The 144,179-nt window shown below is 35.0% G+C and overlaps 2 protein-coding genes across 2 annotated transcripts; both read right to left on the reverse strand.

Moving 5' to 3' along the window:
• Positions 1-2,032: 2,032 nt before the first annotated feature.
• LOC126970048 (homeobox protein Hox-D1-like) lies at positions 2,033-75,885 on the reverse strand. Its single transcript, XM_050815758.1, has 2 exons — positions 74,974-75,885; positions 2,033-5,298 (listed from the first exon to the last, which is right to left on the reverse strand). The coding sequence occupies exons 1-2, from the start codon at positions 75,542-75,544 to the stop codon at positions 4,907-4,909; spliced, it is 963 nt and encodes a 320-aa protein (XP_050671715.1). The 5' UTR covers positions 75,545-75,885; the 3' UTR covers positions 2,033-4,906.
• Positions 75,886-120,733: 44,848 nt separating this feature from the next.
• LOC126971184 (uncharacterized) lies at positions 120,734-132,629 on the reverse strand. Its single transcript, XM_050817387.1, has 4 exons — positions 132,475-132,629; positions 130,597-131,097; positions 128,053-128,175; positions 120,734-121,843 (listed from the first exon to the last, which is right to left on the reverse strand). The coding sequence occupies exons 1-4, from the start codon at positions 132,487-132,489 to the stop codon at positions 121,670-121,672; spliced, it is 813 nt and encodes a 270-aa protein (XP_050673344.1). The 5' UTR covers positions 132,490-132,629; the 3' UTR covers positions 120,734-121,669.
• Between the last annotated feature and the right edge of the window lie 11,550 nt (positions 132,630-144,179).

Below are 144,179 nucleotides of genomic sequence, written 5' to 3' on the forward strand. Positions count from 1 at the left end.
TCTTTGGTAACCTAATGTAGTATATTGCATTCATTTGTCATTTGTTTTTGTGAATTGGCAGCAAATCTTAAACTCTTGTCATACGTAAAAATGAACCTAACGCGAGAAAATTTTCGGTCAATGATTTATTATGACTGTCGTTGTGGGCTTAGGTACTCAACAACAAAGTTATGATAGGGTGTGATTAGCATTTCTTAATAAAGCCCATCTCGTTTATCATTTTCTAAACATTTTCAGTGTTACCTAGGTATACTTCGAAATCTTTAGTTCATACACCACTGAGATTCTTTAACACAAATTATTTGCCCCAAACTAGACATAGCCTGTCCTTTGGGTGCAAGACAACGATATATTATTTAATACGATTAACAATATACTTACTTTGATGTGTCATAAAAATCAAATGGTCAAATAATTTTCCGCCAATTGTTTTTTTATTACTGAGAAGGTTGCAACGTTTCAAAAAATACATATAACATTCGAAATTCAAATAGTTTCGATTAGCTAGAAGTGCTAAACTTTTAGTGTGCCCCATGTACCAGATACCAGTGGGAGGCTCCTTTGCACAGAATGCCGGCTACATTATGGGTACCACAACGGCCCCTATTTCTGCCGTGAAGCAATAATGTGTAAACATAATTAATTGCGTTTAGCAAGCGTAATAGTAGTACCGCTCAGAATTTTTGGGTTTTTCAAAAATCCTGAGCGACACCGCATTGTTATGGGCATGTCGTATCAATTACCATCAGCTGAACATCTTGCTCATCTAGTCCCTTATTTTCATAAAAAATAATTATACTGATTTCGAAGATCAGATGTCAGAACTGTCGAACTGTCAGATTTCTTGTAGTTGTAAGCTCAAGTTTGCAGGTTTACCACTAAAACCCGACTTGTCGTATCACCGCTCTTCGTCAACACTGCCCTTTTTAGCATCGCCTAGTATCGGAATACAGGGTCTCGAAGATATCTATATATCTATATCTGTATCTGTCAGATTCATCATGTCTACTTCTTGTAGTTGTAGGCTCAAGTTTGCAGGTTTACCACTAAAAACCTCACTTGTCGTATCACCGCTCTTCGACAACACTGCCTTTAAAGCATCGCCTAGGATCGGAATACAGGGTCTCGAAGATATCTATCTGTCAGATTCATCATGTCTACTTCTTGTAGTTGTAGGCTCAAGTTTGCAGGTTTACCACTAAAAACCTCACTTGTCGTATCACCGCTCTTCGACATCACTGCCCTTAAAGCATCGCGTAGTATCGGAATACTGGGTCTCAAAATCTCGATCGATTATGAACTCCGCGGTCATTTGTTGGCATCTCTGGTATGACACACCCCAGTTTCAGTTCGAACGTGCAACGTAAAGCTGCTTAAAATGTCGGGGATCCAGTGCTCTATTAACGGCTAGATCACGTGGCGTTGTGTAGAAACGTCGCTTCATTGTGTGTCTTCTACCGCATCTATCACGGGGATTATTCCGAAGAGCTGCCCGACTTGATTCCTTTCCACCTTCACCCGACACGCCACAAATTAGGATATCATCCCCACCATCTGAATGTATGGCATTCCTCTACAGTGCGGTTTTTAAGGAACTTTCTTTTACGTACAACCGAGCTGTGGGATGAGCTTCCTTGTACGGTGTTTCCGGGATGATACGACATGGGTACCTCCTTAAACGTCGGCCACGCTCCTTTGATTCCTCTGGTGTTGCAGGAGAGTAAAAGCGGCGGTGATCACTTAACATCTTTACCAGTGGGAGACTCCTTTGCACAGGATGACGTCTAGATTATAGGTACCACAACGGAGCCTATTTCTGCCATGAAGCGGTAATGTGTAAGCATTACAGTGTTTCAGGTGAAAGGCGCCGCAGCCGTAGCTAGTGAAATTACTGGGCAAATGAGACTTATCATCATATGTATCAAGGTGACGAGCGCAGCTGTAGTGCCGCTCAGAATTTTTTCTTTTCTCTTCCATATAAAGAGGTAGAGGTAGAAACCTGTAAGATAGTTGTTGCCAATGAAACAGCAAGTGAAAATAGACAAATTAATTTATTGATAAATCTCATAACTAGTTAGCAATACAAAATTTACACACAATCTTATACAGCGATGCTTTATATACAACTAAACTTATTAGAACTGTACATTACATACGACAAAGCATACAATATACGCTTAATAAATAAATCAGCTTTGGTTTTTATAATTAAAGACAATTTTCTAACTCGAAAAGCATAAAATGATAAAGTTTCATGTATTTAAATTTTTAGATGTCAGGATTTCTTACAGATTGACATCGTGTTCAGATGAGCTATTCTTAATTTAAAAAAGTACTAATATATAAAATGAAATACATAGGCAGATTATATAATACTGTCTTCAAAAAACTGAAGCGTATTTTAAAATAACAAGTTGAATCATTGAAGTAGTAACACTATGTGGAAGCAATTTTTTTAAAACTGGTAGAAGTCAGAGATAATGGATGTATTTGAAGCGACATGGGCCACAGTTAAGATGCCTATTATATTATCTTATGATTGAGTTACTGTTAGCTCAACACATATCATTCGCAGTCAGATAGCAGAACGGCAAAACTGTGCTTACAGATTGTCTTTAGTAAAAACTGTAGGCAAAAAGTACGTCTTTTTGTGCCAAATTGAGTGTCCTATAAAACTATTTTGTATAACAAATTATTGTACTCATAGACTTTGAATTACATAGACGACGTGACAGCCCGATAATTCAAGACCAATTGTCAGTGTGTCCGTTACCTAGTTGCTTAATATTCAAAATACTAAATAGCCACTGGACAGGCTGTCCCATACGTTTGACAGCAAATTTTTTGTGCCTATTTGAAGCGCCACTCGCAAGCGTCCAGAGAACTAATTTTGACGTATAATACAAATGGCTGCGAAGGAACGTACAATACTCTGAAGTATATTTGCATTTTGAATTAATTTCGTTCGTTTTGCGTGTCATTTATACTTCCATAATCAACGTAATAAAGTACACATTTTTTTTGTAAATAGTTTAACGATGTTAGTCCCACCATTTAACGATGTTTGCTGAGGCTGTCATCACTAGTTTTAGTACCGCAGACTCTCGCTACATGGCCAACAGCGCCAAAATGGCGAATATCAAACAGGCACAAAAGCACTTTAACAGCCGCCAGTCCAGTGGTATATAGTAGAGGTCAGTGTTAGTAGCTAATGCCAAAACTGGCCGACTGTTTACGACTTGTCAAACAAAATCGGTAATAGTAACAATAGATTCACTTATCTTTTCTATCTTGCTGTATTTCTGTTAGATATGTTCTTCTCTCTCGCACGCTTTATTAGCTAGCATATTTATAAGTCTACGCGGTCTTCATGTACCAGTGAGAGGCTCCTTTGCACCGCCTATTTCTGCGGTGAAGCAGTCATGTGTAAACATTACTGTGTTTCGGTCTGAAGGGCGCCGTAGCTAGTGAAATTACTGGGCAAATGAGACTTGTACGAATGCACTTGTAGTGCCGCTCAGAATTTTTGGGTTTTTCAAGAATCCTCAGCGGCACTCCATTGTAATATATAGGGCGTATCAATTACCATCAGCTGAACGTCCTGCTCGTCTCGTTCCTTATATTCATTAAAAAAATCCAGTGTACTGATGTTTCTTTTTAGTGAACTATACTAATGAACGGATTTTAATGGGATAACTTCATGGAGTGCTGTTTAGTCCAACTTGAGAGATAGGATAGTTTTTATTTCGTTTTAGGACTCATAATTATTTTTATTTCCAATATTTGTATTGTATGGACATGATTTAATATGAGAGAATTTATTGACGCACGGTTTGAAAGTAGATATTGCTGTGAAACAATTTCATTATAACAACAGGGAGCATATTTTACGAAATAGATCTTGATTTTATGAAATATTATTGACAAATTCATAAAAAAAAAAACAGTGTTTTATTTATTATGTACAGAACAACGTCAGTCGGGTCAGCTAGTTATATTAAACAATACAAATATATTTATCTGATATTATTTATTTCAACAAGGTACCCATTTTATGTGCTGGCAACACAAAGAATGTTAAAATGTTTCATAGATCAGTGTTTTACGTACCTACGATTGGCCAAAATATCTACTAATACATAGATATGTAGTTGCGAAAAACTTTAAACCCATAATATGATTTTTAAATCTTTTCTTTTAAGACCTATTATCTCCATATGTAGTTTTCATTATAATAGAAACTGACTTCTTAGTGAAAAAGAAAATATAACCCTAAAGTAAAGCTCTCTGCAAGAAAAAAATTAAAAGATTAGGATGAACGCAAAATGTATATTCGCCCGCGAAAAACAATTCACAAACCTAATAAAGAAGCACTTATTTTTTAATTCATTTTTAATAATTAAATGAATCTACATTTATTTGAGCTCGAATTAAATATATTCAAATACTTACACTTAAGTATTTGTAACTCTTGTATTATCAAAACGATTCTGCCTTAAATTATTTAATAATGCTTTGTAACTTCTATTATTCATTCAATTAACTTACAACAAATACCATTTGCCAAAATTGTACATATTTTTAATCGTTCTTATTTCGTTTACTATATTATTTATATCTATGTACATAGAAAGGTTACTTAACTGAAAAAAAAAACATTTGAGTAGTAATTACCGTTTAAATTTGAGTCGAAAGCGAATCGAATTATAGTACTCGAACAATTGCCTCAGTGAAGAGCGCTCATAAATTTTGGATGCAAAAATTAATTGTATGACTCGCAATGTTTCTATTATATTAAAAATAAATAGATTAAATAAATAAAAGTACAAATAAAAAAATAGAAAATGTAAAATTTTGGCACTCAGTACAGCACAATCAAAACTTAATGATAAACGTTCTTTAGACTCTAGCTGGACTCTCTGCTGTTCTCGTTGGAGCCCATGGCGGAGGGGTGGGAGGAGGAGGTCGCGGCCTCCGGGGCCACTATCAGCCCCTCCTTGATCCTCTTCTTCTGCTTCATTCTTCTGTTTTGAAACCATATTTTAACCTGGGTCTCGTTAAGTTGCAGCGCGGACGCTATTTCGATCCTTCTGGCCCGCGTGAGGTACTTGTTAAAGTGAAACTCTTTCTCTAACTCAGTCAGTTGTTTATTGGTGAAGTTGGTGCGTCCAGTGTTGTTCAGGTTGAGGAGTGGGTTAGCCAGCATCTGACTACCCGTTGGGGTCCGCATCCCATCCTGCGGACTTCCAAGGACTCCCTGACTGACAAAGTCCGCTGGAGGTATCATCAGCTTCGGTACTGGAAATAATGAAAGAATAATGTTAATTTTACAAATAAATAATTTACAATTTTACAATAATATGGGCCATCCCTACTACTTTGTTACGCTCTTACGCCGGAGCTAATGAACCGATTTTGATGAAATTTGGTACGGAGATAGACTACAGCTTGAGAAAGGAATCCCAGAAAAACTGAAATTCACGTCGATGAGCTACACCTAAGTAGGCTTACTTTGGCAAAGCAATCTTCCTCGAAGAAAGATTCACATAATATGTTGAGAACGAGAGCGAAAACGGAAACCGGAACTGGTATAGGACATCAGATAATCTTCAAACCAAACCTGCTTCTTATTTTTAAAAACCCTATATGTACGCGGGCGAAGTCGTGGGCATCAGCTAGTATCTATCCATATAATAATATAAACTTCTGTGTTTAGTTGGGAACCACATAATATAGAATAAAAAAATATGATCGAATCTGAAACTTATCTATACACTAAAATGTTATTATATTTTTTTTGGAGAAAGATTCCAAAGCCGCCCACATTCTATTGGAACACCAGAGGAAGCACAGGAGTGGTGCCAGCCTTTAATAAAATAAACAAATAGTGACAAGAACCTCCTTTTAAGCATGTAAGAATGCTTGTGCCAGGAGGCTCCGCTCTTTCTTAGCCTTAAAATCCTCAAGGGAAGGTGTACCTACGCGCTTTTGTTAAAGGTAATGTCGTATCGACCCGGAACCACCGTATTAGGAAGCTTCATTGAAAACCGCGCTGTGAAGGAACGCCACACATCTAGATGGTGGGGATGATATTCTGATTTTTGGCGTGTCATGCGACGGCGGAATACGACGGCAGGAATCAGGTCAAACAGTTCTTCGGAACACTCCCCGTGATAGATGCGGTAGGAGACACACAGTAAAGCGACGTCTCTAACGCAACGCCAGATGATCGAGCCGTTCACAGACCACTGGTTCTTTTCTATAAAGAAAATAAGGGACGAGACGAGCAAGAAGTTCAGCTGATGGTAATTGATACGACCTGCCCATTACAATGCAGTGCCGCCCAGGATTCTTGAAAAATCCCAAAAATTCTGAGCGGCACCACAACTGCGCTCTTCACCTTGAGACATAAAATGTTAAGCCTCATTTGCCCAGTAATTTTACTAGTTACGGCGCCCTCCAGACCGAAACACAGTAGTAACATTACTGCTTCACGGCAGAAATAGGCGCCATTTTGGTACCCATAATTTAGCCGGCCTCCTGTGCAAAGGAGCCTCCCAATAGCTATCCCCGACAATTCGAGTAGCTCTGCATTGCACGCGGATTATATATTAATTGTTAAATTTAACCCCCTTATTCATAATAGTCTGCTAACTTAAAGCATTGCTAATTCTCACCCTGTCTTCTTCTATTGACCTAAGTCAGAATGAGAAAAAAACACTCCTTAGCGACTGTATAAAGTTAGCGGACCATTATGAATAAAGGGGTTAATGGCTATAATATGTGCCAGCTTACAAATAAATTATAATAGTTTTATGTTGTATGTTCATCATAATCTAATTATTGTACAAGGCTCATTCATATCAGTGACAATAACCATTCTAATTTCTTATGACGGATATTAGCGTTTAAATGAATTAAATGTTTGGTGAGCAGTAAGGTTAAGACCTCTAGAAAGTGGCTCGACCTCTAATCAAGTTGCTATCAACTGCCAAACAAAATGACATCAACCATGTCCGACGAAATAAAAACACTCATTTGAGTTTGAGATGGAGATCTATTATTATTATTATCTGTAGCAATGGGACGCTTTTGTTTTTACTCAATAAATGAATATTATCAAACGAAGTGGTAACTGGCAACAATACTATTTTTACCAATAATAATGTATTTTGTTGTGATTATTTTTACTACATTTTTTCTCTTAACATTTAATTGATTACTGTAGTTATATTTTGTAGGGTCATTTAATTATTAATTTAATGTAGCAGTAATTATTGATTGTGTTTGATTATAATATTATAAATCGAAACCACTGAAATATTTGCATGTCTATCAAGACGAAACATGTGCCTACTCTTTTTGTAACAACTTTACTTGTGAAAGTTTCTGGCAAATACAGAACTTTAACTATGCACACTATGCCGGTTAGTTTGGTAGGCGGTACCATTTTCTGCCGTGGCCGAAGCTAGTAAAATTACTGAACTGGAAACTTAAACTTTTCCAAATAATAATTCTGAAGTTTTCCGTATGTAGCCTTACAAATAAACGCGGGAAACGTTATGCGTCCGAATAAACCAATCATAATAATAAAACCAATAAGCAAAATGTCTCTTTGTAAACATGATGCATATTCTTGGTTTATTTTCATGTATAATTTATATTATATTTTTAAGTATTTCCGTACGTACGGCAATACTTAAAAATAATAATAAATTTATTACCAAAATTAAGATACATACAAAGTAATTAAAGTTAACAAGATATAATTAATCTTAATTGTGAATAGTTGAGTACATTGTAGTCTATTTGTACTGAGTGCTGGCTCTGCACTAAGCAAGGTGCTTGGAACACAGAAGCCGGGAAACACAGTTACTAAAAAATATTAGTTACTTCTATTTGATTCGCGTAGTAGAAAAATAATAGTAAATTAGTAAAATTAAAATGAAATAAATACTAATACAAATGTATTTATTAAAGATACAATGTAACATTACAGATTAAATCTAAAGCGTTACAAAGATATTATACTAAAGAAAAAAACCAATGAAAATTATAAACTAGTTATCTTATTTTATAGAGCTTACAGGCATAATACTCTCAAATCTTTTCTTAAATTCTTTGACGAAAAATCCCATCGAGCTGGCCAATAGATCACCGGTGGTGCTACCTCAAGTACAGAGTTTAGAAGACAGATGACTCGTATTACATAAAATCTTCTTGACAAACAATAATGCGTGTGTGTGTGTGTGTGTGTGTGTGTATATGTCAGTGATTGTGTGTGAGAGTTTCAAACCGTTTTATAAAGTTGTCTGAATGATGTTTTCAGTTTCTTGACTTCTACAAAGAGAACTATAAAACGATACGATTCTCGATCAAGAAGTTTATTTTTAAAGTCGCTAGTGTTTCAAAGTGTCGAGCGCAATTGTGTTACCGCACACAATTCTAGGTTCAATCAATAATCATAAGTGTTTGGTAATACATAATATATACAGTACTATCAGGCCCTATTCTCTCGCGTAAAAAATAAAGAATTATTGAATCGATTCTACGTAATTTCACCCGGGTGAAATGATATTCTTATGAGAAATTTCAATGGGATTGTATATCAGTTGAAATTTATATTTTGTATTACATTGTACTAGGAATGTATTTAAAAAAAACTATTTAAACTTTAACGGCCTTACAAATAAAATTGGCATTAAGTTATACCTGAGAATAAACCAATAATATGCTAAATGTATACAAATAGACATTTTGCTTACGTTCGCTTTACTCGGAGGTATAACGTTTCCAGCGTTAATTTGCAAGACTGCTTGACATTGGGAAAACTTAAGAATTATCATTGTATTGATAGTGTTGTCAGCGATATAGTTAACTTTACCAGTGGGAGGCTCCTTTGCACAGGATGCCAGCTAGATTATGGGTACCACAACGGCGCCTATTTCTGCCGTGAAGCAGTCATTTGTAAGCATTACTGTGTTTTGGTCTGGAGGGCGCCGTAGCTAGTGAAATTACTAATTACTGGGCAAATGAGACTTAACATCTTATGTTTCAAGGTGAAGAGCGCGGTTGTAGTGCCACTCAGAATTTTTAGGGTTATTTTCATTAAAAAAAATAACATTATCTATACAAATTCTCGGTTTATTCTAAGTTATAACTTTATGTCAAATTTATTTATAAGGCCGTACGGGTTAATAGTTTTACTACGTACTTTCATGTAGTAATTAGTTTTTGGTATATTAATTGGAGATGCGACGTGTCTTTATAATTCATTATTACACTATCTGTAACTATAGAAATCATGTAAATTTTGTTTTGATTGTCATAAATTATCATCCAAAAAATACCGTAAGGAGATGTTCTTATAATTTATTTATGAATGACCAGCAAATGATATGAAATATTGCAGCCTAGCGAAAGACTCGAAGAAAATAGCGATTCATTCAATCGTATCAAACGTGCAGTCATAGATTGACAGATGACGGCTTTAATCTTGTAAAAAGACGGCATCCACTACGTTTTACAACTATTTCAACCTTAATCACTGCATATTTCATACTAAACTAAATTACAGTTTTTACTTAGGCAGTCGCGCCTCTTATTACGTAGTATTTACATCCTCTTTGAAATTCTGCGTGAAATTTTCATTCTAAGTAATTTTTTGTTAGTGTATGAGACATACTTTTTTACTGGCAACAATGAGTTCGGGATAGGAAGTCAGCCCGCGACAATACCTAGTCACGAACAAACAAAACCACAAGTCAATGAACCAGACAAAAACCTGTCCAAACATATTTGCACACCCCGAGGTATCCTGCCATTTAATGCACAAAGAATGTTCGTGGGAGCTCCGGGCACCTCGCTCGCTTATGACAGGTGTCAATTTTTTCTAATACGAGTGAAGGAAAGGAATGATACGAGAGATATTTCAATATTGGCGTTTATGCGGCGCCCCGCGGCGAAGTGAGGCCGGTCCCGCTCACACGTCGTGAGCGCTTGACGGTTATTATTGTAGAAAAGTAAACACAAATTTTACTAACGTGTCGGCCATGTCAGACTAATGTGAAGCTTGCATTGACTTTTGACCAAACGTTATGATTTGTTACATAAATACATCGTTCACTTGTACAGGTGGAGTTAATGTGTTGTGTAATCAGCTATTAAAATACTTATTAAAAATGTTAGAAGCCATATTGAACTTACTACTTTTGGCGCGTTTGGTAAAGTGCGCGCGCACACCGTCACGCAAATTCGACACCCTGACCGCTGACGTTACACATGACATAATATTAACAAAATGAAAATTATTTTTTTTTCCAAAGAAATTCTATTTTAAGACCTTTGAAAAATAGCTCCACGAAAGGAAAACATTGTTAGATTAATAGTTTAACAATTATCGCACTTGCAATGTTAATGTATGTGCTACAAAAAATTGTTAATTAATTAATGGATAACTTATTGAAAAATTGCGATAAAAATTTTTTGACCACGGGTTATTGTTTATTGATCTGTCCTGTAGGCACCTGTTTTTAAATTTTTAATTTTCGTATTTAATAAGTTTAAATAATATTTATTCATTAAAGTTCCGAAGGGGGCGTGGCTTGAGCAAGCCGGAGTACTCGTTTTCGGGCATATTTTCAACCCTTTGGAAAATTATAAATATTGGCCCTACAATTCCGGGAGTAAAAACTTTATGAACATAACTAACTAAAATAACATTAGGAAGTTTCCTCCTCTTTTGGAATCTTTTTTCAAAATTGAAAAACCTTTATTAGTTTTTTTAGTAAATTGTTAATAACTTTTGTAAATTTTGCAAGCGGAAATTCATTTTTTTTTTGAAAACCATCTAGATGCCATTCCGAATCGAATGACACCTCCATCAGAATTTTCGGAGACTGCTGAACAAAGTTGACCCGTTTTGTCGTTAACTTACTTAAATTCACTGTTAAGAATTTATTCCTTAAGTGACTCAAAATTGTGTGTCATTCTATACTTTCTATGTTAATATAGCACTAAGGTCAATACAAAGTATGGAAGATTAATTACCTAACCAAGACAGAGAGTCCAATAAACTTTCAACCCTTCCGGAGTCCGGTAATGTGACAGCAATATGTCCGGCCTAATCCGGATAATAGCGGATCCGTTGTATTGAACTAATTGTCCGGCCGTGACTGGCTGTTCATGACATGTGTTCTTCTTAATTAAATGACGACAAATACTGCATCAGGTGTCATACAATATTAAATTTACAATATTAATTAATATTGCAGTCGTTAAGGCGAAGGGTAAACACAAAACACAAAAACAAGGTGTTTTTAGACAAGTTTTGTGGTGAAAATATAGCATTTGGAGCTATGAACACTACTTTATCCTACTAGTAATCAATAATGAGGATTATAAGCAATTAAACTGTTTGCGCCTGTTAAAACGTTACATTTTCGACGCAAGAATTTTGAAAATATTGGCTATGTTACCTAGGAGCTAGCGCTCAAGGTCGCCGGCATTTAGTGTCGCCTTAACACGAGTGTTTCCGCCCTAATAAATGAATATACGTTCATATTAGTTTTATACATAAAGCTTATATCATTTATACGTCTAGATAGACTATGACAGCTGTGAAAACGACGAAAAAACTAAGTTTAGAACTAACCTCTATTTAGACAAATTCACGCACTCAAACACAGTGTCATACAAATCGCGAGTGTAAGACGTAGCTTGTCACACATACTTATCTAATATTCCTGGCCTGTTTTTATCGGTTGTCTAACAGCAAGAGAGTCTATTTACTGGACGTTTTAATTATCTATGACATATAGTTTGATTGCACGTGGAAGAAAGTTTTTTCAACACTGCAGCATGCAGGACCAAATGAATTATTAATGTAGTTATAACCATATTACTAGAGTTATCATGCCTAGAATTTATTTCATAAAAAGTGAGTACAACTGTATTAGATATGTCAGGCAGCCGATTATTCAGTTAGTAGATGCTTTTATTAATTATTATTTTCCTTAGATTAAGGATTGGTCTCCGCTGCGCTCCAACTAAATTCCGCACCACCTAAGAACAATAGCATTTTTATTACGACAACTATTAGGTGCCTGTGTGCGTGGCATCGTGACACTCAATGACATCTTTCTTTCTTCTTTTTTTCTTTTATTTGTAACGTACGCTTCGTATTATTTTACATTGAAATTAATAAAATACAAAATACTTAATGATGATATGTGTCCCAGTGTCCTTCTTATTTCTTGTAGTATTATTTTTACATAGTTTTACAACGCAACCTAGTTTACAACCAACAATTTTAGTTTCAATTATTATTAGCAAATTTTAACAGAACATGTGGCACGTTAACGCCACACATTGTTCGAAACTGGCTCGAGTACACCCACTTGGGCGATGTATTAGTCACCGCACTTTGCGACTATGCCTGCGGAATCTAGTTGGAGCGCAGCGGAGACCAATCCTTAATCTAAGGACTTTATTTTATATATAAATTAAAATGTGCCTATGACATTATATTTGTATGATTAGCGTCAATTTTAATTTGGTTTGAGATGTATAATATCTGTTTTAGTCATAGAAATCTTAATAGTGCCTTATTATTAAGATTACTATGGTTTTAGTATAGCGAATACTTCATAATATTAAACTTTTAATTGACAATTGTAAAAGAATTTGAAAACTAAACTAAAAGGCATAAAAGGCATTTATTTTCTCAAAATTGATTCCTTTAGAATTCATTTTGATGTCATTTCTAATATACTAGATACTACTACCGCTTCGGAAACAAATGGCGCTCTGAGAGAGAAGAAGCGGTGCAAGAAACACTCCCGGCATTCTTTTTTACGCTCTTTTCAATAAAAATATACAATATTGTACTTTCATTGCTATTGCTATAAAATAATCATAATCTAGTCCCAGGCTGTCCGATCACTTAGATATTATATATACCTATCTGTGGAGTAATAGGATTTAAGACAGAGGCATTTTTTTTATAAAACATTTAAATTTATTTATATATAATGCCTGAACAGAAGCTGGGACTTTATTATAAAAAACATTTACCCTTAAGCATTATGTATCTTATGAAGCCTACTAGAATTAGTTTCAAGCAATCCCTTATTTCTAGTGTTATAATAATGAAAATCACTATTAAGAGCAAAAAGGTGACGATTTTTGTGAATGTATAAATATTTATTTCTTTAAATTTTTCTTTGAGAGACTGTCTATAACCAAGCTGGTATATAGCCGAACAGCTCTCTTTTGCAGAGTAAACACTATGTTAATGTCAGCAGCATGACCCCACAGTAAAATATAACTAAGTTTGTATTCCAGTTTTATTAGTTTGCATGGCTTATGGGTTAGGATAGGAGCACCTATTGATTACAAGTCAATGAAAATATGTTACTTTATCCTGCAAATAAAGATGATTTGACTTGATTTGATTGCTTGTACATTATTGCTTCACGGCAGAAAAAGGCACAACAATGGCACCCATCTAGTACCTATCATGTGCAGAGAAGCCTCTCATAGGATTAGTAGGTATTAATCGGGACTCTTGAGCTAACTGTAGTGTTTGTATATAATCTATTATTATTTTTTTAATTTCGTTGTAAATATTAATTTGTTACCTTACTTAAATATTATTTCTACAATCTAGGCATAGCCTGTACTATGGGTGCAGGACAACGATATATTTAACATAATATAATTAGTTAAACATACATAAATACTTATAAACTTCTATGACTCAGAAACAAACATCCATATTCATCATATAAATGTTTGCACCTACCCGGATTCGAACCCGGGACCTCTGAATAACTATAATACTGTAAATAATTATAAATAATATACTTCAGCTAAATCCTCTTGCAACTCATCATCATCATCAGCTGGAAGTCGTCCACTGCTGGCCAAAAGCCTCCCCCAAAGATTTCCACGACGATCGGTCCTCTCATCCAACGTATTCCGGTGATCTTGACCAGATCGTCGGTCCATCGGTGGGAGGCCTACCAACACTACTTCTTCCGGTACGTGATCGCCATTCGAGAATTTTACTGCCCCAACGGCCGTCTGTCAGTCGAACTATGTGCCCTGCCCACTGCCACTTCAGTTTCGCAATCATTTGGGCTATGTCAGTGACTTTGGTTCTCCTACGGATCTCCTCACTTCTGATTCGATCTCGTAGGGAAACTCCGAGCCCTCTCCATTGCCTTCTGAGCGACCATGAGCTTTCTCATTCATTGTAAATTCTAATTTTATAAAAATAGTTTAATGATTTGTAATTTAACTTAGTTTAATCAATGTTATTTAACTAAATTATGCGATATAATAATATTTTCATTGATTGTATTTAATACCTAACCTCTTTATTACAACAATGTTCTTTTTACAAATGGAAAACAGCACTAGGAGGAATTTAAGGCTTTCTGATTTGTTACGCAAACTAAATATAACTTCCTTTAAATATTTGTAGAGTTACAAGATATCTTGTCTTGAATTTTTAATCGCCAAGAGCGTAAACGATGCAAGAGCTTTCATAAATCGTAAGTATTATGGTGTTCACCAATCATCAAACTTAACGTCATAAAGTATGTTTTAATATTGTTAGAAATATTAGAATAACAAAAATAATAACATTAGATGTTAGTTTGAAGTTCTGTGATGAACAATACCTTCTTGTTCCGACAAATACAATCCAAGTAATAAGAGATAATATTTTAGTAACCCGACACTTGTACACAGCGGTCGAAGCGGCCACGAGAACCCGTTACCAGATCAAACAACGCCGGCTGTCCGTTTGTTTGTCTGTTTGCGCAATATCACAAACAGTGCCTCTATCCTCTATATCCAAGAGCGTAATATATATATATATAGATTGTAAAATGAGGGCGACGTGTATATATGATTTATATATATAAGATAGGTACCGAAGATTAAAAATATTTTTTGCGTGTCCATTCACATAAGTGTATGCATATTGTTGTTATAATAACAATAAAAGTTTAAAGCTCAACCGCAACTCAAATGTTACTTTTTAGGTCCAATAATTAATGGTGTATATCAAATACATTGTACCAATTACTAACACTTCGCACATGTTGAGTTTTAAGGACAAAAACTCAAGACACTTATAAGTAATTACTACAACTTCATCATTATTCACAAGGATTTTAAATATAATTTACAGTGATGCAAATCATTATACAAATATATCAACTTACTTAAGTAAGGCAAAAAGTATAAAATATTAAGATTTACTGAGTAGACGGGATGCAATACACACACAAATAATGTTTGAATATTTGAAGTATTTAAAGGAATAGTAGCTTTAATTTCACAACCAAAACAGGGTTTGCCATGACAGGATGCTTCTGCCGTCATAAGTAGCGCCTGTTGCTCATGAGCATATTTTAGTAACATTAAAACTGGTAGCCCCATAAATGGTTAATCTCGTAAAAAGGTGTCTAGTACGTATTAGTCTTCACAGTTAATATGGGGACAAAAAAGGCACAATCAATTGGATCGGGTTACATTTTTATAATCAACATTCTAAAATACGACTAATCAAGTTGTCAATCCTACTATATCGAGATTTGGGGCAATACATTGCCAAGCCTTTATTATTATTTATTACTTTATTTACATTAGTTCTTTACACTATCTATCACTTGTTATTCACAAAAATCACCCTTACTGAACTTTATTGGAATAAGCTTAAAAATATGGTGATTTAAAAGTTCCTATTAACTCTAAATCATTCGGATGTTCCTATTTCCTTGATAATTTTTAAGTCATATATATATAGTTTTAGAGACCGCTAAAGATAAGAGATATTGTTAGTTTAGATTATCTGTGGTATCAGACCATTATTTAATGAACGACAACAGCGAGAAAAATTATAGCGCTGCTTGAGGATAAGTTAGTAAACCTTATGTATCCCAGAGGCTAAATGTGAATCGTTTGAGTATCCAGAGGACTTGTCAACGATATTAAGGGAATGGTTCAGTCAGTAGAAGGCTTGGGTCTGGAAGAAAACCATGCACACAACCTCTCCTTGGTGAACCAGGCATTGAGAAATTGTTAATCTTCTTATGTCGACCTCAAAAAGACTCTAGAGGAAGTGAGAGGAGTGCAAACCAGCTTATGGTGTCAGGAGGAGGCTCGCTACCAATATATGCAGTCGCCCTTGACCTTAAATTTCTCCACGAGCACAGAGTTGCTATACCTAGCTTCGTTCGAAATTGTGCAACGCGGGCTCTAGAGGACTGGGGTAGAGATTTACTCTCGGATGAACCTAGAATATCACTATATGGTGATTGATATTCTGGCTTCATCTGACGACGACTTCGACCAACGTCGGCGAGTACTGCGAAGACAAAGCAAATATTTCACAGAAGTTTGCTTTGAAGTAATAACCCCTTATGGTGATGGCTCAGTTATGTTTTGGGCAGCGATTCATGAGGAGTTACTCTTCATAGAACACGGAACTTCCAATACCGGTACATATCAGAAATCCTAATTCCTTACGTACAATTCGCATTAACGGTTCCTGGAGAAAATTTGATTTTTATGAACGATATAGCTCACGCTCACCGTTCTGGCAATATAGAAGCGTATATTCAGGAGGTAGACATTCGACGTTGGGATTGGCCCGCTCGAAGTCTCGACCTCAAACCCATAGCACATTTGGGATGTTCTAAAACGATGAGTAAAATCGGTGCAGCCCGCTCTGAAAAACATCAGGGAGCTAAGGAATGTAATTGCTGCGCAGTGGGAGTAGCGCGTATTCCACAAGAAACAATTAAGAATAGCATAGATATTCATTCGTCATTTTAGCAAGTTAAAAAAAGCTTTAGTTTTATTGCCTGCCTTTTTTATTTAATGAACAGCTACGCACTAGCTGTCTAGACTCTGGGATCAATTTTAAATAATTTCATCGAAATTTAATGAAGAAATTGACAGAAACTACTTTTTGCTTATATTATGATGATACAAGCTACTTAGAATTATGAAGTAATCTGAAGATGCCAGTGAAACAGGTTATTTCTAGGTACTGGCATCATGTTGACGTCTGGCATTCTAGTAACGTACGTTTTGCATGAAATTTCTGATCTCGCACAGCCAATTTGTGGAATCAATTACCGGCTGCTGTTGTCCCGAACCGATTGACTTAAAGACATTCGAAAATAGGCCTTAAAGGCCGACGACGCATCTCTTGAACCCTGGTGTTGCGACGTCCATGGGCGGTTGCTTCACCATGACCCATACGTTATTAGGTTTATACGTTAGCTTTTGCCCGATTTTTGTTATATATTGGTCATAATCAATATATTGGACACTGGTAGTATTAATGATTGTCTTGCTTCTAAGTATAAAGCTCCACAAGATTTTTCCAGTATTTAAACAACCTTCATCTTTGCTGAACCTGTATGGACCACTTCCTTCTATTGTTTTTATCGTGGATGTCACTCTGTCACATATTTTTCCCATTTGTCTTTTTTGCTCCTAGTTAAATGACCCGTCCATTTCCATTTTAAAGTTTTTTTTGCGCGATATCCCGCGATATTAGCCCTTTATTTTAATATTAGGTTTATTATTTTTAATGCGATATTATCAGGTTCTAGTACTATTGTTCTTAAGGTCATGCTTTTTTCAGATTTTATTGAAATCCCAGGTCCCATATTTTCTTTAAAGTGCAATATCTTTGTAATGCTATACAAGTTCTGTCATTAACTTTTGCTAGCTTTTTCTCTTAAAATTCTACCACCATCTTTGAAACCAGATTGTAGTGTCAGTTAATACTAAATTAAGTAAATATATTTAAAAAACTGAACTATTAAAATGATGAATCTAAACCATGAAAATAAGGTTGACGTATCCAACGATATGTGATATTTTATATTTATTTAGTTTTTTTCTATTGCGTATCTGTGGATGGAATAGAATAAGATTAAAATCGCTATACAAAAATAATAGTTGATGAAAGTGTGAAAATTTGAAGTTGTATGTATTTTAAAATAAAAAATAAAATATGAAAATAAAAACATTGTCAAAAAACAAAAATTACGGGTGGGTACCATGTATCATGAAAAATAGATGTTGGTCGATGCTCAGACCTACCCAATATACACACAAATTTAAAAAAAAAATAGGTTATCCGTTTCGGAGGAGTTTGGTAACAAACACAGGGACACGAGAATTTTATATATAAGATGAATGCATGAAATTGCGCTACCTCAGGGCTGCACAACCTGATCTAACACCCTAAATATTGACATAAGTTGCCGAACGCAAGCTGGATCCAAATGAAGTTGACGGTGAGTTTGTTCAGTAATGGGAGAAGGTCACCGCGCCGCGCTACGACACCAGTAATCCATTACGTTAATGTTTGTACAGACGCGGCGCAACTTGCGCTGCGCATGAGTCCGTGGTGCGCTGTGCGGCCAACCTCCGCTCCCGCCCCCCTCACATCTCTGCCACAGCTCAGAAACACGCAGTATGATAGTAATCTAAGTATTTAAGAACAATTTCTTATAGCTATTATCGGACCGTTTACCTACGCCGTATACTTAAGCTAATGCGTAACTTCCAAAATAGAACAATTACAATTTAAAAAGAGTGGTTTTTTTGTATATTTATGTTATGGGTTCTGCTTTGTTCAGGCAGATATCTTTATTTTATTAAAAGTATACTTAAGATAAAAAAATTGCATAATCTAAGTAGATTAGATTAGTAGTAACAATTTCATATAGGTATTATCGGACCGCTTAAGCTAATGTGTAACTTCCAAAATGAAACAATTACGATTTAAAAAGAGTATTGTTTTTGTTATGGGTTTAACTTTTTTCAATCATACCATTGATAACATCAATATATATATTAAATTAAAAGTGCACTTAAGATAAAAAAATTGTGTATTCTAAGTAGTTACACTGCAATAAAAAGTAATTGAATAGAAGACAATTGATTTTTTTTACATTAAAATAATTTAACTATTTATTTTGAAAACTGTTATTAAATTACGCAATAAAAGCAAAATTAGGCCTATCATCTTAATAAACTACATTGATGAAATTATAGTTTTTAACTCTACTAACGCATATAACTTGAACATGAACGTCTTTTAAGATAAAACGTAATGATATTATGAAGCCGTACGTTAAAACGGGGTAAAATATTTATAAGTAGAAGGGCCTGCGATGGCTTGTATAAGGTTTAGCAAATTTAATAACCTGAGAACCATCATGAATATAGTAAAGAAACACTATTCTAATATTTAGTATGAGGCCAATTTTATAAGCCTATAAAACTATTTGTAGAGAAAACTATCAGTTTATAGCTAACTGTATGTCTCTGAGCTGTGTCTCTAGTACCCACGTTACTGTGGATAACACGCTGCCACACGTTCAGTCAATATGTGTAATAGCAAGGTTATACTTCAAAATCTCATATTTGAAATCAACAGAGGAGCGCGAGGGTCACTTGATGGAAGGAGCACATGATGCTGCTCAAAATACGATTAAAAATTTTCCTAATTTCATGTTCGTTTCAAATGTAAACTATATAAAGAAAAGGTTATTCTACAGTTTTAGGATTACTACTCGTGGTCTGGCCTAGATGATGATAGATAAACTTACCATAGAAACGATTTACTGGACTCCTGTTTAAATGGTTAATCGACAAAAAATGTGCATGCTAGTTTTAAATTATCCGAATAGAAGACACTATAATAAATTTAAGATCTATAATATATACTGTATTCGATAGTGTTTAAATTCTCTTTGGCATTCGACGCTATAAATAAATTACAATATCTAAAAAAAAAACAATAAATTTCAATATGTGGTGACAAAACAACCGACACCTTAAAAGTTGTTTATTTTTAAAATTGATTCATTGAGAATTATTTTCGATGTCTCTAAAATTACTACCGCTGCTTCAAAAACAAATGGCGGTTATTTGTCGCTCTTTTTATAATAATCACGTTACATAAATTATAATTGCTTATGACAGACAGACAGACAATAGACCTAAGACTAGCCTAGGCCTTACGTTAAAGTAATAGAGTATTAAAATTTATTATTTCTTTGTATTTTATGAAGCCTACAGTGATTATTATATTTTAGGGAACATCAATTCCTTGTGTCTGATGTTGTAAATTTTATCTACTTAGTGTAATTTGATAAAATTTCGCTCCTACTATTTCATATTTTGTTTTGAATCCCAAGTTGATACCTACATTTGTGTATTTACAACGAGTTCTCCGAGTTAAATAACTTTAAAGCATCTACGACAATTTTTTTCGTATACGATCTTTGGAATTTAAAAGCTGGTACTGAACTAGCTAGAATACCCTATGACGGCCACCTACCTAGATACCTATTAATATTGAAAATGTGAGTGTAAATTTGTTTGTTACGCTTTTACGCCGGAGCTATAGAACCGATTTTGATGAAATTTGGTACAGCGATAGATATTTCACCTTCGCACGACACGCTACAAGTTACGATATCATCCCCACCATCTGGATGTGTGGCGGTCCTCCACAGTGCGATTTTCAAGGAGCTTTCTTCCTCGTACCACGAAGCTATGGGCTGAGCTTCGGAGCGGAATGAGCTTCCTTGTGCGGTGTTTCCGGGACGATACGACATGGGTACCTTCAAGAAAAGCGCGTACACCTTCCTTAAAGGCCGGCAACGCTCTTGTGTTTCCTCTGGTGTTGCAGGAGAGTGTGGGCGGCGGTGATCACTTAACACCACGTGACCCGTACGCTCGTTTGTCCTCCTATTCCATAAAAAAAAAGGCTAGAGCTTAGAAAAGGACATAGGCTACATTTTATCTCGGAAAAATCCATGGGTCTGTTTCTAAAAGTAGTTTTAGTTTGCCATAGCAATCTTCCTCGAAATAAGATTCTATAATATGTTGGGAACGGGAGCGAAAACAGGAACCGGAACTGCAATTGGTCTTGAGATAATTTTCAAATCCAAACTTGTTTATTATTTTTAAAAACCCTTTATCTACGTGGACGAAGTCGCGGGCATCAGCTAGTAGTAAATAAAGCCATCTGTCGATATTTACAGTCAATTATTTTACTATTTACCGTGTATTTTATAACATTATACAATTTTAATATCCACTACTTTGAATAGTTAATATAACAGTTGAATTATAAACATACCTAATTAATTGATCGTAATTTTATGTATGATTTCAAAAGCATTAGCATTAACTGCAATAAAATTAATAATGCCTTGCCAATTAACATGGAACAATGTAAAGATTTGACGACCCCTATAGCCCAGTGGTTAGTGACCCTGCCTAATGAGCTAGAGGTCCCGGGTTCGAATCCCGGTAGGTGCAATCATTTATATGATGAATATGGATGTTTGTTTCCGACTCATGGATGTTATATATATATTTATGTATGTTTTAGTAAGTATATTATATTAAATATATCGTTGTCTTGTACCCATAGTACAGGCTATGCCTAGTTTGGGACAAGATAATTCTGAAAAAAAATTACATAGATCATTTGACTAGATATTAAATATATTGCACCTGTAGGACCAACTGCATAGGATAACCTTTCTGTTTGATAATGTTAACAAGGATTCCTCAAATACATCTGTTACACTTATGGCGCTGAAGAATTATATGGATACTAAAACTAAAATATTTGGTTTAGCTGATGAATCGGTAAATAGTGATTGATTTTATCATGCATCTTGACTGTTGCCTCTCAATATATTCTTGATTATGTTATGTATGTACATAGGCACCTTTCCCATGCTTGTGCAAAAACTGGAATCAATTGGGAGAAGAGGCAACTTGCTAATTTTAAAAATTATTTATGTAATAGGAAGCAAACGGTTAAACTGGGCTAGTGGTCAAGTCAGGATGTCAACGTATCATGTGGTGTTCCACAAGGAAGCGTGTTAGGCCCTACTTTATTTTTAATTTATATCAATGATCTCTGTAATTAACAAATTAACAACGCCAAAATCTTCTCGTATGCCGATGATACGGCGATTGTCTTCGCAGGAGACACCTGGCAAGAAACAAAATGCGCCGCTGAACAAGGGATGGCACAAATTGCCAATTGGTTGAAATACAATCTACTCACAATTAATACAGCTAAAACATACTACATTTGCCATACCATCTACAAAAACAGTCAACCCACAAATGATTTTGAAATTAAAATGCACAATTGTGAAGACATTAACTGTAATTGTCCCAAGATTAGCAAAGTGCATGTCACGAAATACCTGGGTGTTATGGTCGACCATTTGATTTCCTGGTTTCCTCATATTGAATATGTTAGCGCCAGGATTAGAAAATTTATCTGGATATTTAAGTCTCTTAGGTACATAGCTCCCAAGTATTCACGAAAAAAATAAAGGGCCCTCAGAAATACTTACTGCATGACATATATACCTATAGCTCTAGCTCAGTCTGTTAATGTATATTGTATCGCAGTATGGGGTGGTACTATTAAATCAAGAGAAGTGGAAAGAGCCCAAAGAGCACTTTTAAAGGTTATGCACTTTAAGCGACAACGTTTTTCTACAGAACGCTTGTATCAGCTTTGTAACCTATTAACTGTCAGAAAGTTATATATATAATGTGTTCTAAAATTGCATAAAACAATAACATACGATCCTAATATTGAACACAAACGAAGGAAAGACAAAGTTGCCTTTGTTACACCATTTAGAACAGAGTTCTATAGCATGTAGTATTAATGTCGTGCGGCATTTCTTTATAATAAAATAAACAAACAGTTACATATATATAATAGAAACGCCCATGAATGTAAAATTGACCGCCTGGATACTACCACTAAATTATGATGATATTGAGTTGCTCTTACGACACATACGCTAAAACACACATACACACACACACACACGCACATTTAAAATATTATTGTTCTCTAAGTATGTTATTTTAAGGCTAAGAAAGAGCAGAGCCTCCTGGCACAAGCATTCTTTATATGCTTAAAAGGAGGTTCTTGCCTCTATTTATTATGGAGAATTTGTTAAAACCAATAAAGATTTTTTTTATTTTATTATTAGGCACTTAAGTGAATTTGCTAGACACTGTCATAACAATAATGTTAACACTAGGAACAGATATAAACTTATAATGCCTATTACTGGGCTAAGTCGAGTTAGTAAGTCTATTTTTGTATATTTGTATATTTTTTACTTTTACAACAAGATCCCAGAAAATGTTCAAAAGAATTGTTAAAAAACGTTTATGTCGTAAAGGTTATTATAACATAGATGACTTTCTTAATAATACCACAGATTGGGAATATAGCCCACAGGCTATTAAATAATAAATTTTATTGTACGATTTTACATTGTATCCATACATTTTGTAAAAAAAAAGAAGCCCGCTGAGTTTGTTGCGCCCGTTCTTCTCAGGACTGAGCCATGGTTTTTGCAATGGTTGGTAGTTTTTGACTTTCAATAAGTGATATGTATAAAAATGTAAAATAAATAAATATTATATCCTATTTTGAATAAACATATTTGAATTTAAGAGAGTGATAGTGAGTTTCTTACCACTTCATCTCATTAAAGCTCAACCGTTACCGCAGACGTGGTAATGGTAAAATGTATGAATTTTGACATTTCTATTTTGTGACATGAATAAAGCATTCATATAGCAAGTTTTTGTTGATAAAATTAATTAATTAGGTTAGGCACCTATATACAACAATGTAGCAATCAAGTCGAGATGTAGGTACTGTGCCTTTAACGGTTTTACATTGTCAAACCTTTCAACTTTGCAAACCCTTTATTTATTTACCATGCGGGTGGCACGGCTACCAATATAATGACCACAATTGGATAATATTGGATGTAATTCAATCAACTCAATTGTTAAACATGCCCATGTACACAGACGTCAACGCCCTGTGCAGGAAAAAAAATGAAATTGCTATTTGACAGCTAACTGACAGCTAGGGGAGCGGGAACGGACGCGATTGGCTGGGAATTGTACAATGGAGCAGATGCGTTCCATTTTTTACGAGGACGCCATGTTTGCTCAAATTCTTTACCGAAAAAATTGTAAGGAAAATGCCTGGCTTCACGATTAGCATCATACATTTGGAATAATTATGATAATAACTTTGAAATACCATAGTAACTAAATGACCCTCGGGTTGCTGCCGTTTCTTGTATTTTTTATGTAACTTTTTAAATAAATATCAGCTACATCTATTAAGTGCGTCTTCTTATGTCACATGCATGACAGACTAGGATAGGCGAAAGGTTCATCACAATAAAATTAGAGTAGTGAAGTCAATTAAATATTTTTAAAAGAGTCAGAGACGTAGAGAGAATTATTTCGAAAAATCCCTGTTGTTACGAGTATAATGAAATTGTTTCACTGCAGAACTGTTAAACCGTGCATCTATATATTCTCTCATAGAAAATATGTCCATAGAAAACAAATATAGGAAATAAACATAATTATGGGTCCCAAATCGAAACAAAAACTATCCTATCTCTCTAGTTGGAATCTGCACTCCATGAAGTAATCCCCATTAAAATCCGTTCATTAGTCATCAACAAACATCAGGACACAGGATATATATATATATATATATATATATATATATATATACTAGCTGACCCGACAGACGTTGTTCTGTAGATAATAAAAAAATACTGTTTTATAGGAATTTGCCAATAATATTTCAAAACATCAAGAATTATTTCGTAAAAAATGCTCCCTGTTGTTATAATTAAATTGTTATAAATATTGAAACTAAAAATAATAATGGGTCTCAAATCGAAATAAAAACTATCCTATCTCTCAAGTTTGACTAAACTGTACTCCATGTTTAAATGTATCTATGTATGTTTATATGTACGTCTATATGAATTAATGTATGTTTAAGTAAGTATATTGTATTAAATATATCATTGTCTTGTAACCCATAACACAGGCTATATTATATTTAACTTGGGGCAAGATAATTTGTGTAAAAAGTGTGTCAATATTATTATTATTATATTATGAATTAAAATCCGTTTATTAGTTTAGGAGAATATCGCAGACAAAACGTGTCGCGTAATTTATATACTTATATTAATATTTGTAAGATAATTTGTCTTTACAAACAAAGATGCCGCAGCGAAATTATAAATTAACTCTTACTTTGTATTGTTTATCACCTTTACTGATGTCGGTTATCTTCCCGAACTTCTAAAATCTATTGTGAATTTACTATTATTATATATCTCCGAGATGAAGCAAACCAAATGCTGTTTTAATAGACACTCAAATATTTACCATCTTTACAAATATATGATCAGAAATTAAGACTTCTCACAGAGGGACCGAAATTAATATAAAATTTGTCCAGAGATATCGGTGATATGGCAAGGATTACCGGATTACAGCGACTAAATATTGCCAGCTCTTTGTTTACTCTGTGACATTGTGGGTGATACAAAACTAATACTGGCTGATATTGAAAATGCTATTAAAATGTTATCTTATACATAAGTTTTTGTCTATCATATCTCATGTTTCAATGACCAATTAAATCTAGAAACTATACTTTCTAGTGGGAGGCTTTATTGCACAGGATGCCGGCTAGATTATGGGTACCACAACGGCGCCTATTTCTGCCTTGAAGCAGTAATTTGTAATAATTATTGTGTTTCGGTCCGAAGGGCGATGTAACTAGTGAAATTACTGGGCAAATAAGACTTAACATTTTATGTCTCAAGGTGACGAGCGCAATTGTAACGCCTTGTAGAAATTTTGGGGTTTTTCAAGAATCCTGAGCGGCATTGCATTGTAATAGGCAGGGCGCATCAAATACCATAACTTGAACGTCCTGTTCGCCTCGTCCCTTATTTTCATAATAAAATATAACTTTTTAATATCGTTTTATCAAACCTAGTTAATAGATGTCAATGACGGATAGACACGCAGATTTCATGTCCTTCTATCGTAAAGGGTGTTCCAGTTTCCAGTGCAACATAGGACCGTGGTAGGACCATGTCAGGCAATATTCTTTGTATGGAAAAGTATAAGATTAAGGTCCCATTAGGTCCTTACGTATCAACCATAACCAACACCATCGCACGCCATGAAAAGAGCGTCAACAATCGTCGTGTAGCTGGTGAAACTTCTTTGTGAGAATACGAGTTAGATGTATTTTTTTGTGCCTGATACGATGTTATGGTGTGGCGCGGTATGTTGGGCAGATTACTTAAGGCTTAGATAATTTATATGTCTAGGTAGAGTCTCTTCCTGTTAGACAACCGATAAAAACAGGCCAGGAATATTAGTTTAGTGTGAATGACAAGCTACGTCTTACACTTGCGATTAGTATGAAGATAATCAGAATAGAAGTTAATTCCAATTAATATTCTTTTCGATGTTTTCACAGCTGTCATAGTCTAATATAACGCTTTTGTATATCTACCCACATTTAATGAAAACGAAAAAAAATATGGAGCGATCGTTCTGCAAGGTAACAATATCTTTTGTATTGTTAATTTTGCTCTTAAAATTATCAATTTAAAACACACTCTAATTTCACTTTGAGAACATTTGAGAACTTCGAGAATTGAGCGTATACTTGTGTATCTTAAGGGTTTCACAGTACAGTGTTTTGTTCATAACAATAAGGGACTAATTGATACGCCCTGCCCATTTCATTGCAGTGCCGCTCAGGATTATTGAAAAACCCAAAAATTCAGATCGGCACTACAATTGCGCACGTGACCTTGAGACATAAGATGTTAAGTCTCATTTGCCCATTAATTTCACTAGCTACGGCGCCCTACATACCGAAACCCAATAATGTTTACACATAACTGCTTCACGGCAGAAAAAGGCGCCGTTGTGGTACCCATAATCTAGCCGGCATCCGGTGCAAAGGTGGGAGGTGTCGGTGTAGTGATCCCGGAGATGTAGTATATCCAAGATCAATCATCAAATCAAATCAAATCAAAATAACTTTCTTCATGTAGGTCACGGATTGACACTTATTAATGTCAAACAAATATTATTCTTATTGAAGTCGCGGTGACTTCGTAAAGGGTTGAGGTAATGAGAAGAAGTAGCAAGAAACTCATTGCCACTCTTTTATAATATACATGGTTTGCCGTTTCATATAGAATGCCAGATATGAAACCTTGCATGGGAAGTAGTATGGAATTTTTACTAATTATATTCATTTTTGTTAAAAAAATATAACCTTACTGAAATTTTATTAATCATGGGGAATTTTTAATAACAAGCGCTACCAATTCCCGCCCAGTTTTACCCTAATAATGAAGAAACTCGCTTGGTTTGGGGGTAGCGTGAAAAAATATATTAATAATTGTACAGCGTGCATTATCCTGTGACGGCTTGACGGATCACCCGGCAGGGATGTGTGTATTTACTGAGGGTATCCCGGTGGCTAATATTAAGCTCTCGCTAACGTCCCAACACTTCTCGTCTGACGATGCCAATTATAGGACTGTTGTAAATATAATATTACTGGACTTTTCTGTCCGATTTCACTCACAACTGTTTTTCACAAGTCCTGTTTCGTAATGAAAGAAAGCAATGAATTTTGTATACTTTTAATTATTGCTTTATGATGATCACACTCAGATCACAGTTGAGACTTCAGATGCGCAATACCTCTTGATCACGGCGATGACAATTATTAGGAGAACCCAGAGAATATAATGGTAACTAGGTGTGCGACTCGGCGAATCATAGATTACATAGATAACAGAAATAAATAAATAAATAACGCATTTATCACGGGGAGTGTTCCGAAGAGCTATTTCACCTGATTCCTGTCGCCGAAATTGCACCTACACACGACACGCCACAAATAAGGATATCATCCCCACCATCTGAATGTGTGGCGGTCCTCCACAATGCGGTTTTCAAGGCGCTTTCTTCCACGTAATACAAAGCTGTGGAATGAGCTTCCTTGTACGGCGTGGGTACCTTCAAACAAAGCGCGTACACCTTCCTTAAGGGCCGGAAACGCTCCTGTGATTCCTCTAGTGTTGCAAGAGAATGTGGGCGGTGGTGATCACTTAACACCAGTTGACCCGTACGCTCTTTTTCGAAAAAACAGATAAATTAGGAGGCGCGTTTACAAGCCCAATCATTGTCCAGTCACTAGCTAGGTATTGCCTAGCACCATCCAAATAAAAAAAAATCTTGCACATTAGTGGTTCACACCAGAAAAAGGCACTGTTAATCCACAGATTATGTAACCTCGTACAATTAAGATAATAACAATTTATTGTGCTTTTATATAGTAGTCACTGCTTACTTTAAAGCTTCAATGAACGGTAAAGGCAACAGCCTTCTACAGCTTCAAGGCGTGATCATTCACTATGTTTGGCTTTGTGTAATCTGTAATTGGGCATCCAATCTCAAACGACATTAGACTGGATTAGAGTCACAGGGAGTGTTCGAGACAGTCAGCGGCGCCCGGGGGAGGCTCCCCTTCGTCAGTTGCTCTAATATTTGTTCTGCAAATTTGCGTAGGGACTCGACCGCGACGACGCAATTTTAGACTTCAACGCGTTTTTTAATCTTTGTTTTAATGAAAATAAGGGACGAGACGAGCAATGCGTTCAGCTGATGGTAATTGATACCCCCTTTCCATTACAATGCAGTGCCACTCAGGATTCTTGAAAAACCCGAAAATTCTGAGCGGCACTACAATTGCACCTTGAGACATTAGATGTTAAGTCTCATTTGCCCTGTAATTTCACTAGCTACGGCGCCGTTGTGACCGACAGCCGGCATCCTGTGCAAAGGAAGCCTCCCATTGGTAAAAATAATTGTTTAATTGTTGTAAATTTAGTTAACTCCAACTAGCCATAATTTAGAACATAATTTATTTCTCTTTAATTTCTAATTAATATTGTAACACTTTTTCTATGTACTCTAGCATTGTATACCTAAAAGTTTTACATAGTAAGATATGGATAGCGTCTGATCTGATTATAATTTTATTAGTCTTATAAATGATATTTCTTTATCTACCTACTCTGAAAGTAGTAGTTGTGTGCTTTTCCTGATATTAAAAAAAAACATTTAATGTGAGCACGTATTACTGCAATAAACATCACGAAAGTAGAAGTGGAAGCAGTGAGTGAAACAAATACAAAATAAAGTGAAAGAAATTCAACAATCAATCGTCTCTGACGGACAGGATGAAGTTATTTCTAGCGAGGGAGTGCCGGAGAGCGGACATTGGACCGATTGGGAATTGAGAGATGAAAATGCTATGTTTTGTGTTTCTTATACAGTAGTAGTTGTAGGTATTGCTGATTAAATAAACATTCAATATATTTTTAGCGTATGGGATGTGAATATAATAGTATTGAAATAATTTGGGTACAGTACCTTACTCAGAAAAACACCAACACTTTTTCAGTATTTATAATACACCATTTTAAGAAGGCGTACATATTATACAAAGAACTTATGCAAACACTGATACTATACAATACAACAATACCTTAGAAATAAATTAAGAATATTAATTTTTCCGCAGGGCATTTGCTGCTCTTAATATACCAGCTGTTTTAGAGCCAAATGGTATTACCCGCCGCGATGGCAAGCGTCCTGATGGTATGACGCTGGTGGCTTGGGCACGGGGAAGGGCGCTGGTGTGGGACGCTACTTGCGTTGACACTCTGGCTCCTTCTCATGTCCAAGTTACGTCAGTTAGTGCTGGGGCTGTCTGAATTTTCTGTGTTTTAGTGTAATGCCTGATTGTTTTGTGTTTTAATAGGTATATAAATATGAAATAAAATATTTAAATATTTGTTTGTTGCAGTATATTATACAAATGATAAAATACATATACAAAAATAATGTGTATTAGCCATATCACTCCCCCGCAGGGACCGGGTTAAGGATGTAGTGAGCCACGTAGCGCATCTTCTCTGAGGAATACGTGGCTACATTTGGCAATCTTTGAAAATGAATATTTTCTTATTACCATGATGCTGCGTTGGAACGGGGCGTATCTTCTTGGAGAAATTTGTTAAACGAGCTGACAAATCGGTTATATCCGGAGTATAAGATGAAGTATCGTGACCAAAAAATTCACCTGGAAGGCGAAGTGCTAGTTTTGTTGCTAGTTTTTGGTTCACCAAAAACTAGCGGCTGAGGAAGATTGCAAGTCCTCTTTCACAGCACTTCTTATGCCGAGAAGAACGAGAGGTAGCGTTTTTACCCAGTTTGCGTCAGCGTGACACGTAATTGCTGCCTTCAACTGTTTGTGGAAGCTCTCAACTAAGCCGTTGCACTGTGGCTGATATGCCGTTGTCTTGCGATGATCGAAACCAATCGACTTTGCGAGCTACTGAAATAAGCCCGATTGGAACTGTGCACCGCGGTCAGTTACGACGTCAGTTGGACAACCAAAACAAAATACCGACGAGACGAGCAGGACGTACAGCTGATGGTAATTGATACGCCCTGCACATTACAATCCAGTGCCGCTCCGGATTCTTGAAATATCTATAAATTCTGAGCAACACTACAACTGCGCTCGTCACCTTATGTCTCACATAAGATGTTAAGTCTCATTTGCCCAGTAATTTCACTAGCTACGGCGTCCTTCAGACTGAAACACAGTAATGCTAACACATTACTGCTTCACGGCAGAAATAGGCACCGTTGTGGTACCCATAATGGCGGCATCCTGTGGAAAGGAGCCTTCAACTGGTAGAATTGATAACTCGAAGTTAGGAAAATGACTTACCTATTATTTTTATTAAATTCCATTCTAATTATTTATTAAATGATTATTAAATTATAAAAGAAAATAATAATACAGAAGTCTTGCTTTTAAGCTAGTTACGACTACGACAGTTACTTGACCATAACTATGTTATGGTAGATGACTTAAATATCCGCATAGCATAAAAATATTCGGCTGAGTATCGTTAATTTGCTCCTAAGAATTGAAGAGTTCCGATACTTTGTCATGGATTCCGTAATCAGAACCTAACCAAACTATCTTTGAAATATATCCTTTCCAATAAAAAAGAATCATCGAAATCGGTTGGCGCGATGTTGAGATATTCGTAAATTTATCATCCACTTTGCTATACGTTTGAATAGCAAAATTTAAGACTTTTATGGTTTTCTCATGGATGTCATTGTCAGATCTGGACCAAATTACAATGGGACCACACGGGAAGCACCAGCTTTCAAATAAAAAAAAAGAATTATCAAAATCGGTTCACCCAGTCGAAAGTTTTGAGGTAACAAACATAAAAAAAAACCATATCGACGAATTAAGAACCTCCTCCTTTTTTGAAGTGGGTTAATAAAATGACATGATTAATATACTCGATACAGATTTTACGAACTAATTTGTTTTGTAAGTATCCATGGGTATATTACAGCTATTGTAAACTACCAATGGATATAAAATAGTGGCCATTGAGTTTTATGTATGTTCTTCTCACGAGCTGAACTTTTTTCAGAACGGTATGGTAAAGGTAGATTCAGTAACTTTAATCGATATTTATTATGATGAGTGTTCAAAAGCACTTAGTTTGAATAAAGTTTATTTAACTTTCAATATTTTAATGTACCATCTTAATTTTAAACGAAATAACATTATATATATTTAAAAGAATATACAAATAAATATTATTTCTAGAACATATCATTAAAATTACCACTCCTCTTTCCGAAGTCTTTCTTAAGACGTAAGTAAGCATAAGGGTGGTAATATCAGTACATAAGATTACTCTGGGGCACGGACTAGTAAAAAAAGAAGGACTCCGCGCATCACGGCGCGGAGTAAGTAATAAGCAAGTGAAGCACCTTTATGCTAGTGTGTGTGCGGTTACGGGGTATACCAGTTACACAATTTTTTCTCCCTTAAATAATCATATATCCACAAATACTTTTATGTTATTGTTTTTATACTTTTTCACAACGCACGACGGCATTTTTAAAATATTTTATTGCGACGCAAACTGATCTGTCACAGACGATGACAATTCTCATAATCGCCGACAATCGGCCTGTAGAATGTAAGTGTGTGCGTGGGGCTATGTATTTACACGTTAATCGGCTTGTTTTGGTGCTACACTGTTATGTAAGGTGACACGTCCTTTTTATTTTACTAGTCCGTGCTCACGGGAGATGTTTTGTTCTGGCTCAGAAAATTTATTTCGATACAAAGTAATTTTCGAACTTCTAGTACTTTTGTATATTCTTATACGTACGAGTTTAATTCGAATCATATAGATTAGTTTAGAATCACCCAGTGAAAGGACAATGCCGATCCTTGTATGAAAATTGGGCTATACTTGCGTTTTAACCAAATAATCGGTTAAGACGCAAAACATTAGAAATATTCTTAAGATTATGTAAAAAAATATCAGTGAGATATAAGCAGGGAATTTCTAGTAATCAGACTTTTTCAAATTCAATTTGCAACAAACTTGTTGTCAGTTTTAGCGTAGGATTGCTGGACTCAACGTTAAACTAAGCAAGAAAACATTCATCACAAAACCTATATTATTCAGCTATTATTCACAAAAATAAGTGAATCCAGAAAATCACTGGGTTTTCCGATTTTTCCAGATGTGAAATTCTACTTTAATAATTGAATACTTTTCTTTTCCAACGGTCTTGCCAAAGTGAATTTAAACACTACGTACGATTGATGACAATGTCAAAACATACAGATGTAGACAAAACCTGTCATCATGACTATTCAACCAGTGTTTCTACTTACGATTTTGGTTTTACCCTAGTTTCAACGGTGGCGATGGGTAACTTTAGAATCGTGTTAATAATTATTAGTGATATGAGTCAACGGTTTAATGGGAATTATAATATTATATGAATGTTAAATGAATAGCTTTTAAGCCACCTAGGAATTATTAACGATCTAGATGGTATGTTTTATATTTTGTTTAATATTAGCTACACGTTAAAATATCAAACAACACAATACATGTATAAATAATCTGTTGCGTGTGTAGTAGTAGTAAAGTACCTACTCTGTGGTGTTGCTCGCTGCTGTTTGCCGCAGTTAAAATGTTCCACGAAGTATACATTGCTTTTTAATAAACAGCTACGAAAATAAGTTGAAGAAACACGAAGTGCAGATCTAATTGTCATACCAAAGCTACCATTTATAAAGGTATCGATAACTATCCGTATTATACGTTTCTATGAATACTGATATTATTTTTTATAATTGTGCAGTTTTTTTAATATTGGGCAAACGGTACATATTCATATGATTTACTCAAATAATATTCAACCAGTTATATGCTAAAAGTTAGGTTTGTTTCGGTTTTCATTCGATTTACTTCCTATAATATGTAATTATCCTTGCTTTTCCCATTAAAAAGGGAGTTCATAACATACTGGTATCATTCGGTGAGTGTTTTACTGACAATGACGTTTCCGCCAGTTCCGCTTGTTTCGAAAAGATAAATTACTTTCTATTCATATAACTTTTAAACCCCTGTTCGCATCTGACTAAAATAAATATACGCGAAATTATAATTTAAAAGAATATTTTATATGCATATCTGGTTCAGACGCATGATAGTGAGCAATATAGCCCATTTTCCGGCATTATCCTTTAGTAGTTAAATTTCACAGTTTTGTCAACTTTTTAAAAGCCTTTTTACGTGAATTTATTTATGTATTTAACTAATTGATTAAATAAAAAAAATGAATTACAAAATTGGCCAGCTAACTCTTTTTCAGGCAGTATTTTTTGATTTTCGGTTCAGTCGATCGGCTAGTGCCTACATCTTAATAATAAATATCGTAATATTTTCACTCTAACATTTTATATATTTTAGTAAATGGATCAATGTCATTTATTTATAGGGCTTACTTAAATAATTCCCTAATGTGTGTTGTTTCATTTTAAAAATAGCATCTATGATATTGTTTTCTATTAGTCTGGTGATCAAGCCATTAATCTTGGTGTATATCTAATCACAGAGCAACACGGATGTGACGTCGCCGATATCTTGATCTTTATCGTAAATCTGAACTTTTACCACTCGAAATGTTCACATTATCTGTTAGCTGATACGATTATATTATTACTAGCTGACCCGGCAAACGTTGTTTTGCCATATAAAGTATAATTCACGCGATAGTTTTATAAATAATAGCCTATGTGTTATTCTAGCTTGTAAGTTATATTATTGTAAAGTTTCATCAAAATCCATTCAGTAGTTTTTGCGTTAAAGAAGTACAAACATACATCCAGACATACAAACGTTCACATTTATAATATTAATATGATATACCACCATATTAGTCACCGTGTATTGTTCAAATTCACAGAACATTGAAGGCTATAAAACAAAAAGAAAACAACACGGTTATTGTTGCATAAAAGTATTTAATGTAAGGCTATGATTAAAGTATAAGATTTCTTTATATCTAGAAAAGATAACTCTTTTTATTATATTCTACGACTATTTGTGGAGTCTTGCCAATTTTTGCCAACATAAACGGCTTTACAAATTAAAATATATTTCGATTCAAATAATTTCATATAAAATAAAGAGTTATGTCTCGTTATAACTTGGGAATATAGTCTAGGAGATAAATGATTTTAGCTGACACACTATTGTTTGCAAATAGCAATGTTTAGTAAAATTCCCTAGCAGCTTAGACTCAGTGTTAATAAGTCAGCCAGTCAGCATACATAGTCTACCCTGGCTGGAAGCATAATTAGTAGACATAAACTTAAAACAAGTCATTTAAGTTATTTAATTTCTCAAAATTGATTTTTTGAGAATTATTTGTAATGTCAATTACATAACTAACACCCCTTTGGAACCAAATTGCTGTATGAGCTTTAAGAGACAGCGTAATAATCTCTCCCTAACTGTGGCTAAAGACAGTCAAAAACTAGTCCTTAATTGTATCATCGTTACAGTTAACTTATAAGATTAATTAGATTTTAAGAGAATTTAGAGACATCTATAGGCCGAGACATAGGCCGGGATTTTATAATAGTGCTTACCTTAGATAATTTATGCGTCAAGAATCTATATAGTCTCTTCATTCCCGACTCGTGGTCACACCACTTTGTTACACCAGTGTGACTATGAGTAATTTTTTTTCCTCGTCGTCACACCAAGGGTTTTACTACACCCTGTTGGTAATTGATATAAGTGATGTGTCAATTTCTATTCTCATGATCTCGACATTCTCGATTCTTTAGATACGAATGACTATGCACGGAAAATGTTTTTTTCCTCGTCTTCACACCACTGGTTTTACTGCATCTTAATTAACGTAGTATTTCCGTAAGACGGCTTAAAGATATATAATTATTAATAAGTTTCGTTTGCGTATTAATAATCTAATTATCATTTTAAATTTTCTTTATTTCCTTTGGCTTTTTTCAATGCCAATGTCCACGTCCTCTTTTAGTTAATCTTATATCTTTAAACGAGCAATTCCTGTATATATATATATATCTATATTATCTGAATCTCGGAAACGGCTCCAACGATTTTCATAAAATTAAGTATGCAGGGGATTTCGGGGGTGATAAATCGATCTAGCTAGGTTTCAATTTTTAAAAAAATGGTTTTATCCATGTTTGAATGAGAAACAGCTACAATAACATTAGAATACAAAGGTAAATTTCGCCACTATATACAAGACTATTATAGCTCAGATGGGACATTGGGTGATCCGGAAAGCAGAAGACCCCGGTTCGAATCCAGATGTGATATTAGTTTTTTTTTTGTTCAAGTTTTGTACATTTTTAAAAATCCGAGCAAGGCTCGGTCGTCCGGATATTAGTTTATTAACTATCACACAATTTGTTTAATGACGAGTGCCTGCGATGAAACTTTCGTTTATGCATAGTGCTACCTCTCGCAACTAGATACCGCAGTACTTTTAGCCAAGAAATTAATAAAATGCAAAATACTTACTGATTGTAATATGTGATCCCAGTGTCTTTCTTATTTCTTGTAGTATTATTTTACAAAGTTTTACTACGCAACCCGGCATTTTAGTTTAAATTCTTAGCAAAGTTTAACAGAATATGTAGCACGTCAACGTCTCACATTGTTCGAGACTGGCTCGAGCATTCCTACTTGGGAGACTAGAGAGAGCACAGCGGAGACCAATTCATAATCTAAGCTCTTAAAATTAAGAGTCAACTAACAATAGGTACTTACCATTCACTACATAAAAATTAAGTCAAAGATTTGAGTGCCTCGTTTGGCAGAGTAAAAGATTTTTCAACGTACATGAAGAAATACGGGCTCAAACATGAAAGTTTCATTGTAAGCGCTTCTCACTAAACAATATAATTAACAAAAATTGTGTGATAGTTAATAAACTATTAACTGTCTTAAAAGAGGACGTGGACATTGGCATTGAAAAAAGCCCAAGGAAATAGAGAAAATTTAAAATGATAATTAGATTATTAATACCCAAACGAAACTTATTCATAATTATATATCTTTAGGCCATTTTACGGAAATACTACGTTAATTAAGGTGCGGTAAAACCCGTGGTGTGAAGACGAGGAAAAAAACATTTTCCGTGCATAGTCATTCGTTATCTAAACAATCGAGAATGTCGAGATCATGAGAATAGAAATTGACACATCACTTATATGAATTACCAACAGGGTGTAGTAAAACCCTTGGTGTGACGACGAGGAAAAAAAATACTCATAGTCACACTGGTGTGACCATGAGTCGGAAATGTCTTGCTGTTAGACAACCGAGAAAACAGGCCAGGATAATACTTTACAACAAGCAACGTCTTATACATTGCGATTGACCAGTGGGTGGCTCCTTTGCACCGGATGCTGGATAGATTATGGGTAACACAACGGCGCCTAATTTTGCCCTGAAGCAGTAATGTGTAAGCATTTCTGTGTTACGGTCTGAAGGGCGCCGTAGCTAGTGAAATTACTGGGAAAATGAGACTTAACATCTTATTTCTCAAGGTGACGAGCGCGTGTAGTGCCGCTCAGAATTTTTGGGTAATTCAATAATCTTGAGCGGCACTGCATTGTCATGGGTAATGCGTATCATAAAAAAAAGATTTGTATGACACTTTGTGTTAGTATGTGTGAATTGCCCAAAATAGAGATTAAATCTAAACTCAATTTTTTTCGATGTTTTCACAGCAGTAATAGTCGATCTAGACATATAAATAAAGTGAGGTATTAACTCCCCTATATATTGTTATACACTATGGTGTTTATATATACATTTGCCTATAAGAATACTGCATCACTATCACTGGTATTGTAAAATATTAACAATTATAAAATTCATTGTTTTAATTAGTTAGAAGCATTAGGTAAATCTTTGATTAAGGATTTGTCTCCGCCTTGCTCCAACTATATACCGTTCTACCGAAGAAAAATAACTTTTTTATTACGGCAAATATTAGATGCTTGTGTGCGTGGCATCTTGACACTCAAAGGCATCTTTCAAATATTTGCAACATACGCTTCGTGTTATTTTACATTGAAATTAATAAAATTCAAAATACTTACTGATGATATGTGATCCCAGTGTCTTTCTTATTTCTTGTAGTATTATTTTTTCAATATTTTACTACGCAACCCGGAATTTTAATATCAATTATTAGCAAAGTTTAATAGTATATGTGGCACGTTAACGTTACATATTGTTCGAGTCTGGCTCGAACAGTGAGTATTATTTGCCGCACATAACGACTACGCCTGCGGTATATAGTTGGAGCGCAGCGGAGCCCAATCCTTAATTTAAGAGGTAAGTATTATGAAAACACCGTTGTACATTTACAAAAAGAATTTATCGCTATAAATCATTATCAGATTTATCAAATCCAAATATATATTATTTAACGACTGTAATCTTTTAATATTTTGTAGATAGATTGAATCAGTACACAAAGCCCGATACCGTAGTTAAGCTTGATGTATGTGAATTTTATATAAATAATTAATAATATCCGTGAATAAATCCATCTTTAATTTTATATTGGCAAAAAATTCATATTGAATGTTGCAGTGAAAAAAGTGAAAGAATGCCGATATACGTACCTACATTTTTAACCAGATGCTAGTAGAATCTTTGCATTACTTACTTTGAAAATAACGAATTTCCATGCCCATATATAATCCCTAAGGTGTAAAATTTACAATAAACTCTCACCATTTACGCAACCGTTCTGAAAAATTTGCAGCCTTAGTGATTTAAGTACTGCATTAAGTAATTTTGATTTGATTTAAAGATATAATTCATAAGTGAGTAAGTAACTTATTCTGCTTCCTAAGTGACAGAAGCTATCACATGTATGTAAGTATTTATTTACTTTAGGAGGAGAAAAATCAGTAACAGTTGTACATAGATACCGTTGTCACGCCTTAGAAATGTTCAAAGATTATCTCTCTGATAGAACCAAGTGCGAAGAAATCGACTCATTTGTGATTGGCGAAGCATCTCCCACTTTTGGCGTTCCCCAAGGTTCTATCTTAGGTCCCACTCTGTTCCTGTTATATATTAATTCCCTCTGCAATCTTTCTCTTCCTAACTGCTCAATCGTCACACATACAGATGATACAGCCCTACTAGACCATGGACGTGACAGGCCTACTACTTTTGCCTTAACGGAACCAACTCAACCAGAAATGTACTGGCTTTCTAATAATCTCCTGATCCTAGACCTTACAAAGACTACTTACTTAACCTTTACAATAACATCTCCAGAGCAACCATCACCAGAAATTATTTAATAAATCAAACAAGTATTATTTTCAATCGATAATGTTGACTACTTCACGAACTTTTATCTAATTTCACTGAGCGAAATCGAAGCGGCACCTTTTTCTATGGTCAACATTAACGTACAATAAATAATAATACGTTGTTTACTGTATTGTATGTAAGTACTATTTCAATACTATCCTAAAGCTAAGGAAAATCCTAAAGTTAACGACTCATAATTTCATTTCCAACATTATTCTAATGTTTGGAAAAAAGTACTATGAAGAACATATCTAAACATGCCACATAGAACTATCCATTCAAAGATGTCCAGAATGGATTATTTTTAAACAATGTTAAACAGAATAATTTTTTATTGAAATATATTTATTTACATCACATTTCTATTTTTCCCTTCTTCGAGCCAGTTAGTTCCGCCAATCTCTATAATCTCATCGGTCCGCATTTTATGCGGTCTGCCCACATTTCTCTTTCATGCAGGTCCCTTCCATGTTGTGGACTGAATGGTCCATCCAGCGTCTGTTACTCGGGAAATGTGTCCGGCCCATTGCGACTATAGTTTTAATGATTGACTTAAGGCATCAGTTAGTTTTGTTTGGAATATTAAAATTGCATCTTAATTACATTTTCAATAAAATAGTGATTTTAAAAATCTGAAGGTTGCAATACAATCCAGTATTATAAGCGGATATACATATCGTATCTATAAGCAGTCAAGGACTAACATTTGGTTGTGTTTGCTTCTATCAGATAAAACATTAAGTAGTGTAGATATTGATATAAACATCGTTCAAGTCATCACTATTTGTACTATCTTTGAATTCCAAGCCTGTTGTCAGATCTGACTATAGCTTTCAATACAATAAATCCAGCAAAATAATTATTTAAAATATTAATCAAATCAAATCAAAATCACTTTATTATCATGTAGGTCACGGAAATGACACAAATTAATGTCAAAAAAAAAGACATTAAAGGGTTGAGCTAATGAGAAGAAGTAGCAAGAAACACATTATTATATAGTAGCTAAACCGACAGACGTTCTGTTCTTAATAAAAAAAATACTGTTTTTTATGATTAAAAAAAAATTATAACATCAAGAATTATTTAGTAAAATATGCTTCCTGTTGTTATAATGACATTGTTTCACAGCAGAACTGTCAAACCGTGCTTCAATAAATTCTCTCATAGAAAATATGTCCATTCAGAACAAATAATGAAAAAAAAACAATGACGTTCTTTCTATACATAAGAATGTCATTGGAAACAAAAATAATTATGGATCCCAAGTCAAACTAAAAACAATAGCATCTAACAGGTTGGACTAAATTGCACTCCATGAAGTAATCGACGAGGAGAAAAAATATTTTGGATTTGCTAATGTTTCTCATTCTTCTCACAGTTTTGTATATATTAAAACAATATTTAATTGTGATAACTAAAGAATATTCTTCAGAAACAGTTTTAAGAGAGGCACATTTGAACTTTAAACAACACAGGCTATCGATGTTAATTGTTAACAAGAAAGTAAAAATTGATTTATTAATTTAACTATAGGGTATAAAATTATTGATAATATTAACCTTCAGTACTTCATGTAAACTTGTACTATCACAAAATTGACGTAGTGTATCTGACACTGAAATGTTGACATTCTCAAAAAGTTATCTAAACTTATGGTGCCATGTATTAATATAGGATGTAACTATTCATAATTACATCATTACTTATTTTAACGAACTGTAGATCACCAAGCATAAAAGTACCATGGTACCTGGTAAAAGGACCAATGGCCATATCAACACAATACAATTAATAGAACCTAGTGTTCTGTAACTCAGCGGTCTTCTTGAAATTTATACGTACGGGTGGAGTGCGTGGGTGGGTGTGTACATCTATATATATATATATAACAAAGTCGTGTTAGTTACACAGTTTATAACTCAAGAACGGCTAGACCAATTTTTCTGTTGTTAGATTTTTTGGATTTCTCTTAGTCTGGAATAGGACAATAAGTAATAAAATATCAAGAAAAATCACGAAAAAATATTATTATAAAAAAAAATTATTATTGATACATTTTGTATGGATTGACATTTTGATGACATCTCGAGAATAGAAAGAATTCAATGAAGTTTTTTGTTAGTTTCGAAACAAACAGTTTCCAGTTTCTATTAGCTTATTGTGCCGATATTATCATTAACAATGTCACGACCAAGACGATCAAATTATTCCCGACAAAGACGTAATGCAACTAGGATTCGAAACATTGCGAATGAAAGGACTGAAGAAGAACAATAAATTGCAGGTGAAAAGAACCGCGTTAGTATGGATCGACTTCGTGCTATGAATCACAAGAGCAATGCGAGGCAGCCCGTAAAACAGATCGGCTGGCAATACGAAATCGTCCAGTAAAACCTCAGAGATCAACAACAAGATAATTTTCGACGCACAAGAAGAAATTTATAAAGTACTGATTTGAATCGAGGATCATTTCGATACGATTGCAGTACTTATTATTGTTTGAGAGTGGGAAACTACCGAATCACGACATTTTCTAGCAAACACTCAAAAATACAATGCTTGTTTCTAAATGACAGGGGCAGACATTATCTAAGAACGAGGACATTCAAGGTATTTATTTATTCATATACTTACACACAATACAGTAGAAGAATAACATAATTACTATACTTATTCCTATGTATTATGTATGTTAATTCTAAAAAAAGTGTTTATAAATCAGTAATACGGACTTGGCTTTAGATATTGTAGATACAGATTCACCATGGATTGGATCATTGCAACCTCTCGAAGATGCACAGCATAAATTTTAACAATTATACTTCATGGGAAACATGGAGCAATAACTTGATCGATGTCAAGAGATCAATGTAGCAATGATAATAGCAATTCTTCAAGATCTGCAGCAACTACTTCATGAACATTTTGCATGTCGAGTTAGCCCGCAAATCTTTCCTTTCCGATCCGTCTCGTATTCGCCCTGACCATTCAAATCTTAAACCCAATCCTTGAAAGTTTGTGGTCTGAATCTAGAATCTATTTCCCATGTTCAATTAATTATAAGTGGCATGCTCATGGGATGGCAGACCATCTGCGTTATTTGCTTTTGCGCATGATAATAAAACGGTAATTGTCGTCTATCACAAGGTGCTTCACTGAAGAGTGCAACCCAACCACCAAAATACACAGCCAATAAAGAATCATTAACGAACCTGATTTTTTTTATTTCCTTATATTTATTATCCTATTAAAATATTTAAATTATTAAATCCAAAATCTGCTCATTTATTGCCTCTAAGGCGGAACAATGTTCGCAGGGTCAGCTAGTAATATATAAAAAAAGATTAACGATGCGGAGGGCGCGAATCAGCTAATTTAACTCAGCCAGCCAGTCGCGGCGGCCGCGGCGTACGGACACTCAATAGTTTTCTCTTCCTAAGATTGCTTAGCGACCGTGTAAGTCATGTGTATTTGTGTGTGCTAGGATTCGGCCGCTCTAGTATGAAGTTGAATATGTTCTGAAGCCCTATTACCAAAATCAAAATACGAAGTTCCGCTTGACGGATCGTACATTTTCCTATTACGAAAGTGTTTCGGATCAGAAGATCGATACAAAGTTCGCGATTAGACATTTTGTCTTTCTTTACCTTATTCCAAATTCACTTGTCAAGTACTTTTTTGTTGTTTGACATTAATATGATCGTTAATACAACTTCAGTTTTAATGGTTATGTCTATGGTTCCGAAACGAAATCCGTCCGCACTATTCGCATCCGAAAAACATTGTAGTAGGATTTAATTCGAAGTTCGTCGTTCTTTCGTTTCGGACCGAAACTTCGGCTTTCGATATTGGTAATAGACCTCCTGTTACTATTGTGACATCGATAAATAAAGTCGAAAATCCTTTATAATAATAGTTGCAATTGTTTATCATAAATTTGTCTCAGATTTGGATTTCAGCAAAGCATTTCGAGTGATAACGTTAGATAACACTTTTATAAATTATTTTTGTAAAACACAAAATCTGTGAGTTTATGTGAGTTATTGATAGATAAGACGTGTAACGTACAAGATATTGTGATAAAATAATGTCTTGCAAAAAATGCAGGTTCTTATTTGTCTGGAGAACTAAAACATTTGTGTCACACTTCGGCAACCATAAGCCTCTTGTAACTCATATTTATACTGACAACCAATAGACATTAAATAAATAAATATCAATAGATATAAGTTGTAATAGTATATTACGCAGCTAGAGAAAAAAGTAGGTCATTCTCACCCACGGAATATTGACAGTGACAATCGCGGGTGGCAATGTCCTACTTATCTCACGTGGTGCGTATACGATTTTATTCCCACCTGGATGAAAAACTCGCTTTTAGTCCCTGGTACGAGGGACAGAAGTCCTCTTGCCGGGAGAGAATCGGCCACTTTTGTCAGACAAGACAGCTTTACATCAAGGTGTGAGAAAAAACAAATTAACTTTCTATTTATATAACAATAAAAATGATTGATTTATATAAACGTTACAAATTAACTATATTATGCGGCATGGTAGTATTTTCATTGGTTTTATTTAATACCTTATTTAATGTAATATTGTTCTACAAATGTAATATAGCATCAGGAATATTTTTTTTATTTACAGATTTTGTTTTGTTACGTCAAAGAAGTATAACTTCTTGCGTGCGTACCTACATAAGAGAACATACACTTTTATTACGCGGAAAGTTAATACATAATAGTGTTATGTTGTGAGTTTGTAGCAGTGAGCATTATACTGTTCGACTTTAGTGATGGTTGGGTGGGGTATGAGCTATGAAGGAGTGATTGAGCCATACTTCTGTGAAAACGGTGTCAAAACATCGGCACAAAAGTCAAGATACCATTCTTGAGAAGTTGTTGAAGTGAAGCCCCTTAATAACACGATGTTGAATAACCAAGAATGGTCCTTCCAGCAAGACTCGGCGCCGGGTCATAAAGCTCTTAACCTACGAAGTCTTGGTTGGAAACGAACGTATCGGACTTCATCAGAGCTGAAGACTGGCCGTCGTCTAGTCTCGATCTTAATCCGCTGGATTATGATTTATAGTCTTAGAGAGTACCGCTTGCTCTAAACGCCATAATAATTTGGAGTCCCTCAAACAATCCGTACGACAGTGAAGAATTTTCCCATGGAAAGAGTGCGTGCTTCTATCGAAAACTGGCCTCAACGTTTAAAGGACTGTATTGCAGCCAATGGAGACCGCTTCGAATAAACTTTTTATATTTTAAATTGTTTTATATTTATATTATATTAAACTAACACACTGTAAAAGTAATTAATGTTATTTGCAATAGATTATTTTTCTTTGTATCAGTATTTATGGAAAGACTAGGTATATGAACTCGTAGTTTAGTTGAAATATTGTGACAGTCACTGAATTTCAACGCATGACAATGAAATGTGAAATATTGTGATCTTGTTGAAACATGTCAAGTATACAGCCAGTTCGTGAAATGTGTACAGTAGCTGTTCACTCTGTCATCAATAATGATAATCTGTGGTAATTTTATGATAAGCTATCAGCATTCCGCGTCCCTGACTGCCTCATCCCGCACCCCGCCTGGCGCCTTGACGCTATCGTGCTGCTCATAGTCAACTAGTGTGTCCTATTTAGCCTCAAATTGTGACTGCAGTGTAGAGTTTGTGAAGTTAGGCCTTTTAGAGTTAGGGCGTGCATTATTGCAGAACTTCAACAGAAACCCCGGCAATGTTCTAAAAAAGCGGTTTAGTGCGAGTCGGACTCGCCCATGAAAGGTTCCGTAACAGAAAATTATTTAAATGGAAAAGGCAAAAAATCTTTTCTCAAAATTATACAGTGCAAATGAGCTCTCATCATCAAAACTACTTTCTAGATCTCGTTCAAACCAATTCTCGGTGGAAGTTTGCATAATAATGTTACATCATATATTTTTTTTAGTTTTATCATTTTCTTATTTTAGAAATTACAGGGGGGGGGGGCACATTTGATCACTTTGGAGGTGTCTATTCTAATCTGAATAGTTTGCGCGACAAAATAAATTTGATACCCCAATATCATTTTTAAAGATCTATCCATCGATACAAGTAGGGTTTGATGAAAAATAAAAGTTTTGAGTTGCAGTTCTAAGTAACCCCAAAAATTTTTTTTTAAAACAAACTACAATAAATTGTGATTTAAATAATATAGTTTACAATATATACCTATAAATACATAATTATCTGTATTGTAGTTTACTAAGAGCACTTTTACAATTGTAACAATATTCTATTATCAGAATATAGATTGAACATAAAAAAAATAAAATATATATACTTAAAACATTTAAAATAATTTCAAAATGTGTTATAAATTGAACCAATTCAAACTATACATTCGATCTTTTGACTCAGTACTTGAATTCTGCCAAAATTTGACTCAGCCTAGCGAAGCTCTGAAAAAAGATTCACTCGATTGTGGTATACGTGCAGTCATTGACAGATTGTACAAAACGTAGATAGCCGTAATTCACTACGTTTTATTTATTTATTTGGGCAACTAACAAATTACACTCTTTACATGCTTAAACTTAAAATATAGTAATAATATGGATAAGAGTTAATTCATTTATAAGCTACCACATCATTCATAATTTTTACTACGTTTATAAGACAGTAATTTTAACATTTTAAAAACTAAAATCTATAAATAATGTAAAATATAATTTAAAGCAACTGTTCGCCTTCAAACTTAGCCGGATTATACTTCGTCGCAAATCAACATACTGTAATTATCACTATTTCAAACTTATGACTAATCACTGCATACACTTCATACTAAAAGATAATTGACTTTGACTAGACGTATAGTCTAGATTTTTATTATTCTTTATTTTTATTTATGAATATAGTCGTTCATATTATCAGATGGCAACGTTTCGACTGAATGAAACGAAGATTTACATCACCAAAGCTCATTACTTATTCATTATCATCTCAAAACGAACTCAAATTGCACTTCAGTCATGTCAGCCAATTATATTTATCTAAAAAGCATATCCGTGAGAATGTTAGCATTAGAGAGACTGTGCTCTAGATCTGAGTCTAGATAATCTAATGTTCATGCGATATTATTTATAAAAGTATTAATTTAACTTAATTAATTTAGTTTTTGCTTCAAAATTATTTGTGGCTTAAAGTAGAGATTGTTTAAATGAAAAGATTTATTACTACTTGATGTATATTTAAAGTATGAGTTGAACAGAGGTTAATTAAGAGGTTGATTAATAATTTTACTCTAATTTCTTATCACGTCATCGTATATTCGTTTGTAATGGGGACAATAGTTATACCTATACATTAAGCAAGCTTAAATGTTATAGTGGGAGGCTACTTTGTAAAGGACGCGTTTGAATATATATAAATTACTATTCCTGGCCTGTTTTTATCGGTTGTCTAACAGCAAGAGACTCTATCTCAATAGACTCTACCATATATATGCAAAAGCTTCGATAATTTGTACGTCTAGATAGACAGTGACAGCTGTGAAAATATTGACACTAATACAAAGTGTCATATAAATCGGGAGTATTAGACTTGGCTTATCACGCACACTAAACTAAGAAACCTGGCCTGCTTTCATCTATTGTCTAGCAGCAAGAGGCTCTATCTAAAAGTATAAATTATATAAGGATATATTTTCTTTTCTTCTTTTTTGATGAATATAAGTGTAATTGATACGCTATGCCCATTATAATGCAGTGCCACTCAGGATTCTTGAAAAATCCAAAAATTCTGAGCGGCACTACAATTGCGCTCGTCACCTTGAGACATAAGATTAAGTCTCATTTGTCTAGTTATTTAACTAGCAACGGCACCCTTCAGACCGTAACTCAATAATGCTTACACATTACTGATTCATGGCAGAAAAAGGCTCCGTTGTGGTACCCATAATCTGGCCAGCATTCCGTGCAAAGGAACCTTCCATTGGTAAATGCCCTTATTCACCCAAATGTTTTAATAAAACAATTGTTAGAAAAGTAACAGCGCCATTGTTAAACTACAGGAAGGACATCTAACTCGTCTATCTCTGCTTCACATAAAATAAATAAATTTAAAATTGAAGCCACTCTTTGATGTTGATGTATAAGAATAGGGCAACATTATGAAGATTCGATAGCGAGTAATCGTCATCATAAAATTTGTAATCCGGTGCATCTTTATCTCTCGGAGTGAGATGTAAACTCTAATTGATTTATTGAGTGTTGACAGCGTACCTGGCCGAGTGGCCAGCATCCGGACTTACTCCAAATATAATAAATTACAATACCAACACGAGATAGTGCCGGCGATGATCGATCGCGGGGCCCTAATCGATGAGACAGCTGCGCAACATGGCCGCCCAAATGTCAAACTTGATGGCTTCATTGTGTTGGTAGCATTGTTAATTATATATTATGTTTGACACCGAAAGTGCCGTTACTTACTCTATGTTCTGCTTTGGTTTATTATTGGTTAGGTATAAACTGCTACTATTAACTACTGTGAAAAAATTAAAAAATGCTGTGTCCGACGCTCCGGTTAGTCGTAGGAAGTAATCAAAATATATTATTGCATAACTTATATATTTAATTCATGATTTATAAAATTTTGTTCTATTTACCATTAAAACATATTGATACCATATATTTTCATAAAATTTTGTTATAATACCTTTCCATTCAGCATATAAAATCCTTTATATTTTGGCGGTTTGTACAACCATAGAGTAGGGATGGATAATTCGGTATTGTAAAACACTGTTCTGAATAATAAAGTAAGTCGATTATATTTTGAACTTGAAATGGCAGTTCGAAAATAGCTAGGGTTATTGAGATGTATTGCAATAGGCTGCAAGAAAAATAATTGGACAGTTTACAGCGAGCGCTATACGTTGCCTTGATTGCAAAGAAAGATAAAATTCTGTTAAAAACGTTGATGGCACAAGAGGCCAATCACCATCTCATTAATTTAGTTTTTAATCGGCTATACGAGAGTTGTTTGCTATTCCAGCGGATACTCCATATTGTGCCTGTCACTCCCCAATAGAAGGTCGCCTTCGATGAAGGCTTAGAAGGCAAGTGCCCAAAGCCAACCTCAGGTGGTGTTTAGTGGGTAGGCACGTAAAACCTAAGTTTTACGTGAGTCCCACATAACCAACGCAGACTTAGGCTGTAGCCCTTTCCCTTTGCCTGGGCGCAAAAAAAAAAGAAAGTTCATTGTTAGGTAAGCAAATCACTCGGAATTCTCCAATGATGGTCTCATCCTGGAGAAACCCGAAAGATGCGAAGTGTATTGCCTATAGTCCCACAATTCTTGCGCATACGATACGACGATCATGTGCAGAGGTAGTTCGGAAAGATTTTTCTTCTCGTAGAAATGTTTAGTTTTGGTCAGTGAGTAGTTAGAAATCCTAATTTCTATATTTTTCTTCCATCTAAATTCTGCAATAATTGGTAGGTTAATTGTGCTTTTTAGTTACAACTGTACTTTGTTATCTTAGCATAACATTTTAAAGATGATTCTTTCTGACAAATTTTTAAATGTTAATTGCCTACACATAATCTGCCCTTCAGTAATTTTACTACTTTATACTTAAATTAAAGTATTTGTTACGGCTCATTAAACTTTTACTGTTAACCATTAAACATTTTTATTCATTGTTATGAATAAATTAGGAAGTATTATTAACTACTAAAGAACTATCGCTAAAGAACAAAATCCACTAGCTGATCCGACAGACGTTGTTCTGTACATAATAAATAAAATACTGTTATTGATGTGAAACATCTATAGCCCTACGTAAAAACGATTTCTCGCGTGCCGACGCATGCCGTGGCGACGCGTCGCCTTGTCACAGTAATACCGTCCTCAGAGGCAACATCGAATATAACTATTACCGAAGTCACTGATTAAACGAATTAAGTAGTCACGATTTGAAATTAATTCGTAAATTTTTGTATTTAATGAAAATATGTTTATTCAATAAATAGTTATTGTTATCTGGAAAAAAATCGTAATATTTTATTTTATCATTATGACATATTTAGTTCCTATCACAATATGTTCTTTTCTGCATATTACTTTTACAAAATAATGTCGATGTTTCACATCTGCCAGGCGTCCCGTGACGGCTCACATATTTTTTTATGAATTTGTCAATAATATATAACATCAAGAATTATTTCGTTATATATGTTGTTATAATGAAATTGTTTCACAGCAACTGTCAATAAATTCTCTCACAGAAATGATGTACATACAAAACAAATAGTGGGAATAAAAATAATTATGGGTCCCAAACCGTTATAAAAACTATCCTATGTCTCAAGTTTGACTAAACTGCACTACATGAAGGAATCTCCATTGAAATCCGTTCATTAGTTAAGGAGTTCACTGGAAACAAACATCATGACACTGGATTTATATATATTAATTAATTTAATAAATTTAAGAGGATAGCATAAGCACTAATATAACTTAATTGAACAAATTATAAATTTGCAACTTTAGTAATAGGTGTAACGTTTTTGCATATTTTCCTATAAGATTTAGTAATGATACAGTTTTAGTGCATTAGAAAAAAATAATATCTTTAGTTAGTTAGTATATAATCCGTATTAAAGAGTTATTGTCTCTTTAATGCACTGTATAAAGATAGCAAGAAAATCCTCGTGATAACATATTGAGAATCCACCGGAAAGAACTTGTATACATTTACGTATGTATTAATGTTGTATTGTTATATTTAAGATTATATTTATGACAATAAGGGACGAGACGAGCAGGACGGATACGCCCTACGCTTTACAATGCTGCTCTGGATTTTTTAAAACTCCAAAAATTCTGAGTGGAACTACATTTGCTCTCGTCACCATGAGACATAAGATGTTAAGTAAGATTTGCTCAGTAATTTCACTAGCTACGGCGCCATTTAGATCGAAACACAAAAATGCCTACATTAATGTTTTGCGGCAGAAATAGGCGCGCTTTGTGATACCCACAGTCTAGCCGGCATCCTGTGCAAAGGAGTCTCCCACTGGAGTCTCCCACAGAATGAATGCAGCTAGATATAAAGCGATAAACTCAAACTCTAAGTAATCTTGAACAGCGAATATCTGCTTACATGGCATTATCAGTGATACACAAATAGAAACAGGCATGTATTCGCAAATATATCTAAGCCCCATAAAATATCTGATTTAGGGCCTCTCCAGTCTCGAGCCGACCGATACGCGCCGATACGACGTGTCAATAACATAAATTTACAAGTTATCAATGTCACCTTCAATTGTGCAACATGTGTTTACAATACTTTACAAATGTTAGAAAATATTATCTACCGTATCGACAATAGAGACTGCTGCGTCCATAACGATTCCCGGACAAGATTTAGATTCAAATATCAGTGTTCAAAATACACCATTTAAAATCCAATCTAAATACGTTACATACAGTGTATGTTTCAAGTAGAATTAAATAGGCAAAACCGAATAGTTTTCAGAATTCAATAGCGAAATAATAGTTTTGGATACATGCGACGTATAACAGTGGGTAGTCAAAATCAGTCCTCAAATGGTTTGGAGAATGAAATGACATGTCACTAACGAAGTTATATTTGGGATTTAACTATGAAGTTGCCTTTTGTCTACATTGTACTAAATAAAACCTCCTTAATGTAAGATTTCAGAGTGCAACTTTTACACATAACAACAAAAATACTTAACCCGACGCTTGCGGCGTATAGCAGTCGCCAGTTACATCAGTTCTCAAATGGTTTTTGGATAATGAAATGACATATCACAAACTAAGGAATATTAGGGATTTAACTATGAAAGCCGTTTGGCTGCATTGTATTCAATAAAACCTCCATGGTGTAAGCAATTTTCAGATAATCACTAGAACATTCTAGTTTTGAAACACGTATAACATTGTATTACATTCATAAGTGTCATTCGTTCGCTAAATAAAGTACTATAGATTTGATTTGAATATCCTGTCACCAATATTATAATACATATTTTTTTATGTAAGCGGACAAACGAGCATTCAGGCCATCTGATAGTATGTGATCACTAACATCCCATATTCTCTTGTAACACCAGAAGAACCACAAGAGCGATGCCGGCCTTATAAAGCGAATTAATAACGTGGTGCCTTCATAGATGGGGTTAGTAGTTCGAGGCTTGGTAAGCGATACTTAGATTTCTTAACTTATGAAATTGTATCAAATGTATGTATAACATTCGAAATATAAATCTAGATCAATAAAAATAGAGATAAGATAGCGAGTGATTTGAAGTGGCAACCCTGCCTGATACGAACCTTGTCCACTTTACTATAATCACCGATGATATCTCGTCGTGCTATGTATACTTACTCTGTGACGCAAATTGATAATATTACCAAATTATCTTTAATTGCGACGAAATTCTTATAAAATACCTTTATACAGCAACTATTTTCAGTGAGACTATTCTAGGATATATGCTCTATTGTAATTTTTATACTTTATTATACTACTTTCTACTATAGTGATGTATCTCTTTGTTTCCTTAATAAATAAATAAACCCACTTTATTTTCTGTATAGTAATCAGATACACAAATTGGTTATTACATTTTGCATTTGTATATTGTTACGGGCGACATGTATAATCAAGTTTTTAATACAATTCATAATCAATTAAATTATTATATTTACAAATATTTAAATAAATAAAATTTAATCTAATCTTAGCTAAACAAATCTTATAACATTATTTACGATACTAAAACTACATAAAATTAAAACTATCATTACGTGGAAGCGCACCAAGAATGCTGGCAGCATTACCGCGTTGGATAGCAAGGCTGATCCGTTGACCGAAATAGCTGCCAGCGCTTGGGTTTCCAGTAGCCTTATTGAGGCGCGAAGATAATATTTCGAACATTCTCCGTGCCTCTGGGCCCCTCGGGCCAAGTGTCTCTACACCAAACGGCACAAAGATGTATGACTCACTGAGACCAACATATTTGCGACGCTTGCTGTCTTCGGCAGTCGCCCCAGCACCAACTGACGTAACTTGGACATGAGAAGGAGCCAGAGTGTCGACGCAAGTAACGTCCCACACCAGCGCCCTTCCCCGTGCCCAAGCCACCAGCGTCATTCCATCAGGACGCTTGCCATCGCGGCTTGCCATTTGGCTCTAAAACAGCTGGTATATTAAGAGCTACCATAATTCATAATACTTTTACGCTACGTACTAAATATTAGGTATGTGTTATTTGTACTTTTTCTTGGTATTCTATACAGTAAGTACAACAATATTGCAGTTATGTTTATAAAAGACGAGAAAATATTATTTTATCATTCCTGGATTACAATATTGTACTATAAATGAATAATATATTGTGATCTAGCCAAATGCGCTTTGTAAGTTTTTTTATTGTCTTCAATTCAAAAGACCGTCCTTATTTTACTTACTGTCCTTTTCTTAGTTTATAGTTAAGGAGAAAACACTTTATTATTGAGAAACGAAATAAAAAAATCATGTTAATAATGCAAACTCATTTCTGCTCTTTAGTTATTGCAATTTTTCCCCACAAAAAAACGTATAAAAAAAAATATTTAAATCGCATTGAAGCTTTGAAAAAATGTTTTAGATGTAGAAATAATAACTTATATTTCGTTTCGGCCACAATTTAAGAGAAATAAGCATTAAAGATAATGAATTTGTACACTTTTTATTTAAAGCAGATAATTTTATTTGACCAGCCTAGCGAAACTCTCTAAGAAAAAAGCGATTCACTCGATTTTTACCATGCCAATAGCTAACTGTAGAAAAATGTCTTCTTAGATAAGTTACTAGCAATTACATTATATAAAACAAAATTCACAAGTTGTACAAACACAATATACTTGATTCTTCAAGAAGAAAGTTCACTTCGGCTCCCGATAAATTGACAAAGTGGTTAGCAATATAAAAGGGGTCGCTAAAGTTTTGGCAGGGATGTCATGCTTCTCAAAGTAAACAACATTCTCAAACCCATATTAAGTGATAATTCAATAGATTATAATATAGCTTAAATACTTAGATATATTATACGTCTAGATACAGCCTCTAGATGCTGGACAACCCATGAAATCAGGCCAGGTTTAGTGTGCGTAGCAAGCTTATGTTAATGCGCGTGCATTGCTCAAAATAGAGGTTGACTGTCAACAGCTTAAAGCTGTCACAGTCTATCTAGACGTATAAATGATCTAAACTTAAATAGGTTGGTTTGTTGACTTTTTCTGTATTGAATTTTTATGCTTAAAAGCCAGTCTATTTAATTATTAGTGGTGTAACCATGAGATGGCTCTTCATTGAGAGGCTTTTAGGGCAGGATACCATCCGCTGTTGCTGCTAGCAGAAGACCGCAGCACTATGATGGTATTAATATTGTCTGTATTGCCCTATACCTATACAATAAAATTCAACTTTATGAACATAACTAATAGTCGCACCGTATCTATATCAGTTGATAGTCTAATCTTTATAACCGCGTATGCTGCAGAACTTAGTCTATTAGCCTTACAATGGAGGCCCCATTGTAAACTGGAATCTCAAAATTAAAATAGCAGTTTAAGAAGGTGTTAAGTTTCACTACCCCAGGTATTAGTTATAGCACCTTTCAAACCAAAACATAAATAGTAAGTAGTAACTTAAACAAACATACATTATCGTAGAAACTGTTATCCCCTAAACGAAAACATGTGAAGTATTTTAACACATAATGATCACCTTAAGAACGCGAGTGTTTCTCCTTTCTTTTATAGAAGAGGACGGGTTAAGTGTTACCTGATGATAAGTGATCACCATCGCCCACATTCTCTTGCAACACCAGAGAAATCACAGGAGCGTTGTCGGCCTTTTGAAAAGGTATTCGCGATTTTTTTGAAGGTATTCGTGTTGTCTCGTCCTGGAAACACCGCACAAAGAAGCTCATTCCACATCTTGATGTGGAAGAAAGTTCCTTGAAAACCGCATTGTGGAGGAACGCCACACATCCAGATGGTGAGGATGATATTGCAATTTGTGGCGTTTCGTGCGTAGGGATCTGGCGGCAGGAATCAGGTGAAACAGCTTATTTTATGTTACTTACTTCGGTTATGTTGTTTAATTAATTATGCATTTGATTTTAGGCATGTTACTTAGTTGATAAGACTGCATTGTCCCTAATGTTGTACAAAACTCCGGCGTTCCATAAGCCGATGAAACCTTACTATTAGATTACATTTATTCACTAAACATAATAGAACAATGACAGCTGATAGCCCGCTAATTGCTATGAGACTTTTTATACGCGTTGGTTCCGTACATTATTCATGTTACTTTAAGTGAGAGATTTATATAATACTAACTCATCCGGCAGACGTTGTTCTGTACATAATAAATAAAATACTTTTTTTATGAATTTGTGAATAGTATTTCATAACATCGAGAATTATTTCGTAAAATATGCTCCCTGTTGTTATAATGAAATTGTTTTACAGCAGAACTGTCAAACCTTGCGTCAATATATTCTCTCGTAGGAAATATGTCCATTTAAAACAAATATTGGAAATAAAAAAATATGGGTCCCAAATCGAAATAAAAACTATCCTATCTCTCAAGTAGGACTAAACTGTACTCCATGACGAAATCCCCATTAAAATCTGTTGATTATTTTAGGAGTTCATTGGAAACAAACATCAGGACACTGAAATTATATCTATTAATTAATACTATTACAAAACGAAATCTATTTACAAGTTTTTACAAATAATTACATATTATTATTGTGTAAAGTCGATCGAAATTACAAATTTCAAGTTTTCAATTAATTACCGTCTCATTTCAAATGGTTTTTGTCTTAAATATTTCGAAGTAAATTTCATTATGAAAAATTGTATTCTCTAGATAATAAGAAAGCTGTTCTGTCTATGCTTACGTTTTGACTTACAAATAAGCTTGGTATAAAGTTATACATGAGAATAAACCAAGAATATGCAAAATGTTGACTATATCGCTGACAACACTGTCAATACAAGTTTTCAGAATATCAGACAGTCTTGCACATAAACGGGGAAAACGTTATACGTCCGAATAAACCAATCATAAGCAATATGTAAACAATTTAAACCAACAACTCAGTTTTAACAAACCGAGTATATTTATAAGGCCGTTTATGTCTAGTTACTATTATAAATATGGATGTATAGTTTGGTGCTCTTAAAGAAACGAGGAACGTACATCTTCTATATCATATATATTTAAATAAATGGTCTTTGTTTGGAGCTCTTTCACGCCTAAACCACTGATCGTATCGACATGAAACTACCACCATTCGATGCGAAATTTATCCCAGATGGTTAATGACATGTAAGAAAAATTAAATTGTTTCCTTTTAAAATTCGCCCATCGCGGCGGGTATGGCTAGTATTATATGTATAATTATGTAATCGCATCTTAAAAATTATCGTGTAAACACAACACTATAATTACAATCTACTAAATGTCGATACCAACTAGATAGGTCGTTCAGATTGGTAGGTACTCTACAGCTGTTGAATACCTAGTGTTGTTTATACGAAATATTTAATATTATTCACATCGGGATATCGATATCGGTATATATCTCCTAACTCTTATCGTTCAATGCGCCAAAATATTTTATTAGAATGCTTTGTAACATCAAGTTTTTTTTATGAAAAAATCGTGAATTGAGAATCTATTATATTTAGATGTTTGGATATTCACTGGCATTGTAAACTGGTAATTTAATCTAGAAATTATAAATAGCGATATATATTGTAATAATAACAGCTAATTATTTTTCATCACTTAACTTACGTGACTACTAATAATTAATATATTCTACACAATAAACCAACAAAATTTGTTAAGTTCTCAGTCTTAGTTATGTTTGTTTATCTATAAATTAAATGTCAGTGCTTGTAGCAGTGACATGGGACGGGTCGTCCCCTTCCCTAAAATATGGTCGAGGGTAGCGATGGCTGGCCTATTGGTCATGCTCGTGAACGGCCGCTTCTTGCGGTGGCAAAATGATCCTGTCACCAGAAACTACTTCAGATTCTTAAAAGTTATTATATTTTTTTTAAATCTTAAATATAAAATAAAATCAAAATTTATTTATTTACGGTGTGTGTGCGTGATACAGCTACTATACTCAATAACTTTTGTTTTGTATTCATTTACATTTACTTTTTTGGCTTACTCGTGTAAGACATTGACTATTTGACGAGTAATTTTGTTGCACCACTTTACATAATATATTGTAGTCGAAATGGTGTAAAACGATGAAAATGTAAATGTTGATTTACAAGAGTGGCAATAAGTTTCTTGCCACTTCTTGGCAGATTGGCGGTAGATTCAATTAGAAAAATATTTTTTTAACATTCATAAGTGTCATACCATTACCTACATGAATAAAGTTATCTGATATAAGTCAATTGAAAGCATTTTGTTCAATATTGTATCTCACGAAATATACGAAGACTAAACAGCAATTTCCATGATAATTTCAGCCTGCGGAACCCTTATAGATTATTATTAATGAGTTATTCATACAAAGCCGGTCCCTCCCACGCCGTCCGCGCGTCTGAATGTCCGTTTATCAGAGCCACAAGAAACAATGGCACTATCAACAAGAATGCGGCCCTATCTCATCATTAAGTGCCCGAAATTTTTAGATGTTAAGTAAGCTGGGATATGACGACGTTTGATGAAAACTTTCTAACGATATACAGGGCATCCCACGGCTATTTTGTATTTTTATTATTAAAATAAGGGACGAGACGAGCAGGACGTTCAACTGTTGGAAATTGATAGGCCTTGCCCATTACAGTGCAAACTACTGTGTTTCGGCCTGAAGGGCCCGTAGCTAGTAAAATTACTGGGCAAATGAGACTTAACGTCTCATGTCTCAAGGTGACAAGCGCAATTGTGGGGCCGCTCAAAATTTTTGGGTTTTACAAGAATCCTGAGCGGCACGTCATTGTAATGGGCAGGGCGTATTAATTACCATCAGCTGAACGTTCTGCTCGTTTCGTCCCTTATTTTCATAAAAAAATGCGTGAATCCATAAAGTCGTGGTCAGCAATATTAATTTTCTTTTATTTTTGGTGAGACTTCAAGAAATATTTTACTATACTTAGCATCACAAACAAATAAACATATTTTTATTGATGACACACACTACCTTAAACTCATAATAACTCTCAAAAATTGTGTGAATCAAAACTTAGACCACGCTTTGAATACAAGGCCACGCAGCGACAAAGTGTTCAGGGAAATATTGCCTAAATATGGCATATGATGGAGTGTCGTTTTTCAGGTAAGTGCTAAATTGCATAGCTAACTTGACAGTTTTAATCATTTTGCAAAATAATTACATTTCAATTGCTGAAACAAGTTAAAAATGAAACAGTAGAATATGTCACAGAATAAATCTATTTAGGACAATTAATAACCCCTGGAAATAGCATGACGAAAGAAATAGACAGACACATTTGTAATACATGGATAAGGTACTGGTCTTTGAGTGAAATCATGAAAAACCCTTAAATATCTATAGGAATAAAAAGAAAAGTCTATAACACGCGTATACTTCCATGTCTAACATATGGATGTCAAACTTAGGCTCTAACAGACCATCTCTCGGAAAAAGTAAAAGTGTGCCAAAACTCCATAGAAAGGAGCGTAATTGGAGTTAGAAGACGAGGCAAAGTTAAGTTTGAAAACATTAAGAGCCGGACAAAATTAAAAAACGCACACAAAATCTGTCAAAAGCAAAAGTGGACTAGACGCATTCTGAGGGAAAAGAAAGAGAAATGGACAAAAACCTTTACAGAATGGTATCCAAGAGACGGGAAACGAAGGAAAGGTAGACAGATTAGAAGGTGGGAGGACGATTTTAAAAGGATAGCAGGACCGGACTGGATGAGAGTAGCCAGAGACCGAATAAGGTGGAAGTCTTTAGAAGAGGCCTTTGTCGAGAGACAAATTACTAGTTCAGCTAATCTAAGTTTTATTTATAAGAAAAATTAAGTCACTAGTAATAATAAAGGCTATCTGATCTGCTAAAACAATATCTTTATGCGTCGTGTTCATAGACTTTGAACAAGAAATTAGGTGTTAATTTGAATGAATGTTATCTGTATAAGTTAATGTATACGTATATACAATGCCATTCGGACATTTTTGACGACATTTTAATAGGCAATTGGGAGTCTAGCAGTTTATTCTACGTCATTGTAATCTCAAAAAAAATGTATACTAATCTCTCGCCAGCAGAGTAGAGTAGGTGTTATGGATAGCGTGATAGTAGTGTGGTACGAGCGAAAAGCAACACTGGCAGCGGTCACCACACCGATGTAGAACGAGGGGTATGTATGGCTTAAGAGATGCTGGATTTTTTAACATGTTGTTTATTCAACCTTCCGTGAATAAGCATGGGCTTACCACATAGGCAAAACATTTAATCTACATGTTACATGTTTCTACCTTTCTTTACATTCCATTTGGGTGCCCTTGAAATTATTTGACTAAAAACAAACCTAGATATAGCGAACAGCTTTGGAACGCAACATTCATCCGATAATAACGTATTGTTAATGTAACACAATTGAGAAATATTTTTATAGACAATTTATTATGTTTTTAAATTGATAACCCTCACTTCTGGGATTAATACACAAATAAATTTTTAAAACAAAATTTTATGAACGATGCGGGCTCGAACCCACGACCTATCGCGCTCCGTGCGAGTGCTCTCCCAACTGACAAATTGTTTAAATTTGCAAGAGCGACATCTGAAGTCAATTTCCCAATACGCAAATATTGGGTTTGAGGAGCAGGTTATCAACTGTAAAGTAGATCCTGTAGATGAAGCCACAACCTGAGGGGTGAACAAAGCATACAAGATTTTATGACGATACGACACTCGAACGGTTGGCTCAGTTGGGAGAGCACTCGGACGGAGTGCGAGAGGTCGAGGTTTCGAGTCCCGCATCGTTCATAAAATTTTGTTTTCAAATTTTATTTATGTTTTTATAGAGATTTATAGTAATATCTATACGCCTACGCTAAAACGAGGCAGACGAAAGCAGTTTGAGAGTAATTAGTAAGTAGTAAAGTATTATCAAGATGAGAAGAAATAATTTGTACTGGATAACATGAAGAGAACATAATTAAATAAGTTCATAAGTTGCTTTTCCTAGAGTTTATCGTATTCGGTCATAAACATTCAGTTTTTGTGTAGGTATTTGTGATCGTCCGTCTTTTTAAACAATTAGTTATTTTTTAAGTGATAACTCTCACTTCTGAGATTAATTACACAAATTAAATTTGAATACAAAATTTATGAAAGATGTGGGAAGAGCGTTTGCACGGAACGCGAGAGACCGTGGGTTCAAGTTCCACATTGTTCATAAATTTTGTTTTCAAATATAATTTGTGTCTTTTTTTATATCTTTCCCTCGATTATGATTAATTTGTAAACGAACATGCTTTGAAACTTTATGTTACCTTCACTATATTCTTAATGAGTAATCTGATATTAATCGTTTTACAATCATGGTTCCACAAAAATTAAGTGGCAATAAAAATACTTATCTCTTATAGTATAAGTTGCCGTGCAGAGATCGCGTGAGCTGGCGCAAGATCTACTGATACGCGTCCCTCCGTCCCTCTTACCTCCTCGTCCCTTCGTTCCTCTGTCCCTTCGCGGACCGAGTTGCCGCGACCCTTACTCCTAATCGGTTTAGTGAGACCAGTAAAGGTGTGATGTGGTAGAACCGAGGAGCGGTAGCGGGAAATTAGTAACTACATACAATTCGAAGACGAATGATATTCCTTTAATTATATTTGTTCAATTTATAATAAAAGGAGTTATATTTTTATATTATCATTAAGGTATTATTTTTTTTAATTTCAATTCATATTTTAGTCTTTCAAGTTTTTAGAAAATTAATTTAGCTAAGTGGATTTTAACCCATAGAATTTAATAATGAATCTCTTTAACCAATGGGAGGCTCCTTTGCATAGGAAGCCGGCAAGATTATGGGTACCACAACGGCGCCTATTTTTGCCGTGAATCGTATACATGTGTACACATTACTGTGTTTCGGTCTGAAGGGCGCCGTAGCTAGTGAAATTACTGGGCAAATGAGACGTAACATCTTATGTCTCTAGGTGATGAGCGCAATTGTGGTGCCGCTCAGAATTTTTGGTTTTTCAAGAATCCTGAGTGGCATTGCAGTGTAATGGGTAGGGCGTATCAATTACTATCAGCTGAACGTCCTGCTAGTCTCGTCCCTTATTTTCATAAAAAAAATCTAGTAGTATTCGTACATGTGCCACTTATTACTTAGTTTAGGGTTTATAATCGCTTCCGCTTGTGACTCAGCCCCGTATCACTCGACAGGCTAATGCAGGTGACTTGCAAGGGTTGACTACTAGTTGTGAACACCACTTAATAACCGCGGGACTCCGGCCAATTGAGCTTTTACTTAAAAGCTTCGAGCTATTATGTAAATATGCATTCATAAAATTACATTTGTATACCTTATCGTGTAATGACTGGAGGATTTAGAATTCAGATGTAGCAGCAGGTATTTAGCTGTACTTATGCCTTGGGAATAACTATTATATTTATACCTAGTCCGTTCATACCAAAGTTACAAGTACCTATATGCGGTCGCAACTGGCTTTACAGTTTATCTAACTGCGGTCATTTAAACTTGTAATATAAATAATAATAATATTGACACTCTAGTATGGTTGCAAGACAAAGATATATATAATACAATATACTCACTTAAACATACATAAATACAAATAAACATCCATGACTCGAAAACAAACTATCATATTCATCGAGGGATTCGAACCCGGGACCTCTAGCTCAGTAGGCAGAGTCGCTAACCACTGGGCTATAGGGGTCGACTATATGATCTACCATATTGACAAGAGGCTAGTTTACATTGATTGTACCACATAATACACTTGTGTAATGTTTTTACTTTCATTAAGATCGGAGGCAGTTCTTGAGCTACAAAAGAATATAAAGGGTAGAGAAAAATATAGTAGAATTTCAGTATTGAAACCATTATTTATTGACAAAAAAACTACAAAATATCCATATATTTTGAGTTTTTTTAAGTGTTAATTCCGCTAAGATTCGTCTTTAACCAATTCGACACTTGTTTCACATTTACACGAGGCATCCTCAGGAGATTTTAACTTGCGAAATTCTAGAATGAGTAGTTTGAGTCTCGCTAAAAATCAGTGAAATTAGAATACTCATAACATTTGGATAATTATGGATTTCTGCAAAAAAAAACGCTTATTCAATGAATGCATAAAAAAAATAACAGAGCGTGCTATGCATCAGATCTTGTAGATGGAGCCACAACCTGAGAGTTGAACAAGACATACCAAGATTTAAGAACGTGAAGATCCATGCGCCACTCGAACGGTGGGCTCAGTTGGAAGAGCGCTCGGATGGATCATAAATTCTGGTTACATATTTAATTTGTATAATTAATCCCAGAAGTGAGATATCACCATAAAAAAAAAAACAAATTGTTATGAATTAAGAAATAAGCGATGGACGAATTGAGTCAATGGTATCAAAAGTCGCGTGATAAGATCGACGTGTATCTGCCAGTTGCAGTCTCGGCTTCCTGTGTGGTCTGATCACATCTCAGGGTCTGTTTGTGTCAACTCACGACAACTCGCGTACCGCCGCCTTATCAATATGCAATAGGCGAATGATCGCGATATAATCATGAATCGTAAAGAATTAGCAATACCAAAACCATGACTTCATATTCAACCACAGTGCAGCTTTCTTACAACCGCATCTATATATATAAAAATGAATTGCTGTTCGTTAGTCTCGCTAAAACTCGAGAAGGGCTGGACCGATTTGGCAAATTTTGGTCTTGAATTATTTGTGGAAGTCCAGAGAAGGTTTAAAAGGTGAATAAATAGAAAAATGCTGCAAATTAAATAAAAACAACAAATTTGTTTTTCCGTTGATGTGTCCGTACATAATTTCTATGAGAGAATTTATTGACGCACGGTATGACAGTTCTGCTGTGAAACAATTTCATTACGACAGCAGGGTGCATATTTTACGAAGTAATTTTTGATGTTATGACATATTATTGACAAATTCATATAAAAACATTATTTTATTTATTATATACAGAACAACGTCTGTCGGGTCAGCTAGTATAAAATATATATTCGAAATGTAATTAACGCAGGCCGTGATCACTCAATTTGATGTCAGAAAAGTAGAAACGGAAATTGATTTAAAATTATTTAAAATTTTAAAATAATTAAGAATTTCCGACACGCCAATGAATACATGTAGGTACACTCAATTAAAAAAAAAATAGCGCAGTAGAAACGGACATTTGAATTTGTCTGCCTTTATTTAAGAGCTTTGACAGATGAAGACATTTCACAACGAAGGTTTTTTTTTTATTTTAACTCTTCAAATGACAACTATTTTATACAAAGTCTGCTCTCCTGTAAAATTGCGATCTTGCAGAAGTCCGTGTCTACTTTGCTGTCACCGAATTGAGACCTCAAAAATAACTGTTATCAAATGTTAATTATTCAAGTGTTAATTATTAAAATTTTAATTATTTAAATGTCAATTATTGAAATATTAATTATTCAAATGGCATCCTCAGGACACATTGAATCTCCGATCTCTGGAACGAAAGTTCTCTCTCACACTCTCGATGCCTAGTGTATGAAACACGTGTCGAAGAACAACATTTTGATAGTAATTTTAATGTTATTTTGTTGTTGGCATTAAGGGCAGCAATAACATACTAACAAGTTCGCCACGATTATAATATCATTTGTGAATAGCAGTGCTACCAACAGTTCTTTAAGGGAAAAAAATACGGGTGGCACTCCGGGAGTGCCAGCAGAAGTGAAAACTTGAACATAAACGTTGTGCATTTATGAATATTTTGGAATGATTAGGTAATAATTTGAGTAATTTGAAATTACTGAACTATTATTAGTAGGAGTATAAATCTTTCATCTATAATTTCACCGATAGTCTTACGAATTTTCGATCAGGCCACGTGTCCTGACGCCAGCTTAAGATTTTATACCCATCCCAAGTAAAGTGCTCAACGCCGCTAAAATAATTTTTCACTTCAAAAATATATTAAAAATAACAGCAGCACTTATTACTCCAGTTCCGGAAAGAATTATATTTTAAATACCCTTTTTAACCCACATATTGCCCTTCTTCAATAAATGCTGTTAATTAATCTCTACGTTTAATTTTGTCGTCGGCTGACAGTTGTTGATATATAAATGTTGATACAATCATTCATAATATTGTAAGATCCGAAATTCTATTAAAATATATTTTTCGAAAGGAATACACCAAGGTAGATTCGTGTGCAACGTTTCTTAAAGTTTGACTACTGAACAAAATTTGAAGTTATAATTAAGTTAACTCGAAATGTGAGAAAATTTGAGTGTATGAAATGGATGGATAAAGAAGATACGCTAATAAAGTATTATGATAAACTTGTATCAAATAATATCTTTCTTGTTTCTTATAAAAATATTTAATAATAAAATGGTTGATAAAACATATGTCTATATATATATATATATACTAGCTGCCCCGACAGACGTTGTTCTGTAGATAGTAAAAAAACAACTGTTTTATATTTCAAAACATCAAAAATTATTTCGTAAATATGCTCCCTGTTGTTAGAATGAAATTGTTTCACAGCGGAACTGTCAAACCGTGCGTCACTAAATTCTCTCATAGAAAATATGTCCATACAAAACAAATATTGAAAATAAAAATATTTATGGGTCCCAAATCGAAATAAAAACTACCCTATCTCTCAAGTTGGACCAAACTGCACTCCATGAAGTAATATATATATATATGACAGATGTTTTTGCTAGAGACATATCAAATTACAATATCTTCAGATTAAATTTGTAACCAAAATTTATGAACATTGCGGGATTTGAACCCGTGCCTCTCGGGTTGCGTAGCTCCGGCGCTCTTGTCAACTGTATCAAATGTACCAAATTTAATTTGTATAATTAATTCCAGAAGTGAGGGATATACAATTAAACAATTATTTTTATATATTTATATGTCAATAAAAATAATAGATCCTTACGTAATAAACAAATAATTGCTATTGTGGTATCGCTTGATTGTGACAGAGTTTAAACCACAGCAAATAATGGTCAAGTAAACTCATCGTGATATAGCAGTAATTGAGCCGCCTAGCTGCGGAGATAGACAACTATTTATACCAATTATGTTAACAGTGTCTGAATATACAGTAAAGTAACGACCCTGTTTACTTTTACAAATAATTCTCATAAATATAATAATTACTTTACAAAACTTACCAGTAACTGATATTAAGTAAAATTATTTACAAAAATATTCAATAATTGTAAAAGATGAAAGACATAATTATTAATATTCAAATTCAAATATTTTTATTAAAAATTGGATATGACATCACTTATTGAAAGTCAAAAACTACCACCCATTCCAAAAAGAATGCCTCAGACCTGAGAAGAATGGGCGCAACACATTCAGCGGGCCTCTTTTTTTTTCATGAAAAAATATGAATTAAAAAAAAATCCTTATCATAATTGTCACAATTTTTATTTATAGAAACATTGACTATTAAGCATCTAAAATATTTTTTAACCGTCTTCCAGTTTTACTTTTGATAAGCAAAAATTACTAATACTTATAGTTTTTGATATTAAAATGATAAGAAGCACGCTTATTATCATTATTATATCATGTATTAACTGCGGGATTTTAAAAATTAACAATTATTCATCCTTGGTTTTCAGTAAATATTTATATATTTTATTATAATTAAAATTGAATATATATGAATCATTGGCTCTCGGTCTACTCTATATTAGACCACCGAAATGTGTTTGTGTTCTGTCTGTGTGCTAATATTTGACTTCCAACTAATCCGGTTTGAAGGTCTTTCAATACGGATCCAAAACTAAAACGTTTTGTATGTCTGCTTTGTTTGGCAAACACTTCCTAGCGCAACGTGATTCCTGTACTATGTACATATCAACATAATATGGGCATTTATGTTTTATGATGAAAAGTATATAGCCTCGGTGGTTGGTGATTAAATTAATCGTTCAAATTAATATAAAATTACTAAGAAACATATTCAGTAACCACATTATATTTTAAGAAACTTCGGAAGTCAACACTGTTTGTTATAAGGATAAAATATAAACAATAAAAAAATATGGCGCGCAACCGAAAATTTTTGACGACATTACAAATTGTAGAAAATGTAATATAGGTACTAACATAGTTTTTTAAGCCTGTTACTAACAAAATATGGGCCTCTGTTGCCCCAATAAAGAAATTTATTATAATTGCCATAAAATTTCTCTCTTACGTCGATAAAGAAGTTCCCCTTCAAAAAGTAACGATAAAAATAGACTTGTAAGAAGCACTATTAAATTTTCATCACATTATTTATTTAATTTACTGAATTTACCATAATATGTTCAGCAATATTAGAGTCCGGTAGAAGAACTCATTAGTCACTTCATTAAAACAAAAAATAATATGTGTGCAATTCACTCGTGATAGAATTAAACGTTAAAAATTTTTGTCTTCAAGGTAATGAGAATTTTCCGGAAGATGATAATTGTAGGTTTTAGTAATGATCATAGTGACACAAAGTTTGATAATTATTTTAAATATAATTATATATATTACATAGATATTTTATTCAGACACAGATTCTAAGTTTTTGATAAATGATACAAGAGGCTTATGGTTAACTAAAATATGAAATAAATACTTTGGTCTTAATATGGTCCATATAATATCTTTCAAATACTGTGTCAATTACTGTTTTTGATCTTGTTGTTGATCAATCGACAGAATCACTATCTATGCGTATAAATTATCTAAGATAGTTGTTGATTGTAATAAAACGTGAACTTGACTTTTGCATTGGGCTGTTTTAGCTTAAGCCTTATATAATTTCGGCTGTCAAATGACTTTAAAAAGAAATCAAACATTATGCTAAGCTTACACTCAGCATAGTTTTACGTAAGTAAAGTCTGAGCAGTGTCTAAATTTGCTCTATAGATATCAGCCTTAGTGTATTAAATGTTAGGTGCTATATAATAATAATAATAATATTGACACACTGTTACACAAATTATCTTGCCCCAAACTAGGCATAGCCTGTACTATGGGTACGAGACAACGATATATTTAATACAATATACTTACTTAAACATACATAAATACATATAAACATCCATCACTCGGAAACAAACATCCATATTCATCACATAAATTATTGCACTGCATTCGAACCCGGGACCTCTAGCTTAGTAGTCAGGATCACTAACCATTCGGCTATATGGGACGTCATTTATACATATTGAACTTGTAGTCATATAAAGCGGTTTGTGTGTATTTAAATATATTGAAAAAAAAAAATTATATTGTATAATTCTCGTACAGTTGCAACAATAACCTTTATGACGAGACTTCAATTCCGTTGGTAATTAATTATCAACAATATATAAAGTTCATATGTGACGTTGTCAGATACTTTTACTGACATAATATAAAATGAAGGTCTCACTGAAAATAAATGAAATAAAGTTAACATCGTATTCCGTTGCCATTCCTGTCACTTATTATAAAAAGCATTTTAATGTTATGTTAGTATGACGAAGGTTACTTGTGCTAACCATACTCGTCCATACTAGTATAAGTACTGTGCTTGAGTTGTATATACATTACTAGCTGACTCGACAGGCGTTGTTCTGTATATAACCAGCTGTCCCACAACTCAGCCACAAGTCCTTCGAACGAGATTTGAATTATCGAATCGAATTGAGATATTAAATGGATGAGAACCATATTCACACCTGTATATGTATGTAAGTAATATAAATAAAATGAAAGAGGTTTCATTTGTGATTTCAATAAGTACCTACTAGGTGCTTAGATATATTGTCTGTACGGGGATGAGGTCGCGGGTATCATCTGCTAGTTGGAAATAAAAATAATTATGGGTCCAAGATTGAAACATTGAACAGATTTTAATGGGGATTAACTTCATGGAGTGCAGTTTGATCCAACTTGAGAGATAGGATAAGTCTGAATTCGATTTGGGACCCATAATTATTTTTATTCCCCATATTTGTTTTGTATTGACATATTTTCTAACCCACGGTTTGACAGTTCTGCTGTGAAACAATTTCATTATAACAACAGGGAGCATATTTTACGAAATAATTCTTGATATTATGAAATATTATTGACAAATTCATAAAAATACAGTATTTTATTTACTATGTACAGAACAACGTCTGTCAGGACAGCTAGTTTGGATATGTTTCAATAACTAAAACTTAACTTCACCATTTACGTTTTATCGCAACTTTTAGGTATTCAGTTAAGATTTATTTATATTCATTTTTATAGTTACAACAAGATTTACTGATATTATATTACAGCTTATCATTTACATTTTTTTATGAAAATAAGGGACGAGACGAGCAGGACGTTCAGCAGATGTTAATTGATACGCCCTGCCCATTACAATGCAGTGCCGCTCAAGATTATTGACAAAACCCAAAAATTCTGAGCGGCACCACAACTGCGCTCGTCACCTTGAGACATACTATGTCAAGTCTCCTTTGCCCAGTAATTTCACTAGCTACGACGCCCTTCAGATCGGAACACAGTAATGCTTACATATTACTGCTTCACGGCAGAAATAGGCGCCGTTGTGGTACCCTTAATCAGCCGGCATCCTGTGCAAAGGAGCCTCCAACTGGTAAATGCCTTTGTATCATGTTTAGATATACTTTATTTAAGATCTGTCAAGTAGTTCTTGAATTATAGAAGAACATGCCCATAGGTATACAGAAAGAAAGATAATTAAAACAACAAAATATAACAGAATTTCTTTGCGATTTATATTATAGCACACAGTGTTAGACCGATGATACACCACCAACCTTACATTGTATTTATTGAACTAATATAATGATACTTATACATGTATTGATACAAATATTCAAACTATCTAAGTAAAGATTTTTTATAATTATATTTTCAAAAGAAATCAGAGATTTACTACCTAATATACGATGAAAATGTTAATTAAATTATATTATGAAAAACATACAAATATAAATAGAACAGTTATTGCACTTAGATTAGGAATTGGTTTCCGCTGCGCTCCAACTAGACACCGTTGTCGTAGTCGCAAAGTGCGACAACTAATACTACGCACAAGTGGGCGTACTTAGCCAGCCTCGGACAATGTGTGACGTTGACGTGCCACATGTTCTGTTAAAATACCGGGTTGCGTAGTAAAACTTTGTTAAAATATTACTACAAGAAATAAGAAAGACACTGGGATCAGATATCATCAGTAAGTATTTTGTATTTTATTAATTTCAATGTAAAATAACGCGAATGGTATGTTACAAAATTTGAAAGAATCCATTGAGTGTCAAGATGCCACGCACACAAGCATCTAATAGTTGCCGTAATAAAAAAGCTATTGTTAGCAGACACCAATCCTTAATTTAAGTTATCACAGTATTTTTTTTAATTGAAATACATAGGCCGGGGTCAGGCGGCCGTAAGTGGTAGAGGCTCTAATTCACACGCAATAAAATATTGTTTTGTCACTTGTGAGGTTCGCGTGATATAAGTACCTTTAGAACAGTACGTACTTTGGGATTAGCCGTGTAATGCCCCACTACCACACGCGTGGACCGCTGTCTTACTTTTGTGTTTTAATTAATACTGCTGGTATTTTGTTGATATGGAAATATATATCCTGTTATATTTTTAACAATTTGTTAATACATCGTTTTTTTGTTTCGAAAATAAGGGACGAGACGAGCAGGAGGTTCAGCTGATGGTAATTGATACGCCCTACCAATTACAATTCAGTGCCACTCAGGATTTTGGAAAACTTGAGACTTAAGATGTTAAGTCTCATTTGCATAGTAATTTCACTAGCTACAGCGCCCTTCAGACCGAAACAATAATGCTTACAGATTACTGCTTCACGGTAGAATTAGGCGCCGTTGTAGTACCCATAATCTAGCCGAGATCCTGTGCAAAGGAGCCTCCCACTGGGAAATTGTTAATAGTAATAATAAGTGGAATTGGTTTTATTCTAATCTCAATTACAAAACAGACATCTCGTTCTCGTGTCATTATATTTTTATTTTGTTAATTTTATTATGTAGTTATACGGGTGTCATGTGTCATTAATAAATACATACTTTACTTTATTTTAATTATTAATAGAGAGCAATAACCTTCATTAGAAAATATGTAAATAGGTACAACACTATGTCTGCGTGTAATGTTGCACCATGAGTAACTAATTTTAATAGTCTTCTTCTTCATCGTGACACTCTTGGCAGAGCAGTCGTGGTCATCACGAAGTGACATGTTTAGGGGCAGATGTGATTCGCCCCACGAACATTCGCCACTTTTTTCTGCTGGCCGACAGCCTGGTACACTCGTTTAATGGACCGCCTAAACTTAATTTTGTCGGTCCATCGCATGGGCGACCTTCCTCGTCCTCTGGCATCCTATACTTTGTCCAGCACAAGGCGCTCAATGCACTCACTCTCGCGCCGGAGACGTGTCCGAAGATTTTAAGAATGGTACCTACTCTGTACTAACACCGGAAGGCGTTGTTTTATGGCAAGCTCTTGGAGATTGGAGACTTTTATAGTAGGTAATAGAACAAACACAGTTTTCGTAGAAACTAAACAGTTTACTTCCGGACATCAGCTTTCATGAACAATAATAATAAATTTAAAACAATGTTGATACAATATTTATCAAGTATCATAGTTAAGAGATGTCGTACAAATGCAGGTTTCCGCGCTCTTATTAATAGACTTATGAATTCATTCAATAAAAACTTTGTCTCTGTAGATATTGATATAGATTTTAATATAATTAATTTAGCACAATTTAAAAATGTAATAAGCAAGAGAATTACTGCAATACATGATCTAAAATGAAGCTCATAAATTCTGTAACATGTTCTTTTTCAGTAATATTTAGTTAATTAAACTATACTTGTCACATTAGAAACTTTAAGTCTTTGTGAGAAATTTCTAAGGAACAATTGTTTTAGTATTATATCTTATAAGCCACTTATTTGTACCTAGATTTTAGATAATTGTTCTGTTTTTTTCTCCAAATAAATAAAATAAAAATGAAAAAGTAAAAACATTGAAAACGGTATTATATATTTGAAGTGAAAACTTCTATAGTTGCCTTGGGCACTTTTTGGTAGGGAAAAATCTTATGGATTCGCGTCGCGATAAATAAATAAGTAAAAAAATTAAAATAAATATATTGTGTAGACACTTTCTGGATGGGTGAAATATCGTGTGTTCACGCGAAAATTAAAATATTAAATAAATTAAAAATTCTAGCTCTAACTTAAATATTTATCTTAGAAACATGTAAATCTATTAAAAACATTCTGATTTATATTTAACAAAAGAAATATTAGAAATTTAAATAAATTTAAACTGCCTTATACAATCATGTCACTAGTCACGAATTTTTAACTATAATATTGTGATAAATTATTAAAATATATATAATATTATAGAAATAAACAGAAGTAGGTACTTGTAATATCTGTGAAACTTACATCTTAATATTATTTTGTTTATTATAGAAAATGTTGCTGTGCCCTTGTCTACCTTTATAATTAATGTCCCACCACAAATGATAACCAAAATAAAGAAATTGTGTATTCAAGGTTTATAGGCCGTGTTCTTATGTATGTGTATTATACACATTAACATTTACCCATGGGTCAGGCTCCGTCGGCTTTGGTATAGATTATGTGCGACTCTAATGTGGACTCAGCTAAGGTTTGGCTCTACTAGAGCTCTGGTTCTCATAAAGGAGACCACTCACATTTCAAACTAACTTGGGCCCAAAATCAAATATGCCTGATCTCATCTAAATCTGGTAATTTGACTTTAGAATTTAGATTTTGGTCCAAACTGATTAGTTACATTTTTAACAGTGAAGCATGTTCAACGTGTAAGTTTTCGCAACCACCAATATAATTTGGTGTTTTTTTTTTAAATAAATACTTTAAAAAATATATTTTAATGGTAAAATTGTGTTATCGAGGATATAGATAGGTATTGTAGTCAAAGTGCCGTTAACGCTAGCAAGGTTTTGCATTAACTTTTACAAAGTGGGTGGTAGAGTCTGACTTCAATAAATAATGTAAATTCAACGATGAATAAAAATAATTAAATTTCATTTGAACAACTTCTTGAAATGTTTTATTACTGTGTTAAAAACTACAGTAAAAGACACAAACATTTACAAATTCAAAACACATTTTATTTGACTTGCCTTGTATGAAAGCTGTCTTTTCCCAAAATCAAACTCTATCTACAATTTTTTGTATACCTTGTTACATTTTTATATTTCGGAATTCACGTTATCGACTAAGAATACCGTATTTTTCTAAATTAATTTGATAATAACAACGCATTTAATGTGCTAATTAATGCATCTTCGAGGTAAATTTTCACGTCGAATCGAATGAGCTGTCGCTAATAAAGGCATTAATGGTATTTATTTTCTCAAAATTGATTCCTTTAGAATTCTTTTTGATGTTATCTCTAATATACTATATACTACTACCGCTTCGGAAACAAATGGCACTCTGGGAGAGAATAATTAAGAAACTTTCTCAGCATTCTGTTTTTGACCTCTTTTTAATGAATATACAATATTATACAGTCATTGCTATTGCTATAAAATAATCATAATCTAGTCCCAGGCTGTCGGATTACTTAGATATTCAGCTGTGGAGTAGTAGGATTTACGACAGAGCCATTTTTTAATAAAACATTTAAATTTATTTGTATATAATGACTGAACAGTGGCTGGGACTTTATTATAAAAGTGTATACATTTACCTTTAGAGCTCTAATGTATATTATTTATATTTTGAGGACCTTGCTCTAGAATTAAAACGTTTTTGAACTTGTTGACTATCCTTATTGACTTTAAATTCAAATTTAAAATATAATCACTTTGAACCACCGGGCTCAATTAATTGCTATAATGCTAAATTTAGTATGGCGTCACAATCGCGAGCTGAGAAGAAGCCATATGAAATTTGGTAAACAAATTATCTTCTAATTACTGTTTTATTTATTTATTTATATATGATTACTAACAGCTTACAAATTGTAATGAGTATATAAAAATAAAACAGAATAGATACGCCAGTTAAAAGGAATAATAGTGCAATAGTATGTGACAAATTTTGTAGTTTAAAAGAAAAACGAAAAATAGGAATATACATATAATATACAATATACATAAAAAATAAGAAAAACTTATAGGACAAAATTAAATACAATGAAAAGAAGAAATCGGATTCATATTGAGGAACTGAAATTGTGAGTAGGTAGGTGTGGTGTGAGTGAATGTTTGTTCGAATATAATGTATAAATTGCGGTGAAACGATCAATTTAATTTTAAAATTATCCTGAATACACTAACATTACAATATGAATTATTAACAATAGAAATCAAGGTGAATTATTAAGGCGCGGTCAATGGTAATACCTCAATATCCACAAGAATTTCTTTTGGTTTTAATGGTTTCTTAGAGAGTCGATTAAAACATATGAAAATATTCCGACGCAAACAAATACAGCGCACAAAGAAGGACTTAAAGAAAATTTTTGAACCGAATAGAATATTTATATATAATTTGAAATTTCAAAAAAAAAAATTTGTAAGTTGCTTCCCAAAAATAAAGTTTGGAGTCAAAAATCTCCGAATTTTAAGCTACAACAACATTGTTTTTTCAAAGAATTTAATAGAATTAGTACTTTTCTAAAACTTTAACCGAACAATTTTTCAATTTAATATGTAAATTTTAAATAAACAAAAGAAAATCAGTAAAATAAATGCCCATTTGCAGCTTAGCCACATGAACAACACAAGTATTGTAGCGGGTTGCTTGTAGCGTTTACCTAGTCAATCCACGCCTTAAGGCGAAGGGTATACAGAAAACACGCAAACATGGTGTTTTTAGACAAGTTTTGTAGTGAAAATATAGCATTTGGAGCTATGAACACTACTTTATCCTGTTACACATACCCTTAAGTCTTACTTGTAGGTTGCTAATGTTTATTGTTGGTTAAAGTTAGCACTCCAGAGCTATTATGAACTACCAGTTTTCTTTGCAGTTAAACAAGTTTTTTCTCGGTATCATGCATTTGTTTAGTATACTACTATCATAAAAGTTGTTCTTATAGATTTTACTTTTTCAGTAAGTACATTTATTCAGATTAGTAATCAATAATAAGGATTGTAAGCAATTAAGCAGTTTGCGCCTGTTAAAATGTTACATTTTCGACCCAAGAATTTTGAAAATATTGGCTTTGTTACATAGGAGCCGTGAACCCATATCGCTCAAGGTCGCCGGCATTTAGTGTCGCCTTAAAAGCAATCTCTCTATGCATGAATGCTTTTGGAAACAACATTATCCTTATAAAAGTTATATCAGGGTGAAGCGCTGGTGATTCCGATGAGTAGGGTGAAACAGACCTACTAATGACACGTGTCGATGCAAGTTCGATGCTTGACTGACAGTAACCGTGACTGACAGAAACTATAACATAATAAACTTCAAGAGAGAATCTGAAAACCATGGTTCTAACATTCGTCGAAATTGAAATGTCTGGCTTTTAAAAAATTTATATATTGATAGGGTTTTTGATAAAAACCTTACCAGATTTCTTTTTTTCAAAATAATCTTATCTACCTTTTAGACTTTCTTATTTAGCAATCAAATTTTGGAGTGCTTGCTTTATTATCAAACTAGCTAATACCCCGCGACTTCGTCCGCTTACACATAGGACTGAGTACGTAGTAGCGATATTTCAATTTATTTCATAAATAAAAGAGCACTTATAACATATACTGTCGTAATACTTTTTGTAAATATTGATGTCTTCCGCAAAGTCGTAGTTCATTATTTTCTTCTATCAATTCTTTTCGCAGCGCACGCGATGTAAATAATATTTTAGGTTACCTTGGGTTACATTATTGGAGTTTTAGTAAAGATCCCTATTTTTTTAAATAAAATTTAGTATATGTCTACTGGGGACATTGTAGGTTCCCAACAGTGAAGGAATTTTTCAAATCGGTTCAGTGTTATCGGAGCATATTCAAACAAACAAACAAACAATCAAACTTTCCTCTGTATAATATTAATATGGATTAGGACAATACAATTCGTTATTGTAGAAATAAATCTGTCGGATAGAGACAATAAGTATTTTATTAAACACTGCGGTTTTTGTTTTAATGTTAAAAATGAAATAGTGAATATGTGGTTCACATGTTAGTAACTATCTGTATTTAAAAATCATTGGAAATACCTACTTTATTAGTATTGAAATTTGATATTTTTAAGCTTAAATTGGCATCAACGTGAATATGCTGAGGATACCTGATTATTTTTAGTTACCTAGTTTTAATTATAATATGTTTGAAGTCGGTAATTTCATAATACTTCTACCGGCGCCCTCGGGAAAAATGAGTAGAGTGAATTTTCCAACCATTAATCAAGAAAAAGCTAAATGTCATTAAATTATTAAAATTTTTGTGTCTTATTAATAAACGCAATGAAAAGTTACTCCAAGTTTAAAATTACTTCTCCCTGTCATGTAATTCTGTAGTGACTAAGGTAAGATAAAGACAAACGTTTTAAATTTGGAATAACTTTACTTCGCGTTTATTTATAACAGAGAATAGGTATTAATAAGGTTAATTTAAGTGTAAATATAGATGAATTTTGTAGATGAGATTGTGATTGGAATTGGTAACTGTGCCGAGTCAAGTGCCAAGTACGTAAACCGCAAGTTTTTAAGTATGGTACGTAGGTAGGGAGGTGTTATGAAATTGGCCGCAATTATGTAAACAAAGTAAGCACTCACCGGAAGGTTTAGGCACATTCCTTTTAACTTGCATCCATTTGTAGGTGGGCACGGCAGTGTGCGAGTGGTGGGGTTGGTGGTGCGTCAGCTGGTGTCCCTGAAGGTCCTCGCGCGGGAATCCTTCCCGCAAAACCCCGAATTCCTCTTTAGGAGTGTACACCTCAAAGTCCCCGCACGCCAGCGGTGAGCCGTGGCTGTACTGCAGCGAGGAGTCGTCGACGAAGTGCATGTTGTATTTGCTCTCGAGGTAGTGGTTGTCTATCTTGTGCTCGTGGAGGTGCAGCTCCTCTGGCCGAGGCTGATGAGGGATATGCGAAGTGGGAGGTGCCAGAGGATAGCCGTGCTGCAGCTCCCCGTAGTCCAGGTTGGTATAACATAGCCCCGTATCTGTGCTGATGACGGGCGCAGGCTCCTGAGGCGGCGGGCCCGCCACGGGTTCATAGTAATGTCCAGGTTCATAATACCCCTCGTGGTACCCTTCGTAGGGTGCCTGGTACCCGTTTTGCTGGTAATATTCCGCGTTGTACCCATTTTGTTGGTTATTGTACATCCCGATGTCCATAGTCATCATGTTTGCTATCGATATCGACTTACATCACACACATCACTACCGCTCGACACCTTGCCGAGAATTCGTCAACGAAATATTCTGTCCGAGTTAGTGAGGCAGCAGGCACTATCGATCGACCGTCCGCGCGTCAGGTGTGCCGACCACTGAACACGTTACCGCACAAACCGTCTATTTTTCTTGACTCGAAAACTCGAATCTTTCGTCTTCTTCACACAAACGCGAACACCTTGTAAGAGACAGAGATGGGGTTATCAATGACTAGTGATGTAACTGATAAGCGGATAAGAAGTGTGATTTAAATGGAAATGAGAATTGTACACTTGCAGCGTGTTTTAACGGCATTACTGTGTGAAAACGAAGTTGCGACGGCGACCTAGAGTGAGCACCTCGGAGAAGTTGGAGCAATTCGAGGGCGGGGCCACGTCGAAGGTGGAGTTAGAGGGGGGGGAGTGACCAATCGCCCGGCACATCTGGCGGGTCCGTGTCGGATTGGCCGGAGCGAGATAGCGGTCGCGAATCTGGGAGGCTGGGTACTGGCGTATTTTATTTACTGTATAGTTGAGGTGAATGGTCCGTCTGTCAGCTGAGTTGAAATACTTTAATTTATTTGTGACGGGTATCGATGGCGGGAGAACGAGACGTTGCAGTCCAGCTCGCCAGCTCCTGATAGATCTGTTTCACTTCTCTCATATCTGAACTCAAATCTTGGAAAATGTCACTTTATTTAAGCAGCAATTTTGTAATTCTCGCTAAGCCCTTAAGCCCCCATACCATGGAAGAATATACCTCATCACCGGAAAAATCTTTCATTTCGCTAGCTAAATTATGTTGAACTGGCTTTTAACTGCGTGCGCTAGCAATAGCCTAACTCTAGGCAGCCTTTTTTATTTTTTAATGTACTCACTTTGCAAATAATACACAACAAATTGCTGTGGTTAATAAATTTTTAGAAGCTACCAACTACTTAAAGAACTTTCATCCCTACATAGGTCCAAATTTTAAAAACGCTAGAACAAATATTTATTTATTTCTTATCAAGTTCCTAAATACAAATTTTAATGTTGTTATCTTCGATATGGACAAACTTACGTTCATATTTATAATATTAGTAGGGGAAGTAGGGTTTAACGCGTTAATTTCGCCAATTTAAGTGATATTCTCATATTTTAATGTAGCTTCGATGACCGCTATGTTCGTCAGGGCTTCCAAAAGAAAAGAATATTTATGTCAAATCTATATTCCTGCTTAGACCTGTATGAGTTAACTGCTAGTATTTACTAAGTAGGTAGACATGTCGTCCCATGTTTCTAGAAATTCAACAGGTCTCCACGTTGTTAAGTTCCGAAAGAAAACTGTTCCGTCACACATGACTATTCAGACGTATTTTGGCATACTGTGGTTAATATGGGCCTCTAACGTTACTAATCAGGCAGTTCTTTTTTTTTAAGACAGTAATGGACGAGACGAGCAGGACGTTCAGTTGGTGGTAATTGATACGCTTTGCCCATTAGGCACAATGCAGTGCCGCTCAGGATTCTTGAAGTTCCCAAAAATTCCAACAGCACAACAACTGCGCTCGTCACCTTGAGACATAAGATGTTAAGTCTCATTTGCCCAGTAATTTCACTAGCTGCAGCGACCTTCCGACCGAAACATAGTAATGCTTACACATAACTGCCTCACGGCAGAAATAGGCGCCGTTGTGGTACCCATAATCTAGCCGGCATCGTGTGCAAAGGAGCCTCCCACTGGTGAATGACATTTTTAGGATCATATGAAGAACGCCGTCACCAGCGGAAAGAGCAGTTTGTATGTGTATCATTTGAAAAGTATCCTAAAAAATAACAAAAATTGCCCAAAGTAACTATTCAACGTGGACGAAGACGCAGTTAAAAGCTAGTTGTATATAATACAAAGAGTACTTATATCTCTCTACATATTCAGAAGTTACTTAGTTTTCATTTCTATCGGCAGTCCCCAAAGACCCCTTTGCTTTTTTAAGCTATTGCAGAGCTTATATCGCGGGCCTTGAGCGTGGGGACCGAATCCAGAAATTCCGTAACGAAAATAACCTAACACTTACTTACTACATGTATATAGATATTTCGGCACACTTTTACAGTTGCCGTGGAACAGCGGGTTATCACATATGCTCGTTGTGCAGAAGGTCCCAGGTTCGAGACTTTTTATCACGCATTTTTAATTTTTATTATTATGACAAGCATTTTTATTTAGTTTCACCTGTCCCGTTGTCTACCTGTAATCAAATCTTGCAAGTTAAATTTTACTCAGTTCCCGTTTTCTTTTTTTTTTAAATACTGCATAAATAAAATAAATAAATAATTATAACTGCATAAGTTGATGAAAATGCAATGCAATAGCTTTACCGCGGCAGTCCCCGAGTGCCACACGTCTTTTTTTATTTGAAATAGAACTATATATTGTCTAGGTCCCTTGCAACTCACAAATAAATCATTGTATTTGCTGGATGCAATTATTAATTGTGACAGTAGGTAATCAAAATAAATAATAGGCATTAACAGTACTAGGTTGGACTTTTTCTTTGTCTTATTATAAAATATCTACTAGCTGACCCAGCAAACGTTGTATTGCCGATATTAAAATCGCGATACAAAAGTAACTGTTGATCGTAGACGGGTGAAAATTTGAAGTTGTGTGTAATGCTGACTCATAATCCAACAAATTTAAAAAAAAAATGACAAAAAACTTAAAAAATAAATATCGTGTGGACCACCCTTAACATTAAGGGGTATGAAAAATAGATGTTGGCCGATTCTCAGACCTACTCAATATGCTCACAAAATTTCATGAGAATCGGTCAAGCCGTTTCGGAGGAGTACGGGAACGAACATTGTGACACGAGAATTTTAAATATAAGATTATGTTGTGATAAATATTTATAATGTATAATAATATGTTACTCAGCACCGCGACGTCAAGCGACAAACGGGAGCGACTGGAAACCTGTGTTGTTCACACAACTGCTATTTAACAATATCTTAGTAAACATGTTTATTTATTTATTCTTTGTAAAATATGTTCTAGGTTAGTTTTAGTTATAATTTGTCTAAACAATTTGTTATGTTTTTAAAAACAAAATTTTATGAACGATGCGGGACTCGAACCCACGACCTCCGGCGTTCCGTGCCGGTGCTCTAACCAACTGAGCCAATCGTTCGAGTGACACATCGCTACAAAATCTTATACTTTATTCAACTCTCAGGCTGTGGCTTCATCTACAGGATCTACTTTACAGTTGATAACCTGCTCAACCCCAATATTTGCATATTAGGAAATTGACTTGAGATGTCGCTCTTGTAAACATTACAAATTGTTTAGATTCCCCGCATCGTTCGTAAAATTTTGTTTTTCAAATTTTATTTATATATTTGATTTTTATAATTTAAATACTACTCGTATATTGGATGCAGCACCTTACAAACTAATTTGTTATGTATATTACAGCCATTGTAAAATACTCTATTTGATTAAAAAAAGTGGCCGTTGAGTATCTTGTACGTTCTTCTCACGAGCTCATGTTTTTACGAAGTATGGTAAAAGTTAGGATATCATCCCCACCATCTGGATGTGTGGCGGTCCTCCACAGTGCGCTTTTCAAGGTGCTTTCTTCCTCGTACTACAAAGCTGTGGAATGAGCTTCCTTGTGCGGTGTTTCCGGGACGATACGACATTGGTACTTTCAAAAAAAGCGCGTACACCTTCCTTAAAGGCCGGCAACGCTCTTGTGATTCCTCTGGTGTTGCAGGAGAGTGTGGGCGGCGGTGATCACTTAACACCAGGTGACCCGTACGCTCGTTTGCCCTCCTATTCCATAAAAAAAAAACAGTAATTTAAAAGAAATATTTTTAGGGACGATTCAAAAGCGCTTAGTTTAAGTCTGAATAAATAAAGTTTATTTGCAGCAAATAATGTAAGCTCAATGTCAAATATAGTGCTAAGAAATTATGTATTACATTAGGTACCTATTTATTTTGACAGTGGGTTGTCTCTGATTATGTTGAATGAAGGAACTACACTAAATCTATTATTAGCAATGAAACGTTTGCCATTACTCCTTTTATTTTGTTATTGGTACGTTGATAGACTACCATTGGGAGGCTTCTTTACACAGGATGCCGGCTAAATTATGAGTAAAACAACGGCGCCTTTTTCTGCCGTGAAGCAGTAATGTTTAAGGACATTGTATGATTTCGCTTGTCACATACGGCGTCATCCGTTTACAAGCGCTAGCTGATATTATGAAATATGCCTTTGGCAAAATGTGAATCGCCTTGTCATTATACTATTTATAATATGCCTCAACATTTTATGGACAACTTAAACGCCGTTTACAATCTGCCGCGGCAAATTGAAGTATTTAGTTCTATTTCTTACCACGCGCGTCGCTGCTGATCAAAACAATAAAATGGCGTCGAGTAGTGATTATGAGAGACAAACAAATATTGAAAGCAGTGTAATATTCTACAAGTGAAAAGGACTTTCCAGAAAAATACAAAGTAATTTTAAAGATATTTATCGTAGTGAATTAAGAAAATTTAACGATTCAGAAACGGGAGCTGTGAAAAAGCCAAAGTGGACAAATGACAAAGTTTTTAGGTACTCGTAGGACTCCGTACCAGTGGGGGGCTCCTTTGCACACAGTGCCGGCTAAATTATGGGTACCAAAACGTCGCCGTGAAGCATTAATGTGTAAACATTATTGTGTTTTATAACTATATTTAAAATACTATGATTACATAGTAGGTACTTATAATTAACTTAAAGTCCAAATTAAAAAATATAATAAATAATTAAGTTCTATAGAACTTAAATATTTATTAACGCTGTTCAAAAATGGGTTAATATAAATATATTAACCCATTTTTGAACAGCGCTTACAACTAGTCTAGCGAAATTCTCTAAGACAAAAGCGATTCACTCGATTGTATCAAACGTGCAGTCATTGATAGATGACGGCTATAATCTTGTAGAAAACAGAGATAGCCGAAATCCACTACGTTTTAAGCAACTGTTTGCTTTCAAACTTATCCAGATTATACTTCGTCGCCAAACGCAATACTGTAATTACTACTATTTCAAACTTATGTCAAATTGATTGCACGTTTTATACTAGAATAAATTTTAATTTGTTCCTTAGGCAGTTCCGCCTTTTATTACGTCGAATTTTACATCCTCTTTGCTTACGACGGCGTACCGATGTCTACCAAAAAAGTCTTGATAACCTACGCTACTATTCAATTATACCATATTCCATCTCGCTTACACTTGAATATAAGAAAATAGCTCCATTACATTCGTACTAAACAATGGAAGGGATCACCATTCCTATTGGATAAGGACTGGCAATTTTTTTCACAAAAAGTAAATATGGTGTCTCAATTTAAACGTTGGTGTTTCTAGAGAACATAGCTATATGTACTTACTTACTAATAGTTGTTTTACTTTAGATTCGCAGTAAATTTTCGATATTTTTTCACCTTCAGTTCCTAAGTACAATTCTTGAGTGAGCATAATACCATTATTGTGAGATCATACATTAATCAACAAAGTCTTAGACAAAGACTTAGCATCTGAAACAAACTTTTTCGTTAATCCTTTTTGAAAAGAGTCGGCCTCTTATAAAATTATAAACAAAATAAAAGCATGATGAAATAGTGTTCTAAATTCAAATTTTTTAAAATGTCAGGCCTAAATTTTTTCACAACTTTGAATTAATTCCCGCCGATAGATATTTTGTTTATGTTTTCATTATATCGGAACAGATTTTATTCTGAATGTTATTTAGTATTTATATATTTTTTTTCAAATTAAAGATTGATTTGTTGGGCATTTATACGCCGTCATTTAACCCAAGAGTTTCGTTTTGTGGCCATGCTTGAAGTCGGAGTTAACAACATGAATTTGCAGATGCCGTTAAGTTCAACCAGTCTATTGTATATATATACAATATCTAATCCGAAGATTGCTGCAACGTTTAATCATTTATACGTCTAGATAGACCGCGACAGCTCTAAAAACGTCAAAAGAAATTGAGGTTGATTGTTAGCCTCTATTTTCAGCAATGCACCAACACAAAGTGATTTACAAATCGCGAGTGTAAGATGTAGCTTGTCACGAACACTAAAGTATTAAACCTGTCCTGTTTTCACCAGTTGGCTGTCAGTAAGATGGGCTCTATCTTGACGTGTAAATTATCTAAGATGGCAACGATATCAGCTCATAGGGAACAGGCTGAAATTCGTCCTGGTCGGATACCAACAGAAATACAAGTTTATTGGAAACATTGCCAGATAGGAGCCAAAAACGACTGTATGACAACTCGTGGAGACACTGCGATCGTAACACAAAATGACTGTCAGCAGCACTGAAAGTGCTTTTGTGCCTGTTTGATATTCGACATTTTGGCGCTGTTGGCCATGTAGCGAGAGTCTGCAGTACTAAAACTTGTGATGACAACCTCAGCTGATCAAACATCGATAGATGGTGGATAACTATTTACAAAAAAAATGTGTAGGTACTTTAATAAGTTGATTCCTGAAGTATAAATAACACGGAAAACGATCGAAATTCAGTTCAAAATGCAATAATACTTAAGAGTACTAAACGCTTTTCCCGCAGCCATTTGAATTGTACGGCAAAATTAGTTCTCTGGACGCTCGCGAGTGGCGCTTCAAATAGGCACAAAAATTTGCTGTATGTACAGTGCTCCCAAATTAATAATGCGCATACAGATCTCCGCTAATGGGTGTATTCCCGGAAACACCCGAATCATTCAATCGTAAGAGCCCTAAACAATGCACTTGCATTTTGCACCTTGTGCGAAAGAAATAGGAGTCAATATATCAATATAGTTTGGGCCGAAATTCGCTTAGGCGGGCGACCTGACCTCGTATTGATACGGGGCAACATGACTGGCTGACAGCAAGGTGCTAAACTTTTTAATTTTTTTTATGGAATAGGAGGACAAACAAGCGTACGGGTCACCTGGTGTTAAGTGATCACCGCCGCCCACATTCTCTTGCAACACCTGAGGAATCACAAGAGCGTTGCCGGCCTTTAAGGAAGGTGTACGCGCTTTTTTGAAGGTACCCATGTCGTATCGTCCCGGAAACACCGCACAAGGAAGCTCATTCCACAGCTTTGTAGTACGTGGAAGAAAGCTCCTTGAAAACCGCACTGTGGAGGACCGCCACACATCCAGATGTTGGGGATGATATCCTAATTTGTGGCGTGTCGTGCGAAGGTGGAATTCGGTGGCAGGAATCATGTTAAACAGCTCTTCGGAACACTCCCCGTGATAAATGCGGTAGAAGACACACAATGAAGCGACGTCTCTACGCAACGCCAAAAAATATGATTGCTCCCAACATAATCAAATGGGGAATGATTTTATCTTCATGCAAGACAGTGCTCGAGCACACACTACAAGTTCGGTTATGAACGTTTTCCACAAACAAAACATCGTGGTCTTTAACTGGCCTCCACAGACCTGAGAGATGAATCCACAGTTGAACAAATTCCCCAAAATTTGAACTAGGAGCTTCTTGCTAATATAAAAAGGTCTTCACCTTTTTCTTCATCTTTCTCGGACGTTGAGCATGATTCCACATACCACGATATGCCAAGGAGGTGCAGACCCTTAGTAAACTCTTCATCGTCGAATTGACTACTGAATATCAACAGATTTTTTTCCTTTAATTTCATAGTCTTTCAAATTCAAATATTTTTATTCAAAATAGGATTTAAAATCACTTATTGAACGTCAAAAACTACCACCCATTCAAAAGAGACTGCCTCAGACTTGGGAAGAATGGGCGCAAGAAACTCAGCGGGCTTTTTTTTTAATATAAAATATGGATTACAATGTGATATCGTACAATAAACATTTATAATTAAAGAGCCTGAGGGTGTTCGCTTTATTCCCAGTCCGTGGTGTCATTAAGATAATTGTTTATGCTATAATAACCTTTCCCACACAAACGTTTTTTAACAATTCTTTTAAATTTCGTAGCACATTTGTTTTGTAGGTACATTTTCTAGGATCATATTGTAGAAGCATATACATCGCCCAACAAAAGTCTTACTAACTCGACCCAACCGAGTAGTAGGCATAACAAGTTTATGTTTGTTCCTCGTGTTAACATTATGAATGTCACAGTTTCTAGAAAATTCCTCAATGTGCCTATGAACATACAGAACATAATCAAAAATGTAATGAGAAGCAACAGTCAAAATGTTTATTTCTTTAATTTTGCTTATAACCCTTTCTCTCTCTCTATTCAGTTATTAATTTCAACCCTTTTTTTTCAATAATAATAAATCGTTTTTTAGTCCTGCTGAATCTTATTTTACTATGATTGTTATTTTCCAAAAATAGATCTAAGTCTAAGACAATGTTGTATAGTGTAGTTTTACCCCCTTATTCATAATGGTCCGCTAACTTTGAACAGCCGCTTAGGAGTGTTTTTTCTCATTCTGACTTAGGTCAATAGAAGAAGACAGAGTGAGAATTAGCAATGCTTTAAGTTAGCAGACTATTATGAATAAGGGTGTTAATCTTTATTTAGGGAAAAAACATCTCGTTCATGAGAGAAGTGAGCATTCACCCTGAGCCACCGTTCACGAATATGACACATGGGCCATCCATTCATGTACACTAGTTGGATGTTTTCATTGAATTATAATCAGGCAGTCATTCCAGGTTTTTGTATTATTTTTCGCCGTACAAGCCTCCATTCATCATTGTCAATTATATGTGTAATTTAATTGAGTTATACGAAGTAGCAAATTATCACTTTGAGTTATCGAGAAAATAACGTTTTAATGTCATATTTTAAGACCACAAAGTTGCAGATGTGGAGATAAATTTAGTAATAAAATACAGTTGCAACTCCTTTGATTACAATGCTCCTGTGATTCCTCTCAGAGAGATGATCACTTATGTACCATCAGGCAATTAGTAAGTTTTCTTGTCCTCCAAATACCACATAAGAAAATAAGCTTTTTAGGTATACTATAGTTTGTGATATCGCCTCATGTAAACCTTATTTTAAAGATTTTTTCGCTTTCTTTTGTATCTTTTTTTGTTTTTTATGAAAATAAGGATCGAGACGTTCAGCTGATGGTAACTGATACGCCCTGCCCATTACAATGCAGTGCCGCTCAGGATTCTTGAAAAACCCAAAAAATCTGAGCGGCACTACAACTACGCTCGTCACCTTGAGATATAAGATGTAAAGTTTCATTTGCCCAGGAATTTCACTACCTACGGTGCCCTTCAAACCGAAACACAGTAATGCTTACATATTACTGCTTCACGGCAGAAATAGGCGCCGTTTTGGTATATGTAATCAATTTCGTTTTGTAGGTATAATTTTTTACACTGTACTGTTTATATATAGTGCAATATAGACTATGCAGTAAAATTCTTTTAAATATAAAAGAAGGAGAATCCGTAGGACAACCAAAGTCACCAACATAGCCCAAATGATTGCGAAACTGAAGTGGCAGTGGCCACGTACCGGTAGACGCAGTATTGGTAGGCTCCCCACAATTTATTTTTTGAGAAATAAATGCCTTTTAAGATCGCCGGAATAGGTTGGATCGTCGTGGAGATCTTTGGGGGAGGCCTTTGTCCTCCAAGGGGCGTCTTCCAGCGGATGTGATGATGATGATGATATTAGAGGGTAACACCAGCCAGAGGTTACGAGATGCGTTGCCGGCCTTTAAGGTGGGAGTCTGTTATAAGCTTCAAGGTCCCTTAGGGACTACGCGCACTTATTCAGCTCTTTTCAGCTTTTGTCCATAGAAAACAACAATTTTGTATGGAGACGTGTACGCGTCGATTCAGCATTCCGCGTCCATTCTGCTTTCGCGGCAAACCACCATAAAATGAGGATTAATGTGTTTTTATTATGCGAATGCCATAGAGAGCGTTCGGCGCTGTTCCGCCGCGTACAGCGCTGTTCGCCGTCGAATGTGGCGGAATAGCTCTTTACAGGGATGGTTCGCGACTCCTTGTCGACAAGTTGCGACCTGTATTGTTCCTGCATTGATTTGACGTAATCATTATGCACGCAAAGATTAAAGAGTGCAGACGTGATTTAAAGTTATTATTTTCATTCTTACGACGCCGTACGCGGCTGATAGAAGCAGAGATGTATAAGTGTGACCAAAATCGTTCAGCGAAACGCGAATGGAGCTGAATAAGTGCGCGTAGTCCCTTAGACGTATCGGTTCGGGAATACTGCAGCCAGCAATTGTTTCTACAAAGTGGCAGTGAAAACCAAATGTTTATCGTAAAGGCCGTGGTTGTAGAATGCCATAAAATATAAATTTGATGTAGCTACAGTTTCACTTTTTGACTTACGGCTGTTCCCAATATACTATCTACAGATAGAGATAAATTACTCCCTTACTGTCAGTAATTAGCTGTCAATAATCTGATGCTGTCCCAATATACCCGATAAGTCATTCTTATCGCCTTATATTGGGACTCGTGAATTGAAAATTCCCTACAAACTTCTATCGCTGGTAGAGTAAGGTGAGCTACCGTCGATGAGTTTATTGGGGCTGAAAAGCCAACGATAGTTACGATTTTTATCTCAAGTAGGCCACAACCTGAATATTGGGAACGGCCGTTAATGTCCTTTGGTGATATTTAGCTGCTGGTATCAATCTGAACAACTACTCTGACCATAAAAATGAACGGTATTGGAACCAGAAGACATAATATACAGTGTGATAGCTGCTTTGTTAAATGATATGTTATATTATTATTTACCAGTGGGAGGCTCCTTTGCACAGGATGCCGGCTAGATTATGGGTACCACAACGGCGCCTATTTCTGCCGTGAAGCAGTAATGTGTAAGCATTACTGTGTTTCGGTCTGAAGGGTGCCGTAGCTAGTGAAATTACTGGGCAAATGAGACTTAACACCTTGTCTCAAGGTGACGAGCGCTGTTGTAGTGCCATTCAGAATTTCTGGGGTTTTTCAAGAATCCTGAGCGGCACTGCATTGTAAAGGGCAGGTTGTATCAATTACCATCAGCTGAACGTCCTGATCGTCTTGTCCCTTACTTGCATAAAAAAAAAATTGTTTGTTTATTTTCACTTATTATCTACAAAACTTTTCCGCTAATAGACCTGTACAAACTGAGCACCCCATTGATTAATTGAAATTTAATAAATAAAAATTAAATTAATGAACTTATTTATTTATAATTATTGTTAATAAAAATAATCATATGAATAACATAAAAGTAAAAACTATACACCAATACTGACCTAACGATAATGAATGAAAAAATTTAAAAATTATGCATTTTCCTTATAAGATGCAAAGATGTAAATTATTTTTGCAAAATGAAAAATAAATTATCAAAAAACTATGGACGACCTAACAAAAATATTGGTGTATGCAGATCTAACGTAGACCTATAGATTGAGTTCATTTTTTTTCATCAGATCAAACTCGTAATATATTCCAGTGGGTAGTGACACTGCTCCGTGAGTTAGATAGGTACCAGATTCGAATCTTGGTCGGTTCAAACATCTAAATGATGAATATGGATGTATGATTCTCAGTCATGGATGTTTATATGTGTTTATGTATGTATGTTGTTTTAAATATCATTATGTGACACTTACATAGCATAGGCTATGCCTAGTTTGAGGTAAAATAGTTTGTCTAAAATTGTGACAATATTATTCATCTTTAATAAACAAGATATAAAAATAGTATAAGTTATAAAGTTGGTAGGTAGGTGTTTAAAAAAAGCGGCCAAGTGCGAGTCAGACTCGCCCACGAAGGGTTCCGTAGCAGCAAGTAGGTAGGTTAGGTTTATGAAATTATTTCTTTTTTATATTTGAGTTGATTGAATGAAAGGTAAATTGCGGATAACGATTTATGACGTATAAAAAAAACTACATACTAGATCTCATTCAAACAAATTTTCGGTGGAAGTTTGATCTCCGCAAACTTGAATAGTTTAGAAAATAATGATATTGGAAACCTCATATCATTTTTAAAGTCACATAAGTGAATTTGGGAGAAATCTCTCCATAAACTCCATAGATACCCCATTAGATAAAATTTGAGTGTCATTTCTAAGTATTTAATTGGGAACCCGCAAATTAAATGATTTTTTTTCTTATTTTGTGTAAAAATCTCATTGTAGTTCACAGAATACATCTATTTACCAAGTTGCAATAGTATAGTTCTTATACTTTCAGAAAAATGTGGCTGTGACATACGGACGGGCAGACTGACAGACATGTCGAATCCATAAGGGTTCCGTTTTTTGCCATCTGGCTACGGAACCCAAAAAATTAACTCACGTAAATGAACACTTAAGCTTTTTTATTTAGATAAGCAAAGAGCCAAATGTAAGACCACAGAGGCAATTAAAAACAGTTGTGATTTGTGATAATGTTGTATTGTTTCAGAACCGATACTACACACGCACATAAATACTTTAAATAATGTTAAAAATAACGCGACAAAAAGTGAAAATATATTAATGTTACGAGTTGCTCTGTTACCTCCATCATAATATCAAACCCACTGAACATGTCCACTCCATTATTAATCAAATCACACGTCACAACACAACGATACCTACAATAATGACTAATAACCCTTTCATATTTGCATAAAACCACCATCAACTCTATCCGGTTGGTTTAAAGTCGCTAATCTAATGTACGGTTCAGGTGCCTTAAGTCATTTGTGTAACATACATTAGAGTTGTCGAGATTATGAAATACGGACTTTGTTTTAATCGAAATTAAAGCTTATTATAAGGTACATTTCTTTTCAATTTATACGTGAGTAAACTAATGATATTAAACTCTATATATTTAATAATAAGGTCTAAAATACGTTGTCAGGAATAGTTTTAATGGCACGTAAAGTGATATGGCATTGTTTTTGTATGAAGACATCGGCTGTCAAGCTCGGTGTGGTGATAAGAGTGTTTCATTTGTTTTTGTGCTAGATTATAGGGGCCGGAGATTATCTGGCGCTTGAGAAATGATGCGAAGACATATTTGCATTTCATAGATAGATCTATCTTGCATAATGGTATTTTATTAAGCTTGCAGGACGCTTGCTAATTGTGAGGGACTTAGGATTCTATTATTAGTAATGCTTACTTACTAAGTTCTGCGAATAAAATTAAGCAGCTTACCGAATATAAAATAAATCACATACTTTTTTTAATGTTAGAGTTAGATTTGTTTACCTACTGATTCCAAAGAGATTTGGAATCAAAATATTTAAATACTTCGGTCGGTATATAAGCGCTAAAAAGTGTAAAAATAATTGAGTATTTTTATACAATATAATTAATTAATCTAATTCTAGTTACGATTATTGTTATTTTTGGAATCGCTGTGCTTTAGCACATCTTACCTATGTATGTAGTTACAAACCTATCTTAGCTGACATCAGACAGATCTAGACCAAATTACACACGGGAAGCACCAGCTTCCAAATAAAAAAGAATTATAAAAATCGGTTCACCCAGCCGAAAGTTTTGAGGTAACAAACATAAAAAAAAACATACGATGAATTGAGAAGCTCCTCCTTTTTTGAAGTCGGTTAAGAAAATATGATCCTTACATATATCAGAATCATCACTAATTTGGCAAGTTTCTATTGATACAAATTATATTGCATTGAGAGCGTTAGGGTCGTTTGCCGGTTAACACTGGAGGTGCAGATTTGAATCGAAAATCATCCGTTAATTTTCACAGGCATATTTTTTAGACATCTGTTATTTCTTACCCTATTACCAGTGGGATACTCCTTTGCACAGGGTGCCGGCTAGATTATGGGTACCACAACGGTGCCTATTTCTGCAGTGAAGCAGTCATGTGTAAGCATTACTGTGTTGCGGTCTGAAGAGCACCGTAGCTAGTGAAATTACTGGGCAAACGAGACTTACCATCTTATGTCTCAAGGAGTCGTGCACAATTGTAGTGCCGTTCAGAATTTTCAAGAATCCTGAGGGGTAGTGCAATGTTAGAGGCAGGGCATATAGATATACCATCACCTGAATCTCGTCTCTTATAGTTATAAAAAAGCTCTTTTTATGATGACAAAATATCTTACCGCTGGCAATCTAAACGCAACTCTATCTATCGCCAGCTATCAGGAAGCACCTTAAGTGATGACCACATTTTCTGTCTTGTTATATCTCCGTTAGAGATGGTATTCTCTATCGCACGCATTGTTTCTTTTTTTTTATGAAAATAAGGGATATGACGAAGTAATTGGGTAATTTATACGCCCTGCCCATTAAAATGCAGGGCCGCTCAGGATCCTTGAAAAACCCAAAAATTCAGAGCGGCGTAATTTCACTAGCTACGGCGGCCAACCAACAATGCTTATGCACATTACTGCTATACAACAGAAATAGGCGAAGTTGTGATGCCCATAATATAGCCGTCATCCTGTGCTAAGCCTCCCACTGGTATACTATTTCTAGATATTGTATACAACGCTTCAGTATGGATAGATTTTCTAATAAAAACAAATCAATTAAACAACAGACAGCATTTATGTCGAATGCCAAGTTTGTCAGCTGCGCCTACATTTGGTTACCTACTTCAAACATGATAAAAAGAAGTATTATTAAATCGTTGATTTCGTAATACATCATGCTTTATTATGAAGATATATTGTCCTCTCATTCCGCCGGACGACGTCCACTGCTGGACAAAAGCCTCGCCCAAAGATCGCCATGACGATCGTTCCTGCGCTGCCCTCATCCAACCTATTCCGGCGATCTTGACCTGATCGTCGGTCCATCTTGAGGAGGCACTACGTCTTCCGGCACGTGGTCGCTATTCGAAAACTTTACTGCCCAAACGGCCATCTGTCTGTCGAGCTATGAGCCCTGCCCACTGCCACTCTCCTTAAACTTTACTAACGTCCTCTAATTAAACCTTATTCGACAGAAAACACCAAAAACATTGATTAATCAAGGTATGAAAACAACGATTTACCAAACAATTATTACTGTGTTGTTCAGACACAAAAAAAAAGCTTATTTTGAGTATACCACACCATCATCTTATGATATAAAATCATACTTTGAAACACGCAAAACATTATTAATACGTCTTGATAGACTGTGGCAACTGTGAAATCGTCGAAAAAATTAAGGTTGACTGTTAACCTCCATTTGGAGCTTTTTTGAACGCAAACTAAAGTAACAAACCTGGCCTGTTATTATCGGTTGACTAACAGCAAGAGGCGAGATGTATAAATTTCCTAAGTATGAAAAGGAAGCTGGCTGCAATATAACAATTTTGTGAAGACTTAGCACAGCCAAGCTCCTAACTAAGCTTCCTTCATGATTGCCACAAAAATTCCCTGTAGACTTCAAATCTGTGGAAACAACAGTTTTACGAACATGTCAAACATTCACCAATATGTAGGGTTTGTAGAGTCAAGGCTAAAGGTAAGTTATTAGTTATTTATTGTTATAATTGTGGTATAGCCAGTTATTATCTTTACTTATTCGTAATTCTCATGTTACTTGACAGATAATTTTTAACAAAAGTCACTATTTAACTTTGACTTTAACCTTCATGCTAATATTATTCAAAATGGACACTAAACATTCATCCGGTTTCAAGAATTTTTCTGATTTCACTCTTATTTTTATTGAATTTTGTGATCTTTCAAATAATGTGTCTGATTCATGTAGGTACTGACTTTTTTTTTATTCAGAAACAAACAGTCATTTATAACTATATTAGCTGAGAAACACTTACTAAAATATAGACCTACAGTTTCCTTGATTCTTAAAAACTACATGATCAATTATTTTATATAACACAAATTCTTAATTATAGACATAAGTTTTGAAGAGTTACATACTATCTGCATTATAAATCTACAGTTTCTTAATTTTTTTAAATCTTCTTTATAGTTTTATTTAAAGCAAACAATATTAACTTAAGTTTTGAAGAGTAACATACCTACATTATGGAACTATAGTTTCCTACATTTAAAAACTACATCATTAATTATTTTATATAACACAAATACTTATAGACATAAGTTTTGAGGAGTTACACACTATTGAGCTACAGTTTCTTAAATTTTTAACCGATATTTCAGTCATTTACCATAACATAGTCAAGTAATTGTCATAGTCGAATATGATGATCAATGGGACTACTTAACGACCTGTCATCCATGATAGGTTTGTAACTACATACATAGTTGTAGGTGAGATGTGCTTGAGTCGTGAGGAGGCGAGAGGCGAGAGCGGGTCGCAGCGGAAGGACACCGATTCCAAAAATAGTAATAATCGAAACTAGAATTAGATTAATTAATTGGATTGTATAAAAATACGCAATCATTTTTATACTTTTTAGTGCATATTATGTGTGTTGTTTTGGAAAAGTGTGTTTGAAGTCTTGTTGAAGTTGTTTTTTTGTTAAAATTATTTTTTATTACTGCTACTACTTACGTAGCAATTGTCTACTCTAAGCTATGACTATCATTGAAGTATGTGTTTCTGTTTTTATCCCTAATTCCACATTCACCAGCCGTGTCCCGGTGCGTACCTCGCCTCGCAAGTTTGTCCCCTGTCACCGCAAGACGGATCGCCGTGTCCCGACTCCCGCTACACGTCCCCAAGGACCGACCCACTTCTACACACCAAGTATAATGCATTTGTACTTTCAGGGAATTTCGAGATTTGTACTTATAAGGTTGGGAACAACTTTTCTATTGGTTGGTATTAAGTTTAGAGTTCACGCTATGTTTGAAATTAGAAGAATATAAAGCAAAGGTACTAGTAGAATAAAGTTTAAATGGGGACCTTTCCTTGACATTATAAGCGTCACTGTTACAGTGATTTCTTTATGGCTAATAATAATAATTGTACCTACCTACTTCTTTTGCAAATGATTTTTACCGACTTCTGCCTTGACAGTATTAACTTACTAAATATATAATTACGACAATAATCAATACTTATATTAAGGGTTTACCCAATATTATAATATAATAATTAGTCTCAGGTAGTAGTAGTGTAATAACCATCAATTTTATTAGTTTTAAGAGCAAATAATTTTACTTTTTACTATGTTTTATAAATTTGACGACCTGTATAGCCGAGTGGTTAGCGATCCTACCTACTAAGCTAGAGGTTCCGGGTTCGAATCTCGGTAGGTGCAAGCATTTATATGATGAATATGGATGTTTGTTTCCGAGTCATGGATGTTCAAATGTATTAATGTATGTTTATTTGTATGTTTATATGAATTTATGTATGTTTAAGTAAGTATATTGTATTAAATATATCATTGTCTTGTAACCCATAACACAGGCTATATATGCTTAACTTGGGGCAAGATAATTTGTGTAAAAAGTGTGTCAATATTTATAAAAAAAAATATATATAAATTCGTGTTAATAGTTATTTTCTTTTTCACTTTTATGCTATCGACATTAATCCCAGAAGTGAGGGTTATCATTTTAAAACATAACAAATTGCTTATGAAAATATAGAGTTATAATTTATTAATATCTAACAGGCCGAAAACCACACCACCAAATATATAAATTAATAATAATATACGTAAAAAAATATAAAGGTATAAGGGTTCCTTAATTATTTTGGAGACGTAGTACATTTAAGATAAGTTTCAGGCAAAACTTACTATTATATTACATAAGGTCAGTAACATCGTAGCAGTTGAAGTGCAGGCCTAACATTACATACAAGTATCCCACGTTCCCACACCAATAAAATACAGATTACAAGATACAAAGTACCGGTAGTCGCCGTGTTCAGAGATAACAGGGCAAATGTTTGTCTATTGATTCCTTCAAAACAATCAGCCCGTTCATAGATAGTAGGTGCGTGGTGCGCGCATAACGGCAGCCTGGTGTTTGTTTATGTTTGACATGATGATAACACCGGCTCATTTTGCAAACAAACAGACTAACGTCTGTGCTTACGTCAAATCTGAAGGAAAATTATTATAAAAGACTCAGAATTACATAATTCGTAAAGGCATCGTTGCCCTGTGCTTCCCCGGGAGGTAAAAAGGATAGGGGAGACCCAAGCCCAAGGGTGTAGTGTAGTGTAGAGGCGACTAAGGGCTTTTTAAAAGTGGTAGAGTCACGCTGCCGTCTTATGACGTCAGCACAATCGGGCCAGACTCGTCCTGGTTACCCACTCGCACAGAATACCGGCGTGAAGTAGCCGCCTAGTGCCGCTACGTTTCGCATAGGTTAGTGTCGGACCGGAGGCCATTCCACCCCTAACAACAAGATTATGAAAGCGGTCCTTTAAGAGATATTACCCCAGGAGGGTGCCGGCTCTACCAGAGCCGGAGAATCGCTCCCCGAGCATTCTAGCTCTGGCTACCCCTCGTATTCTGGGAAAGAAGAAGCTGGGCGTCATTAATAGAGCAAGGTTCAAAAAGTAAAAAAAAATACTTCATAAAATATATCATAAAAACATATAATAAATCATAAAAAATATCTAAAATAGATCAAGCCGGCCCACATTCTAGCGCTCCACAAAGCGCAGGTCCAGCCACACAGAGAATATTTCTGTCAACTCTGGTCTGGTTCAACCCAGTATCAGCTCGATCCATCTGACCGCGTGCAACGTAGAGCAGCTCGAATTGTCGGGGACTCAGTGCTCTGTGAACGGCTTGGCGTTGCGTAGAGACGTCGCTTCATTGTGTGTCTTCTACGACTTCGCACGACACGCCACAAGTTAGGATATCATACCCACCATCTGGATGAGTGGCGGTCCTCCACAGTGCGGTTTTCAAGGAGTTTTTCTCCACTTACTACATAGCTGTGGAATCAGCTTCCTTGTGCGGTGTTTCCGGGACGATACGACATGGGTACCTTTAAAAAAAGCGCGTACATCTTCCTTAAAGGCCAGCAACGCTCCTGTGATTCCTCTGGTGTTGCAAGAGAATGTGGGTGGCGGTGATCACTTAACAGCAGGTGACCCGTACGCTCGTTTGTCCTCAAATTCCATAAAAGGCACTAATATAACACAGAGCGAACTAAAAATTCGTATATTTACAAGATAGAGTCACTTAACACCAGGTGACCCGTATGCTCGTTTGTCCTCCTATTCCATAAGAAAAAGGCACTAATGTAACAAAGAGGGAACTAAAAATTTACACAATGCCAAGATAGAGTCTCTTGCTATTAGAAAACCGATAAAAACAGGCCAGGAGTATTATTTTAGTGTGCATAATAAGCTACATCTTACACTAGCGATTTGTATGACACTGTGTTTGTGTGCGTGAATTGCTCAAGTCAATTTTTTTTCGATGTTTTGACAGCTGTCATAGTTTAGCTAGACACATAAATTATCTAAGCATTGCCATTATTTTTGTCAGTAACTGACAAAGAAATACTTTACAGGTTTAAGGCCCGCAAAATATTGCTAAAACTAAGAGTTTTTTAAAGCGCTATTATTCTAAGCTTATAAGTATAGGTATTAAAAATTTGCAAGCCTCCTCTCTCATATCATAATAATAGTTAAAAAAAACTAAAAAGCACGCCTTATATAAAATTCAACTAAAAAATAGGAAATAAATTTTAATACTTAAATTTAAATTGAAAATAGTGTAAAAAAATATATTTTATTGTAAACAAAGCGTGGGGTGCTTTTTAAAATATTATTAAAATAATAATCCCTTTAGTTTTCATTTTTTAGTTAAATTTTCTATAAAAGCGTATATTTAAAACTATTAAGTACTTTCACATAAATTCCTGCCTTATCGACTATAGATAAATAATTATATAAAGTGACAAAAATCTTAGTTTGCAAATTTAATAATGGAAAAATCTTATCAAATTAGTGTATTGTCACCGGTCCTCAATAAATCCAAAAAGTTTGAATGAAATCTGGCCGTTTAAAGTGGGTCAAAATCGCGTCTAAAGGAGTCAGTTACAAGCATACATACAAACATACAAGTGAAGCTAATATAAAGCGTATAAAAACGATGTAAATACAGCTAAGATTTGCACAACTTTTACAAATCTCTTAAAAGATGAAGAAATATTAATATTATAAGTATTAAACTTTCTCTAATTATGTAATTAATTTATATCATTACCGCATTTACACTTCAGAGACACCGTAATTACCCTTGAACCGCATTGACCTTGGGGCTGTCAAATGTGACAGGTGTCAAAGTGACAACCGCGCACCGACAGCTGTCGTGGGCTTGATGGAATATAGTGGGTGATTAATTACAGGCAAATTATTCGCTCTAACGGTCTCTCGATCTCAACCCGTGAAGGTTTTGTAACCAGTTGATAGACGGCTTTAGCGCTCGTTTTAAACTTACTATGATTATGTGAATGCCAAAAGTTCATATATTATTACATTCTGGCTAATGAAAGTTGGATAACTGAAAAGGGGCGAAAATTTTCAAATATTAGCTAATGTAACAATACCAAAATTACTATAAGAAAATTGTAATAACGTATTTTGATACTTGAAATTTTTATTTGTATTGTCGCAGGCCCACTTTGTGTCCTTTAAAGAAACAAGTAACTGACTGGGCAATGATGCCGCAGATGAACTGGCCAAAAAGGGGATCCGAAGCCGTAGCATATGGACCTGATGGCTCATGACCTTGGCTTTGGGCCTGAGGTATGGGTATTAGTGGCCTAATACCCATACCTCAGGCCCAAATTAAAAAATGGCTACGAGAAAAAACGGAACAATCCCACCTAACAGAATGGAGAAACAGCAAAAGTTGCAGGCAAACAAAGAATGCGGTTCCGGTGACCCCAAAGAGGTTCGCCCGCAACCTGATGAGACTACACAGGGACAATATACGCACAATTGTAGGTGTAGTCACCGGTCACTGTCACTTGAACAAGCATCTGTCTATCATAGGTGTAACAGACAGCCCCTTGTGCAGAGGATGCATGGAGGCGGAGGAAATGTCAGAACACGTGCTTATGGAGTGCAGCAGTGTGGCCGAACAACGGGCACAAGTACTCCAATCACCAGTATCGCTTCCAGATGCCTGCAGAAACTTAAAAAGACTGCTACACTTCTGGAATGATCTGGGCTGATTGGAGTAAGAAGACATTTTCTTTTTAAAAAACGCACAATGGCGCAATCAAGAGGCCAAGTGTGTAATCAGCCCAGCTAAACTAACTAACTAGGCCCACATTGTATGATTTCGCATTTCACTGATATGGAATATGCCTTTGGCCAAATGTGAATCGCCATGCCATTATTTTTGACGCAACATTTTATAGACAACTCAATGCCGCGGCCGTTTACAATCTACCGCGGCAAGTTGAAGTATTTAGTTCTATTTATTAACACGCGCGTCGCTGTTGATCAAAACAATATAATGGCATCGAGTAGTGGGTATGTCAGAAAAAATTTAAAACAGTGCAAATTCTACGTGTGGAAAGAATATTCCAGAAATATAAACATTAATTTTAAAAATATTTATGAATTAAGAAAATTGTGAAAAGTCCGTGGACAAATGACAATGTTTTTAAGTACTCCTGCCGAATATTATTGGAACAAATAGTATGACGTAAATAGTATTGGCGTAGTGGACTATCTGATTCTAAAAAAGTTTAGCCCTGAGAGTCCAAAAGTCCGTGTAATCCCTTAGTAAGAATATTTAAAACTTTCATAGAGACTGAAAAAATAATTTATGGTTTTCTGTCTTTCTCTTTCTAAAATTAATGTATGAATTGAAATTGAAATAAAATATGTTTTTTCTTATAATTTTTTTGTAATTGTCTATTTGTAAATAAATAAAATAGTTATTACTATTGTTGCTGGGCAAAAAGTTTAGATAAACCAATTCCTATGCAAGAGATCGGTATCTTTGGAACTTGGGTGATACTAGATTCGTCTGACCTTACGCCGCACCGTCGCAGTAGTAATATCTTTTAAGTATTTCTATAATTTATTATCTACCTGTCTCTTTATAAATACATAGTAAACTGGTAAAGTCAGTAATAATAATTATACTTGTGTGCGTCACTTCCGTTGTAGTATTAGGTATGTTTATATTATTACAATTTCATTGATAAACTGATTGTAATAAATCAAACATGTCGATATAATTTCAATGTTTTCTCGTATCAGATTCAATTTATCACTTGAGATTAGGACTATGTTATTTTCAAGAATAGCTCTCATCATCTTATAAACTGAATGTTCGTTTGTATGACAATGTGTTCTGTTATTATTGTTAACAGGGCTTTTAACTGTCCAGTTGTGCACCGTCATCTTAAGAGGTGTTTTTTTATGGGAGAGAGGACAAACGAGCGTTCGGGTCACCTGATATTAAGTGATCACCGCCGCCCAAATTCTCTTACAATAACAGAGGAATCACAAGAGCGTTGCCAGCCCTTTAAAAAAGTGTACCTGCTTTTTTGAAGGTACCCATGACGTATCGTTCTGGAATCACCGCATAAGGAAACCATTCCTCAGCTTGGTCATACGTGGAAGAAAGTTCCTTGAAAACCGCACTGTGGAGGGACGGGACATATGCAGATGGTGGGGATGATGTCCTAATTTGTGGCGTGTCGTGCGAAGGTAGAATTCAGCGGCAGGAATCAGGTCAAACAGCTCTTCGGAACACTCCCCGTGATAAATGTGGAAGAAGACACACAGGATTTAAGAATTTTAAAATAACGTACCATTGTGCTAAAGACAATAATCAATGTAATAACGCCAACTACAGCTCCGACTAAAATTGTGAGTAAAAAGCTCAATCAGTTCTCGGGAAATTCTTCTTCCAATTAAAACGTGTGTGTTCCTTAGACCAAACGACTGAAGTAATTCCAAATATTTATAAAATTGTTCAAGAATGAATTGAAATTGCGAAATAATCAAGAAATGATGCTAAATGCTAGCGTTCGTTCGTGACGCTCCCTTTACGAATTCACCAGCTTACTCCAATTCTCAAGAAGCCACCGTTCGGGTATTTTTAAGTTTACGGTTGTCAGATTTGCAAACTAGGTTTCTGTTTGTAGCCTAGAAGATTAAACAGTTTAAAGCAAAACAGATAGACACTCATAATGATGCTGATCTTATTTGAAAATCATTTTGAACCTAGGTTAAAAACCAAAGAGAAAACAGAGCTTTTCTGAATTCAAAAATCGAATAGGAATTCCGTTCGACTACCGCAAACGTTTTTATGTTCGGATTACGGAAACGCACTCCAAGATGAACGAGGACTATTAATTCTTAATACCAATTATATTTTAAAATCAATAATGAAAAACAATATCTTCACTTGGCCTATGTGTGTCCGTTTGACTTTACTTTCACATAAATTATCTAGACCACAGGTAGGAGACTCAGGGCGACGGGTGCAGTTTAATCTGGTAGGGGTACTGGGGAAGGGGTATATATATTACGCTCATGTCTTTTTGAAACTATTACTGGCATATAATCCAATCCAACATTGTTTTTGTTCAACGATGTATAACTATAAACCTTAAATTTAATGCCATGAAGTAGAGTTCACAAGCATCTGACCAGACATCGCGTTCGACAAAACTACCCGCACCGCGATTCTGCTACAAACAATAAAATTTAAGGGACTACCACGAAGGCTAATTCCATGCACAAAATGCATGAAGGATTAGCATCAGGCAGGAGTTGGCTCGCATGGTGGACTTCATACCATACAAATCTCACAGAATTCAGGGTAGGTGAAACAACGGCGCCTATTTCTGGCGAGAATCACGGTTTTAAGGGCGCCGTAGCTAGTGGCAAATTACTGGGCAAATAAGACTTAATATCTTATGTCCCATGGTGACGAGCCCAATTGTAGTGCCGTACAGAATTTTTGCGTTTTTCAAGAATCCTTAGTAGCATGCCCTGCCCATTACTGCATTGTAATGGGCAGGGCGTATTACCTGAATTAATTTATTATCATTATTATTATTAATATCTATTATATTATTATATATATCTATTATTATTATCTATTATATCATTATAATTAATTTATTATCAGCTGAACATCCTGCTCGTCTCTTCCTTTATTGTCATGAAAAATCTTATTTCGATTGTGTTGTATGAATTATTTATACTCCTAACTCACTAGATTACAACTTCAGTGAAATCAAGTCACGATGTCAAAATAAAATCTAAAATAATAAGAAAGGGATAATTCACGATATAATTGGAACAATAGTTGGTGTCATGTAAACGATCTCTAAGAAATGGAACGACCCGCGTTACGACGCCACCAAAAGCATAAATACTCTTTTCTTTTGGTGGCGTCTTTTCAAAAATTAGTCTTTCAGCAAGAAACGAATTTTGGACTTAGTTCCAGCAAATGTATTGCCCCAATGTTAAATATCTGTTATAATTACAAACATTTTATTACAAATAAAATAATCGCAGTATTACCTTCACAGATAACAAAACAAATTATCACGGCCGGCGCTCCGTCCGAGGCGATAAGTCCTGGTATTTCAAAACAAGGTGCGCGCGTTATCGCCGGCTATCGCGGAGGTACTTATCGACCAACGATACCATGTGTGCTGCAACACAAACTTTATCAGCTCCTTCCCGAACACCAGCTATAAGTAAACATACCATTACCCTGTGCTTCCCCGGGGCCTTAAAAGAATAGGGAAGACCCAGGCCCAAGGGTGTCGTAAGAGGCGACTATGGGCATTTACCAGTGGGAGGCTCTTTTGCCCAGGATGCCGGCTAGATTATGGACACCACAACGGCGCTTTTTTCTGCCGTGAAGCAGTAATTTAACATTAGACGCGGTCCGGTACCGGAGCATATTCGATGGTATATCACATTGCTCATCGCACAACAATATTGGAGTGAAAACTCCTTCAGCTGCGTTAAGCACTTTTCTTAGAATGGGTATAAAATGTTAAACTCGCGTTAGGACACGTGACCGAGAGTTCTTTTTAATGTAAAACAATTGTAATAGTCCTGAAGTGTTAAATTTTTTATGTAATATAAATTATACAATTCATGCACGACGTGCAATAAATGAATATTGTATCTAACAACATAAATGCTAGTACTTTTATACTGAGAAATAAAGCAATTCGTGCGAAATTAATTCCTAACCATTTCAAAATATTAAAAAATGTACAAAGTTAATGTTTAAGTTTTCACGTCTGCCGGTACTCCCGGAGTGCAACCCGTTATTTTTTATTACTACCGTCCGGAACGTACCGGACGTACAACACCGGACCAATTAGTGCACGGCGCCCATCGGACCGTCACGCGTACCATACCCGACCATGTGTTTAGTCCATAAATGTGCATGTTGTAGGTTGAATTCGAAAATGAACTGGCTCAGTGAAGTCCATAAAATATTGCAAGTGTACCAATAATGCAATGTCTAATAATACGCTCACCCACGCGATGGACGGACCTTATCAAAACAATGACCCAGACACCTGTTGTGGAGTGCTCCCGCAATGCTGCAAACCGTCATAAGTCGAGGAGCATCGCGAGGGAGGCAGTGCGACCCATAACTGTGGAGACCAACGGCGACTAATGTTGTGTCATCTTGGCAACCACGACCACTCTGACAAGAGTGAACGATTGAGAAGAAGAAGAATATTTCAAGAAGATTGACCAGGAATGTGCGCAAAGAAGTAATTTGAGTAATATATATGAGCACGAATAGCAACTCAAGTCTATGCCTGGCATAGATTTTTCCTTAAGCTGTTTATGCTTAGAGGCTTTTGAGCTTTGCTCGGGCGTAGTCGTTGACACTACGTCTGTAGACCGTGTTTGCCCCGATTGATATCCTGTGGTCATCAAGTCTACCACAAGCTTCGTGACTCTCCCCCGGTGTTGACGTTCAATGCTAGTTTCTTTACGTTATCATTCATACAAACTTTGCAAGCTTGCGATCGCTAGTATGACGTTCACCTTGGAATACCAGAGTCAGGACCGTTGGAGCTGCTGCGCCGCCGGGAGTACATTTTACTTTTTTCCTCATGATTTTTAGTTGAGCCAGTAACCAGCAACCCTATAGGAAACCTTATTACAGTCCAAAACATGGGTAAGAAAAGCGCATGCAAACAATATAAGTTGAAAAATAAATAGAAAATTATAAGGAATTAGATAAATTTGTCAAATAAAAACACTATCTATTGTGCTGTCAACTTGTCAAAATGTCTGTTCCTTTTGACCTTCAATTTTATGTCTTTTTATAATATTGTGAACCCGAACCTGTGCTGAAAGTAGACTTTATTTAATATTTCAGCTTTAAGTTACGTTTTATTTGTTTATTTATTTCACTGATTTTTTTATTAGTTTTAGCTTACAATCTAAAATAAGTTATTATTTTATATTATGTTTAAGGCGACGTCACTTAATGGCCCAGGGGAAGACCAGCGCTCGTTTTCAAAGCAGCAAACATGCTGAGTTGGGACCACTGTGTGACGTATAAAAAATATCATACATTAATAATGTTTGTTTACTATACGTTACAAATATAAAAAATCGTTTTTTCTTTCTTTCAAGAAAAGAAGTGCCTATTATCTAGTTTTTTCCAGTGTAGTTGGTAGATAAGTGTTATGTTTAGTTTAAAAAATAATACACTAACACAACTTAGATCAGGGAGAAACACGAAAAGTTTTGAACACAACCCCACAAATGATGAATGATTAAAATAAATGACTACAGCTACAAACGCGATCCAAAACAAAGTATTAAAATTGTATAACTACTATAAAAATAACGTTGATTCTCCTTGGTGTCAGTACATCATATAATAAAGTCTATATTTTACGGCAATCATATTATGTTCTCCTTACACACCTACAATCTCTAGTTTTCTGATGTTGGAAGTATGAATGAATACTGCCGAATTCCACTTTCCCAAAAATCTAATATTATATGCATTATCTGGGATGGTTGGTGTTCCTCTATAGTGTGTTATTCATACAACTTTCTTCCACATATATGTCATGGGTACCCTCAAAAAGAAGCACGTACACTTTTCTGAAAGGCTTGTAATGCTCCCCTGGTGTTGCAAGAGAATGAGGTGACCATCCTCGTTTGTCCTCCTCTGCCAAAATAAATACTTGTTAGGACCCATAAATCCCCTGCACTTCTGGAAGAAGTTAAGACTTGGACAAATTTGTGCGAAAAATAAGCCTTTGAAGCCTTAAGAAGGCAACAGGGTGAAGCTCAAACCATGTAGCACATGATCATTTTAAGGACACATTCAAAACCAAATGCACCACCAAAATACCCTTTTATCTTCACAAATGACATCCAACATGTAAAGTTAAATAAAAAATCTGAATATCTTTAAAATGGCATCGTCACCCAAAAATAATATCATTAAATTATGCACAACTAATTGAAGTCCTTAAAACAATAGCATAAGTATCGATTTCCCGTATCAGAGGATGTCCAGTCAATTAATGTGAAAACAGTCATCTTGTCTTTCAAATAACATGATGGAGGCAGTTGACAAGGCGCTGAGATAAACAAAATAAGAATATGACTTTTTCCGGTCGGGTGAAAAAATGTTGGAAAAAAACCTGCAATGCTCGGCCATATCAAGATCGGATTGTGGGTTTTGCGTTTGTTCAATCATTTGTGAGGCCATCTGATGCTCCGGTACACTATTTGTAATATTGTTTTAAAACAAATGAATTTGTAATAAATTGTCGAGCAATACGTTTCGCTTCAATGTGATCGCTGCTTTAACCATTGCCTTAAGGTGAACCGTAAATTTACACTGACTGAGAATTAGATATTTTGTTCCTGAAGTCTGAAGATGACGTGTGCCGCGTGGTGTGTCTTCTACCACATTTATCATGGCAAGTGTTCGAAATAGCTTCTTGTTTCCTGCTGCGGAATTCCACCTTCGCATCACACGCTAAAGACTCAAATATATTCCTGAGCATCTGAATGGCGTTCTTCTTTCCAGGATGCAGGAGTGCCGCTTTCAAGGATCTTTCTTCCGAGTAAAATCATCTTTGTAATTTGCTTCCTTGTAAATGTTTGACATTGTAGGCATGAAAATATTTATTAGGAACTAGCTGAGACCCGTGACTATGTCCGCGTACACACATGACTAAGCATAAGCGTAGTACTTATAAAAATATATATTTCTTATGACAAAACTTAAGAATTTTAGTTCAGAAAAATTTTGTTTTCAAAATTTAATTGAGCTAAAATTAAGTTGACCTGCTCAGAAAGTTTGAAAGATATAAAAATTATAAGTTACTCATTTAAAACTATTCTTTCAATTTTATTTCTGAACGACGGGGGTCATATCAAAGTAAAAACAAAATTGTTGTTTTTATCTAATGTCTTGTGTGCTAATTTTATAACAGAGTACTAAATGGTGTTCTACTGAGCTAACAGGAGGTTAATTCCGGGCATTTTCATATTTATTCACCTTCTAAACCTTCTCTGGACTTCCACAAATAATTTAAGACCAAAATTAGCCAAATCTCTCAAAAGTTCTCGAGTTATAGCGAGACTAACGAACAGCAATTCATTTATATATATAAAGAAGGTTACACAGTTTTGAAACAAATGCAGAGTTTATGATGTCGGGATTCACCCCAAGCCTACATTACAATTAATCAAACCTCACCTCATTCAAACCTCATTGCTAAACTTGAAACTCACTTCTGTTCAAATCTAATAAGCCAATGAAATATATTAAGTTTGTTTACGGTGGAGCAAAGACGACAGAAAAGTTAATTCTTAAATGAGTTTCATAATTATAAATATTTCAACTATTTTGTTTAAATTATACAATCTTCTAGAAAATAAAATTGGCATCGTTAGAAGTTCATATTTGTTATAAAAATGTAAGAAATCGTTTCCTTTTTCACATTATAATAACAATGTAATACCATTTAAATAAAACTCTTTGACCCTGAAAACTGAAAACGAGATCTGGAAGAGTCTTGAAACGTCGGATTAACTAAGATAGTAACAAAAAAGTAACTTTTACGCAAAAATCTAATGTAAAAACAAAGTAACAATTACACGCGTTTTAATCCTTAAAAATGTGATTTATTTATGTTTAAAACTCGTGTTAATCAAAGAAAATACTAAACGTAATACCAAATAATCAAAAAATTATATGAAATTCAATATATTGGATCGAATTTTGTGTGTACGTTTGTGGTGAGGCTTGGACACGCGCTCAAGTATCGATTACTTTGAATTGATATTATCTGATCCGAATTGAGAGGTGTAATCATGTTTAAATTACTTTTGGTTTTTTACTTTTTTACATACCAATATGTTGTTGCTATTGTGGTTTTCTGACGTCAAGTTTGAATCTGTATTTCTTTCGAGTTTAAAACTAAGGGGACACCTAAATCTGTGTTTGTTTCTTACGAAAGGGTATGCTTTTGGATCGGTTATATTTAAAAAATATATCCAGTTCTGATTATGGAATATTTGAAGAACTATGGGAATTTTTTAAATTTTTTTATCTAGTTGCAATTAATTCGAAAATTTAAAAAAATTGTTATAAAATGTTTGGAGAATGTTTTAAAAGAATTGTTAAAATGTGTGGGAAAGGTTATTATAGAGTTTCTTGCTGTTAGAAGACCGATAAAAACAGGCCAGGAATATTAGTTTAGTGTGCTTGAATTGCTCAAAATTGAGGTTAACTGTCAACCTACTGCTCGGCTAAGTCGAGGAAGTATATCTTTTTTGGAATGTATTCGATTTAACAACAAGATCCTAGAAAATGTTCTAAACAAATGTATTACGAAATTCAAAAGGATTGTTTAAAAACGTTTGTTTGGTAAAGGTTACTATAACATCAACGGTTTTCTTAATGATACCACAGTATGGGGATAAAGCGAACACCTCAAGCTCTTTAGTTATAAATGTTTATTTTGATCAACTTTTTATATTATATTGCCAAATAAAACATAAACGACATTTAAGGTCAAAAATTTAAATTTATATCTTAAACTCTAACCTAAGCACCTACTTCAAAATGTTATACTTAGCAAAAATAAGTTTTTTTTTAATTAGTAGGCAGTGTCATTTTCTTAACTGTTTCGATTTTACACATTTAAATCATCATTTTGGTATGATAGTACTACTTCATGACAATACCAAGTATTTTAAAACCCGCCAACAAAACATTATTTATTTATTAGTTATTATTAGATAGTTAAATTTTCATTAAAACCCTTTCTTAACTTTGTTGTTAGTAGGAGCTTTACGATCTTTATCAAGATATCTTATCAACATCCTTGAAATACTTAACATAGAGGAGTACCAGTGGCAATTCGTGGCTATTTTCATAAGTTCAACTGCACGAAATTTTACTATTATATTTGTGCAAATTCTTAACTTGTTATTAATATAATATAAACATTGCTATTCAAATTCTAATATTAATTCAAAATAGGATTCAAAATCACTTATTGAACGTCAAAAACTACCACCCATGGAAAATACTGCGTAATAAGACTGCCTCAGACCTGAGAAGAACGGGAGCAAGAAACTCGGCGGGCTTGTTATAAAAATATGGATTACAGTGTAATATCGTACAATAAAACTTGTTATTTAATAGCCTGAGGCCGTGCCTCTTTTCCCAATCATAATTAAAGTCATTAATGTTATAGTAACCTTTATCAAACAAACGTTTTTAAACAATCCTTTTAAATTTCGTAATACATTTGTTTTTAAAATTGTCAAGGATCTTGTTGTAAAATCATATACATTCCACAAAAGATATACTTACTCGACTTAGCCGAGTAGTAGGTTGACAGTTAACCTCAATTTTGAGCAATTCAAGCACACTAAACTAATATTCCTGGCCTGTTTTTATCGGTCGTCTAACAGCAAGAAACTCTATCTAGACGTATAAACTATCTAAGGCTTCTATGTATCTTCTATCTTTGTGAAAGGATATCTGTGACCTTTGTGAAAACAATAAAATTTAAATAAATGCTTACCAGGCACCAGTTAGTAAAAAATCTGAATACAATTTACCTTCCGGTACTAAAGATACTAAAGAATGATACACAGTTGAATGTGTGGTTAGTCATGATCGTGCCCAAAATAAATGTCCTGTCACCTTTATTTGGACATGTCTTTCATATCTTAACAATCGATAGGAATTCTGCAAGAGAATAGTCTCTTGGGGATTAAGTTATGTCAAACTTGGCAGGTAAACTTCTGCGAAGATTTGACACAACATATCGTCTTAAAATTAGACTTTATTCCATGAGCAATAAAGAGTGTTATTGTAGTTTCGCTACTACGATTACTCTACTGAGAAACCAGCCAACGTTTTATAATACTGAGCTTTATTATAAGCGTGACTAAATTCTATTTTGAATATTTCGTGTCAGTATATTCAATTCGCCACGCGCTGCCGGTTGGTGGTCAATTGTCCGCTACAAAGAACCCCTGTAATGGTATTAAGCAGTTTTATTTTTTGTCGAGTGGATATTGTTTACTGATTTGTTTATTGTTCGTGTAATGTTTGTGTTTATAGCATTTGTTAATCACAATAATTGTTTGGTTAAGTGTCACTTTAACAATTCATTTTTGAAGTGAAACTTCTTTAGAATCGTTGTGATTTGAAATTCGATGAAACGAAAAAGCGAGACGATAGGATTCAGCCTAGTGTTTTGGTACCAGGTAATCATAGTAGAAGAAGATATTATTGTCTTAAGTATGACGCGAGTACCTATAGGAGAACATAAATATGGTAGCGGTGATAGTAATGTGTTTCATAGCGGGTGAAATCGTGTGTCATCTATAGCAACATGTACCAGGACTTCATATTATGCAGTTTAGAGGTTCATGCACAATTCAGGTTTCACTTCTGACACTCTTTGTTGGCACGTATTTTTTTTCTGTTTGAAGCTCATCCAAAGACTTAAATGATAATCTGTAGGCTCAGTCTGTAATTACCTTTTTTTTTAAATTTTATGATAAGTTACCATTTTATGCATCATTTTTGAAATTATTGTCTGTCTGTACGTCTCTGTTTATAACTCAAAAATCGCTTGAACCATCTTGTTCAGAATTGGTATGTTTCAAAATCAAATGATTGCTAAAGCTAAATATAGGAGTCCGCGTCTTCGTTCGTTGTGAAAATCGTTATCCCGTTTCTTCCAGAAATTTTATAATAATTTGGGATAAAATTTATCTATGTCTCTTTCTACCTGTGGAACAGAGATCTTGGTAGGTAGCAGTACATTAGACAGTGTTTTATGCCTCGAATTGTGTTCAATCATCGAATGTTCCGAAGCAACCATTTTACGTAGGTATATATTATTTGAATGTGAGTTTTATAAGTTCTAAAAGTACAGACAGTCATAATTTTCAAAAAAGTGGTGTCTGCACAGGATACCGGCTAGAATATGGGTACCACAACGGCGCCTATTTCTGCCGTGAAACTACTGTGTTTCGGTCTGAAGGGCGCCGTAGCTAGTGAAATTACGAGGCAAATGAGACAACATCTTATGTCTCAAATTGACGAGCGCAATTGTAATGCCGCTCAGAATTTTTGGGTTTTTCAAGAATCCTGAGGGGCACTGCATTGTAATGGGCAGGGCGTATCAATTACCATCAGCAGAACGTCCTGTTCATATCATCCCTTATTTTCATTAAAATTAAAAGTATTTCTCTAGCACATCGGATATAGCCTTCTGGCTTGAGTGTAACGATATAGTCGGTGCGAATGTTAATTCTGAAACAATTTCCGCACACGTCTCCGCAGGCCACTATCAGATGGCCCACATTACTAGTGGCTTGCTATCTCGCTACATGCCTATATATATACAGTTGGCAAAATATATTAACTCACACTACCTGAAATGTGGCTTAATTCTACGGTTGTACTGCTTTTATTATTACTATTCGCTTGATTACAATTTAATCTTATTTTCTACATTTATATATATAATATATATTAATATAAAAAATTGAGTCCCGCCGGCGTTAGTTCACGATAATTCCGCCGGTGGTGAGGGCGACAGACTGAGGAACTTCCGCACGATGCGTGCCGTTCCCAAAACAGCTGCTTTCTGTAACTGACCCTTTATCCAGTTATTAAGTGAGAGCCTCTTGAGATGATGGTCGAGGCTCTTTGCTATAAAACCGTTAACGGAAACGACTATTTGGACAATTATTGTTGAATCAACATCCCACATGACAGTAACCTCGTGTGCTAAGTCTAGGTACTTCGACAATTTGTCTATTTCAGCTTTCACAAGGTTATCATCACACGGAATGGTGATATCAACAATAAATGCCCGACGCTCTAACCGATCTACCAACACAATATCAGGCTTATTAGCAATGATAGTTCTGTCCGTGATGATAGATCGGTCCCAGTAGAGCTTGGCACGGCTGTTTTCCAGAACTGGCTCCGGAGTATACTTATAATATGGGACTTCAAAATGCACAAGATTGTATCGAAGAGCAAGTTGTTGATGGATAATCCTGGCTACTTGGTTGTGTCTGTGCAAATACTCTCCATTGGCAAGACGAGAACAACCAGAAATAATATGTCTGATAGACTCACCAGGTTGATGGCACGCCCGACATATGTCTACTGTGCCATCCTTCATGATGTATTTCCGGTAGTTATTCGTCTTGATATCTTCATCAGCAATTGACACACAAGATGAAATCGTGTCTACATCAGGTCCGTAGAGAGCCCGGTAAAACCGTCTATGAAGCTCTTTTCCCCTCCATACATTCAAGCGATCTTGAGTACTGAGTATAACCGGTTTTCGCCAATTCTCTTTGGATAAAGAGATCGGAGTAAGTCCATTGTCTACTACCACAATTTTTCGATGCATTGCCCATTCTTTACGTAGCAAATATTCCCTAAGATTATACAGCTCAAGATTATGCAGGTTTTTGGCACTTAGAAACCCGCGGCCGCCACATTTCCGTGGGATGTATAATCTCATCAAAGATGAGTGTGGATGGTGCATCCGGTATGTCGTCAGTAGTTTACGGACCTTTCTATATATTTATTTATTTATTTATTCTAAAAGATACATCAACAGTACACACATATAACAATTACATATAACACTATCTAGGAAATTACATTACTGATGCGAGTACCAATAATAGATGTACACAACATTCATAGTTGCTGCTGTGACTATTATTAATTATTACATACTTATTATTACTAACTATTAACTAATTACCAATATAATTTAAAATAAAATTTAATAACGATTTAAAGTTGACTTTAAGTTACATAAGTTTAATTATTACATATAAAAGGAAAAAAGATATTTATTTAATTATTTCTATAAATGCCGAGTGTTTTTTATTTATTGTAAAGTTTCAGAAGATTACGTTTAAATTCCTGTAGACTATTGGAAAATATGTCTACGATCACTATTTCTTTATTTATCTCATTGTACTACCTCAGCAGTCATGGTACTGATGAAAATGAGAATGAGGGCGTCAAGCTCGGTCTGAGTCCACTTTAGTATGCCGAAAGTGTATATTAATACGGGCATTACCCAGCTGTTGAAAGCACGTACCTTGTTTCCTCCAGATAGGAGACTTTTCAAAACTTTAGTTAGTCGGTTAAAGAAACGTACCGCCACCAGCTGTTTATCATTTATCATGACTCTGACAGTTGTATATGTTCGCTACAACCGCCTCTGAGTGAGTGTGGATGGTGCATTCGGTATGTCGTCAGTAGTTTACGGACCTTTCTATCTAGGGTGCCTAGCTCGGTCTGAGTCCACTTTAGTATGCCGAAAGTGTATATTAATAGGGGCATTACCCAGCTGTTAAAAGCACGTACTTTGTTTCCACCAGACAGGAGACTTATTAAAACTTTAGTAAGTCGGTTAAAGAAACGTACCGTCACCAGCTGTTTAATGCCCCTATCTAAAAATCCGAGACATTCTGATATACCAAGGTATTTGTAGGTCGCACATTTATCCACACTGAATTCCATTCCATGACTAAATGTTTGCGTGACATTTAATAATGATATCAAGCCTTGTTTATTATTAGGTGAGAAATTGTTTCTCCTCGCTTACGAAACTGAAACCCTAACCTAGTATTCCTCAGTAGAACACCTTAGGGATTCAGAGCTAGACAAAACCACAAAGGACTTAGACTATCACCCTGATAGATACCCCGCTCAATCCTTATAGGTTCTGAAATGTTAAGATTCCCCGCCGCATCATGGAGACATAGAGCTGTGGTCCACTATCTCATACTCATATACTCTTGGCTCATGCCAAGAAAGGTACATAGACCATTATCAACTTTGTACAGTTCAAGTACTCGTCTCAACCACGTATGAGGCACTGAATCATAGGCCTTCTTATATTCAATCCAAGAGGCAGAGAGGTTCTTCTTATTTCGACGAACCTGTTGGTTAACAGTCATGTCAATGAAGAGGAGGTCCTTTGTACCACGGGACCCAACCTTACATCCATTTTGAGCAGGGTGTCAAATTTTATTTTCACAAAAATGTTTATTTAATTTTGATGTAAGGAGCTTATAGATTGTGGGTAAGCATGTTATTGGTCGAAAGTTTCTAGGTTCCATGGTACTACCCGATTTATGGAGCAGAAAGGTGATACTTGTAGTCACAAAAGAAGGGAGTGATTCCGACTTAATGGCTTCGTGATATTGTTTAGCTAAGCACCCGTGTGAAGACCGCAACCAAAAATTTTGTAACCCATCTGGCCCTGGGCTTTTCCAGTTGTGGGTTAAATTAATTGCGTTTGTGACATCAAGTAGGCTAATAACAACAGGCGCCATAGGTTGCAACTGTTCACACGAGCGCTCAACGGTATTCATCCATTCCTTGTCAGTGTGAGTGATGGACACCGACCAAATATTTTTCCAAAAAGAGTACATCTCATATATATATACTGCCATATTTGGCAGGTGAACATCAGTACCACAGGGTGCGTTGTCTTCCCAACTTCTATATACCTTTCTTTGGTCACTTTGGAAGGTGCGATTCTGATGATATCTGTCTGCGCGTTTTTTATAGCGGCGGATCCGGTTCGCCCACGCAGAAACCTTCTGCTTTAGATAGTCAATTCGTTCCGTGACACAGGTACTATAATCTGTAGGTTTTATATTTGTTCCAGCAAAGGCTTGTGTCATAAAACGCATGAATCTGGGGCGGGTATTACCCGATCTAAAACTAATTAGTTTGCCTATCTTGGTTCTAGCAGCATTGATACGTTGAATTATTATTATTATTCTTAAACTTCAGTTTTTATTTGACTTTGTTTGTAGCGGGGTTCATGAGAGATCATGGTTTTTTATATTTCATAAGGGCCATTTCATTCATACTTGCACAACTTTTTGTTATAGATACAAAATAAGCTGTGTAAATAATTTGTTTTTGTAAGATTAAGACCAAATAAATGTCTACAGTGAAAGAGTTGGTCGAATACAGCAAACACCTCTACGCAACACTTTTTATGATGAATGTAGTATAAAAAGGATAATAAATCGACATTTTGCGACAATGTGCCTTAAGAAAAGCCTATGTCCAGCAACAATGCGTTTTTGGGTTCAATCAAGTGCCTCGGGATATTTGATTCAAATTCAAATATTTTTATTCAAAGTATGATTTAAAATCACTTAGTGAACGTCAAAAACTCATTCAAAAGAGACTGCCTCAGACCTGAGAAGAATGGGCGCAAGAAACTCAGCGGGTTTTTTTTATATAAAATATGGATTACAATGTGATATCGTACAATAAACATTTATAATTAAAGAGCCTGAGGGTGTTAAAATCGTTTATGCTATAGTTGCTTTTCCCACACAAACGTTTTTTAACAATTCTTTTAAATTTCGTAACACATATTTTGTTTTGTACATTTTCTGGGTTCATATTGTAGAAGCAAATACATCGCCCGACAAAAGACTTACCAACTCGATCCAACCGAGTAGTAGGTATAACAAGTTCTATGTATGGCAGTGTGAATATTATAAGATTTTCTATTTTTAAACTATTTAACTCATTGTATAATTTTTGTACAAACTTGAACGATTGAACCCAAAGTTCGGAGCGGCGTCACAATTGCGGCTGTCACTGTCAGACTTAAGAAATTGAGTCTGATGAGTTCAGTAATTTCCACCATGATAATGCTTGGACATTACTGCTTCATCGCAGAATACCGCGCCGCTGTGATTTCCACCTCACTCACAAAACTGTGCAAAAAAGCCCACTAGTATAACCCATGCATATAAAGAAACGAATCTAAAATGGCACCCACTATTGGTTGGCTCTCACTTGCACATGTAATATCACCTATCTGCCATCATTTTATTCACATTTGCAGAACTTGTTGTTATAGATACAAAATAAGCTGTGTTATTTATTACCAAATAAATGCCTACAGTGATGAACAATATCCTTTGAGCATGTTGGAACCAAAAAAAGGTGGAGAGAACCTCCTTCTTCGTTCCTTTTCTATTTCAAGAATCTTTTATCAAGAGAAATCACAAAAAGAATAAAAAGGAAACGAAAACTATTTTCTAATAGTAGAAAAAACACAAACACCTAGAGTATTCAACAAGCGTTCGAAAATCGCAAGTGAATAAAATCTTATGTCATACGTGTTACCCCACTTGTCGTATTACCACTCTTCGAAAACACTACCCTTGCAGCCTCGCCTAGTATCGGAATACTAGGTCTCGAAATCTCGAGCGATTGCCAATTCCGCGGTCATGTGGAGGACAAAGCCAAATTGGCCTCGAAGAAACTTTTCGTCATAAATAAAGCACGGCAATACCTCAATCAGTATCATTCAACCCACATTCTAGCGCTGTACAAAGCGCAGGTTCTGCCACATATGCAGTAAACCTGTTATCCCTGGTCTGGCGCATCCCAGTATCAGCTCGTTACATTTGACCGCGTGCAACGCAGAGCCGCTCGAATTGTCGGGGACTCATTGCTCTGTGAACGGCTGGATCGTTTGGCTTTGGGTAGAGACGTCGCTTCATTGTGCGTCTTCTACCGTATCTATGACGGGGAGTGTTCCGAAGATCTGTTTCACCTGATTCCTGCCACCGAATTCCATTTGGTGTGTTGGGTCCAGCATTTGAATATGTGGCAGTTGTTCACAGTACAGTTTTCAAGGAGCTTTCTTCCACGTAAAACAAGGTTTTGGAATGAGCATCCTTCTCCTGTTATTCCTCTGGTGTTGCAAGAGAATGTGGGTGGTGGTGATAACTTAACACCAGGTGACTCGCACGCTCGTTTGTCCTCCTTTTCCATAAAAGAAGCCCACTAGTATAACCCATGCCAATAAAGAAACGAATATGAAATGGCGCCCAATTTTGATTGGCTCTCACTCGCACATGTAATGTCACCTATCTGCCATCCCTGTTTCGTGTGTCAGTACGACTGGTATCACCGACATTTTAGATTCGTTTCATTTTTGGCACTGGTTATTAATTATATTATTTCAAAAACTTAGATGGAAGTATGAATAACAATAAATATAAGAAAAATGAATTGTAGTTCCACACTTTCCTACAAAATGGAAGTGTTATTGATTAATTGCAAATATATTAGGATAATACGACAGGCACGATCGAAATATAAGATAAGGCGCTGATAGAAAAGGGATTACGTGATAGCTGAGCAACTCGTGCAATGATTTTTATACCAAGCCGATAAAGTATAATCCCTGATTAGTTAAGATATTGATAATGTTTTTAAAGTAAATAAGCTTGTTAAATCAATGCTTTGGCTGGCCGACGGGACATCCTGGTCGTTCGAAATGTCTTTTACCTGTTCTGTGGTTCGAAGTACCATTTCCACTTACGTTGGATACAGCAAGCGGAGAGTTGTATGAGACACTGCTTCCTTCAATATGCAATCTGGGCACTACATGCCGTAGGTATGTAGCGTATGGAAAATCTTAGCTACTGAGTGGTTGTTCTATATAGAATATCAAAACTTTTTTTTTTAAGTTTAAGTTTAAGTAATTTAACACTGGCGGTATTTTTATGTATTTAGGTACTTAAAATGTAGGCACAGCCTATTTGCCTATATGGTATGCACGCCCCGGCGTGAAAGAGAACTCACTCGCATGGCGGCCTGTCCCCATCGTAACTCACGGGGTTGTGCAACGGTCATGGTCAATTCTCCGACTTCAGGACTAACGTGTACTGGCCACCTGAGGGTAAGTGATCACCGCTTTCTATATTCTCTGTCTTATAACGCCAGGGAAGTTAGATAAGCTATGACGGACATTTTAGTAGCAGAACTATTTTTTATTACTATCCTGAATCATTCCGGAAACAAAACCAATGGAAGTTCTTTCCACAATTTATTTGTGCATGAAAAATGTTCTTTGAAAACCGACGTGTGAAAGAATGCCACACAAACAGTTGATGAGGATTTCAGATGTGTTTCGATTTTGGGATAAGCCAGCAGGAATAGAACAGACAGCTCTTCACTGATAGAACAGAGCCAGTTATGTCTGCTCTCTTGCCGTAGTACTAAGAACAGTATTGTTCAAGAGCGGAGATACAACAAATTTTTAGTGATTAAAGGACAATCTTCTTTGGTTTTCTGGAGGTTTAGGTCTCGGTAGAAGATATTTCTTCTGGTGTGATGATTTCTCATGAGTGGCTTACGTGGAGGGTGGATACGGAATTTCCGATACTATCAAAACTAGCAGTAGACATAACAATACATTTTGGATATATTCAACATATATCATAGATTTGCAGAAGGAAGGTTAAGGAGTTAGGAGATAGTTAGCAGCCCTAGGGATTTTCATGTGCTTTGCATACATTATCGACCTGTTATATATGCCCAGTGACTCTGGTGATCCGATTGCAAGAACTCAGGAAGGACATTATATTTTTTTGCCTTTTGGCATAAGGGTCCTCCAACGCCCTCCAAGCTCTCGTATCTCTGACTTACTCTACAACTATATTTATTATTATCTCGCTATCATTTAAATTGCCTGCCTCTGTTTCTCTCCATCTCTTGGCTGTAGAACTTTGAGTCTTTTGCTCCATTTGTCCACACTACGAACTATATGTCTAAACCACTCTGAATTACTCTACATCGTCTACCTTATCTCGCCATCGTTTAAATTGCCTGCCTCTGTTTCTCTCCATCTCTTATCTGTCGGATTGTGAGTATTTTGCTCCATTTGTCCACACTACGCACTATATGTCAGAACCACTCTGACTTACTTTACAACATCTACCTTATCTCTCCATCGTTTAAATTGCCTGTCTCTATTTCTTTTCCCATCTATTGGCTGTCGGACTGTGAGTCTTTTGCTCCATTTTTCCACACTACGAACTATATGTCAGAACCACTGTGACTTACTCTACAACATCTACCTTATCTCTCCATCGTTTAAATTGCCTGTCTCTATTTCTTTTCCCATCTATTGGCTGTCGGACTGTGAGTCGTTTGCTCCATTTGTCCACACCACAAACTATATGTCTAAGCCACTCTGACTTTCTTTACATCAACTACCTCATCTTGTCATCGCCTTAACTGCCTGCCTATGTTTCTTTTCCCATCTCTTGACTTTTCCATTTGTCCACACCACGAACTATATGTCTACCCCACTTCCACTTCTTATCTTACTTATTAATATGTTTGTTTTTCTAATAATATATCTAATTCTGTTATCAAATGAAAGAAAAGAATATAAACATTAATATTTTAAAAACCTTGGATCGCATATACAATTGGTAGAAAGGAAAATTTAGGCTGAATGAAGTTCTTGCGCGTCACAATCTTTTAACAGTTTATAATTGCCTGTTTTTATAATAAATATATATTTTAATAATAATATACTTTTCTTAATTATAGGTACTTATTTTTTTTATTCATTTGCTTCAACAATTATTAGTAAAGTGGAGGCTCCTTTGCACAGGATGCCGGCTAGCTGGGTACCTACTACAACGGCGCTTATTTTTGCCGTGAATCAGTAATATGTATGCATTATTGTGTTTTGGTCTGAAGGGCGCCATAGCTAGTGAAATTACGGGGCAAACAAGACTTAATATCTTATGTCTCAAGATGACGAGCGCAATTGTAGTGCCGCTCAGATTTTTTGGGTTTTTTAGAATCCTGAGCGGTACTGCGTTGTAATGGGCAGGGTGTAATTGCCATTAAATAAACGTCCTCTCCGTCTTGTCCCTTATTTTCATAAAAAAGTATTCAGAATAGCCTACCACCTTGTGGACAACTAAGTGCAGAGTGCGCTTGTATTTATCTATCTTACATAAGTCGATAATGATCTTATTATTGGCAGTGGTTAGGTTAACGACGGTAGCTGATTTGGTCATAAATATTAATGCTATCATATAAATCCGTTGAGATAGCGGCTATCAATTAATACTACTTTATGATTTTGAGACAATGTTTTCAATACGTTTTTGTTTTAATATTGAAAATACTTTTTACTTGATTAAATATTAATCAAAGATGAATTGTAAATTTTCTCTATATCATTATATTATTCATTTTATAGCTCTAAAATTATAATTTTTTACCTGATTAACCGACTTCTATTTATAACCGACTTCAAGAAAGGAGGAGGTTCTCAATTTATCGGTAGGTTTTTTTTTATGTTTGTTACCTCAAAGCTTTCGACTGGGTGAACCGATTTTGATAATTGTTTTTTATTGAAAAGGATATACTTCAAAGTTAGTTTGGTGAGAGTTTGATTGGGTTCTAATTACGGAATCCATGACAAAGTATCGGAACTCTTCAATTATTATTAGCAAATTATAGATACTCGACCGAATTTTGTTTATGCTATTAGGATATTCGCTGGAGGGTTTTTTATTATTATTATTATTTTTTATTATTATTATATTATTATAATTGTCGCAGTCGAATATGATGATAAATGGAACTTCTTAACGACTTACGGTAAGAGTGCGATCTGTGGCTGAATTTCTAACTGTCTGTAATCAAACTGCAAAGCGCTTACGTTCATTGCTGCATTGGAAAATTTTGTATATCTACACATATTATTTAGACAATTACTAATAATAAAATATTTGCGAATGTGACAGATCCCAATTATAAAAATACTCACACCAATATTTGTTATAAACAAGTTAAATCAGTAAATAATTCTATTTATCTGACGCCATGCACTCACTATGAACAGGTTACGTTGAGATCTCTACCCAACTGCTAAAATATTGCAGAAGGCTTACCTTATTTGTCGAACTCCTCACATATTTAATAAATCTTTCTTTTTCCCAAGGAAAATTCCCAGAAAAACTTAAATATTCAATAATAAGACCAGTCCACAAAACAGGTGATAAAACAGATGCAGGCAATAGTAGACCGATCACACTAATTCCAATCCTATCCAAGTTATATGAGAAATTAATGCAAAGTAGACTGGTTCAATATATTACAAAATATAATGTTTTATGTGAGGCTCAATACGCATTCCAAAAAGGAAAATGTACAACAACATTTTGATTTAGTGAATCATATTTTAAAATAAAGTGACAGTAAAAAAAGAGTTACAGGCGTATTTTTTGACATCACCAAAGCATCTGACTATATTGACCATGATATATTGTTAAATAAATGTTACCAATATATGGTTTGAGGGGAATTACTTTGAATTGGCTACAAACTTATATTAAAAATAGAAATCAATGTGTTCATATAACAAACTCTGGACAAAATTGTAATATAATGGTTTATGAATCCAAGTGGACTTATTAAAATTCAGGTGTACCACAGGGCAGCATTCTAGGGCCCTTGCTGTTTCTTCTATAATATATAAATGATTTACCATATTCTATCTATAGACAAGCAAAGTGTGCGAGAGAGAAGAACATCTGTAACAGAGATAGCAAGATAGAAAACGTAAGCGAATCTATTGTGAACGTAACCGATTTTTATTGACAACTCGTAAACAGTCTGCCACGCTTGCGATTAGTTCCTTTGTATTTTGTATATTAAACCACTAACTAACGCACATATTGAAGAGTCAAAATTGTTCATACATTTTCGGGCTGTCAGTTTATCTATGCTCTAGTATATTCTAAATCAATGCCGCTATCCGGCCATCTGATAAAGCGCTATAATGGACGGCTGAGATTTTGAAAGAATTACTATTGTCGCTATACCATCATCGCTAGTGAAATTACTGGGCAAATGAGACTTAACACCTTATGTCTCAATGTGAAGAGCGCAATTGTAGTGCCACTCAGAATTTTTAGGCTTTTCAAGAATCCTGAGCGGCAATGCATTGTAATTGGCAGGGCGTATCATTTACATTCAGCTGCATGTCCTGCTCGTCTCGTCCCGTATTTTCATTAAAAAAAAAACATTTTAAAAAACAAGATAGCTCACATACAAAATCCAAAAATTTTAATTTATAGCAGTACCTAAAAAAAGATACACGTGGAACCCTTTCAATCAAGTGAGACTAGTGGTCGCACACGAAGTAGTCAAATGTGACCGGGGTTTTAACTTTAAAGCCCAAGAAATCGCCAAAATACCATTTCTTTACGGATTATATGAAGCTTTTATTTAAAAAAAAATTGTAAAACTACAGAACATGTGAAGATATTTCATTTTTTATTTACATTTCTATTTTTTATAGACAGTGCGAAAGAAATCACTAAAATACCCCTTACTGTAACAGTTGGAGCCATGTTATTCATTCAATCTACATAAAAATTGTATGAAAATTGATTAATTGTACACCAATATGTAACATGACCTAGTTATATAAAGAAAATTGTATTATGTTTGTTATAAATTAAAAATGCTTCTAATTCTGAATTAAAACTATGGCGATCTTGTACGAGAGACGTAAACTAGCTCCGGTCGATTCCTCAAGGGCGTTAGCTCGGTCCTCAGCCTTAAGCTGCGTTCTATGATGTTCAAACAAAAGGCAGAACCCTTCGTCAGAAAAATAGCACTTTAAATAATACTTAAGATAATTTATACGTCTAGATTAGGCTAGGTTTATTACTTTGGTGTACGTGACAATTCACGTCTTACACTCGTGATTTGTATATCACTTTGTGTTAGTATGCATTGCTCAAAATAGAGTTTAACTGCGAATCTCATTGTTTTTCGACGTTTTCACAGCTGTCACAGTCTTTTGAGACGTAAGATCTAAGACAAAATATTTATACTGAATTTTTTCTAATAAAAAAATATTTTAGTGTGTTAATGTAAGAAAATGATGTCATTTTTAATTTAGATTTAAAAATATATATATTATGCTGTTTTATAACGAACACATACTATGAACGTTGTACCTCCGTAAAGTTAGAAGTATATTTTGCGTTATTGCTGCCTGTTATTTCTGAGGCGTTATAATTTTAATGTATGGTGAAGTACCTATGTATTTGAAAATAAATATACTGTCATGCTTATGCGTAGTACTAGCGCGACTCTGTTAATATTTTACTGTATCGGTTATTAAAATAACAGAAGTAAAAAATACCAATCAATAAATATTCGCTACATTTTAAAGTTGGTGGTAATTACAAAATGAGCCATATAATTATGTCACACTAGTTGACCCGACAGACGTTGTTCTGTATATACATAATAAATAAAATAATATTTTTCTTAATTTGTCAATAATATTTCATAGAATTATTTCGTAATTTTTAATTTTTAAAATATACACCCTGTTGTCGTAATGAAATTGTTTCACAGCAGAACTGTCAAACCGTGCGTCAATAAATTCTCTCATAGAAAAGATGTCCATACAAAACAAATATCGGACGACGGGGGACACATCAAAGGAAAAACAAAATTGTTGATTTTATTTAATTCCGAACACATTCATATTTATTCACCTTTTAAACCTTCCCTGGACTTCCACAAATAATTCAAGACCAAAATTAGCCAAATCGGTCCAGCCGTTCTCGAGTTTTAGCGAGACTAACGAACAGCAATTCATTTTCATATATATAGATAGATAATATTTGAGTACGTAACGTCAAAATTTTTATGTTGTTCATGCCAATCAATACTCATGTTAATATTAAGTTTTGTTTCTTAAATTATGCTTGAATTTAGTATGTTGTAGTAAAAGTTTTTTACAAATCTTCCTTCAAAGTTTTTGAGACAAAAATCCACAAACATTTAACAAGCATTCCAGTAATAGGGTCAAAAAAAAACAAATTTTATATTAATTATTTATCAAAAATATTTACAAAACTTTTACTACCATTGTAATAATGCTTACACAAACTAAAGGTAAACAACCACATTTCTGGTTTACTTAAATATAATAATGTATAGAATATCTTTGTACAAAATTCTTAACAAAAAGAGTTCAGTATCATTGTACATCATTCCATTTACATAGCTGGTCATACTTTAATTGAAATGAATAAATATTGTTACATAAGCCCTATAAAATTTTATCTATCATAAAAGAGTACCACCATTTTGTTTTTATTTGCATAGCAAGAAAACGTTGAATATAAATTCGTTTAATTAAAACCAACTGTTCGTTTGGGTTCGAAATAATTTATTCTCAGCTCCTGTGTCTGACGTAGAAATTGGCTGGTCTCACACTTGGACATCTAAGGGTAATGACACCGTTTAGAGCTTGAAAAGCTAGATATCAGGACGCCTAGATAATTTATGTATCTAGATAGAGCCTCGTGCAGCTAGAGAACCGACGCGGACGTAAATAGGCCAGGTTTATTAGCTTGGTGTGCGTGACAAGCTAGGTCTCTACACTCGTGATATGTATACTAACTCTCAGGTTGTGGCTTTATCCTATTTATTTATTCAGTATTTCTTAATATGCAAATATTGGGGTTGAGCAGGCTATCAATTATAAAGTAGATCATGTAGATGAAGCCACAACCTGAGAGTTGAACAAAGCATACAAGATTTTATAACGATACGTCACTCGAACGGTTAGCTTAGTTGGTTAGAGCACCGGCACGGAACGCCGGACTTCGTGGGTTCGAGTCCCGCATCGTTCATAAAATTTAGTTTTTAAAATTTTATTTGTTTATGTCTCATGTTTATAATGTCTCATGAATATTATCTACTTTAGTTTTAAGTTCTATAGCGCGGTTCTGCATGATGCTGTCAGTGATGCTACTGTGCGTTGGTCTGCGTACGCTGCACGGTGGCTCGGAAGCCCAGTTCATCATCAGCCGTGTATAGCACCGTGCGTTGCTTGCCGTCCGCGTCTACGAAGGTATAGTACCCGCGAACAGTCCCGCCGTCTCTGGACTCGTGCGCTGACTTCGAGTCTCCTGTTTTCTTGTCCTGGAATGATATTTAAATATAATTTTAGATATTACCAATTTTATTATGACATTAAGGGACGAGCAGGACTTTCAGCTGATGGTAATTGATACACCCTGTCCGTAACAATGCAGTAGAAATATAAATATATTTTTTTACCATAGTGAGTGTCACTTCCTATGGTAAATATTGCAACAACACTTGGTAAATGTCATGAAGCTATATCTACTGTAGTGCCGCTCAGAAATCTTGAAAAACCCAATAATACTGAGCGGCACTACAATTGCGCTCGTCACCTTGAGATATAAGATGTCTAATTTCTAAGAAGTCTAATTTACCCAGTAATTTCACTAGCTACGGCTCCCTTCAGTCCATAACACAATAATGCTTACACATTAATGCTTCACGGCAGAAAAATGGCGCCATTGTGGTACCCTTAATCCAGCCGGCATCTTGTGCAAAGAAGCCCCCCATTTGTAAATACCCTTTCGCCTCTTACCTTCCCTTGAGCCTGGGACTTCCTTATTCTTTTTATGCCTCTGGAAGCACCTGGTATAGACATTCGTTTCAACAGGGCAGAACTTATACAAAACACTTATTTCTGCCAGTAAAGGCGGTGCCCTACTACTTTTTCCCGGTTCCGGTTTGAAGGTTTTGGTTGATATTTTAATCAAATGAGGTCGCTAACATTGGGAGCCCATATGATCGTCCTGTTCTTTGAAAATAATCTTCGGAATAGTCAAGTTCATGCTAACGATGCTTACTTTAAAATGTTAATGTTAGGTGTAAATATATAATAAAAAATATAATAATAAATAATAAATGTAATTGTTAATTCATGAGATCATATTTAACTGCATATGCAGATGATACTTGGCATATTATTCTTATAGAGATGAACTCAGAAGTAAACCTGTTTTTAAAAATATACACGCATCTGTTACATATCAATATTATGCAACCAGAACAAATTAAAATGCCTTTTCCTATCAATATTTTATGTGTATTTTACATAAAATTTACATAGATAAGCAATAAGCTTACATAACCAGGCTTAACCAAGCACTTACTTGGTCACGTAGGCCCCAGGTAAGTATACTCCATAAACTTGGATCAATCTCCATCGTCTCGATGTAGAAACTATGGAATGAGTTTCCTTGCGCGGTGTTTACAAGAAGTTACGACATGGGTACCTTAAAAAAACCTTCCTTAATGGTCGGCAACGCTCCTGCGATTCCTCTGCTGTTGCAAGAGATTGTACGCTCGTTTGTCCTCCTCTTCCATAAAAAAGGATCAACGGTATAAATAGAGTTAATTAATTGTATTGTATTCAAAATTATACATCTATGTTCTCTCTGCTTCTCCTTTCTCCCACCTCTCAGCCTTCTAACCTTCCTATCACCACTAAATTAATATCGATTTATTTATTGGTATTCAGACCACATGAATTACAGACAAGAGATAGACGATACAGATAACGAAATGGACAGGGCCCACAGGTATTAGAAAAGTTGGAAGACCGTACAAGAGGTGGGCTGATGATTTATTAGAATACGCTGGAAAAGACTGGCTAAAAATGGGCAAAGACCGTATAGTGTGGAAGAAAATGGAGCCTTCGCCCAAAGAGGGGCTCATACTATTGACTAAAATATTAATTATTAAGAAATAGACAAAAGCGTACTTACACGAAACCTTTTGTCTTTTCTATTTCCTATAATGTAAGGTTTAAGTTTAGTTAAGGCTACTAACAATTATAGTAAGTTTTTTTTTTATTTTAAAATTCAGTTTAATTAATGTTGTTTAGTATGGGTTAGAATATATTTTAAGACAAAGGAGTTTTATTTCTCAATATTTATGGTCATTAAATTAAATTCCATTTGAAATCCAACAATGGTTGATTTTCGTTTATTCCAAACTTTGTTGAACGTGGAAGAATGTATGTATTACGAAATTCAAAAGAATTGTTAAAATACGTTTGTGTGGTAAAGGTTACTATAACATAAATTACTCTCTTAATGATACCAATGATTGGGAATTCAGCGACCGCCCACAGGCTATTAACTAATTATTTTTTTTCCAGGTGGAAAAAAAATCGTATGTGCACCACGTGAGATAAGTAAACATTACCACCCGCGATTTTCACGTCGGCTTCGGCTCGGGTGTCAATATTCCGCGGGTGAGAATAACCTAATTTTCTCCCTAGGTCCGTAATATACTGTATATGTTTTTATATAAAAAAAGCAGCCCGCTGAGTTTGTTGCGCACCTTCTTCTCAGGTCTAAGGCATACCTTTAGGAATGGGTGGTAGTTTTTGACTTTTAAGAGGTGATTTTATATCCTATTTTGATTTAAAATATTTTAATTTTAATTTGAAAGTTCTTTGAAAACTGGACTATAGAATAACGCCACACATCAATATTTTGTGGAAGATGATATCCTAATTTGCATGTCATGCGAATGTGGAATTCAGCGGCAAGAATCAGATGAAACAGCTCTTCGGAACACTCCCAAGGAAACACGCAAAATAAGGCCTAACTCAATAAACAGACAATTTTTTATTCACATTGTGTGGTACTATATAATGGATGGATGGGTATTATGTGGCACGAGCAGTATGAGAGATACATGACTTTCGCTGTACTTTCACCATTTAAGTGGCCACCAAGCGGCAATGGCCTTGTCGCCACATTCACGATTTATAACATAATTGTCGGCCTCCTTACACTACTGGTTTTTATTAAAGCTGCCTTTATTATTTGTTCAATAAACTGTGACAAATCGTGCTCAGTTATGACAACAACTTTCTACACAGACAGGCACCGCGATTTTAAATCTGTATTCGTTGATGGTCATTACTAACCTACACCTAATGATATATCAGAATCTAGTAAAGAGGAGATTGCTGATGAATTGCGATAATTTTATCTGTTTGGCAAGATCTTCATTCATATTTATAATATTTATTATAGGCATTCCTTTGCGCCTACTTATTTCGTTTCACTGCACTGCATAATGCATTTTCCAGAAGTTTCGTACGACTTGCTTCCTCCTTAGTCGTTCACTCTTGACAGAGTGGTCGTGGTTGCATGATGAGACTGTAGGTACACACAAGACTTATCTACGGTGGATAATGCAGCCCTCGCAATGCGCCTCTACTAGCCACGGTCTTCAGCGTTACGAGAACATTGGATTATGGTGGTTTGTGTCGCAGCCTTTATCAGGATATATTGCGTTCCTTTTTTGCATTCAAATCTTGGGACAGGGTTCGTTTCCCGTTCGATGATCATTTAAGTAGCCGGTCTGTATAACAAAGAATCAGTAACAGTTCACAATTCGACAATTAATGCAGTAGTTAATTGCAAACAATAGCGTTGGGAGCTCATCTATAAGGATTTACATTGTTAAGTTCGGAAAAGGAAATACAATCGTGCCTAAATACTATAAGCAGGAAAACTCCCAAGGAAAACCCTTAAACTTCGTCTAAATATGAGAGGAGCAGCTTTCAAGGTCCCTTTCTGAACGTGGAACTTATGAGGTTTGTTGAAAGCTGTTCTTGGTAACTTCAATTATCCATATTTGCGCATAGTTCCTTCAACTCGGTAAAACTTTATGTTATTGTGTTAACCAAAATATAATTTACAATGATATGATTGTAGGTGTCTGGTAGTTAAACTATTGACCTTCATATCGAAAAAGGTACAGGTGTGAATACTTTTAACTTAGATGCAGTTTACTAAAGTCCAAGATTTTACTTAAGTTTGTCGCATATCATTACATCCCAGAATTTTATCCTTATTAGCGACACTATCAAATGGTGTAATTGTACTTTCTTTAAATTGACGAGGTCGATTCCTGTCTAGGAATATTGATACACAATAAAATTTGAAAACAAAATTTTATCAACGATGCGGGACTCGAACCCACGACTTCTCGTGTTCCTTGCGAGTGGTCTACCAACTGAGCTTATCGTTGAATCATATTTATCATAGTTTCGGATTTGGCCATCCACTCCCACTTGTAAAACCAACCTGTATTGGGTATTTACATTTTCCCGTAATGATAGTTTTAATATATTATTGTATTCATGGTACTGTAAATATAGTTATAAGCATTATTTGTTTTAATTAAATAGTATCTATTCCATCAAAAAATATATTTTGACACGCTTTTAATTAGCTTCACCTGTATGTACGTTTGTTTGTAACCGACTCATTTGGGCGCGATTTCGACCCTCTTTAAACGGCCAGATTTCTTTCAAACTTCGTAGATTTGTCGAGGATCGATGACAATAAATTAATTTGATAAAATTATTCCATTTTTCAATTTGCAAAATAAAATTTTTGTTAATTTATAGAATTTTTTCATCCATAAGGCAGGAATTGGTGTTCAACCATTATCTTTTCAACCAAAGCGTGTATTTTAGATTTTTTTAAACTATTTTTATTATAAACGTTACAATTATTATTGTTATAACAAAATGCTGATTTATATTACAAGTATTACACAATTTACGTAACAAATGTGAAAGCCGTGAAGAAAGTTATTTAATAATATAATGATGCAGTAATTAATGTTATCTGTATTGTATTGTTTATGTCTTATCGCTCCACGCTTTGTATGCATATTAACTTTTACTACTTAGCTGTTTGTTATTAGAGGCCACAAACAGATAAAAATTCTAAAAAGTTAAAAAAAAAGATAACGTCCGAATTAGTTCTAAGTTAATATCATTCGAAAACTATTTAAATGATAACAAAGCGTGGATGTGATTTGTTTCAAAGGGTTTGAGTTTTATTATATAGAAAATTTCCTACCATTCCTACCATTATTCCTATTTTTTTATGGAATAGGAGGACAAATGAGCGTACGGGTCACCTGGTGTTAAGTGATCACCGCCACCCATAATCTCTTGCAACACCAGAGGAATCACAGGAGCGTTGCTGGCCTTTAAGGAAGGAGTATGCGCTTTTTTTTAAGGTACCCATGTCGTATCGTCGCGGAAACACCGCATAAGGAAGCTCATTCTACAGCTTTGTAATACGTGGAAGAAAGCTCCTTGAAAACCGGACTGTGGAGGACCGCCACACATCCAGATGGTGGGGATGCTATCCTAACTTGTGGCGTGTTGTGCGAAGGTGGAATTCGGCGGCAGGAATCAGGTTAAACAGCTCTTCGGAACACTCCCCATGATAAATGCGGTAGAAGACACACAATGAAGCGACATCTCTACGCAACGCCAAGTGATCACGCCATGCACCGAGCACTGGGTCCCTGGCAATTCGAGCTTCTCTACGTTGCACGCGGTCAAATGAGTCGAGCTGATACTGGGGTGCGCCAGACCAGAGATGACAGCAATACTCCATATATGGCCGGACCTGCGCTTTGTATAGCGCTAGAATGTGTGCCGGCTTGAAGTATTGCCGTGCTCTATTCATGACGCCCAGCTTCTTCGAAGCCAATTTGGCTTTGTTCTCCAGATGGCCACGATAATAGTTTTCTTGCCGCTTCTTCTAATTAAATCTCAACTCTTTCGAAATACTTATAACTGCTGAAATGTAAATGCAATAATATAATTAAATTAAATAAAGCATTTAAATTTTATATTAATGTGTGTAAAACTTTCAATTGCACTAATAATTTTTTACTTTTATTTTGAGTTTAAAATTTATGACGACAACAAATGTCACAGTCCATAAGAACTTATATATGAGATATCTGCAGGTGAAAATTGCATCCAAATCGGTCTAGCTGTTTCGGAGATTAGCCGAAATCAGAAATTCAAACAGACCATCATAATTATGAATTTAGTGAAAAGCTCTTGTAGGTATATAGCTCTGTGCTTCCCCAGGGCATAAAAATAATAAGGGATTCCCAAGCCTAGGTGTCATATGAGGCGAATATGTCATACATTTACCAGTGGGAGGCTCCTTCGCACAAGATGCCGGCTAGATTATGGGTACCACAACGGCTCCTATTTCTGTCGTGAAGCAGTAGGTAATGTGTAAGCATTACTGTGTTTCGGTCTGAAGGGCGCCGTAGCTAGTGAAATTACTGGACAAATGAGACATAATATCATATGTACTAAGGTGACGATCGCAATTGTAGTGCCGCTTTGAGGCACTGCATTGAAATGGACATGTCGTATCAATTACCATCAGCTGAACGTCCGCCACGTCTCGTCCATAACTGTCATAAAAAATTCGATTTTATTAATAAGTACAGTAACTCACGTGGACTCCGTAGGAGAAGCTGTACTGCGGGTGAGGGTTGAACTGGTCGTGATCCGCTGCCGGCCTCACCTCTGGGAGACGAGGAGTGGCTGCGATAACCTGGTCCACTCTCAAAGGTTGCTCCTGTTGACATTCAAATGATATCCTTGGATCAGTTATACGTCTACAGCTGTGAAGAACTAGCCTCTATTTTGAGCAATTCACGCACACTAACACAAAGTGTCATACAAATCGCGAGTGTAAAACGTAGCTTGTCACGCACACTAAAGTATTACTCCTGTCCTGTTTTATATGTTGTCTAAAAGCAAGAGACTCTGTCTAGACGGATTAATTATCTAAGGTAATATTAACTCTCAAATTGCATCTCTAAGACTGAGATGTAAAGAGCGTTTACTCAGACTTTGCTTAGACTTTACTTACGTAAAACTTAGCTGAGTATAAACATAGTATAATCTTTGATTCCGTTTTTATGGCTATTTGATGAGATGAAATTATGATGAGTTTAACGTCTTCATCATTATCATCAGCCGGAAGACGTCTACTGCTGGACAAAGGCCTCCCCCAAAGATTTCCACGACGATCGGTCCTGCGCTGCCCTCATCCAACGTATTCCAGCGATTTTGACAAGATCGTCGGTCCATCTTGTGGAGGGCCTAGCAACACTACTGTCCGTCGAACTATGTGCCCTGCCCACTGCCACTTCAGTTTCGCTATCATTTGGAATATATCGGTAACTTTGGTTCTTCTACGGATGTCCACATTTCTCATTCAATCTCGCAGGGAAACTCCGACCATAGCCCACTATATTGCCCTCTGAGCCACCTTGAGCTTTCTCTAAAGGCCCATAGATAGCGACCACGTCTGCGTACCGTAAGTTATCACTGGTTGAAAACCTTCGTCTTCAGATACTGTGGTATTTGGGATTTGAGCTTAACGTAAGACAGCCCAATGGAAAAGTCAATTTCGCGTTGTATCACACTCAGCTAAGTTTTACGGAAGTATAAGTACGGCTAAAGATCTAAGCCTAACAGTTAGACCCAGTGATGAACTAATTAGTGCAGGTCTAATTCAAATTCAAATTCGAATATTTATTTAGGATTTTATATTACTTATTGAACGTCTAAATCTACCAACCATTCGGAAATTTATGGCTCAGACTTGAAAAGAACAGGCGCAAAAAACTCAGCGGACTTTAAAAATTGTATTACGTTACAATCAAATATATTAATTAAATAGCCCGAGGGCGTTCGCTCTTTCCAAGGAGTAGTATCGTTAAGAAAGTCATCTATGTTTAAGAAAATTTATTGAAGCAGGCGTCACTTTGCGGAAATCCATAATTATTCAAATGATTTGAGTTTTCTTCAGTGTTAATTCCGCCAATATTTGTCTTTGAAATAAAATTCGACACGTGTTTCGCCTCTACACGAGGCATCCTCAGGACATGTTGAGTCGCCAAAATCTGGCACGACTCATGTCGAATTGTTTAAAGACAAATATAATTGGCGGAATTAACACTAAAGAAAACTCAAATCATTTGAATATCTATGTTTAAGTTTTTTATTTTTTTCTATTCCGTCGCACATTTCTTTTGTACATTTTTCGGGATCAGGATATGCATACACACAATTGTGTAAGTATATGTCTAGCGATTTGCTCGTTGAACCCCTTTTGTGAACTAGATATATTTAAGAACCATCGTCTACAGATACACATTAGGGTTAGGTCCAATTCTGAATAAGTGAACTCAAATAAAGACTCGTTCCTATAAGCGGAGTATTATTTCCAATCCCTGACCCACTCTCGTGTCACTATTATGAAATCATAGTGTTTTTACCAGGTTAAAAAGTTACAATCGTCGTCAGTTTAAAAATTATAGACAGATAGAAACTTATTTTCATTTAGAGTTACGATGAATAAAGTAAGTTGTTAATATTGATTTCTAAACATGTTTCCATGCGAATAAGCCAGCATAAACTAGTTTCCCTGAGAGAAAAACTTATTTATTAAATAATTTTATTCAATTTGCACGTACCGACGTAAAATACTTAATAAAATAAAAGACATAATTATTTTAAAATTTGTACATGTGATCAATTCCAATATTTTTGTGTCCTGTGCTTTCCTGGGGCATAAAAAATAGGGAAGTCCCAGGCTCAAGGGTGCCGTAAGAGGTGACTAAGGGCTTTTACCAGTGGGAGGCTTCTTTAAATGCAGGCTAGATTGTCGGTAACACAAGGGCGCCTTTTTCCGCCGTGAAGCAGTAATGAGTAAGCATTATTGTGCTTCAGTCTGAAGGCGTTGTAGCTAGTGAAATTGCTGAGCACTCTCTTAAGTCTCATACTTAACATCTTATGTCTCAAGGTGACGAGCGAAATTGTAGTGCCGTTCAGAATTTTTGGTTTTTTCAATAATCGTGAGCGGCATTGCATTGTGGTGGGGCGTATCAATTACCATCAGCTGAACGTCCTGCTCATCTCATCTCGTTCCTCATTGTCATAAAAAAGATAATGAATGCTTTAAATAATAATTCATTCAATAACTTACCGTATGTAGTAAATAAGGCTCTGGCCTCTCCTGATAGCTTGGTAAATTCAAATTAGTAACACCACGTAGATCTAATATCCCCACGTGGGTCTTCGGGTCATGGTAGAAAATCTGCCTTTCCGGCAACTGGTATCGATTGAGAACTATAGGCTGGTCATCCGGCTTTTGCTGTATCGGCCGCTTCATAAAACCTGTGTATTCCTCCACAGTTTTCGGTAATTCCCTAATGGGCGGCTGGCGACCTCCCTGTGAAACAAACCTTTCGAATTTCATCTTTTCACTCAGAGGCAGTTTGGTGTCTGGATCATTCACATAGGACACCAGGGCTTCCTGTAGGCTGCTGTACGTGTTGTAGGCATATTCTGGACTCTTGGCTGCCGGGCCGGTGTCGTCATATCTATTCTCTATCGCCTGTCGTATCTGTGCGTCCGAGGCTACTGAATATTTAAATGGATGATCATCGATCGTTCTTGCACTCGATATTAAACTGATTAACAAAGTCTGAAATTAAAAGGATAGGAATCTGCGTTTAGAGCAACGGGTGGTGGGTTCGATTTTAAAACAGAGTATTGGAATATTTCATGGTCTGGGTGTTAAATGGTTAAACGATTTTCGTATGTTAGTAATGTTTAGTTAACTCGACTAGTAAAAATAATAGTTTAAAAAAACTAAAAAACACAAATTCAACAAAAAAAAATAGAAAATAAATTTTAATCAATTTTAATTGAAAATAGTGTAAAAATATATATATATTTCATTATTAAAAAAAGCGTGGGGTGTAGAATAATTATTATTTTAATAATATCTTAAAAAGCACCGCACGTTTTTTTACAATAAAATATATATTTTTTTTACACTATTTTCTATTTAAATTTATTAAAATTTATTTTCTATTTTTTAGTTGAATTTTATATAAAGCGTGTTTTTAAGACTATTAAGTACCCTAACATCAATTCCTGCCTTATTGACTATAGATAAAAATTATATAAATTGGCTAAAATCTTAGTTTGCAAATTGAATAAAGGAATAATCTTATCAAATTAGTGTATTGTCATCGGTCCTCGATAAATCTACAAAGTTTGAATGAAATTTGACCGTTTAAAGTGGGTCAAAATCGAGTTTAAGGGAGTTAGTTGCAATAATACATACAAACATAAAAGTGATGCTAAAATAAAGACACAAACAACTTGAGTGTAGGATACTGTTTTTTTTGAAGTTAAATGCGTCTCTGTCTCAGTAAATTTATACTTTTCTTGAACATAATTCATTATATTTACACTGTGTTCTCTTTAAATTATTAAAAAGAAACAAACATTCTTATTTTTTAAAGAAGAAAAAATATAATAGAAAATACTAATATACCCTAAATTTAAATACAAAGTAAAATAACAAAGAAAATAAAATCAAATTAATTGTATTTCACATAACAGAAGAAATATCCCGAATGATAAATAACTATTAATTTTATAAGAAAGTTAAATAAAGTTCTTGAAATATCATACAAAGCATTTTAAATCAATTAAAAAATTAATATTTTATTCTTAAAAAAATCTTACGTAATAAGTATAAGACTTTACTAAAGTTTGATGATGTTTTTAATGTAATTTGTAAATTGCATTACACATTGAAAAGTTGAAATATGTTATTTTTTCAAAGAGCTCATTCGGAAGGCTATATTAGAGAAAAATGAGCAAGAAACTCTAAGGTTGCTCATTTCTTTTGTATTGTTATGTATACAGTTTTTAAGTAAACAATTAGCAATGATGTCTAAAATATTATAGCAACTGGAATAATATAATTTTCAAAACAGTTAATGGTCTCTTAATCTCCAAAAGCATCAATTTTTCATTTAGTTATTTAAGCTGTAAATTCACTTACCGCGAATCTTATCATAATGATCAATACAATGTTATCACAGACAGGAAAGCGCGTGTCTAGCGCCGCGTCTCACGACTTAATGTTACGGTCACACCACCGGCAACCTAACACCTACCACTTACCACTGTCCTCGATATGGTGGTAGCAGTACCCACGAGATCAGTAAACAGCACACGAATGATCAACGGGTTTTAATTGTAATTTTAGTACTGCGGAACTTTTAAATCACCTTTAATCAATCAAGCAATTACATAATATTTTGATCTTTACTTTTGTAGAACGTTTTTATGACATAGTGATGATTTACTTAATTTACTCTGGATTTTTACATAATATTATGTAAAATAATAAAGATAAAAAACGTTTGGAAAATCCAAAATTACACGAGCAAGTCCGCAGTGTGTTTCTTTAGTTAATAAAAAAAATGAAAAAATAAACAACCTACTTCAAAAACACTATTCCAAAACAATAGATATAATAAGAACTAAAACTAAAAGTATAAAAATAATTGAGTATTTTTATAGAATAATTAATCTAATTCTAGTTACGATTATTGTTATTTTTGGAATCGGTGTCATCTCGCCTCCTCACGTCGCACGTCCAACTAAAGCACATCTCACCCATAACTATGTAGGTATGTAGTAACAAACCTACCTTGGCTGACACCAGACAGATCTGGACTAAATTACAATATGACCACACGGGAAGCACCAGCTACCAAATAAAAAAAAAATATCAAAACTGAGGTAACAAACATAAAAAACACATACCGACGAAATGAGAACCTCCTCCTTTTTTGAAGTCGGTTTTTTCAACCAATTTCCCTACCACATACATCAATCCACAAACACAGACACACGTACGTTATGGAAACAACAGTAGGTACTTATTAAAAAGACGAAACCACCAATGTTTGTTAATGCAATAAACGAAATAGTCCATCGAAATGTTACAATTTTAGGACCTAATATTAGATTTTTTAGAGGACGCATTTTTATTTTTGGGACATGTGTTCAATAGAAGCTTAACCCCAAATTTGTGGTTTTTTACGACCGATCTGATTTGTTCGTTACGCTCGCACGTAAAGTTTTATCATTTTTAGGGTTCCGTAGCCAAATGGCAAAAAACGTAACCCTTATAGATTCGTCATGTCTGTCTGTCTGTCTGTCCGTCCCTATGTCACAGCCACTTTTATCAAAAAACTATACTATACTGTTGAAACTTGGTAAGTAGAAGTATTCTGTGAACCGAATTAAGAAGTTCGAACTAAAATAGAAAAAAAAAAACAATAAATTTTGGGGGTTCACCATACTAAGAAGTAAAACTCAAAAAATTTTTTTTATCAAACCCATGCACGTGGGGTATATATGGATAGGTCTTCATAAATGTGATGAGGTTTTTAATATAATTTTTTTAATTGCGCGAGAGACACTTCCGTGGTATCTCAAGGTGACGAGCGCAATTGTAGTGCCGCTCATAATATTTGGAGTTGTTCAGGAATCCTGAGCAGCACTGCATTATAATGGACACGGCGTATTAATTAGCATCAGCTGAACGTCCTGCCCGTCTCGTCCAAAGTTTTCAGCTAATAGCAAAGTGTTAACAAGCGCTACCAATGTCATGAACTGCCATAAGATATCCCAATAAATAATCACATTTATTTAACTACTAGCTGACCCGGCAAACGTTGTTTTGCCATATAAAGTATAATTCACGCGATAGTTTTATAAGTAATAAAATATTGCCTATATTATAGCCTGTACATCATTTTGTTCTATTGTCAATAGTTTTTGCAGCGCATGCAAAAATAGTTTTTCGATTTTACACCTTGTGTTACAAAATAGCAATTTTATTACGGATCCCTAATTTTGAAAAGAAAAAACATAGCCTATAGCCTCCTTAAATACATAGCATATTTCTCGATAAATGGACTACCCAACACTGAAAGAATCATTCAAATCGGACCAGTAGTACCAGAGATAAGCGCGTTCAAACAAACACTGCAGCTTTATAATATTAAGTATAGATTTACTGGTTTAGTAATGTTATTGTGGGTAATTATCACTATAATGAAAAAATAACTATAATAGCATATAATATTCAGATGTTTTGGCAAACAGTTGGTAGCATCATCACAGTAGAATTGTAAATTGCTATAATAAGTAATTTTGTATATATATTTTACTATCTTATGATTTTTTTTTCATTACTTATTGTGAATTGTAAGGGGTAATTATAATTCTAAGTTAAAACTTTAAAATGCAAATATAACAGTTATTATGTGCGTACGTAACCCCTTCTACATATTATAATGATAATGTAGTTATAATTTGAAATAATATTTCTTCACTCGGGTACATGTCATCAGCTCCTATGCTACAATGTTCCAAAAGCCTTAATATGCAACGAGGTTATCTAATGATCGTGAAATTGAGAAAAACACGACAAATTGCGTGATTATGCGTGAAATATGTTAATGCTGTGTGTATGTCTCATCGTCTATTACTCAATACACAAGTCACAACAGATGGACTATAAGATTATGTCATATTTAGTGGTTTATTCCTAAGCAGTATTCATTTTTATCGTTACCTATATTTTGATTGTGAAGTAGTGTGAAGATGAAATTATTTTGTATTTTTATCACACGCTGCAAATAAAATTTTAAAAAATACCTTTATCAGGAATATTGTTCATGCGTTACAAAATAACTAAGCGATTCTTGTACTGTCTTCGCAATCTCGCAAAAAAACTAACTTGGATCATTTTCAAGTAATTTTTTTAAATATTATATTATAATTATTTCAGACGTGATAAAAAATATAAAAAAATATGCATGCATATCTTCTATTTTTTAGGTTTGACAGAGAGAAATTTCTTATTTGAAATTATTCGATCGAGAAGGCTGTGAACTCATAAATTGATCTGTAGATAGAAAAAGTGGAAGATCAGGCATTTTTAATGATTTGTTAAAGTGTAAGATAAAATTTATACCAAAACCTACATACATCATATTATATCAGATATCATTTTCTGTAATCACATCATAGCCACAATAGACACATATTATGTCTACTGTGACATAGCGTTTTTAAATGTTTTTGGATCTTTGACACTCGTTCAGTCACAATAATAGATATAAATATTAACTATTAACTAAATATACGATTGACATAAAACCGTATCTGAATTATAAATGAAAGAAATTATACAAGAAATCAAGTTGTTATATAACCAACAACATTGGTATTCTTCTCATAATGTTGCACAACATGGAAACTTCCGAAACGACCATGCTGATAATTATATTATAGTTTAATTAACATATTATTTTCCACACCAGTTTAGGTATTTAAGAGTTGGAACGAATTCAATCCCGGCTCGTAACTTTTCACATATCCACATTCAGGTATATATTATTTACCAGGAAGGCTTATTTGTAGGGCATTTAGGGGAGGGCAACTGGGGCTACAGCCCCGGGGCTTCCACAAACGATTGGACAATAGAGACTTAGGAAAAAAAATATACACCATATACACAGATTTTGAAAAGGCCTTCGATCGTGTTGACCACCAAATCTTACTTATAAAGTTAGAATCTTTAGGCATACACGGTGACCTTCTTTGATGGTTCAGCTCAAATATATCCAATAGAAATCAAGCTGTGGTTCTGAATGGATTAAGATCAGATTTTGTTGCGATACCTTGTGGGGTACCACAAGGCTCCTTGCTTGCACCTTTATTATATGTTGCGTATATCTACGACATAGCGGACTGCTTTCAAAATGAAAAAATTATACTGCTACTTTATGCTGACGATACAAAAATCTACATGACAATAAAGACTGTTGAGGATTGTAGATTGCTGCAGGATGACCTGAATAGACTTGCAAATTATTACAGGGACAATAGAATTACTATTAACATTACAAAATGCAACCAAACCACATTTTCGAGAAAACACAATACAATCAAATATAACTAAAAGCTTAACAACTCTGTTATTCCCAGGACAGACACTGTTAAAGATCTAGGGATACTCCTTGATACTAAACTGGCATACATACAACACATAAATGCTTCAGTCAACAAGGCGTTAAAAGTCTTGGTTTTGTCATCCGTACAAGTCAGCCATTTTCAGATATTGCATGCATCAAACTATTGTACAACGCATATGTTCGCAGTCACCTTGAGTACCGTTGTTCAATTTGGAACCCGCATTTTGTGGTACACCAGAAAAAGTGTTGAACGAATACAAGAAATACAAACTAAATTATTAAAAAAAAACACTCATAATAACAACACACTCACCCAAACATACACACATACACAGAAAACATGATATTATGCGTACAATTTAATTTTCTCGCTTTGCTATATCTGTTTTATCTCGAGTAGATTATTTATGAATTTATGATTATTTTTTAGTGTTCTGCCTACATAATATACAATCACTGTTGGCTAATGATCTATACTTTATTACCTAGCTAATAAGAGATGTAATGTGCTGTAGAATTTATTGGTTAATTACAAAAAAAAACAAAAATCTGTATAAATTTTTAAAATATGTACAAAATTACTGATAATCTACTTATTATAGCAATTTACAATTAAGCCTTATATATGTAGGTCTCAGAAACTTATTTCTATAACCCTATCTACGTGTTGAAGGATAAAAAGTTTTATCCTAAGTTAATACATACATACATACTAATGTATACATCTGGTTTGTGGGGGAGAATCCAGGAAACTGGGAAAACCTGTCTATTTACTACCACTTAACCTAACTTAAGAATAATGACTAGAACTTAAAACTATAGAATAAATAGATAGATATGTATATACGAGTACATGTATAATATATAAATATAAGAGGGGTGTTGGGTCACGGATAAGGAAAGGAGGGAGAGGAAATAGGAGACCAGTTTTCACCGATATTTAATACTTAATTCATACAATTCGTAAACATAATTACAACGGTGTATTACTGACACTTAGCCAAGTTATTAAGCAAGATCCTCTTAAGACAATGGCATCAAACCTCTTGAGCAAATCTACCTTCAAAGATCGATAATTTTATTTATATTTTCAACAAAATAAACGTCATACAAACAAGAAAATGAGTTGCTAATATACTTAATAATTATATTGACCTTAAAATTTGTTAAAATTTAATTACTTTCGTATTAAATGCTAATTACTTAAGTCAAACATTCATGTTACTTTACGATTAATTAATTTATGCTTAGTCTATCTAATCTTTCAATAAATAATAAATAAATAAAGAGGTCGAGGCAATTTACAGACAAAGATAGTATAATTGTTGCTAATAGGCGAACTAATTGGCGAAGTTCAGGCAACAGCTAGTACTTGATCATTATAATATTGACCTTAAAATTGGCTAAGTAGAATACTAGATTGAAGTTGGAGTGTCGTTGTTTATACTACGTCATATCCACGTGATCGTTGATCTACGCTTTCACTTGAATAGTGTTTCGATGACGTCATCTGTTGAGCGTCCGATGGTGATTTATGAATGAGTTCACCGTTGCTACACAACAACTGTTTATTTTATTATATACAGCATAACTGGTGAGACACTAACGATAATCGAGGACATGGTATAAGGCATCGATGTAAGAAACAGAAAAAGCGTATACTGCTGCATTCGAAGCTCTTGGTATACCTAGAGGGTCACCGGTTGATGAACGACCAACAGTACGGCTTTCGCCATGGCTGGTCGGCGGATGACCTTCTGGTACCTAACGCATACATGGACGGCGTCTATCGAAAGCAAGTGAGATACCCTGTCAGTTAGTCTGGATTTAGCAAAGGCATTTGATCGTGTATGGCACAAGACATTTCTCTCAAAAATTACATCATTTGGGCTTCCCAAGAGTTTATGCAAGTGGACAACCAGCTTTGTCACTGGGCGCAATATACAGGTCATATCAGTCAACGACTATAGGTCTAATCCTAAGCCCGTGAACGTTGGAGCTGCCCAGGGCTGTGTGCTATCTATCCTACACTGTTTCCCCTACATATCAATGATATGTTCTATTGCTTTTTAAAATGTCCGGGTAATAGGACTTAGGTAACAATCATATAAGTAATACTAAATAATAAAAACTAGATTACTTTGTCTTTATATATACTAATTTTATTGTTCCGTATCTCTAAGAGTACATTTTATGTGATCACTTGGATTGAATCACACCCTTCTGTCCGTGTCTAGGAGCTTTTTTAAAGGCACGCCTGGCATTATATTAAAATACTTACTTCTAGGGTCTCTAAAAGCAGTAAATAACATTGAACTTTACAAACCTTCGTCTGAATACTGAACAGTAATTGGACTGCAAGTCATGATGTCATTATTCTTTGGCACAATAATCAAATTTGAATGTTTATTATTTATTGTATCGAAAATGTACTTAGTTATTTCCTTTTATTGTCTAGGCAGAAACAAGAAACGGATCTAAACAGTAATTACTCATGAATTTATAGTTTTAAGGTCAACGAGATTTAAAGTATAATAACAGCTATTAGCTATTACCACAGAGTAGGGATAGATACTTACGTATTAACTATTACCATGATACAATTAGTAATGTTTGAAATATTTGAACTATCTAAAATGGCACAAGTAACTAAATAGATAAATAATAATAACTAACTAACTACACACGATGGAATATGCACATTGCACAATATTGTCTCTTGGTCATAAAAACCGTTTAGAAAATTCATTTGTCATACATATATAAAAAGACTGCTCATATAACAAATTCTTATTTACAAAAGCTCAATAAAAAAATAAACAAAATTATCTTCGAAGTTTCAATACAAATATTCTGTCGGTACGGTGCCCTCGAGTCGAAAGAGGGGCGCCACACGGGGTGCGGGAGCGGGGTTGACCAATTACTACCTACCAGTTAAAGTAGAAGACATAGATGATGTAATTGTTAAGTAGTTCAACTCATTATCTTCATCAATGAATGATGAGCAAGGTCCAATGACGTCCTACACATATAGACAAATCACGTCGTATAAAAAAGGCGAAATTATGGAAATACACAAATTTCACCATAATAAGCTTCGACCGCTATATCTATACATTGCCGCATTTAGTCTACTGATTTAAAATATTCTTCATGTTTATGCAGCAATGTTGAACCATAAACTTACGCTGGTATACTAGGTTTATGTGTTAAACATTTATTCAGTTCCGGTTACGTGTGTTGAATTTAGAACAGTGTTACAGTTGACATTTGACTAAGAAGAAAAATGTGACTAGGTACATTGTCTTTAAGCACACTTTTTCCGTTTCACTATAAGTCTGCGAATGATATGGACCTTATAATACAACATAATATTATAAAACAAAGTCCTCCGCCGCGTCTGTGTGTCGGTCTATTCGCGATAAGTTCAAAATCTACTGCACCTATTTTTATGCTGTTTTCACCAATGGATAGCGGGGTCTTCGTGGAAGGTTTTAGTTAAAGCTTTTGTATACATTTTTGTAAATATTAACGATATTTGTTGGAGGTGTCGGAATAAATAAGCCGTCTATGAGCTTACAACAAAAAACGTTGTCTAAACCCATTGAGATATAATAAAATAATGTATTGTGGAATTGTGTATCTTATATAGGTCTGGAAAAAAGCTCGATGGCATATGTCTATCTCTTAAGGGTAACATGCTATATCCATTGTTTAATTTTTTAACTTTTGAAACAATGATAGCACCTTACGATGGCTTTAGACTACATTATTCCCGAATTCTTACATCATATTTTATTTTCTATTGACAGAACAGCCTCTGTTGGGTCAGCTAGTTTATCTCTATAGAACGTCATTGGCAAGGTCCTTCAATATTCTCATTGTAAACTCTCAAGCCAACATTCCGCTGTAATAGATCTCACACAAGGTGAGTCTGATCCGTGAGCCTATCATTAAAACAATATTGTGAGCCCACGTGGAGTGTTGCAATCACTTACAAAACAATAGCTTGTTACCGGAGCGGGTGAACTGTTCGACATGATATCTAATCTGTTACAAACATTTCATATCTTTATGTGATATTTCATTTAAAGCATAAATATAAAACTGCTGACCTTTTTACGAATTATCTACAGTCTATACTTATAACATTATAAAAAGGTAAAGTTTGTGAGGTTGTGAGGTAATGAGGAGATCCGTAGGAGAACCAAAGTAACCAACATAGTTCAAACGATTGCGAAACTGAAGTGGCAGTGGGCAGGGCACATAGTTCGACGGACAGATGGCCGTTGGGGCAGTAAAGTCCTCGTATGGCGACTTCGTACTGGAAGACGCAGTGTTGGTAGGCCCCCAAGAAGAACGAGATGGACCGACGATCTGGTGAAGATCACCGGAATACGTTGGATGAGGGCAGCGCAGGACCGATCGTCATGGAAATCTTTGGGAGAGGCCCTCGTCCAGCAGTGGATGTCTTCCGGGTGATGATGATGATGATGATGAGGTAATCTCTAGATTTACTGAACCTATTATGGAAATTCTGGTACCAATAGAAAGCCACATTGCCTGTGACTGTCATAGACTATAATGTGAAAAACGAAAACACTTTTTCTTGGTAGTCTGAATTGCATGCCATAAATATATACATGTATTTATGAAGTAGCGGTATTGGTAAAGAGTACTTAATATTGAAAAATATGAACAACTAATTTCGAAACGAAACGACAACAAATTATGAAGTTTGAAATCCAGAACAGAGTTGTATCGAAACAGCATCTTTTGCATCGGACCAACGTTACCTGTTAATATAAATGTAAAAATGTATTGTACTTTAAAGAGTCACTGACGTCTTACTTAATAAAAAAAGCATACTACTCATTAAAAGATTTTCTTGACTTGAAAATTAATGTAACTATGACATCATCGTTATTGTATGATTTAAGCTTAGGTTAGGTATTGGTCTCCGCTGCGCTCCAACTAGATACTGCAGACGTAGTCGCAAAGTGCGGCATTTGATACTACGCCCAAGTGGGTGTACTCGAGCCAGTCTCGAACAATGTTTGGCGTTGACGTGCCACATCTGTTAAATTTTGCTAATAATTGAAACTAAAATTTTCGGATGTATTTAATAAATTTCATTGTAAAATAGCACAAAGCGTTATATTACAAATATTTGAAAGATGCCCAAAGGTATCTAGTTGGAGTGCAGCGGGGCCATACCGGACGGATAATTCTTTTTTTATTTTTCTTATGTATATATATATATTTATTTAGTATAATAGTATGTAATTGTAACAGATTTTAAAACGAGGACGTAGTTCATCTTCCAGTTTTATAGAATAGTATGTTAGAATAATTAATAGAAACCTGTTAATTGTAAGCCAACAACCAATGATATTTAAAATTAAATAACATTGCCTACAACACCATACCTACCTATTACCATATCCTTCAAATAAAGATGATTTGATTTGATTTTGATCTGGTTAATGTACATTTAAAAGCTCAATCTTCATCTCATTAAAGTCTCAACTTTTCCTAAGTGGTTATCTTTGACATTAATAAGTGTCGTTTTGACATAAGTGAATGAATGATTCTTATTTCTTTCTTTCATTCATCAGTTAGGTCTTGGTTTGCCCAACACTTAAAAATTGTTTGATCAGTCGCTACAGAACGTGTGTAAATACAATTTAAGGCTAGTTTTGTCCTGTCTAAGCGATTTGGAGCTCAGAATTAACACAATACTGTAATAACAGTACTTTAGCATCAAGCTAGAACAAGAGCACCGTAATCGACGCACGCACACATAGGTGCATACGTTTTACACGGTCGCTAAGCAATCTTGGGAAGACAATACTATTGTGTGCCACGCCGTACGCCGCCGAGACGGTTCGTTGTCCGAGTTAAATTAGCTGCACCGCGCTGTCCACTTCGTCAATATTTATATTGTTTTTTTATGACAGTAAGAGACGAGACGAGCAGGACGTTCGATGGTAATTGATACGCCCTGCCCATAACAATGCAATGTCACTCAGGATTCTTGAAAAACCCAAAAACTCTGAGCGGCACTACAATTGCGCTCGTCACACTGAGACATATGATGTTAAGTCTCATTAACCCAGTAATTTCACTAGCTACGGCGCCCTTCAGACCGAAACATAGTAATACTTAAACATACAAACGGCAGAAATAGGCGTTGTGGCCATACCCATAATCTAGCCGGCATCCTTTGCAGAGGAGCTTCTAACTGGTAAATATGTAAATGTATGTACCAGCCCTAGCCTAGACGTAGGTATATATTTCATAGAGACGGCTGAGTTACACTACTGTTCTATTACTTGTACTGTGGTATAAACATCACCCAGCAGAGCCCTGGAGGGAGTCTCTGGAGTGATCCGTCATCCTGTCACACTCCATTAGCAGCGTGCTCGGCAGACTACTTGGCGCGACTTTTGTGTTGTATTTAATTTAAATTTATGTTACACTTGGACTGCATTCAATGGATTATGACCTCTCAATATGTGCTACACGTACTTCAAACTTGCTAGTGAAATTACTGGGCAAATGAGACTATTTTTTTTGAAAGGGACGAGACAAGCAGGACGTTCAGCTGATGGTAATTGATGAGACCTACCCATTACAATGCAGTGCCGCTCAGGATTCTTTAAAAAACCCAAATATTCTGAGCGGCACTACAACTGCGCTCGTCACCTTGAGACATAAGATGTCAAGTCTCAGTCAAATTCATATATTTTTATTCAATATAGGATTTGACATCACTTATTGAAAGTCAAAAATTACCACCCATTCCAAAACGAATGCCTTAGACCTATAATAAATAAACTTCCGGAACGATAACAAACTCTTTGTTAGAACACTGAAATACTGATAAATCTTATAAAGTATGTTTCCGCATTCTTTACTAAACACATACACATTGGTAATAAGTGAAGTCATAAATTACTGTCCGTTAATACACTTGTTAATTTTTACTCGTTGACCTTAACAGAACAAAGTTAATTATTATACCAATTATATATTAAGATATATATATAAACTAGCTGCCCCGACAGACGTTGTTCTGTAGATAGTAAGAAAACAACTGTTTTATATTTCAAAACATCAAAAATTATTTCGTAAATATGCTCCCTGTTGTTAGAATGAAATTGTTTCACAGCGGAACTGTCAAACCGTGTGTCACTAAATTCTCTCATAGAAAATATGTCCATACAAAACAAATATTGAAAATAAAAATATTTATTCGTCCCAAATCGAAATAAAAACAACCCTATCTCTGAAGTTGGACCAAACTGCACTCCATGAAGTAATCACCATTAAAATCCGTTCATTAGTTTAGGAGTCCATTGAGGACAAACATTGTGACACGAGATTTATATATATTAAGAAGAGATTACGTGACACGTTGTTTGTCCGCGATGGACTTCTAAACTAATGAACGGATTCTAATGGGGATTATTTCATGGAGTGCAGCTTAGTCCAACTTGAGAGATAGGATAGTTTTTATTTCGATTTGGGACCCATAATTATTTTTATATTTCAATATTTGTTTTGTATGGACATATTTTCTATGAGTGAATTTAGTGACGCACGGTTTGACAGTTCCGCTGTGAAACAATTTCATTATAACGACGATTATAGCGAGCATTTTTTACGACGTAATTCTTGATGTTTTGAAATATTATTGGCAAAT

This window comes from Leptidea sinapis, chromosome 1 (genome assembly GCF_905404315.1).
Source record: "Leptidea sinapis chromosome 1, ilLepSina1.1, whole genome shotgun sequence".
In the NCBI taxonomy this organism is placed as follows: Eukaryota; Metazoa; Arthropoda; class Insecta; order Lepidoptera; family Pieridae; genus Leptidea; species Leptidea sinapis.

Coding starts and splice junctions, on each gene's coding strand:
- LOC126970048 (XM_050815758.1), bottom strand. CDS start 75,544: ATGATGACTATGGACATCGGGATGTACAATAACCAACAAAATGGGTAC. Junction 5,299..74,973: donor GAATGTGCCTAAACCTTCCG/GTGAGTGCTTAC, acceptor CATTATTTCCAG/TACCGAAGCTGATGATACCT.
- LOC126971184 (XM_050817387.1), bottom strand. Junction 128,176..130,596: donor AGCCTTATTTACTACATACG/GTAAGTTATTGA, acceptor GAATGTCAACAG/GAGCAACCTTTGAGAGTGGA. Junction 121,844..128,052: donor GCTTCTCCTACGGAGTCCAC/GTGAGTTACTGT, acceptor ATATCATTCCAG/GACAAGAAAACAGGAGACTC.